The sequence below is a fragment of the Neovison vison genome, chromosome 8, assembly GCF_020171115.1.
Source record: "Neovison vison isolate M4711 chromosome 8, ASM_NN_V1, whole genome shotgun sequence".
Lineage (NCBI taxonomy): Eukaryota > Metazoa > Chordata > Mammalia > Carnivora > Mustelidae > Neogale > Neogale vison.
Window position 1 is genome coordinate 211,869 of NC_058098.1, and position 123,132 is coordinate 335,000.

A 123,132-nucleotide genomic window follows, 5' to 3' on the forward strand; every position below is an offset into this window, starting at 1 on the left:
AGAAAGAATTCTTCAGTGGAAGAAGGTGTGTTTATTAGCGCACAGGGACAAGACCCGTGGGCACAGAGAGCCACACGGGGCTTGTGAGGACAGGCCGATGATACACTTTTAAGTCGGAGGGGTTAGGGACAGCACAAGCCTCTGAGGTGTTTCAGAAGCAAGGTTTCCAGGACACTGAGGGGGGTAGCTACTGTTAGGAAAACAGCATCATTACTGTCTAGTAAACCCTCAGTCATGGGACCTTTCCAGTGTATATTGGTGGGTCACACGCCGCCAGCGTATGACTGCCAACATACCTTTGGGAAGTAGAGATAAAGGAAGTTTCCAAAGGAATTTTTATATGTTTAAGTAGACTCAGGGTGCCTGGGGGGCTCAGTCAGTTAAGCATCTGACTCTCGATTTCCATTCAGGTCGTGATCTCAGGATCCTGAGATCGAGTCCCCTGTAATGCTCTGGGCTGAGTATACAACCTGCTTGGGACCCTCCTCTCCCTCTCTCTCTCTCCCTCTGTCCCTCCCCGCCATCCCCACCCACCCTACTTGCCCACCCCCTTTTTATCTCTCTCTCTCAAGGAAAAAAAGTAGATTCACAGGACCCCAGGATGTTGGTTAAGATCGCCTTTCGCCCTTAGCGAAGTGTCAACATTAGGGCCACTGAGCTCCCAGAGGAAGGTCATGGATTTGTCCATGGGTTTTAAGTAGTAAGTGATGAGGGAGCAGGAGGCTGGCTGAAGACAAAGAAAAAGCTGGCGCCTTGCACCCCCCTCTCCACCCGCTCCCCTCCCCTCCGTAATATGTGTAGCATTCCTCAGGCACCCCTGACTGCCATAGACGATAAACAAATAGTTACCTTGCAGAGATCACAATCCTGCAAGACAGGAATCTCCCTTGCTCTACAGATGTCCTGGAGATCTACAAACAGGGAGGTTACCTTATCAATAGCACAAATTTCCAGAGGCAAATAACTCTCAGTTCCTCAAGCCCTAATGTCTCCCTCCCCACCATAAATGAGACTGGAGGAGGCTGAGGTAGAAGGGAAGGTAAATGATAGCAGGATCATAACACCCCACCAAGAATCTCCCAACTATCTTGATGTTAATGGCTGACCTAAAGATCAAGCCACAAGGGCAAGGCCTCTCCCCCCACCCCAGCACCTTGGAGGCCCTCTTTAGCATATGAAAACTCCGCTGAAAACTCCCTTCCCCTCACCTTCCCCCCAACCACAAGGTACGTAATCTGCCATCCCTCACAACCTGGGGCAGCAGCTCTGCCTGCCCACGGGTCCTGTCCCCGTGCTTTAATAAACCACCATTTTGCACCCAAGATGTCTCAAGAATTCTTTCTGGGTCATCGGCTCCGGACCTCAGCCCACCAAACCTCACCTAGGTTCTAGAACTTCATCAGTAAGGACATTTCATTTTTCTTTGGCCTTTGTTTCCCATATCACAGGGAAGCCAGGGACACCCCTAAGCTCACCTGAATGAGCCCAGAATGCATGTCCACAAACCCTGACTTGAGCTGCCTGGGCTGCACTCGGGAGTCATGGCATTTGTGGCCAGACCTGGGTCCCAGAGAGATTTACACCCTCAAAGTGGGCTTTACTCTTGCCTAGTGAGTCAGGGCAAGGGAGCACCGCCACTCACAGGCAGGCACGCTGTCCCCTCCCCTCTGCCTCAGCTTGCTTCCCCATCCCTGCGCTGTGCTCGGGGGTCCCGGTACAGTCACTGGAAGACACAGAGCAGCCACGCCAGGGCAGGTCAGCCCCAGCCCATCGGTGCTGTTAAAAAGTAAAAGGGCAGGGCGCCCGGATGGCTCAGTGGGTTAAAGCCTCTGCCTTTGGCTGGGGTCATGATCCCAGGGTCTTGGGATCGAGCCCCGGTGCCGGTGGGGAGCCTGCTTCCTCTCCACCCCCGCCTGCCTCTCTGCCTACTTGGGATCTCTGTCTGCCAAATAAATACATAAATAAGTATTGAAAAAAAAAGTAAAAGGGCTTTAACAATTCTGAGTTCCATCATAATAAATTTGTTTGATTTTAGCTTTGCCGTAGTTATATAATTAAGGCAAGAGGAAGATGGAGCTGTGTGTGGATTTTCAATAGAATGCTAAACTCTGTAGTCACTTTATAAAGCTTTGAATTTTATTTTGGCGTTTTACTTGCAGGCTCTGGGCCATCAACACGCCTTTAGCTCTCAGCATCTCCATCAGCCCTTGAAAAACACGGGTGGCACCTCCGCCACCGGCAAGGTGTGGGAAGGAGCTGGCAGAGGCTACTTGCAGGAACGTGAGCCGAGTGGGCACCAAGCCAATGAAGGGGAGGGAGGAGGGGTACCAAAGCTTTTCAACCCTGCAAAAACAGAGGGAAAGTTACAAGTCCCTTCCTGTAGGAAAGCATGCCTCAACTTGCCCTATAAAACCCACCCTACTGCCAGGAGCCAGCAAGCAATTCCCCTTCCATGCGGCCTCCTGGGCCAGACCTGGGAAGCTGAGAGGAGAGGACAGCCCAGACCTCTGTCTCCCAAAACTCACCAGCACGGGAGCCCAGAGTTGAGCCAGAAGCAGCCCCTGCCTGGGCTATATGTCTCCAGGAGGTCTGCCTGGAGGAGGCTGCCAGCTAGGTGAGACTCCCTAAGCCCACATTGCTTCTGGATCCCAGAGACCTTTGTCTTCAACAAGCCCCAGGGCTGGTGCTGAATCCCAAGGCCCAGGCCACACCCCAAAGGCACATCCTGGGCAGGAATGGGCAGCACCTGCGAACAGCTTGTGCCAAGGTTTGGGGGCTGGAAGGGTGGGCATTCATTCTGTGGAGCTCGGGACTGGTGCAGGCTCTGCGATATAGGGGCACAAAGGCCAGAAGCTCCGCTGAGACCCCACCCCCAAAGCCAGGACAGTTCCCCCCTCAGGGGTGGAGGTCCTAAGGCCCCAAAGGCACCATTGCTCTGACAAAGGAGACGTGCCATAGAACGAAGGAGACAGTTATGAGGGTGTCCTGGAGGCCCCCCGTGCACCAACAGATTATGGCGCAACCTGCAGCACAAGCCTAGGCCTTCATGAATTCTAGAACACTGACCAGCGCATGAGTGAGGTACGGAATTAATACCCTGATAAGTGAATTGGTTATAAAACAGTACGGCCTTAACAAATACGCAAACAGACCACAGAAATCTAGGTCCCAGCACCCAGGACCCAGAAATTCTGGGTTCAGCAAAATCTGGCTCTGGGAACTTGCAGGAGCCCTGAGACCCCAAACTTGCCCTGGAAGAGGTGAGGGGTCCTGAGCTCTGCCCCAGTTTCCCTTTCCTCTGAACAATAGCGGCTGTGGGAACCCTTTTGGCTCATGCGTCAGGAAAAACCTATCAGACAGGAAGGTCTCATAAGCTACGCCCTCTGCCCCCAAAACTAGCCCCCCCCAAGACCTCTCCAGCCAGGAAGCTGGCCCCACAGACCCCCGAAGAGTGCGTTTGGGGCTCCCCGGGGCACCAAGAAAGGGCATGGGGCTGGAAAAGCGGTCAGTCACTTCCTCCAGTCAGGAAGGGGCCCGGACAGCTGTAGACATTTTGCCCCTGGAAAGGAGGCACCCTCTGAGAACCTGGACACCCCCCCACCCCCCCACCCCCCCCCCCCCCGCTGGGCTCATGCCCTTCCCTCCCCAGGGACAGCCCGGCTCCCCTCCCCCACCCGGCTCCCCCTCCCCACCAGAGGGCGGAGGGGGTGGGATTGCTGGTTGCCAGGCAACCGTGTCAACAAGCCCCAGGGAGTCAGGACTCAGTTGGAGGCTCAGACCCTAGAAAGTGGAAAGTATGGGGTGTACAGAAGGGGATCGAGGGGTAGCTAAGAATGGGGTGGGGGAGGGAGCTGGCCGCCAGTAGATGCCATGCTGTGGCTCTGCCTCCTGCGCACAGTGGCCAGGATGAAGCCCAGGGACTGGGGCCGGAGGTGCTCTGGGCTGAGAAGGGGCCCTGCAGGACTGAGCCAGGACCCTAGGGGAATTTCCCTCTCCCCACTTGTGGGACCTAACTGGTCTATCACCACCCTGGGCTCTGCTCTCCCTTCCTGCATCCAGACCCAGCAGGGACAGGCCAGGAGGGCGGGGTCCCCCATTATCCCACCCCCACCCCACCTTGGGCAGCAAGCCAGCTGACCATTCCGCTTTCAGCGCCCCTGGAACACATGTAGGACCTTCCACAGACGCACAGATGGACCCATACAAGAACATACAAACACTCGCACACACGTCTCCCCTGCCCACCCCCTCCATCTCCAGCCCCTAGACTAGAGCAGCCCTCGGGTTCCAGGGGTCTGGGGGTCCGCTGACTGGCTACCACAGCCATGGGGGCCTGGGGCACATCAAGGGTTCCAGAATTGTGGGGAAGGGTCCACCAAGCCTCACTCACATCAGTCTAACACTGGCCTCCACTCCTGTGTAGGGCTGGAGGTCAACTCAGGGGTCTCAGCATTTTCTCAGGGGACAGAGAAGCAGCCCGTGGGCAGAAAGGGAATTTTCTGAAGTTAAGTAAATCAGAAATTTCTGGCTGACTGCAAGGATAAATAGGACGTGTGCTAGGCTCACCCAAAGGTGCAGAGTCTGGGGCACCGACTCTTGATTTCTGCTGAGGTCGTGAGCGGATGCGCGTGGGGCTCCCGGCTCAGCGCGGGAATCTGCTTGAGAGTGTCTCTCCCTCTGCCTCTTGCTCCCCTTGCGCGCGCCCGTGCGCTCTCAAATAAATAAATCTTAAAGGAAAAAAAAAAAAAAGGCGCAGAGGCTGGAGGTGCGGAACCTCAAGCCAGCTGCGGGGAATGGAGAGGGGCCAGGCCAGAGGGGCTGGCAGGTGCCCAGTGGGACTCACTCTCCCCCCGCAGGCCCAGGATGCAGGCGCGGAAGGAGGCCGGGCGCAGGGGCCCGCGGGAGCGCGCGGGGAAGGGGTCCCGTGAGGAGCGAGCCAAGGGGCCGCCCGCGGCGGAGCCCCCCAAGCCGGGTTGGGCCGCGTCGCTGGAGGGGCTGGCGGCCATGCGCCCCCCGCAGCGTCGCCGTCACATGCTCTTCGGGGACCTGCGGGAGGACGTGGGCGCGGCCGCCTCCCTCTTCCCCCGCGAGTCAGTGGAGCTGGGGGACCGCATGCCCGACCTGCGCGGCTGGACGCAGTCCCTCGAGCTGCCCGCGGCGCGCCAGGACCTGCTGCTCGGCGTCCTCAAGGCAGCCGAGGCCCGAGGACGGATCCGGGCCCTGCGGCTGCGCTACATCCGCATGCGAGTGAGGCCCGGAGCCCGGAAGCAAGGGGCGCGCGGGCGGGAGGGTTGGGGTGCGGGCGGGGCGGGGAGACCCGGCCTGGTCCGCGGAGGAAAGTTGTTGGCGGGTGGGGGGGGGGGTCAAACGGCGGGAGGGGCCGGGGCGGGCGGAGCAAAGCAGATTGAGGCGTAGACTCGGAAACAGCCCTGACCCCCGGCCCGACCCGCAGGCGGAGGAGATCGCGCTCCTCGTCCTGCAGCAGAAGTCCGCGCGCGCCGCCCTCCGGCTGGAGCTGTTCCTGCCGCCGCGGCTGAGGCCGACGCGGATCCCCGACCCCCTGGACCGGCAAGAGGTACGCTGAGGCCCGGGAAGGGGGGTTCCCCGCGCTCCTCTCCCGCGCACCTGGCCCCAGCCCCTTTCACCCGCAGAGGAGGCGCGTGGAGACCATCCTGGAGGAGCAAGTTGATGGCAGCATCTTCCCACGTTGACTGGGACCCCACAGTGTGCCAACGCGCCCCACCTTCCCACATAAAGTTCTCATTGTCCAAGCATCCCCTGGTCGTTACGCTGCCTCTCTCCAGGCTCCCCGAGAAGGAAAGGGACAGTGTGGATGCAGCCTCCCTGGCATCCGATGTCACAGACATCTGGATACATGGCGCGGATGGGGGAGTGGGGGAGGGGGGTCCAACAAAGTAGAAGGAGGGGCAGGTTCAGATCAACATCGGACGCTGGTAATCCCTCAAATCCCGCGCTGCCCCAATCAGGCAACCTGGTGCCCTGCGGGTCTCGGACAGCCCCTTGTCTGAGGGAACAGGAGTAAGAACGGGGCCAACCACTGTCCCAACCCCAGCAGTGAAGAGCAAGCTCAGGGAGAAAGTGGGGCCCAAGTGGGACCCCACATTTGTAGGTTATTCCTTCAGGGGTCAGAGAGGAGGGTGACATTCTGGGCAGGACGAGGGACTGCACAAGCCTAAGGTGGCATTTGGAGCCAGCTGTGCCCCCGGGGTCCTCCGGGGGACCATGGTGGGGGAGACTGGGGAACGGGAGACCGACTCGGGAAGGCCCCTGCTTCTCCAGACAGAAAATCACCTTTTCATCCTGAACAACCTCCGCAGCTCTGCCCTGTGCCCCTTACACACAGACGCACACACAGGGAAGGAAACCACCCGTGTCCCGTTCTGACCAACCCTCCCGCGGAGGCTCCAAACACTGAACTTGGTAGACAGATTCTCCTGTAGAGAACTTACTGTTCTCGCTGACACACAATTTTTGAGCCTAGAACTTGGCCATGTCTCACCTTTCTTCCCTCCTAGTCCTTAGATGGCCACAGTGGTGGGGGCTGAAAGTTTTGAGACAACCCCCCCCCGGAGGGCCAGGGAAGCCTGCTGAGTGGCCCTCAGGAAGCCCTTCTCCCCCTGTACCTGACCCTTCACCCTTTCTGTGCTGTTGCTGCCCCGGCCTCGGTCCTGTGGAGTCTGCGGCAGGTCTAGGAGGAAGGGGAGAGCTGTGCGGGGCAGTCGGGCAGTCATGAGGGGAGGGGCGTGGTTGAGCAGGGGGTGGGGAGCAGGGGCAGAGGAGGGGGCCTGCGCTGAAAACAAATCACCAGGGAGAGGGAGGCGTTCTCTCTGTCATGAAAAGGATAACGGGCAGCCCTGACTCTCCAGGACCCCAGCACTCTGTCTCCTGGGCATGTACTGACCACCTAGGGCCATTCTGTTTGGTAAACGCAGATCTCATTCCATCACTTCTCTGAGTCTCCATTTCTTTATCTTTAAAATGGAGATCTTGAGGGTCTCACCTGAGCCATGAGTGAGCACAGTGAGGGCTCCACAAGGGTGTGGTCCCCCTGCCTCGAGCGACCACACAGAGCCCCGCGGAGAAGACCAGCCAGAGGGTGGCCGAGGGCAGCTCTGTACCCAGCACTGAGCTGACACACAGCAGGCGGGCCTTTTGAGCCCCACACAGGGAGGGGGAGCCCTAGGTCTGCAGAGGAGGCCAGGGCAGGTGGCTGAGGACATTTCCGTGGGGCCGGAAGAGGCTTCTGCTATGGGAGAGCAAAGCCTGCAGGCCAGAGCCCAGCATCCTGGGTACTGTTCCAGGTTGGCTGGATTCCTGGGCCTGTGATCAGGCTCGTGCTCTGGACAGAGGGTCCCGGTGTTGAATGCCACGGCCACCGCACCTGCCGCACAACCTGCAACAACTCCCTGCCCGGCCCGTCTGGGCTCCCCACCCTGGAAGATGGGTATGCTCTGGGCAGAGACAGTCTCACCAGAGAAGACGCAGGACCACCAGGATAGCTGGGGTGAGGGGAATGGAGGGCAGGCCCGAGTGGCCGGAGGACACGGGTGAGTGGCCACAGAAGGTGCGGCGTATGGAGGGCTGAGAGGGCAGGGCAGTAGGGAGCTGCATGAGCGGGCCTCGGAGTGTGCTGCTGAGCTGGCCCATGGTCAGCTGGCCTCACATTTCTCGGGGGGCGGTGGAGACACCACAGCAGGCTCTGGAAGCATCCTGGCTGTTCGTCGGGGCACAGCTGTGGCCTGGCTGTAGGACCGGTCTCTCGGGATGGTGACCTAGGCTAAACAAGAAGCAGCCGCCCACCGGCTGGACAGACTTCCAGTCTCTGCTCTGGCCTTGCTGTTGGCCCGGCAGCCAGAGAGTCTTGTGGTCATGCTGGCCAAGGCCCCCGGGGCTCACAGCACCAGGAGGCACATCAGCCTGCAGGGCCCCCTCACCTCTCTGACCTTGTCACACACTCTCCTCCAGCTTGGCCTCCCCTCTCCCAAGGCCCCTGCCTGGCCGTTCTCCAACGCTCTCCTTTGCTGAGTGATGCCTCCCTCCTCTGCTCCAAGGTTCTCCTTAGACCTCCTGACCCCTAACCCAGTCTGCCAGCCTGTTTCTTGTCTGCCCCAGGGCGGGTCGGTCTCGCTCGCTGCTGGGGCCCTCAGTCGGGCGCACAGGGAACACCCAGATAATTGCTGAATGAATGAGCACATGTAAAATCACCACTTCCCTGGTCACCTTGAAGAGTTCTGAGAAAAGCATGCATATTGACTTGTGCAACTGGAAGGCATTCTGTGAGCCGGCCTCGGGCATCAGGAGCCCACCGGGCGGAGGGCCTGCAAAGGGACAGGCGATGCTCATGGTGCAAGGCTGGGGGCACAGATCCTCTGCAGATGTTTCCAGGGCTGGGTTGCGGCCACGCTGACACTGGCCCAAAGCATGCTGGGATAAGAAAGCTAACTGACAGCTGTAATGGGTCATAAAGTATCAGGAGGGTCAGCCAGAGAGAAGGGACAGGGCATGGTGGCAAAAAAGGGAGGGTGTGGCTTTAAACTTGAAGACATAGCGGGGCAACTGGAGGCTTCGGAAGAGACTCGGCCTGCCCGGCAGACAGGAACAGTCGGTGACTCCGGACTTAGGAACCCATACCCTCGGCATCGGACCTGGGCATTAGACCCCCTTTCCTGGGGAAGCCCCCTCGAGCACGGAGCCGGCATAGGCTTAACCCCACTTTACAGGCGCAAGTCCACAGTTGTAGAGATGCTTAGGGCTGGGCCTGGAGGGACCCCTGAGGCTTGAGGGCTCTTGGGGTCAGGCACTGGACCAGAGTCTCATGAACACCCACAAGAATGGCAAAGCTGGACTGGCCCCCCTGAACAGAGTGGGGGACACGGCCACACCCCCGTCTATTCCAGTGCCAGCTCAGGCCGTCCTGGGTCCAGAGACCCCGTTATTAGCCCCTCATCTCCACGGGCTACCCTAGGCGATGGTGGGGACCTGGGCGCCCCGCCGGATCTGCCGGGTGCTGGGGAGGGGGCGGGTGGGGATTGAGGCCAGCCGAGCGCGGGGCGGGGCGCGCCTGGCAGGGCGGGCCGGGCGCCTCCCCGCGCGAGGAAGTCCCGTCCCCGCGCTTTGGGGAAGTGCAGCCGAGGCGCCTGCGCACTGCACCCTGCGCCCCCTCCCCGACGATCCAGCCGGACCTCGGGGCGCGCGGGCCAGCGGCGGCGGCGCGAGCGGCTCGGGAGCGCGGTCGGTGAGTGCGCGCGCGCGCGCGCGGCGCCGAGGACGGCGGCCATGCCCCTCCGGGCCCCGGGCCCGGGGGCCGTACGGGGCGGGAGCCGCGGGAGCTGGCGCCGGGATCCGCACCCCAAGGACTCCAGCCGCGGGGTCCACGTGGACCCTGGGCCGTGGCGGGACTGGAGCCAGTCCCCCGCGCGTGGGGGAGGGGGTGCTGCAACCCGGTTCCCCTTTTTCTGCGGCTCAGAGCCTGGGGAAGTGATTGCTCAAAGGGGGGGCCGGAAGAACCCCCGTTTCCGCGTCTCCCGCCCCCCCCCCCAGCCTGGTGGGGAGGGGCCGAGGCGGGACACCCTGTCCGCCCCCACCCCCATCCCCTTGGATCTGGCAGCCACTCACCCTGCAAGGCGCAGGGGAGGCGCTGCGCCCCCGACCCCAGCTGATCGGGGGCTCCCGGCGCCGGCCTCCCTCCAGAACGCCGCAGGAGTACCTCCTGCCGTCCGAGTCGAGTCCCTGCTGCTGCAGTGCACGCCCCTTCGGCAGCCAGGGTGGGGCCCAGAGGGAACCTGGCACATCCCGCCCCCACCTCGCCTTTGGGTCGCTGGTGAGTGGGGCGCCATGGCGAGTTCCTTGAGACAGGGGTGGGGGCGTCAGAGGCTAGAGGAAGGGGCCCCTGAAGAAGGAGACAAGCTCTACCAGGCCAAACCTTGCCAGCAGCAGGAGGAAGAGAGAAATAGGTTGCCCCCACCACTGCAGAAGTGGGGGGCAAGGGTCACCAGGGTTAGAAAGACCTGGCCTGCCTTGGAGGAGTCAGGCTGGGGCTCCCCCCACCAATCAAATGGGGGGCAGCGGACCTCAAGCGTACTGAGTACCATCAGAATCAAAGAAAGGATCCCCTCTGTCAGCCCTCCACCCAAAGGTTATGGCATTTTTTTCTGGGATTGTCACATTTTCTTCTTCTTTTTTTGGACTGGGCGGGCTCAGGGACGTTCTTTTTCCTTCTGCGGAGAGTAGCAGCTGCCCCCAAGGGAACCTCTGTCCCCAGAGGCCAGGCTTGCTGCCTGTCCAGCCTCTCCCATCCCAGACTTGGGGGCCAAAGCCCCCAAGGGGCTGGGAAAGAGGAATGCTTCACCTCCCAAATGCCAGGATGGGGGGCAGAAACCCCAGTTCAGACCCTGTAGCCCCTCAAGAGAGAGTGGGCGGCCAGAGAACCCCAGCCAGCCTGAGGAGGGTGCAGGGAGCTAGTCCAGGCCTGCAAGAGGCGCAGGAGACACGGACCCCAAATGCAGCCTCCAGCCCCAGGGCCCCCCTGGATCTGCACTCCCAGACAGGGCCCCTCCTCTAATTCAGAGCTGAGTCTTGGGGTCCTGGGGGGAGAGGGGACAGGCCCTGCCCCCACTCACAGTGGGTGGGGGGTGCAGAGGAGGAAGAGCAGTTTTCTGCCCAGGTGCCAGACCAGAGGTTGCCACACCCCTTCCTTTCCCTAGAAGCTTGACCCCTGAGGGAAAGGCAAGCTGTCAGCTGCTGCTTCCCCATCTGCTTGCCCAGTGTCTCTGGGACCCAGTTTGAGGGTTCCCTCCCCCAGGATCTCAGGGGAAGTCAGGTAGCTAGCTGGTCAGGGGCCTCAGCCCCAGGGGACCCTACACAGGGCAGGGCCTCTGCGTGCCCAGGCCCTGGAGGCAGGGGCGCTCTGGTGGTCCCGGCGTCCCTGCTGCCCAGAGACCTGAGACCGTCCCAAGACCTGCCCAGCCGTGCCTGTCCTAGAGCTCCTCCTCCCTTCCCTCCTACCCTGGGAGACCCCAAGAAGCCAACATGGCCCAAATGGGTATTGAAAGTCCACAAGCTGAGGGGTGGGGACAGCAGGGAGGATGGTAATGACATGAGAAAATAAAGTGAGCAAGTCGTGAGCCTCCAGGCACCAAGGTGGGGTGAGGGTAGGACCGGGTGGCTCAGGAAGGTCCTTGTCCGCTGTGCAGGGGAGCCCCTGGGCTCTGTGTGTCCTCACTTAGGCCGAGGTGGGCACAGGCAGGGGCCGTGGTGGGAAAGCATTCAAAACTGCCCCCAGGGCACTGATTGACTCCCTGCCCTTGATGGAGACTCAGGGATCTGTGGTTGGCCTCCTGGGGGGACGGAGGAGGGAGGGTCAAGCTCCTCACCCTGTCTTGGGACTCCAGGGCCCAGGGCCCCCTGCATGCCAGCCTGAAACATGGGTACAGGTACTGAAAAGAATGCTGACCCTCACCTCCTCCAGCAACCCCACATCTCTGACTCAGGGAGCAGGACACCCCAACCCCTTGCTACCCCCCACGCCCCTCCACCACTGGCACCCCAGGTCGCATTGGTTTCCACAGCCTGGTGGGGGTGGGGGAAAGGGAGGCTGGGAGCCCCTGGGTGTGGTAAGGAACCAGCTGGGGGTTGAGTCCTGGAAGCAGGGCCCAGGACCTAGGGCCCAGGATCTAGAAGACAGAAGCCATGGGCTCATGGCTAGGGGGTTCATGGCCCTCCTCCCCCACGCCCTACTGCGTTTCCCACACCCTGGGAAAGTCCTGGCCCACTCCTCTCCATGCTGCAGGCCTAGTGACCTGCAGACAGGCACTCCCCGTGGGGAGCAACCCTCCCCCTGCCCCCACCCGCTGCAGAAAACCCAGAATGGAGGGAGCTGGGGAGGGGGTCCAAATGTCCGGCCACCACCCTCACGCATTAACCTGAAAGCCCCAGACCCGTGGGGCCCCCAGTCCCCTTGGGAGGGGCCAGGAGCCGGAAACCAAGAAAGAGGAACCCAGACTTCCGGCTTCCCAGGGACGGAGCAAATGGGGGTGTCCCGGAACCTCCTCTTGTCTGGGGCCCACCCCTCACCAGCCCTGTCCCGGCTCACGGCGCTGGTGTAGGCTGGGGCGGAGGTAGGAGCCTGAACAGAGTGGGGCGCAGGGGAGCAGGCCCCCAGGGGTCTAGGAAGGGGTCTCCAGGACAAGTAGAGGCTACAGTCCCAGGTTCTCAGTGAGAACCTCCACCTCTCTTCTCAGACTCCCAGGCTGTGGTGACGGTCCTGGCGCCAGCACCACGGAGCCCGGGCGACCTCCTCCTCCCACCCATGCCCACCCCACATGAGACTGAGAAGCAGGTGCACCATCTCCACCCCTGCCTCTGCCCCGCTTGTGGGAATGGGGGCGGGGGAGCAAAGAGTTGGGAGGCTGGGAGGCGGGGGTTGCCCACCCAGGGGAGTCGGGGGAAAGGTGTGTGGGCTGCACCTCTGGCCTGGAGCTGAGGAAGTTTCCATGTCACCAGCACGTAGGGCCGCAGGAGGCAGACCAGCCCCCCTCGATGTCCAGTCATGACGCAGCCCCCCCGGCTGCCCCCAGCCGCAACCCCTGCTGCTTGTGCTGGTGCTGCTGTTGTGGCTGTTCCTGGTACGTGGGGTCTGGGGAAGGGGGCGATCCTGGAACATGGGGACTTGGGGGGAGCAGGGCCGGGGGGGGCGAGCTGTGCAGATGTGGGGCTGTAGGGCCTGCCCCCAAACCCTCAGATGGCCTCTGAGGCATCACCTGAAGGCAGGAGGACTGTGCCCCCCACAGCTCTTATCCAAGGGCCCCTGGGCCCTGCTGACCAGAGGCCAGTGCCCAGACCCCTCTGCTTGTGTGGCTTTCAGGCGTAGAGCGCCCGAGGGTATGTCCGTGTGCAGGCACCTGGCCAGCCCACCAGGTGTGCCACATCTGTCCATTTACTCAGCACATGCAGACGCCGCTGGGACACAGCCTCAGCTGGCCCTGGGGTCCCACAGAGGGACGAGACAGAAGCCTGTCCTACACAATGTTAGGTGGAGGGACAGTGAGCAGGAACCTGGCCTGGGGATGATGGGGATGAGCTTCCAGGGCAGCCTGCCAGAGGGCGGGGGTGGGGCCCCCAGGTGGTAAGGGGGTTCTATTGGCCTGCAGAGAAGCTGTTGGGAGTTTTCACTTGACAGAGGCCTAGCCCTATCCAGGCTTTCAGCCCATGGGGGTTGAGTGGACAGTGCTGTGGGGACTTAAAGGGGGATTTTTTTTTTTTTAAGATTTTATTTATTTATTTGAGACAGAGAGAGAGAGCATGGGCACAAGTGGGGGGAGGCAGAGGGAGAAGCAGACCCCCCACTGAGCTGGGAGCCTGCTGTGGGGCTCAGGCCCAGGACCCCGGGATCACGACCCGAGCCGCAGGCAGACACTTCACCGACGGAGCCTCCCAGGTGCCAGGGGTATGGGCTGACCAGTGAGCAACTCACGCGCGAGATGGGAGCGGGGTGGCCACGAAAAATCAGGACGCACTGAGACTTTGCCTGTGGGACCGAGGGAGAGTTTGGGGTCTAGCAGGCAGGGTAAGAGAGGAACGGAGTCTGTCTGGCTGTTTGGGTTTGAGATGTCTGTTAGACATGCGGGGGCCGTGGAGGGAGTTCTGGCTGGAGGCACGGCTGTGCCCTGATGCCAACATACCAAAAACGTGTATCTTAAGAAAGAAAGACGCTGTTACTTTGGGGACCCTTTAAACACGATGTAGTTTGGGGGCGTCTGGGGGGCTCGGTTGGAGAAGCATCTGCCTGAGGCTCAGGGCACGATCCCGGCGGTCCTGGGTTGGTCTTCCTGCTCAGCGGGGAGTCTGCTTCTCCCTCTCCTTGGGCTCCTCCCCGCTGCTTGTGCTCTCTCTCAAATAAATTAATAAAATCTTTTTTCTTAACTAAGTAAATAAATAAACACAATGTAGTTTCAGGGGGTCCCCCTGCTATGTAAATACATGGGTACTACGTACACACACAACCCCGAGTGAAGACGCGGGTGCTTGAAGGCTCAGCCCTTCCCCGGCGGGTGGGATAGGAGCGGACTGCGGAGCGGCCCTCCTGCAGGGGCTTCACGCAGAAGCTGAGCGCCCCCGTGCCGAGTGGGTGCGCTCGTCTGTGCCGTGGGTGCCTGCGTGTGCGTGTCCGTGCCGTGGGTGGGCGCGCGCGCGTGTCTGTGCTGTGTGGGTGCGTGTCCGTGCCGTGGGTGGGTGGGTGCGCGTGTCCGTGCCGTGGGTGGGCGCGCGCGTGTCTGTGCCGTGGGTTTGTGCGTGCGCGCGTGTCCGTGCCGTGGGTGGGTGGGTGCGCGCTTCTGTGCCGTGGGTGCGTGCGCGCGCGCGTCCGTGCCGTGGGTGCGTGCGCGGGCGCGCCTAGCACAGGTGTACCGCGGAGGCCAGAGCCCCCTCTCTCTGCGGGCAGGGCTGAAGAGCGGCGGCGAGCGTGGCGGGTCTCCCGGGAGAACAAGCTGCAGCCTCTCCCCGGCTGCGAGGCATGGTAGGTGTGGCCGGCCGCGTGCGTGCGCGTGTCTGGGGGGCGGGGCGGGGCGGGGGGGGGGTGCAGTCCTGACCTGGCCCGGCGGGGAATGCCCACAGCGCCACGCCGAGCCCCGAGGAGGTGCGGAGCTGGGCGCAGTCGTTCGACAAGCTGATGCACAGCCCGGCGGGGCGCAGCGTGTTCCGTGAGTTTCTGCGCACGGAGTACAGCGAGGAGAACATGCTCTTCTGGCTGGCCTGCGAAGAGCTCAAGGCTGAGGCCAACCAGCACGTGGTGGACGAGAAGGCCAGGCTCATCTATGAGGACTACGTGTCCATTCTGTCCCCCAAAGAGGTGCACCGCCATGGCGACCCAGGGCGGGGCCGGGGGGGCGGGGACACCTCCAGGGCCCCTGACGCCGGCATCCCGTCCCGCAGGTGAGCCTGGACTCGCGCGTGCGGGAAGGCATCAACAAGAAGATGCAGGAGCCGTCGGCGCACACCTTCGATGACGCCCAGCTGCAGATCTACACGCTCATGCACCGGGACTCCTACCCCCGCTTCCTCAGCTCCCCCACCTACCGTGCCCTGCTGCTCCGGGGCAGCTCCCAGTCCTCCAGCGAGGCCTAGGCTGCTCACCCACGCGCGGCGGCACAGACTCGGGACCCAGCCGGCAGGAAAGGACTCGGTTACCTGCACAAACCTGTGCCAGCAGGTGTCCGGCACGGCCACGGGGCCCCAGCAGCCCTGGGGGCAGTCCCAGACTGGAGCGCGCCCTTACCTGCGCAAGGGACATGGTACCCTGAGGTCCTGCTGAGAGGCAGGTGTGAGGGCCTCTGGGACCAAGCAGCCCCTCCCCAACCGGCTCCCTGCTGGGGGAGAGGGACCCTCCCAGGAGTGCTCACGGACCCAGCGACTTCATGGGGGGGCCTCCTCCCCGGCAGCCGGGGACCTTGAAAAATGCCTCTGATGGGAAGCAGAGCCTCTGTGTCGTCTAGTTGTGACACGAGGGGACCCTCGGACTCGAGCTGTCTGCGCCCAGACCAGACCCAGAACCTCAGAACTAGGCTCAAGGCAACAGGAGCCAGTTTCTTTTTTATATTTTCATGAAGTTTAAACCTGGAAACATGTCTTTACTGTATTTTATCAAAAAAAGAAAAAGATGTTTTCATATTTATCTCCATTCTTTCTTCATCCAAAATAGGATCTTATTATTGAAGATATTTTTAAAGCAAACGTTCTCTCCTTTCTTTTCACACTGCGGGAGACTCAAGAACGATGCGTCGTCCCAGACCCAGAGCAGAGTGTAGAGGAGACCTGGCCCCAGGGGCAGCTGCGCTCACCCACGGCCAGTGAGGGGGCCAAGGCGGGGGCGGGGCACTGACAGGGGCAGCCTCCACGAAGCACGCGTGCTTGCCGCCCCATCACCCGAACTTCTGGGAGGCACAGGGACTCAGACCTGCAGCAGGTCCAGGGCCCACCCCATCCATTCCAGACCAGAGGGTCAGGGTGAGGACAAGTCCTTGAGAATGGCTGGGGACCCAGATGCAGCCTCCTGCCCATAAGCCCTGGGCCCAGAGCTGTAGTGCCTGGGGAAGTTTGGGAGGCCCTGGGTCCTCTACCTAAGGCCCCCCCTCCGCCGATCCCGTGTGTGTGCATGCCCACGCTGTGTACCCCCAGCAGCTGCCCCTTCTCCACGGGCACACCCAGGCACAGTCTGCCCCCAGTGTTCTGAGGGCCCGAGGGCTCTTCCCTCCATCTCTGTTCCAGCGGAACCAAACCTGAGTGTCACCTGATCCCAAGGAGAAGAGTTGCCATCCCCCTCCCGTGGGGCGGGGGACAGCCAGACAGTGGGGCCAGAGGACCCAGGTCACAGCCCAAGACTGTGCATGGTCCACCAGAACCAAGGGCCAGAAACATCAGAATGGCAAACAGAAACATTTAATAATTTGGGGGAAAGAGGAAGAAAGGTGTACCGCAGGCAAGGTTGGGGAGCAGGGTGCGCAGCCCTCTGGGGAAGTTCAGGTGGGCACAGGGCGGCTGCCGAGAAGCGGTGACTGTTGACAGAGGACACGGGGAGGCCGCAGCACTGTGCTGGCCGCAGCCTGAGGCTTCACGTACATCTCAAGGCTCAGCAGAACTGCACGGGGTGGATGAGTGCGGTCAGCCCCGCGCAGACCATGACCCCCGCAGGGCGAGCCGCACGCCTGGGGTCTCCACCCACCTCCTCTGAAGCCCCAGGAGGCTGGCGGAGCATGGCTGTCCCCCATCCCCCCGTCACAGGGGTCCCACACCTGGGAGGATGGAGACACCCATCTTCAGAGAAGGCCCGCCCACCTACCTTCCAGCGATTTCCACACTCATTGCAGACAACGAAGGTGGTCATGGGCTCATCAGAGCTGCGCGTCTGCACCTGCCGGGAGGGCTATGGTGAGGGGGGCCACCCCCAACCCCAGGGACTCAAGTCACTTGGAGCAGGAGGCCCCGAGGTACAGGTCTTCCCTTGAGTCCCAGCGCGGGGAGGCAGCCGTACCCTTGAGCAGTGCTGGCATGGGAGACCCTCCGCGCCCCTGGCCGACTGCCGACCTGCCGCAGGGACTCCAACCCTCCTCCCTTAGCAGGGGACCCAGTCGCATCTTGAGGTCCACGTCACTGTCCACCTCCACGGGTCCGAGTGTTGTCCAGGCAGCACAGCATGCTGGCCAGCAACAACATCCCCTGTGCGCCCCCATGCTGGGGGAGGCCACGTCCCCCAGTTTTAGTGCCCAGAGCAAACCACCCCCGAAATGCTGCTTGCGGGGGACCAGGGGTGCCGGGCAGAGGAGGAGGTCCCCAGGGTGACTCTGCAGCCCTGCGCCTTTCACTGTGCATGTGTCCAGGGGTCAGCGGACCTCACCCCCCGCCCCAGGGGCAGGCGCAGGCGCAGGCGCAGGCTGCCGGAGCACGAGGGAGGGGCCGGGCGCACCTGCGTGTAGGTACAGTTCTTCCTCCTGCACTTTCCGCAGGTGAACAGGTCCGTCTGAGTGCCCCCCGTGCGGGCCATCTGGTGCTCCCGGATAGCCTCCTTGGTCATCGCCTTCCGGATCTCCTTCAGCTCATCACTGGCCATCTCCTGGACAAGTCACCACGTACTCACCACAGTGCGTGGGGGGCCCCACACCCCTCCAGCGGGACTCACCTCTGACGTCATGACCGCGATCTGCTGGGGTGTGATGGCGCCACACAGAACGTTCCGCCGCAGGTCAGGGTTCTTAGCGTCCTTGAGGTTGGAGATGCGGCTCCGCACACGGTTTTTGTACTTCATGTCCGTGTTTCCCACGTCCCGGAAGATGCGTGCAGGCGTTTAAGGACCTGTCCAGAGCCTAGTGTGGCTGCCTTCCACCCGCCCATGGGGCCAGCCAAGGGGGGCCAGCGAGGGGAAGGGGGCCCAGCAACACAGTCTGCCCCCCGCGCCTGGCAGCAAGGGGAGAGGCTGCTGAGTGGGGGCCCCCACCGGACCCACCCCTGGCTGAGGCCCAGCCGTAGCTGCAAAGCCCTGGGGGACCCATGCCCCGGTGGACTCAGTCCCTCAGCAGAGCCAGGGAGGACCCTCCCGGTCAACCGACCCACCCCCTGGCACGGCCCCCGGGGAGCGAGTCCGGCTGTCCTCCTGACTCCACCAGAAAGCCCCGGATTCCAAGCCCCCGCGTAAAGGATATATTCCTCAATCTGGGCCGACAGGCCCTCGCAGTCCGCGCCAACACCCATGTGGTCATCTGCGAGAGACAGCCCGGACTAATGGCCCCCCAGCCGCACCCCCTCTGCCAGCCACCCAGCCCCCAAGGCCCAGGACCCAGGTGCTCTGCTGGACCAAAAGGCCCCCACCCCCAGCCCAGGCTCAGCTGCAGTGAGCTAGGGGAGAAGGCTGTCCCCCGGGCAGGCCTCCTCCGGTCTACCGCAGGACCCCGGGCGCGCGCGTCGGAGGCGCTCACGGTCCGTCCGCAGCGCTGTGGCCAGCATCTCCCGGCACTTGTTGCGCACGGCGTCACACGTGACTGGCGCCGGCGGGAACGTGGTGATCCTCGGCGCCGACGGCATCCTGGGTAGCTCTGGCCTCTTGCGGCTGGAGAGAGACAGGCCCCCCCTCGGGCCGTGTGCACCCCGGGGACACACGGGTCCCAGAAAAGCCAACAGGAGAGCCACAATCCCTGTTCCTTCTTACCTTGACAGCAGCCCGTGGTACTGCCCCCCCCCCCCGACTCCAGCCCACCATGCCCCAGGGGTCTGCCCAGCTGGCCAGAGGCAGGAAAGCCCAGCGGGTGGGACTTCCCAGATGGGGAGAGCGGGTCCCTGCCCTCCATGAGGCCAGAACACAGGGCCACACCACTCAAGACCGGGCGCCAATCCAGGGAAAGGCAGATGGTGTCGGGGGTCGCCCAGACCACAGGTGGCCCCATCCAGCAGAGATGCCCCTGGATGGGCTGGGCACTCCCCACAAGCTGCCTGACGACGAAACTGCATCCACCCAGCCCTCCCCCTCACAGTCCTGCATCTCGTGAGCCCCACAAGTCAGGGGGAGCAAGGGCCTCCTGGAGGGAACAGGTGCTGACGGGCAGATAAGCCCACAGCCCTGCACAGCTACTCGGGAGTCTAGAGATCAGCCTTGGCTGGTCTCCTGCCACTTCTGCCCCGTGGGGTCAAAGGCAAAGCAGCCTATGGGCCATAGCCCGTCCGCATGAGGAACCCCGGTCTGCATGACTGCCCTCCCTGGGGCCGCAGCAGTGAGGCCTCAGGGCCCCCAGAATCGCAACCTGCCACAGCCTGGGGCACCCAAGGGGAAAAGGGGTTCAGCAGCAGTGTGACTCCAGCTAAGGGGGCTGCTCAGCCAGAGCTGGCCAGTGAGGAGACCCCAGGAAATGGATGTGGAGCTGGGGGACAGCTGCAGAGGGTGGACACAGCCTGACCCTGCAGATGGTTGGGGCTGGAAAGACACAGGGTCCGGAGGAGCTCTGGAAGAAAAGGGAGCAGCAAGAGGCCCCCCAGGCCAGGCACGCCCCCCCCCCCCAGGGAAAGTTCCCTCCGAGAAGTGTTCATGTCAATGGTCTCAGCAGCCCCAGGGCGCAGGGCAACCTGCCCTTCCATCTGCTGAGCAGGAGGGACAGGGGTGGGGGGCAGGGGCAGGAGGGCAAGCAGCAGTCTTCCAGGTGCGCTACCTGGGATCCTTGGCCTCGGGGGCCTCCTTCGAGGACGATGTGGGGAGAGGTCCGCCCCTGCTCTGCTCCCTGGCTTTGGCATCGGAGGCGTCTGCAAGTGCCAGGAAAGAGGGAGACTGGCTGGGGGGTGCAGAACCCGAGGGCAGGGCCAGGCTAGGGAGGGCAGCAGATCGCCACCACGGCACGGCCCTGGTCAAACCACCGGCTCTAGCACCCCACCCTCAACCCACCTGGGACCCCAGCTGTTGAGACTTCTGCACCTGGGGCCCTCTGTCCTCCCTCCTCAGAAGGTCCCAAGACAGCCCCACACCCCTTTCCTACCCCCTCACACAGCCTGGGAGGCCTCTCGGGGGTCTGCCGTCTCAGCAGACAGCACAGCCATCGGCCCGAAGTGACCCTTGAGTCCAGAGTCCCCTGACTGACAGCCCCCACAGACGGAGTGTTTGAACTTGGAAACAGACCAGGCGTGGTCACTCCCCCACTGGGCCTTGGGGGTCACAGTGCACCGCCGTTCACAAGGCTCCTGAAGCCCGAGCCAATGCTGGGGGACCGTCCCAGAGGACGAGGCACAGCCCCCCCACCAGCAGAATAAACACACTTGCCCGACACGTAGGCCACCGGCCACTCAGGACTAAAGACAGACCCAGACACCAAGCTCTATTTCGCAAGGGGCTGGACCAAGCCCAAGAAAGGCTGGGAAGGGGTGGGGCCCTCAGGGTCCCCAGGTGTGCGTCTAACCACCCCAGCTGTCTCCCCTCCTTCTCTCCCCCACAACTCCTCTGGCCCCTGCCCTCTAGCTGCGCTGACCCCCTCTCTCTGTGTGGCCTCCCCACTCACCCCGGGTCCCTCCAGGGCCCCAAGCCTTCTCGGACCAGTTCCGGAACACCCCACTCCCAGGTGGCCCTGGCTCAGGAACAGCACTGCCCGCACCCTACACAGCGCTGACCAGCAAGGGGCCCCAGCTCCCGGCCCGTGCCGCCTGACCCGCACCCAGGAGCTTCTTCCAGGACTTGATCAGAGACTTGGCCAGCGCGATGACCTCCTCATCAGAGCTCTGCTTCCGCAGGGCGTTGACAGACATGCCAACCCGTGTAGACTGCAAAACAAGCAGCCTGGGCTGGGGGGGGGGCGGCAATCACACCCTCCTCACAGACCCTCCAAGGCTCCCATGGGGCAGGGAACGGGGACCAGCTTGTGCAGTGGATACCCTTTCTGAGGGCTTCTGTCCCATGAGGAGCCCAGGAGCATCAGCGAGAAACACAGTGGGTGCCCCTTTGTCTTCCTGAGCAACAGACAAAGGCACGGACGGTGTCCTCCAGGACAGACGTTTGTACCAACCAAGGCCCCGAGGCAGGGGCCAGCAAGCCCTGCCAGGTACCCAGGAGCTGTCCCAGGCAGGGGGCGCGCCCAGCCCTACCTGCAGCAGGTTCAGCGTGACGGGCATGGCTTTCAGTTCCCGCAGCAGGTCCACGGCTCCCTCCTGGAAGGAGAAGGGGGACCTGCATAAATGACTTCGAGGTTTCTGTGGCCAGTGCCCCTGCCTCCTATAAAAGAAGGCGGGGGGCACAAGGAGCAACAATCTGGAGATCCACCTGGGGTCAGATGCCCAGAGAGGGCCAGAAGGAGACGGAAAGCGGCTTGGCAAACGCAGTCCCAGGACTTTGGGTCACTGACCAAGTGACGGCTGCAGGAAATAGCCCCAAGGACCGCAGCCCCTCCCCAGCAGGAGGGTCACACCCAGGGGAAGGTGTGGCCCCAGGGGTGCTCACTGCCCCATCCAGTGTCCTGTCCCTTGTGGTGGGCTGGGCAGCTTTTCCCTAAAGCAGATCGCCCACCAGCTGAGAGGGGTCAACCCGGCAAGGTCAGTATCCCCTGCAGAGTCCAAGCGCTACTGCCATCACATCCACACCCGGACTCGTGTGCCACGGCCCGACGCTTCATCAATCCCTCCAGGCCCTGCCTTAACCCTCAAGCCAGCCACCTTCCCCTCCTTGCCCCCTCCCACCCCACATCTTTTTCTTCAAAGCCCTCCCCCACACCAAGGCCATGCACAAATGGGCTGCTCTCTCCATTCCAGGCTCAGCTTAAGGTCCCTCAAGTGTGCCAAGCTGCTCACCTCAGGACCTTTGCACCTGCTGCCCCCACTGCCAGAAACACCTCCCAAATATCTACAAATTTGTCCTCCTTCTTTCAAAGTTTATTCAAAGGACACCTTCTTGGCAAAGCCCCTTCTACTTCAAGCGGTGACCACACCCCACGTGACACCTCCAGCCTCCTCCCTTCTTGCCTTCTTCACAGAGGCTTCTCTTCATAACACACGTGTTTTCATAACACACGTCTTTCCCTTGACATGAAGGGGGCAGAAATAACCCGACCCAGCCACCCAAGGTTGTGAGACCCACACATCTTGCAGCCCAGGCCATGGGCAGGGTGGCCTGCCCCATCCCCCAATCGGGGTGATATCTATGCTCTAACCCCGCCCCCCACGTCACCCCCAGCAGGCTCTGCCCCTCAGGCTGCGCAGAGTCCAGCCCTGAAGTGACATCCTCAGAGAAAAAAAGATGGTCATCAGAGCCAAAGACAGGGCTGCTCACTGATCAGTTTTGTGTGGTCTCCTGACTTCCCAGTCATGGGTCCCAGATCCCCAAAGAGCCTCCCAGGCACTGGAGCTTTTGGTAGCTCTCTCTCTGCCCGCACCACAGCACCCTCAAACCCCAGGCGCCTTCTGGGCCCAGAGGGTGCTCAGCTCCCCCTCCTCGTGCTCCTTGCTTCTGCCTGGACACACCCTCCTCCAGCGCCACCTGCCCCCGCCCAGCCCTGCATGGACCCATCTCTGACCCCACCTGGGGGATGTTCTTTGTCTCCTTCAAGAGAAGCAGCAGCTTCTTTCTCTGGTCACCTCTGGAAACGGCTCTAGGTTGCTCCCCCACCCCCGCTCTGTGCTGCCCAGGGCCTCCCAGGGGCATGAACTCAGAGTGTGTGTGTGTGTGTGTGTGTGTGTCTGTAGGGGCTGCCGTTTGCTGAACGAATGAGGGGAGCCAGCCCCCTTTTAGGTCCCAGTGTCAAACCCTGTCCAGAACCTGGTCAACAGGGATCCAGGAAAAGCCTGCTTAACCCAAAAAACCACTCAGAGCCCAGAGCAAGCAGACAGTCCTGGAGGGGCCGCCCAGCATCTCAAGCCCATGACGGAGCCCCTCCACCACCCTAACCAGTTGCCCCCAGTCTTGTGGGGAGAAGGCTGTGTTTACAGAGCCTCTCAGGGAGCCAGCCAGGACCCCTCCCAACATCCTAAAGGCAGGTACCACCCACCAAGGATGCATCCATGGGAGGCCAGGTAGGTTGCCAGAATCTCAAAGCTGAGAAGGGGCTGACGTTGGAACCCCATCTGCCTGGTTCCTCTTAGATACCACAGCACAGCCTCCTCCAAAGACTCACTGGCCAAGGACAACAGATGCCAGGCAGCACAGTGGGCACAGCTGGACAGCGGCTCTCGCCACGGCACTCCCAGGGACCTACCCCAAGGGTCTCTCTACATAACTACCCATTTCCCAGTTGCTGCCGGCTGAGTCCTGGCTAGGAAGGGAAAGAATTTATTAGGGAAACCTGGTTCTTGTAGGGCGGGGACAGATACAGGGTAAAAGGGGGCCGCTCCGCCAAGAAAGGCCCTGGCCTGCTTGTGAAGGGGGACGCTGAGGGCTCCAGCCCCAGGCAGAACGGAGGTAAGGGACGCGCAGCAGCTGGGGTGGGGGGCGGGGAGGGGAGGCGGGCAGGGGCGTCCAGTCTCACACTCCGAACTCCCGCAGGCTAAGAAAGGATGTGGGAGGCCTAGGGCGGGACAGAAGGCTCAGAGTCGGGGTCGGGGCTCCGCGGAGAGTCCTGGGGGCGGGGGTAGGATGAGCTTCGAGGATGCCCAGGCTGAGACGGAAGGAGGCACGGAGGGGGGGGCGGGGCAGCCAGGACGGAAGGTCTGCACGGGCTGGGGCGACGGCAAGGCCTGGAGGGCGGCACCCAAGAAGGCTTCCGCGGGCCGGCTCCGGCAGGGCTGGGGGCGGGGGCAGTCTGGACTTAGGGGGCCCGGAGGGAGACGGATCTCAGGTCTGCGGGCTCTCGGCCTGGTAGCTGGGGTCTGCGTCCAGAGAGCGCGGCTCCCGGGACCGGGTCCAGGCCCGACTGCGGCCTCTGCCGTGGGTGCGGGAGTGAAGGGTAGGGCTGGCCCAGGGCAGGGGTCTCGGCCACCGACGGGGGTCTCCCCACGTCCCGGGAGTCTCTGCGGGGGCGGGGTCTCGTCCTGCCCCTCGGGTGGTCTCCCCGACCCTGAAGGGGGCTCGGCAGGCTCGGCGGGGGTCGGCGGGGCGGGGGTCCCGGGGTCCTGGCGGCCCGCGCCCCTCACCGCACTCTTCTTGGTCACCATCTTGTCCAGCCTCCGGGCGATCCGCGCAATCTCCTCTTCCTTGCCCATCATCGCCTCGGGGGCAGGGCCCCCAGCGCCCGCCGCGCCAGCCTCAGCCTCGGGGCCTGGACCCCTGCCCGGGCCGACGCCGTCGCCCGCACCCGTCGCAGACGACGCAGCCCTACCGCGGTCGGGAGACCCTCCGTTCAAACCCCCGGCCCCCGCGGTCGCCGCGCTGCATCGTGGGACATGGAGTTCCCGCGGCCTCCCGCCTCGCGCGCGCTCGCCCCGCGCTGGACCACAACTCCCAGAAGACACGCGGAGTCGCATGGCTTCCTGGGAAGTGTAGTCCCGCCGCGGGCGGCCGCCGGAGACCGACGGGGCCGCAGGACTCGCAGTCCCACAAGCGCCCGCGCGAGCCCGCGAGCCGGCTGGGGGCGCTGCGGTAGCACCGAGGCCGAAGGAGCGTGCCGGGCGGGCGCGACCCCGGGTTTGTGCGCCCCCGACCCCCGCCTCCCCCGCTCCGACCCCGGAGCGGCCGGCGGTCCGACTGCGTAGGACCCGCAGAGGCGCATTCGGATCCGTCGCCTGCCCCCTCCCGCTTGGCGCCCTCTTCTTCCACCTTCGCTGCCGCGGGACCCTGCGGGAGAGCTCCCGACCCCCACGCCGCGCCCCGAGGCCGCGCAGACCCCCGCGCGCTCTGGCCTAGATGCTGGTCTCCGAGCGCTGGTGCGTGGCGCCCGCAGGTGGGAGGGGGCAGTAGCCGGATGCGGGGTCCGAGGGAGCCGGGGGACTCGGAGAGGCCGTGAGAGCAAGTCCCGGGCCGCCTGCGGCGTCCGCTCCTTCGCGAATCCTGGGCTCCGCGCTTCAGACGGTCCCTTGACCCCTCGGTGCCTCCGTGTCCGCGACCGTGAAATGTCTGCTCACGGCGCTGCTCAGATGCGGTCATTTGATAAACACCACGCGCTGAGAACAGGTCAGGGGACACCGCACGAGCAATCAGTGGTCACCTTTGCTGGGGGCGGTCCCTGGGAATGGCCAGCCTGCACCTAGCCGGAGGGCCGGCCGCTGCAGGTAGAGGCCTGCGGGGCGCAGCAGAAGGGGCAGATCCAGCATCCCCTGCGCATATCTGCCGCGCACTCAGTGATGCCATGCTGGGCGGTTTGCTGGACAGGGCACAGCTCTGGGGGAGGGTACGAGCCAGGGCACTGATGTCTATAGTGCTGTGAGCCCCACAGCCCCAGAAATTCAGGCCAAGTAGCTGTGAGACCGGGTGGTAGATGGGATGACCAGATGGCCTCGGCTGACCAGTCGGCTGACCAGGCCTTGGACTCTCGGTGGTGTTACTTTGATTATGACTGAGCTTTCCAGCAGCCAGAGTGAAAAGGAAAACAGGGTTACTTCTGAGATTCCTTAGTGATCATAAGGGAAAAGCATGGAATTCCTAAGAGGGAGCAAAGGTTTTCCAGGACAGAGGCCCTGTGACGGTGAACACCTCGTTTCCAGACCAACTCTGGTTCTACCCCTCACTGGGCTCTGGTGCCATAGCTCTGACCCTCCCAACCAAGCAAGTCCTTATGGCCAGAATCCCATGGTCTGAACCTGTGTGCAGCCTCTGAGGGTCTGGCCACACCAGGGACACAAGGAAGCTGGAGCGGTACACCCTCCAGCCCTGCTCTGCACAAGCAGTGACTGGTGAGAACCGGGAGCTCGCTGGGCTCCTGCACAACAGACACCAACAAGAACCCCAGAGAATACCACCTCAGAAATTCACCCTGGCCCCCATCGCCCACAGGGACGTGTCCATGGAGGCTCCCCAGCCAGGCCTCTGAGAAGACAGCGGTGAGCTGATTCAGGGGATTTCTTAGAGCAAACCCCCAGTGGTGCTGAAGACCTCCAGCCACCACAACCCAGCACCCTGGGATGCTGAGCTCAGCCATAGCTTCTGACAAAGCCTGGACCACAGGGGAGGGAGGGCCGACAGACCACTCAGCCTCTACGCTCCTGAGCAGGCACGTGTATGTCCAAGAGCACTCAAAACAGCTTAAGGTCCCTCAAACTGGATTCCGAGAGATCAGCACAGGCCTCTCAGAAGCATCACCTGGTTCTCAAGAGGGTTCGTGCCAGACACTGGACCTTGGCCAAGGCATCAGTCGAGGCAGGGTCTGGGCCATCAGCACAGCCCCCTCGGGCAGGTCACTGTCAGGCCCAGCCTCAAGGTCAGTCCCCACCTGATCTCCACTGGACAGATGAGCACCAGGTGCTGGGGAGGAGAGCAGGCAGGTAGACAGCCTGGGAAACCAGTGTGGGACTTCACCCTTGACCCTGCCTGAGAGCACCTGCTGGTGACCTACGGTCCCACTGTCTGTGCAAGGGACTTAGTATAAGGAATGCCTCTCTGTGGGGCTGGTTGAATGGTTTAAGCCACAAAGATGTAACTAAAGCATGACCAAGGGAGCTGGTTAAAAATGAAGACTCTTAAGGGCGCCTGGGCGGCTCAGTCAGTGAAGTGTCTGCCTTCAGCTCAGGTCATGATCCCAGGCTCCTGGGATCAAGTCCCGCATTAGGCTCCCTGCTCGGCAGTAAGCCTGCTTCTCCCTCTGCCTGATTCTCCCCCCGCTTGTGTTCCCTCTCTCCCTGTGTCTCTCTCTGTCAAATAAAGAAGTAAAATATATTTTTTAAAGTGCTCGGGTTTCTATATCACGCTTTTTTGTTGTTTTTCTATATTGAACATTTTAGGAAATATTTAAATATCTGTGTTTCACTGTAACTGGTGTCCCTTGTAACCCTACAAGCTTTACTTCCTGCACTGCCCCATTACATGGCCCCAAAGTGAGGGCTTGGAGGAGAGGGAGGACTAGAGCCCTTCTGCCAGAGTGGAGATCCTGGCCTGGCTGCCTAGGACCCTTTCTCCTCCAGGAGAAACCAGATGGGGTCCACCTCCAGGGCCTCCAGCGACAGACCTCCTACGGAGCCCGGCATGTCCCCTCCGTGGATCTCCACTGAGATTGGAGACGAATGGAGACCGAGACCCTGGGGCCTCGGCAGGGCGATGGCCAGGAGGTGGGGACGCCCTGCAAGAGGCAGGCCCACAGAGGGCTGGGCTGGGGGCTGCTAGGGAGTGTCCCAGGAGCCTGGCCCCAGGCAGGGCAGGTGACGGGAAAGGGAGTCAACGGAACAAATCGGGGGTACGGGGCAGAGGAGGCAGGGTACTTCCAAGCTGGAGAGCTGGGGGCCACAGCTGTTCCCCTGAGACAGGAGCCCTGAAACCTGGCAGGTCAAGCCCTGCATGGAGGGGGTAGGGCCCCAGGCAGCATGAATGGGAAGCCCCCGGTTTGGGTAGGATGACCCAGGGGCATGGCCTGTGTGTCCCATGATGAGCAGTGGCCTCTAGGTGGCGGGCGGGAGCCACAGACCAGCTGGCCAGCCCGGTGTCCACCGCCCTCCCCCTAGGGAGGTGCAGTCCATTCTAGCCACAAGTGTGAAGCGGACCCAGTAGGACAGAGAGGCCCTCGTGGGTGGGGGCTGCGGGGGCTCCCACCCTCACCAGGGCTAAAGCTGGGACAGCACCCACCAACCCCAAAACTCAGTATTCCACCATCAAAGTACTGGTCTGGGGGCCCCCATGAGTCCATGACCCTGGGAACCTTGCTCAGGACTTTCGCAGCCTGCCCCAGACCCCTCATGGACCCTACCTGACCTTGGGAACTTCCTCCTCCAAGAAGCTGCCGGGGCGGGGGGGGGGGGGCCCTGACAAGCCGGTACCCTCTGAAATCTGCTCCCAGAGGGCAGCATCAGAACCATGGGCTTCTCCTCGAGGGGGTTTATGCAAACCCGCTGTACCCCACCTGGGCTCTCCGCAGGGCTCCGGCCTTCCAGACCCTACCCCGACCCCTCTGCCAACGAAGAACGTCATTTCCTTTCTGACCCCCACATGCAACCGCAGTCCCCGGGGAGACAAAGTTGCTCACAGGCACACACAACGGCCGTGCCTGGGGTCCTCACGCTCGGACGCTGAGAACCACCTTGGACTGCCCGCCAGGTGTCTGTCTCCCAAGGACGGCTCTGCTGGGAAAACAAGGCCTCCCATCCACCCCCTGCCACGTTCTCAGCCCGGGACACCTAAGAGCTGCTCAGTAAATATGTGTCTCATGAAGGGAGGAGAAAACAATAGCAGGCGGGGGCGGGCAGGAAGGGACCCACGTTTACCAGCCACCACCCAGCAAGGGAGCCCCAGAGACAGGCCCCACCCCCACGCCCAGGGAGGCCAACTCAGAACTGACCTCCCTGTTGCTCTGGGCTGAAGGCCTGATACCCGGACCCTCCCAGCACCAGATGGGGCCCTCCGCGGAGGACCCGCAGCCTCTCCTGCTGAGACGGGTCAGCGCAGAGGAAGGGGTGGGTGGGGGACAGAGAGCGGAGAGCCAGGTGGCCCTGATGAGGTGATGGGGAGTCAAGGCAGGGCCTTGCCACCAGCTTGGGAGCCTGAGCCCTGAAAATGTAGATGTATGGGCGGAGACCCAGGGGCTCCTGATAAGAGGTCAGAGGTGGAGAGAGGTCGCAAGGAGCAGAGAAGGAGCCCCCGGGGGATGGGAGACCCTCCCCCTGCCTTACTCCAGAGTGCTCTCCTGGACACTCCACAGGCCCACCGCCAGGCGCCTTCCCTCCGTGCCCACGATGGTCCCATGGGGCAGCCCCCAGAGGAGAGAAGTACGCGGACCTGCCCTCAGGAGCGTCCTCTGTGGGAAGCCGGGCCCTGTCCTGGGGCCTCTGAGGGGGAGACATCCTTGACAGCGGCCCGGGAACACCCCAGCGACACCGCCAAGGTCCAGGACCCACAGGCTGGACCACACCTTTGGCCCAGAGGCCTGCCCCTCCCCCACCCTCAGTCCGGAAACATCGGAAGCTCAGGCCATTTATTTTTCTATTTGTGTCCCCCACCCCCTGCCCGCCCCAAGCCGGCCATGACCCAAGCCGGTCGCATCCGTGCTTCCTTTCTGGCTGAGGCAGGGGCCTCGGTGGGAAGGCCCAAGCTGCTGCGCTCACACAGAGCCCCACCTCGCTTCCCGTGGCCCCAGGAGCCCCCACCCACCCGTGCTACCTTGAGGCAGCTCTCCCCCGGGGCCCGGGCACCCAGCTGCTTTTGCTCGCCCCCCAGACCCTCCAGCCCAGCACGGCCACTGCCACAGGGGCTGTGTAGGACTGTGACCCCAGCCAACCCCACCGCAGCTTCCCTCAGATCCTGGCCTCTGAGGTCAGGCAGGGCAGTGACCAGGGACTGAGATCCGGCAGAAGCCCCCCCCACCCCCCGCCCCATCCGCCACTGCCGCAGCCCTTCCTCGGGGCCTCAGTTTCTCAGTCTGCAGAGTGGGAAGAACTGCCCACCCACAGTAGCATCTTCAGGAAAGTCCCCAGGCCGGCCCAGAGCCCTGGCCCAGTCCCAGCTCCCTCCCCCAGAGGCAGTACTTGGGGGAGCCAGGAGGCATCCCCTAGAGGCCGCAGCAGCCCTGGCCGCCTGCTCCAGGCTCGAACAATGTGCTTCCCCCACACAATTCCCAGAAACGCAGCCCTCCCTGCCCTGCCCGCCAGCCTGGCGGCCACTCCACCCTCCCCATCCCCAGGGGCCCAGGGGCAGGGGGTGGGGGGGCGGGAGTGGGGGGGGGTCCAGGGCTACGGGTGAAAGGAGGAGGTCTGACTCCCAGGGCACCAAACCAAGGGATCCCTGAGGTAGCCTCTCCCATGGGTCTGCGCGCACTACCCCCGCTGCCCTCCTGGAAACTCCTCAGGGAGGCAGCTTTCCGCTGGGCAGCCAGGAGCAGACCCCATCCCCTCCTTTCCTGGTGGTGAGTCCATCCTTCCTGAGCTGCCCAGGTCCGTCTCCACACAGCAGCTCCGCTGAGACTGTAGAAAGCTAAGTCACATCACACCCTCCTCTGCTCAAAACCCTCCTAAGTCATCAACTCTCCCTCAGAGAAAAAGACCTAGACCCCCCCAGGCCTCACACAGCTCCTTGTCTCCTCCCTTCTGTACTCCCTGCTCTTCCCCTATATTGGCGCAGCTCTCTGCCCCAGGGCCTTTGCACATGCAGCTCCCACTGTGTACAACACTCTTTTCCAGGTATCCCCTCATCTCTTGTACATGTTCCCTTCTGGGGTTGTCTCAAAAGTTACGTCACAGAGTGACAGGCCATGCGCACCCGTGACACGGCCCCTCCCTCCCCCACAGCCGGCAGCACCACCGTTCCCCAGAGCACACTCCGCAGCCCGGCACCGCATACTTTGCCTTGTTTCTGGATTTATTGACTGTCCCTGTCCAGCAGAACAGGAGCCCCTTCCCCAGGCAAGGACTTGGGTCTGTTTTGCTCACTGTCTCCTAGAACAGAGCTGAGTTCACAGCAGGCACTCAATAATGTACGAATGAACGAGAAGGGGTGGGTGGTCCCCAAGAACACAGACCTGCCCCCCAGCCCGTTTGGCAGTCCCAGCTGGTTGGGCCATCAAAGCCGCTTGTCACAAAGCTAGGGCAGCAGCAGAAAAGAAACACAAGCTGCAGGGCCCACTGGGGGCTCTGCTCCTTCTCTGCACCGTTCCCAGGCAGCTGAGGACTGTCACCAGAGCCTGGCAGGAGAGCGAAAGAGGCCGGGCCAGCCCAGGCAGGGAGGTCAGGGTGGGCACTGCCCGGGACACTCACACAGCCCCACCTCTGCTCCTCCAAAAGCCCCTGAGGAGAGTGGGGCCCAGCTCCTGCAGGACTGGGACACCTGCCCACCCAGACCCCGGGCGCGGTGCCTGGAATAAAGACAGCCATGGTCACAGGGGCCCCGGGCGCAGATCGGGGGGTTTGCAGGGCGGGGGGGGGAGGCAGGGCTTGGGGCAGGGGCTCCGGGCCCGCCGGACGACTGGACAGACAGAGTGTCTGGCGCCTGCTCCGCCAGGCCGCCGGCTCCCTCCTCACAGCTGTGGCCTTCCTTCCTGAGCCGCGTTTCCTGGCCCCGCCCTGCTGTTGCCACGGAAACCTAGAGCCTGGTTCCCATGGAGCCCCTGCTGCGCCCGCGCGGGGCCCACACAGCTTGCCGAAACCCCCAGGACCCACAGGGCCGCCCCACGCCGCCCCGGGGCTCGCCGCGTCCAGCGGCCCCACTCGGCCGGAGCAACAGCCTCCCTCCTCACACCCACATGGCCCTGCGCCCCTTCTCCCGAAGGAGCCCCCACCTGTTCTGTCCCGCTGGCCTCCGTCCCCCCCACACACACCCAAAGGCCCACAGCGACCGCACCATGTCCCCTCTGCTCCAGACCCTCAGCCAGTCTGACACCCCCACGAGACTACTGACACCCTAGTTCCCAAAACACCTAGCTGGGCCCGAGACCCGGGTCCCCGCCGCCACCAAGCCTGACCCTTGTGACAGCTGCTGCCGCTGAGCCCAGCAACCACGCCTGCCCCCTGCCCCCTGCCCCCTTCTCAGGAGCAAGGCCCTCAGCGTTTGGGAGCCCCGCCACACCAGGCCCAGCATCCTGGGGCTGAGAGCCAGAAGGCTCGGGGCGGGGCACGAGTCCCAGAGTCCACCTGGACCGGCCTGTCGCTTGGGGAGGGACATGCGCGCCTATACTTCTAGGCCATTGGGCAGTTCCCTCTGAAGCCCTGACCCCTGGACAGAAGTCAAGGCTGACCCGGCACCTTGCCTTCCCCACCCTCAACCCCAGCCCTTGCAGCAGGGTCTGAAGAAGGAGCACCAGGATGAGGGCCAGGCCCAGAGCCTCCCGGTCTCAAGGACCCCGAGGTGAGATTCGCACCGAGCAGTCCGGCTCCAAGCCAAGGTCTCAGGACACAGGAGACTCCCCTCCACCTGGACCTGTGTCTGACAGGGACCCTACCCCCACCTTCCAACAGAAGGAGGGTCCGGCCCCGAGGGACTCAGTAATTGGTCCCAGACTCCCGCTCCTGCAGCAGCCGGGGCCAGGCGGGTGGGAGCTTGTGAGGTCTGTGCCCCGGGCAGCGCCTGGGAGGTCTGCCACTCCCAGAGCCCAGCCAATCCCCCACCCAGAGCCACTGAGGGGAACTGCCCAGCATCCTTTGCAGGCTTCACCCAGAGCCTGGGGGTCTGGTCCTGGCTCATCGAGGGCGCGGCGGGAGGCCAGGGAGGGCAGCGTCCACTCAGCACTCAGCCCGGCCCCACACTTGCAGAGAAAGCGTGCCCCTCTATTCCACTTTTCTGTCTGGGGCACCGGGGGCTGCACAAAGGGCCCCCATAAGGGTGGGCAGGAGCCAACCTGGGCCAGGCCAGCCCAAGGTGGGCTCTAGACACACAGAAATGGCCCAGACTCACGAATCACCCCCACGTTGGATGGAGCTGTGCTGTTGGGGACCGCCCCCTTGGTGGGTGTTGAGGGTGAGGGTTTCACTGAGCAGGACCCTCATTCTACCCTGTGGGACCCCCTTTTGTGGCAGAGTCCGGCCGCCACTTGGCTCCTAAGGCCGTGGGCAGACTCCAGCGCTAGACGCTCCAGCAGACAGACAGACCTTCCCCGTCGCACAGACACACACAGACCACACACAAGCGCGCAGACACACACATCCGACGCCCCTCCCCCAGGCACCGCTGACCACACCCCCCACCAGCCCTTGCACAGACGGGGGTGGGGGGGTGGGGAGTCCCCCAGCCCAGGGCTCTGGGGGCAGGGCCACCCCGACTGCAGTTCCCACCCCCCACTGTCTTCCCATCTGGACAGTGGGTCAGAGCCACCGTCCTCACCCTGAGCAGGGCAGCACACGCACCCACGGAAAGACAGCCTGACTCCAAAGAGGCAGGGAGCCGCCCCAGGAGGCTCTCCTCTTGCCCTGCCCAGCCTCAGCCCACAGGACAGGACAGCTGGACACCTGAGCAGCACAGCTCTGCCAAGAGGGAGGGTCGCTGGCTGGTGCTGGGCGAGGTGGCTCTCCTGGGGCGGGGGGGTTGGAGGGGGGCTGGAGGGGACCGAGGCTGTGGTGAGGTGATGCCGGATCAGCCTAGATCCATCCTAATGTCAGGGGAGATTGCAGTGGAGGACCCTCAAGGCTCCCTCCCAAGCCTCAGGGACCACCAACCCAGACCAGCTCCTGGCCAGGCTAAGCCAGGCGCCGGTGAGCTCGGAGCGCACCTGGAAGGGTAAAGGCCGTCTCCAGCAGGTGCTGGCTTCTTGGACCGTCTCTTCAGCCCGGAGTCCCGCTCACACATCTCCTCTCGCCCCTGGTGCCCAGTCCACCCACTGACACTGGCCAGGCCGGAGCTGGCCCCGCTGGGAGAGGACTGTGCACCTCCCCACCCCAGGGCCCCCCACCCTCCCTGCCTCCCGGAAAAAGCTGAGCTTTCCCCTAGACCCAGAGAACCCACACCTTGGTGCCTTGACGGCCCCCAGTACATCAGCCCAGTTCTACGTGGTGAATGGGGCTGTGGGGTCACAGGGATCTCGAAGCCAGTCTGGGACACCCAGGGCTTCACTCCTCCAGCGTCAGACGAGGCCTTACATGACAGAACCCCACGCAGAGACAGGATGGACACCCAGCAGCCCTCAGGTTGAGGGACCTCTGTGGGGGCGCTGGTCTTCCCTCGAACCAGGAGGGCTCCTGGGGGCAGCTCAGGAGCTGCCGGCGGGGCGGGGCTGCAGGACCCTCCCCATTCACAGCACTAAAAGGACCAGGGGACTGAGAGCCTCTGGCCACATAAGCCCAGGGTCACCGACACCTGGGCCCTGAAATGTGGAGCTCCCAGCACTTGGGGGGGAGGGGAGCAGGGCCGCACAGATCCTGGGCTGCAAGTGGCTGTCTGGGACGGAAAAGGCCCCCAGAGCCGCTGAGCACACTCATCCCATCCTCAGCAGGGCAACAGTCCTGGAGGAGACCCTTCAGACCCCCCAGTTCCTGTAGCCCAGGTCCCCTCCCAGACTTGGAGGAGGCGGGAAGCTCCTCTGGAAACCCTCCCAGGCCCAGGGGAGGCCCCCCTTGCCGTCCCCTTCCCCCAACCCTGGTTCTGGCCTCACTCTCCTGCTTGGCAGAGGTGGAAGCTCGGCAGGGCAGTGGCCAGGTGCAGCTGGTCCCAGCCCCTCACCCCAGCAGACCGCGGGACGGGGAACAAGGCCTGGGACTTTGCACCTTCGGTGGAGGTCCCCATGCCCTCTGGTTTCCCTTCACTCGGCTGCGGGTCCAGGGTGTCCAGCGCTCAGGTTCTCCCCGTCTGGAGTGGGCTCTGCGAGGGAGGCAGGGAACGCCAATTCTGTCTTCTTGAGCCCCACGGACAAACAGGGGCCTCAGAGCCCCCAGTGGTGAAATTCCACATGTGAGTGTAGGGTTGGGGACGTGATGCGCTGCGGTTACCCAGGACATTCTCCCCCCAGAGACAGGGAACTTTTTCCAGAGTGCCCCCTTCTTCTGAGCTAGACCCCAAGGCTTCTTGGGAAGCCTCCCAAGAACATGGGTTAAAATACGCCCCTCTCCTCCTTCCAGTGTAATTTCATGAGGGGGCGACCGCCCTCCCCCAGAGACGGTCCGGGGGTCTGACTCCGTGGGTGGGGACGGCAGCTCGTCTCTGAGAGCCGGACAGCCCCCATGAGGATGCTCCTTCCCCAGCTCCAGCCCACGGGAGCCGCCCGTTCGCACTCGGGGTGAGGCGGCTGGCGGGGGGGGGGGTCCCTCGCTCAGAGAGGGCGCGGGGGGCCGCTGCGCGGAGGAGGCTGCGGTGGAATCCGCCGGGTCGGAGAAGAAAGGGAGCCCCCGGGGAGGGGGCGGCCCCAGCCCGCCCCGCCCCGCCCGGCCCGCCGCCGATTGGCCCCGCGCCGCTATATCTGGGCGCCCACCCGGCTCGCGGCCACCGCCGTCTCCGCCGCCGCCCGCCGCGCCCTCCGCGCCCGCCCCGCGAGTGCCCGCTGTCCGGCCGCCGCGCTCCCGCGCTCCGTTCCGCCCAGGCCGCGCCCAGCTGGAATGCAGAGATCGCCGCCCGGCTACGGCGCACAGGACGACCCGCCCGCCCGCCGCGACTGTGCATGGGCCCCGGGACCCGGGGCCGCCGCTGAGCCGCGCGGCCTCCCCGCCGCCGCCGCCGCCGCCGCCCTCGCCGCGCCCGCCGCCCCCGCCTCGCCGCCCAGCCCGCCGCGCAGCCCGCCGCGCAGCCCCGAGCCGGGGCGCTATGGCCTCAGCCCGGCCGGCCGCGGGGAGCGCCAGGCGGCCGACGAGTCGCGCATCCGGCGGCCCATGAACGCCTTCATGGTGTGGGCGAAGGACGAGCGCAAGCGGCTGGCGCAGCAGAACCCGGACCTGCACAACGCGGTGCTCAGCAAGATGCTGGGTGAGGGGTTCGGGGGCGGCGGGCGCGGGGCGGGCGCGGGGCGGGGGGCGTGGGGGGACCCGGAGCGGGGCTGGGCCGGGGCGGGCGGGGGAGGGGGCCGCGCCCCACCCTCGCGGTGCGCGCCCGGGGTCCCGCGCCCGCCCGACGGCAGCTGACCCGCGCCCGCCGCCCCGCAGGCAAGGCGTGGAAGGAGCTGAGCGCGGCGGAGAAGCGGCCCTTCGTGGAGGAGGCGGAACGGCTGCGGGTGCAGCACCTGCGGGACCACCCCAACTACAAGTACCGGCCGCGCCGCAAGAAGCAGGCGCGCAAGGCCCGGCGGCTGGAGCCCGGCCTCCTGCTCCCGGGCCTGGCGCCCCCGCCGCCCCCGCCGCCCCCGCCGCCGCCGCCCGAGCCCTTCCCCGCGGCGCCTGGCCCGGCGCGCCCCTTCCGCGAGCTGCCGCCGCTGGGCGCCGAGTTCGACGGCCTGGGGCTGCCCACGCCCGAGCGCTCGCCGCTGGACGGCCTGGAGCCCGGGGAGGCCGCCTTCTTCCCGCCCCCCGCGGCGCCCGAGGACTGCGCGCTGCGAGCCTTCCGCGCGCCCTACGCCCCCTCCGAGTTGTCCCGGGAGCCCGGCGGCTGCTACGGTGCGCCCTTGGCAGAGGCGCTCAGGACCGCGCCCGCGCCCGCTGCGCCGCTCTCCGGCCTCTACTACGGCGCCCTGGGCGCGCCCGCACCGGGCCCGTACCCCGGCCCGCTGTCGCCGCCGCCCGAGGCGCCCCCGCCCGAGGCCGCCGAGACGCTGGGCCCCGCCGCCGACCTGTGGGCCGACGTGGACCTCACCGAGTTCGACCAGTACCTCAACTGCAGCCGGACTCGGCCCGACGCCGCCGGGCTCCCGTACCACGTGGCGCTGGCCAAGCTGGGCCCGCGGGCCATGTCCTGCCCCGAGGAGAGCAGCCTGATCGCCGCGCTGTCCGACGCCAGCAGCGCGGTCTACTACAGCGCCTGCATCTCGGGCTAGGCGGCCGGCGGCTCCGGGCCCGCGCCCCGCTTGCTCCCCGCCGCGGGCGCGACGGTATTGCTGTGCACCCCGCTCTGTCCCTCTCGCAGGCGCAGGGCTCGGCCGCGCCGGGGGCGCCCTGCAAGGGCGGTTCCCGCCTGTCCTGGGGCTCTTCCAGGAAGCCCAGGCCTAGGACCTGTTGGCTGGCCCGGCCAGGGCAGTTCTTGAAGCGTCTCATTCTTTTCTGGCAGTGTATTTTCTAGAACCAGGCTGTATTTTTTACTTCGCCTTTTTTATATACTTAATACAATATATTTAATTTTTAATTAAACTTTTAAACTTTTTCTTCCAAAGGGTTTCAGTGACCAAAAGCACCCATGTAGCGAGGCTTTTTAAATATGAAGAGTACCACTGTTTGTCTGCCTTAAAGCAGGAGCAGGAGCTGGGTCGCCCCTGAGCCAGGTGAGGCCACAATAAAGTGACTGGCTCTCTCCTCTGAACACCTGTGGTCGTTGGGGGAGGGGGGAGCAGGGCACTCAATGATCCTGGCGGTGCCCTTCCCCCACAGAGCCCCCCCAGCTTGGGTCCCAAAGCACCCACTTCTCCAACCTTCCAGGCTAGCCGGCAGATGGAGCTGGCGGGACGCATGAGGTGTGGGCGCTCCCCCACCCTCGGAGACTTGCACTGCCCACCTGTCCCACCCCCCATTTTAACTGAAGCCTAATAGGGGTCAGAAACCCCCGACACCCCACCTGTGTTTCGTCATCCTCATCTCTTTAAAATTTCCTTCTAAATAACTACATACATACATACATACATACATAAAATAAAAATAAATAAATACATAACGAAAACTTTCTTCAAACCCAGGCACTACTGCTCAGGTCTGTCCTCTCCAAGGGTGTTGGCCTGTGACAGCTGTAACAGACATGGCACCCTGGAGCCCCGTCTGTCATTTTTAAACCAGAGTCCCCAGAGGGGGCAGCAGCACTATGGCCATGCTGCTCCCCACAGTGACCTCCCCAGGCTCTACTAGGGACAGAAGGTCAACGACCGAGCAGGGAGGCTCAGGCCTCTCCCATGAGCCCTCCCCCACTTGCAGCAGAACTGGACACCCCTCTCTCCAGATTCCTTGGTCCCCAGTCCCTCACTGGGGAGCTGATCGCGGACACCCTGATGTGGAAAGGTCGCTCACAGCTCAGTGTCCCGTGTGTGTGGGAGTCATGGGGTTCTCCGGACGCTGCCTGTGCTCCAGGACGGCCAGTGAGCCGGCTACCCAGGCATGCGTATGCTGAAGGCTCCCAGCATGGCTGTGACCTTGTGACCATGGGGGCAGCCATGAGGATGACCACGTGACCCTGTGTGTCTGTGTGTGTCTGTCCCGAGTCTGCGGCTGGGTGTGTGTGTGTCCCCACATCTGGTGCTGCTGCCTCAGTGTGTGTGTGTGTGTGTGTGTGTGTGTGTGTGGCGGGGGCGGTGGACAGGCTGTGGGACTGTTTTTACAGGTATCCAGCCTCTCGGGGGCAGTGACGGCACCTCTGCATTGACTGGCCAGAGCCCGGGGACCACTGTACCTGAGCCCCCCAGGCCCACCCCATCAGCAGCTGGTCCAGAAAATCCAAAGACAAAGCCAGAGGATGAAGGAACAGAGCCAGACAAGGCGGGAGATGAACTCATAAGTGCAGAGAGACAGCCAGGGTGGTGGGGGGCAGATACAGTCTACACGACGCCAAGGACACTGCTCCTTCTGACTATGCATAATAAGTATGGTGCCTGGCAGGGACACGGAGGCACAAAGGTTGGGCCGGTCCAGCCACGTCTGTCGTGGGCTTGGAGGGGAAGGCACTGAGGCCGCAGTGCCGAGTCCTCGGCTCGTGCGTGGAGACCAACGTGCAGGGCCCATGAGTGTAGGTCACCAGCTCTTGTGGCCTCCTGCTCTGCTCTGGGTCCGCCCCTTAGTGGTGGGACAGCTGACCCGACCCCTAGCGTCCTGCGTCAGCTGAGCCAAAGCATGCCCCACTGTGGGGACCCAGGAGCCTCTGACCCAGGTGTGGACCTCCCCTCCACATGCTGCACCCACTGGCCAGGGCAGAGAGGAGGCAGCACCAGTCCAGATTGTCCCGTTGTGTGAACAAGCCCCACTGAGGACCTCCGGCCTCGGCTGAACCGCTGTCCACCGCAGAGACACCACCGAGACACCGTAGCTGAGCGGACATGGCCAGCTGTGTCTCCCCTGTTTCCTGGCACAGGCAGGAGTCTGGAGTCTTAGTCTCCCCTCCCCCATTCTGGGCTCCTCAGATCCCCCCACCCAGAGGGTCCCCCCTTCCAGGGCCGGTGGGGTCAGTGGGATGGGGGGGAGCCAAAAGGGTGCCCCCCAGGGGGACAGCAGGAACCATTGCCCCAGTAGGGAGAAGGCAGAGAGCTGGACACCTGGAAGCCCCTCCCCCCGTGGGAGGGCAGTGGGGGGCCCAATTTCGAGCAGGCCCCATGGCCAGGGGCTGGAGGAGTCCAGGAGCAGAATGGGAACAGGAGAGGGCCTCCCACAGAGAGCAGCTGTTTCCAATAGCAGCTCCTCCAGGGTGGTGGGCTGGCACAGGAGGGCGGGGAGGGGTCTCCTCGAAGGACCCCGGCCCGGCACCCTGCCTGGGGCCCTCTCTGAGGGGCCTGCCTTGGCCCCCTCAGGAGGGAGCAGTGCCCCCCCCCCGCCCCTGTGTAGAACACAGCCCCTGGGGCCTTGGGGGCTCCAGCCCTGGGTCCGGTTTCCCACCGCTCACCCTCCTGGCTCCACCCACCTGCCTCCTGGAGGGTCAGAGAAGGGAAGTCCCCACCCCCAGCCCCCGCTGAGTCAGGCTGGCCAGGAACAGACCCTGGCCTAGGGCCTGGCGGGAAGTCCCAGCAGCCCTGGCTGGCACAGGCTACAGCTCCCACGCCCAGGTCCCAGCCGGGCCCAGGTGTCGTGCCCTCCCCAGCAAACAGCCTAGGGGAGGAAGTCAGGGAGGCGGGGGCACGGAACGGGTCAGGGGCACCCTCTCTCCAGGAGACACACCTGGGGACACCACACACACCCCCAGACACGCAGCCTACCAGGAGACACATCAGGGCCCAGGCTGAGCTCGGATGCCCCACCCCAGCATGGGCAAGGACGGACCTACAGCATGCTCCTCTCAGCTGGACACACACCCGGACAGTCAGCCGCTGAGCCACACCCTCCAAGTCCTGCCCGGGACTCGAGTCCGGGCAGCTTCGCTCTGGAATCCGCCCTTGGAGACAGAGCTGTAAGGCCACGTGGCCTCCACGCCTCTCCTCCCGACTTCGCCTCGACAAGAAGCCCTCCGGGGTGAGCGGCCACACTCAGGCCTCCGGGCCCCCCGCCCCCTTCTCTGTGGACCGGCCTGTTCTGCACGTGGCACAGAAACGAAACCAAACGTGCATTAAGAGTGCGACATCTTCAAGGCTCGTCCGTGGTGTCGCGTCTTCCGCTCCGTTGTGAGGCTGAACCGTACCCCTCTGCGTGACCAGATCACGCTGGCCGTCGGGCACAGCGGTTTTGTGTGGACGTGTGTGTTTTCATGAAAGTTGCACACATTTATATGTGTGGGCAGGTGGGCTAAGCACATCAGAGCCCTATGCTACCGCAGCTGCCCCCAGAAGGGGGGGTCCGGAGCAGCTGACCTGCAAACCCGACAGCCCAGCCCAAGCCTCAGTCTGAGTCCTCCCCACATCCTGCCCCACTCCTGCCCCAGGCTGAGGAGGGGCCCCAAGGACCAGGCTCCAGTCCACAGAGGGTCTCGGCCAGGTGTGTGGGAATCCCTGGCCCAGGATTGGCAAGAGCCGTGGGAACGCCAAGGCTCCTCCTCATTGTGTGCACATGCCTCCTGGGCTCCCTCCCCACCTGTAGCCCGCGTGGACACCAGGTGGGGTTCAGCTGGCTCAGCGCGGTGGGAGCTCCCCACCCTCCACATGTCTCCTGGGGTCCCACTCTGTCCCCCAGGACACAGCCCTGTCTCCATGACCCTGCCTCATGCCCCCCACCCCGGCCCCAACCCTCACTACCCAAACCTGTGCCCCAGGACCCTGCCTCGTACTCCACGCTCCTGCCAGCCTACGCACCGAGAAAACAGGAAGGGGTGCGCGGCGGCGGCAATGCAAGGAGGTGCAGGAAGTGGACGCCGGGTGTGGCGCTTATCTTGGGCTCCAGCTGGGGACCCCTGGCCTCACGCCCCGCACAGGCCCGGTGCACGGGAGGACGGGAACTGCGCACCTGGCGAGGAGCCCCAGCCACCTCCCCTCAGGGGACAATGGTCCCAAGTGGGCTCTAGGGGCAGGACCCCACGGAGCCAGGCTGTGCCGCTGCACAGACGTGAGCAGGGGTCCCCTTGAGACACAGCTCGGGGTACCCAGCGGGCTCAGCGGGGAAGAGCCTGCACCTCTCCATCTCGGGGTCATGAGCTCAAGCCCCATATTGGATGGAGCCATTACTATAAAATATGAACTTAAAACAAACCAAAAAATCCCAGCCACAGCCCAGAGGTGACCCAGGGACCAGCGTCCAATCCCAAGCTGGCCCACCTCCCCCACAATACACTCCCCTTCCCAGGTCCTGACCTGCCCATTTCCCCCCAAACAAGGACTCACTTCCCCCAGCAAGCGTTAACCCCTGCTGGTTCTTCAGAAGGAAGGCCGTGGAGGTGGGCTTCACTGGGGTTGGAGGGATAATGGTGGTTGTTTTCGTCTGTGTTTACAAAGCCGGGTCTTTTCCTCGGGAGGGGACAGGATGGGGACTGTCCCTGGGAGCCCCCCAGGGCCCTGCAGGCTGCTGGAGGGGACAATGGGCTCCAGCACCTGGCACCCCCCTCCCCCTGGCCCTGAGCACTGGCTTTGCTTCCTGGAGCCCGGGACGTGTTTGTTCGCGCACCAACTCCAGCTGGCCCAGGCCGCCTCCTTGCACACCTGCAGGCCGGGGGCCCAGCCGCGGTCTCACACGCAGCGGCCCAGTGCTGGTCAGGCCAGTGCACCCTTCAGCTCTGGGCGCAGATGCTTCCTCCGGCCAGAGCGTGAGCCCACGCCCCCTTGGCGCCCAGCGCCAGGTGCAGGGCCCGGCGAGCTCCCATCCTGTCCCGAGGCCGTGGCTCCCAAAGCACGGGAAGTGCATCTGCCCAGGGTCTGGGCGCGGGCGACGCTGGGCTTTCCCACCACCTCCCCTTGCTTCACTGGCCAGGCTGATGGAGGGACCCCTGAGGGAGGGGATGTGGAGGAGGGTGGGGCCCTCTGAAGGGTCGGCCCGAGGGGCTGGATGGACCCCCCATGTGGTCTTTGGCGCCTGCAGAGGCAGAGGTGGGAAAGGGGGTGGGGAGAGAGGAGCGGGTGGTCAGGGTAGGGAACACACAAGTGGCAAAGGCGGGATGAACTTGTTGGTTTTCCAATCCAGGGCCGGGTTTGCCAGTCGCCCGTGTTCCAGATGTTCTTTCAAAAGCTCCCAGTCTGGGGAGGCTGCGGGACACAGGCTCCCCTTCAAAGTCGGCCTGGCCCCCCCCTCCTTCTGGCGCTGCACACGGGGGGTCTGGCTCCCTGGCTTCAGGAAGTTGCACAACCCTGGCCTGTGCCCCGCAGCCCCATCTCCCACCCTGGCACGGCCCCTCCTTCAGGGACCCAGCCCCCACCTCCCTGGAAGCAGCTGAGAAGGCAGTAGACCGGAGGGAATGCCACCGGCTGAAGCCCCCGAGCCGACCACGAGCCTGCCCCAGACGGCGGCAAGGAGGGACGCGCAGCACAGGCCCACAGCTTTGTCCATTTGTGTCCCTCCACCTCTGCTGGCTCCGGTCCGATCCAGCCTGCGGTCCTGTGCTGTGATGGGCCACAAGGAGGGTCTCGGAGCCGAACACACAAGCAAACAGCATGGGGGCTGAGCGAGCAACCCCGGCTGGCCCTCTGCTCTCTGTGTCCTGGCAGGTCACGGTGGCTCTCCTGCCCCCAGGCCTGCTCTGGCTGGGATACCCTCACCCTGGGCCAGAGGACTTTGTCCCAGGAGCCAGAAGCCCAACTTGCTGCCATACTATGGGAGCCACAACATGGCCATGGTGGCATGGTGGCCCCAGGAGAGAGAGGGCCACCTCCCAGCACCCGTGGGTCGGGGCTTATATAGAAAAAAGGCTCTTGGTAGGTGTGTCTCGGGATCTTGAGATCATCCTGGATCACGTAGGTGGCCCGTAGCCTGCAGGCAAAGACCCTCCTAAGAAGGAGGAGGCTGGGAGCCCTGGGGGACTCAGTTGGTGAAGCATCTGCCTTTGGCTCAGGTCATGACCCCGGGGTCCTGGGATCGAGCCCTGCTTGGGGCTCCCTGCTCAGCGGGAACTTCTCCCTCTCCCACTCCCCCTGCCTGTGTTCCGTCTCTCACTGTGTCTCTCTGTCAAATAAATAAATACAATCTTCACACACACACACAAAAACCCAGAAGGAAAAGGCTCCGTGGAGGAGGGAGCCTGCCGTGGCTGTGGGAAGCTGGGCTGGATGTGGCCCAGGAGGGAGCACAGCCCGACGACGGCCTGACTTCCAGCCCCTGACAATGACTTCGGGAAGAAATCTCTACTGTGCTAAGCCACACCACTTGTGACCGTCACAGCAGCCCCAGGACGCTGATACAGATGGTGTGCGATTTGGGGAAAAGGGTCCCGGTCTCCACACCTACGATGCTGGCCTGTTATCAAGCGGTTGGCAAGACGACGTGTGGGTCTCCGCCGGGCATGGAGGCTGCTCACTCGAGCGAAAGGCCAGGAGGACAGGGTCAGGTGGGGATCGGGGCTCACGCTGAGAACACATCAGGAGCGACACTGGGGGTACTGGGTTTGGCCGGCTGAGGCTCCAGGCCTCCAGTCCCTGCCCCAACAAGTTCACCTTGCCAGGGCAGACCAGAGTTAGACTTCAGGAGGGCTGCCTGGAAGAGGGGGCTTTGCCGGGCAGGGGGGCTGGGCCAGGTCCAGGACACATGCACCTGTGTGTCTATCCTCACGGCCAGCCCCTCAGCACACCCATGTGTGCACACTCACACACACACTAACACACACACACAACCACATGGGCTCTGGTAGGAGCCTCCAGGGAGAACAGTAGGGTTTGTGTGCCCATTCACAGGGTCGTGGTCTAGGACTCAGGATTGTGTCCCTGAAACTCTGAGGCCTCTGCTCCCTTTCCTGCCGCCCCCCACCCCAGCTGTTGCTCAGCCTTGGCAGATGGGGGGCTGCCCCCTCGCCACCCATCCCTCCCAGGAACGGCCTGGTTGCTCTCAGTAGTGGGAAGGGGGAACCGTGGGTGGACAGTAGGCCTGACGCCCCAGAGGTTGTGCTCTGATGTCACTTGGAGAGGAATGCTGTCGCCTCAGGCTCTGGGTCTGGGTCTGGGCCGGACGTCGGTGCAGGGAGACTGTTGGCAAACAGGAGCAGGGTGGGGGCCTCCATGGAGAGCCTGTCCCCCTCCTGTTCCTACACCCACACCCTTACACTCTCTTACTGACCTTCCGCCCTCAACTTGGTGGCCCCCTAACTTCTGCTCCAACCACACTGGGACTTTTCCTCCCACCCCGACATGCAGGCAAGGGCAGGAGTCCAGCGACAGGAGCCGCAACACCCACGTCCGCTCCTCCGCTGGGCCTCTCCAAGCCCACACAAGGACACACCCAGGCACTCAGGCCAGGACCCTGGCATTGCCTGGGTCACTCCTCACCCGCCCAGGTCCAAACCACCTCCTTTGGCCCCACCTCCACCACACAGCCCCAACCCCCACACTCCGTGTCCGTGCGAGGCATAGGGATCTTTCATGATCTGGACGCCAGCACCCGCTGTCCGCTTAGGCCTCCAGCCCTGGGCTGCTTTCTCAGCCCGACTGAGCCTCCTCCCGTGGCCTCGAGCTCCAGACCATGGCACACACACAGAGCGCGGGCTGCAGACACCTGAGCCGTGGAATGCTCCACGGGGCACAGGGTACCTGCACTGTAGGTGTCCCCCTCACCGCAACGGGGCCCCCAGGGCAGCTGCACACTGTGGTGGCAGGTGACTGACGGCCCCCTGAGGTCTGGGAAGCTTGGCTCCCCGCCCCGCGCACAGGGTGCACATGGGCCCTAACCGTGCTCCGGGCCTGGGTCTTGCCAGCTCTTAAGGCTTCGGGACAAGGGATGACCTCCCAGGGCCTGGGTCTCATCAGGGACCCTTGTTCCGTCGCACAGACTGAACGTGCTCACACATGTGCGGTGGGGAGCTGGGTCCAGGTCAGCTAGTCCAGCTCTTCACGTTGTGCTAGTGGGGACTGCCCCGCCACCGCGGCCTTCTGGACCCCTGGCCTGTCTCTGCTCTGCCAGGGTACCCCAGAGGCAAGGCCTGGTGCCTGCTGGGTCCGTCCACCTTCCACAGAAGAGTGTGATGGGTGTTGGGTCCACCAGGCGTCCTCCTTGGCCAGGGGCTCTCTCTACCTGACCCTCTCTCCTTCCCCATCGGGTGTGATTGGGGAGGGGGGCCATGCACACCCTGGTCTCTGCGTCTGTGGCTTGGGGAGTCCAGGGTCAGCCCCACACCCTGCCAAGCAAACATAGGGTCCCAGAGCACAAGAGTGGATCCCTGACCAGCCTGTCCGGGTCCAGAGAGGGGGCCGTGGCCGCCCCTCCCGGGGCCGCAGGAAACGGCCTGGCCCCGCTTGCAGCCAGGGCCAGCGACTCTGGCTTCCCTTCAGGCCCGTTTCCTTTATCCGGTTGTTTTGCTCTGAATCCACAAAGCTCGGCCTTCTCTTCCCCTCCGTGTCCGCCCCTTCCCCCACTCCAGAGCGGAGCAGGACGGATACCGGACATTTCAGGGCCCGCTGGAGCCCCCACCCCCACCCCCACCCGCACCCCGCGTCCGCCCGGGCCGACCGCCGGGAAGGGGCGTCCCACGCGGCGTCCCGACCGCCCCCTGCTGCCCAAGGCCGGGAGCGCAGCGCCGCGGTCCTGGCGCAGGTGCGGGGCGCGGGCTGGCTCCGCCGGCGGGTGCCGCGCGGCCGCAGATGCGGGGGAGGTGCGGGGGCGACGGGAAGACGACCGGGTCGCTGCACCAGCAGTTTATTGAGTCCTGGCCTGGCGTCCGGGGCACCATCTCCAGGCCTCGGGCCCTCGGAGGAGCGCGGGCCGCGGCGCGGGAGGGGCCGGAACCCCGCGCGGGGCCCACCGGAGGGAGGGACCGCGCTCGGCCGCAAACGAAGCCCGAGCCCAGGCCCCGCGGCCCCGCCGGCTGCTCCTGGGCCCGCGGAGGACGCGCGCTAGGGACCCCCGGGGGCCGCCGCCCGCAGCGCGAAGAGTTTCTCCCAGCAGGTGGCGACGGCGTCCAGGGCGCGCACGAGGAGCCGCCTCCGGCCGCGGCGACTCCGGGGAGGGCGCGTCTTGGGCCGCCGGCTCCGCTGTCGGGGACGGGACGGTCAGCGAGCGCCCACGGTCCCCGCCGTCCCCGCCCCCACCCCCAGGCTCGCGTCTGGCCCCTGGAGCTCCCAGACGGTGCCCCCGCGGGGCCACGGGAGGCGCGGTGCGGAGGGGGGCGCCCGTGGAAGGGGAGGGACCCGGCTGTGGGCCCGCGCACCTGGCTCAGCGTCCCGCAGTGGCGCCGCATCACCGCCTCGGTGCGCAAGGCGACGGTCCACGCTGCCTTCTCCAGGGCCCCGCGGCGGCCCCGGGCCACCACCCTGCGCAGGGTCCGACCCAGGGACGCGATAGACAGTAGGATACCGCGCTCCTGGGGAAGGGAGGGAGGCAAGTGGGGGCTGGGGAGAGCCCTGTGGGGAGGCCCCCGGAGGGAACCAGAGGACAGGACTGGGCGCGTGGACTCCGTACCTTCTGGGCACTGCAGACAGCTCCCCCCAGCCCCCGCCATCCAGGGCCCGCGGCTCCAGTCAGGTTTTTGTGAATGAAAGGGAGGTGTGGGGAGCCTGGCCCCGGCCACTCTGCCCCTGGCCCAGCCTGCCTCACAGCCGCCTGCAGGTCCTCCAAGATGACGGCGCGGTAGTGGCGGAGCACGTCAGGGACGCTGCAGGTGCGGAGCCCCGACTGGCCTGGCGCCATTCCCAGCAGAGCCAGCAGGATTGCCCAGATCGCAGGCTTGGGAGGCACCTGGAAGGGACTCGGCGTCAGGGTGGGGTGCCCGGGCCTGTGCAGGGGGCCTCCCCTCTGGCCACCCCTTAGGCAATTTGCTTTGGACAGTCCCCCAAGACAACCATCCCCGGGGGTCCCGGAGCTGGTCTACAACGGAGCTGTCACTGTGCCATTCAGGACTAGGCATGGATCTAGCAGGACAGGCAGGCAGTGGGCCTGCACACCAGACAGCTCAGCGCTCATGCAGAGATCTGTGGGGTGGATGATATGGGCACGGGACAGGGGGCTGGGAAGGCAGGCCCACTGAGCCAGGAGGGGGCAGGGGCTCCAGAGGCAGGAGCACAGGGCCAAGAGCCCGGAAGGCTGCGGGACAGGGCTGACCTCGGTCTAGGGACAGCCTCTCCCCGGGCCATGCCTGAACTCCTCCCCGCACTTCCCAACATAACCCCGGCAGAGCCAGGCTCTCCTCCAGATGAACAGCCCCTGCTCCCCAGAGCACGGCTCACTTGGGGGTCCCCAGAGCAGGGGCAGAACTGACCTACTCCCACTGCTCACCAACAGACCCCTCACAACCAGCTCTCACGGCCATGGGAAACCGGGTACCCCTGCACCTGCAGCCCAGCCAGGACAAGGCTGAGGGCTCAGAGCTCAAGGCCACACCCCTTTGGGAGGGGAAGGCTTGGGGAAACCCCCAGAGGCAAGGGAGGAAGGGGCCACATTGTGGCCCCACCACGCTTTCTCCAGGCCTCCCCTCCAGAAGGGCCTGGCTCGGGGAGAAGCCCACCCCCACCCAGAACCCCAAGCACCAAACTCAGGGAGCAGTTAGTTCCCAGACCCGGGACCACACACCCACCCTTAGGCCCCCAGGCAAGAGTCCAACAGCCACTGGGAAATTAATCCTGCGAAGCCAGCGAGACGCAGGACTCGACTCCGCTTCCCGGCCCAGGGGTGAGCCTGACTGAGCAGCAACCCGTTGGCACAGAGCCCCGGGGCGGGGGGCGGCACTGGCAGGAGGAGCAGACTCCATCTGTCGCGGCCCCTCCTCCAGGCTGCCCTCAGGCATGCCCAGCCGGTCAGAGGTCCCAGCCAAAGCCAGAGCTGTGGGTGCTGAAGGGAGAGCCACGGGGGGCGGGCTGGCCATCTCCCAGCCCAGCCAGGAAGGACAAGGCGGCCCTGGCACCAGGAGGCTGACCTGGGGGGCCAGGAGACCCCATCCTTCCCCACGCCCCCCCACCCCCACCGGGAACAACAGGCAAGAGCACCCAGGGCCAGGTCCGGCAGGCCGAGGGGACCGGAACCGAGGGGGATTTCCCAGGAGGGCACAGAGGGTCACAGAGTCTCCCTCAGGCTGCGCTCCGTCCCTAACCCCCCGCAGCGCAGCCGTGGGTGAGCCCCCTCAACTGCCCAGCGCAGCTCACCATGGGCCTCTCGGGGCGAGGCCCGCCCTCACTGCCGGCGGTGGGCCTTCCACATGACCCGGGTCCTCAGGTAGGGAGTGCGGCTGCCGCTCCAGGGCCTCCTGCTCCCAGCCTGGCCAGCAGGGCTTCCCAGGACAGGCTGCGGCAGGGCGGCTGGCGGCAGGCAGACGAGGCTTTTGAAGTTGGCTCCTCAGAGCAAAGGAGGGAGGGAGCGGGAGGGAGGCCCCAGGATCCCAGCCCTACCCCCTCCCTCTCCCCACCTCCTATCCAATTGCTTCTTCAATTAACCTGACCCTGGAGCCCAGCAGCTGCGGGCTCTCTTCCCTCCCAGTGGGTCTCGGACTAAGCCATCAGCCCCAGGAAGATACGCTCAGCTGAGGTAGCGGTGGGGTGTCTGGTGGGCTGAGCAGGGCCCAGCTGTAGGGGGTGGAGGCGGGCGGCCAGAAGAGGCCAAGGGCCTGTGCAGCCCTCCACGGGGGCCTTCCTTGGCGGTCAGTAGGTGCTGCCTCTTCTGGGAACCTGGCAGAAGGAGGGGAGGTGGGCCTAAGCCCCGGGCTCCGTCCCAGACACCGGCCCCCGCAGGTCCCAGGTGTGGGACGTCCCAGGCTCCTCCTGCCGCTCAGCTCTCCTGCGCTGACAGGGTCTACTGCTGGGGGCAGTCGTGGCCACTTGCCAAAAAAGGCTCTCCCGGAGCTGGGCCACCATACCCCTGCGTGGCGGTGCCCAGGTGGTCATCCCTCCAGCCCGCACCGCAGACCAAGGGCAGCCTCCAGAAGCCAATGTGCCCTGAGCTGGAACTGAAGAAGCGTCAGCCACAGAAAACCCAAGGTCTGTTTTTTTCCCGGGGAGGAAAGCGGTCTCAGCACTTCAGAGCAAACGACCCCCGTCCAAAGGAGAAGACAACATCCACACCGGATGGTCCAGACGCAATGGAACTTTCCAAGGGCTCTGCAGAAGGCCTCACCTGACAGCGAGCTCAGAGGGGTGTGGGGGAGAAGCCATGTCCATCTCAAGGCACAGAAGGGTGCCAGCCACCCCCACGACCGTGGCCGAGTCACTGTTTCTGCCAGGGCCTGGGTTTCTATGTCTGTGTAGGAACTGGCCGGTCTTCAAGGTCTCCAAAGCTTCAGGACCCTGTCTTCAGTGTAACGGGCAGGGTCCCCTCGCCTCCTCCAGAGATGGAAGGAGACCCTCAGTCCCTGTGAAGACCCTGTGAGCCTCCCCGCACTGCTTCTCGGGCCTGGCCCTCCTCGGGGTGAGAAGAAGAGGAGGCGTCTCCCTACCCACAGTCTATGAGGGGGACCCAGGCCACACGGGTGGTCTGCTGCCCACTCTGGGCTGGTGGCGTCCTTGGGCTCCCAGCACATCAGCGGTGGACCCAGCAGGGCCTGCGCTCTCCAGGCAAGGGTGCGTGTGCCTCAGGAACAACGTCAAGGCAAGCGCTCCCCAACCCGGGCCACCCGGGGAGGGCTGAGCCATGGGTCGTGACCGAGCCCCACCACGGGCCCCCTCATCCACGTCAGCCAGGGGCCATCTGGTGGGGTGGGCCGCCCGCTACTCTTCCCCACCCTGTACGGAACAACCAGCATCTCCTCTCCCCGGCCCACGGCCTCCCGGCAACCCACAGCCTCTGGCCACATGTCTGCACCCTTCTAAGAGAATCTGCTGGTTTCCAGGTGGACACACACTCAGGGTCCAGAGCCCGAGCAAGGCCTTGGTCCTCACACAGCATTCGCAGTGAGAACACGCTGAGCCCCCCAGATCGCACATCTTTCAACCCAGAGATATGCGCGGTTCTACGCGCTTCAGAGCAAAACTGCTGATTATAAATCAGCAAAAACTCATCCACACGCAAATGTGAGAAAATTGCTTCCTGGTAACCTTTCCCTTCAGCACACACCCGAGGGGCCTCACAGTCACCCCTCAGCAACACACTGTGGACGGCATGTTAGGAAGTGGGGCCTGGTGTCTGCATCGCTGAGGAAAGTTCCCTACCCTGGCGGGCAGACCTGCAGGGTGCCCCCCACCCAAAGGGGACAAATGAGTCCCCAGGAGAGCCTGTCCCAGCCGCTCCCAGAACGTGACCTGCCCAGCCCCTTGCCCCAGGGAGGCACACAGCTTCCTCTGAGGGACAGTCTGCAAGTGGCCCCCGTGAAAACAGGAACCTCAGTGAGCCGACTGGGGTCGCAAACCTGAGTCTGCTCGTGGGGGGAGGCGGCGCAGAGAAAACCTGCAGGGCACCAACCCGGACACGCTACCTGGAAAACGTTTAATTCAAGAGCAGGACAGACAGCTCAGGGCCCCCCCACTCCGCGCTCCGGCACCTGCTGCCCCAAGGGCCGCGGCCACAGGGCCCAGACGGGCCATCAGAAGGTGTTCCTGATGTGGGCCGCCACGAGCAGGAGGATCTCCCCGATCTTCCTCTGCCAGTTGGCGATGTCCTTGGACACAGCGCACCACAGCTCCCCGTGCCGCGGCTCGGCGTTCTCACAGCGCCTCCTCACCTCCTCTCGCTGCTCCTGGGCAGGGACCAGCGGGCATGCGAGTCAGGCAAGCCCCCTGCGCGGCCCACCACGCTCACCCAGCTCCACAGGCCCGGGCCTGGCTGGGGGCAGGGCCATCTTGCCCGTGTGTTCGTCGAGATGGTCCCTCCGCCAGGGGGCAAGCCCCACCACACGGACCCTCCCCAGAGTTGATTTCAGCACACACCGCCCAGCCCACGTCTGTGCCGCGCACGACTGCCCCGGGCCTGCCTTCTCTGCACAAGGCGCTGCCCCGATCCCACGTGGCACAGCTCCCACCTCGTGTGGGGACCCCAGGACAGCCTATCCCCCACCCCCACGAGCACAGCTTTGACAATGTTTAGTGCTGGGGGCGGCGGGGACGAGCGGCTGCTGCCTAGGCTTCCCGGCACGCTGCCCCCGGGCTCATGTGTAGGACAAAACTCGCTGGGGCACGAGGTGAATCTTTAGGGCCTGAACACCACCCCCACTGCTACTGTGAGGCCACACTCCAGTCGCCGGCCACCGTGGGTGGCACCTCACCTCTGTGCCGTGCTGCAGCTCAAACTTGTAGAAGAAGGCCCAAGCGTCCCCCAGGTCCGAGTCGATCTTGACCGTGCGGTGGAACCACTCCCTGGCCTTGGTGATCTTCCGCTCGCTCCAGAACAGCCTGTCCGGAAGCATCGGTGCGGGGATCCGTAAGTGGTGCCGTCTGGGTGCTGTGGCCAGCATAAGCCACAGAGGGCCCGGGCACGGCCCAGCCCTGGCCTCCTCTGGCTGCAGCTCGCCCGTGCGAGAGGCGGACGGCGAGCCCAGGGCCTGCGGTAGCCAGCAGACTCTGCCCCTCTCCCTGGCGAGCCCCCAGGCTCCCAACAGGAGGGCCGAGGAATGGCGCCTGGCTCCCTGGGGGTCGCTCCAGGTCACTAACCTTCAAGCGTCCTTCAAGGGTCTAAACAGCTATTTCTTTAAAAACCCACACACAAGAACTTGGGTTCCTGTAAGTCATTACCTTCCTCTGGATGAAACACTAGAGGATCAACGGAAACCTGACAAAAACCTAAATTAAGACTTTGATCAGAGAAAGTGAAGTTTCAACCTGCTCGTCAATGGACACCTTCGGGGTCATTCTGCCCACGTCTGGCCGCCTCCGGCAGGACCCGGCCCACCTGACGAGACGGGCCTCGGGTCAGCCCCAGGTACCTGAACCCGCAGCAGACGCGGACATCCGAAAACCACGCCCATGCTAGAAGCCACGAGCGAGGAAGTTCGGAAGCCAACGTGGACCCGTGAGCAGCCTCCCAACACGCCAGTGCAGGCAGGAGTGGGGGGCGGCGTGACCCTCTGACTGCCCGGAGCTCCAGGGGGCTGTTCCTCGAGCACCTCTGGCCCCATAGCCACAGGCCCCAGAGCGGCGCCCGCACCGCCGGCCCAGGGGTCAGGCAGCTGCTTGGCCCAGCCTCAGTTACAACACAGAGTGATTCTGTGCCCTGATAGCTTGATTGTTTTTTAAGCCGTGTCGTATTCTTAATTGCTCGCTGTTAGATAAACTATGACTTAAAGAGCACAGACCCTGATAGCAGGTCCGCGGAACAGCAACCTAAGAACAGCAAGGACTGACTTATTGCCTTTGCAAAGCCTTTTACGAGGGTTTATGGCCGCCCTATCAGGGAGTCATACATAACAGTCACTCCCGGAGGCGGAAGCATAGGCAGGAGGGAGGGGTCCGCAGCGGGCTCAGGCTGGGCCTTAGGAGCCGGTGGGTGGGAAGCCTCCACGCGCCGTGCCCTCAGCCTCCAAGCGGCACTCGCAGCGGCTGGCGACATGCCCTGCAGGACCCGAGGGAGTAGGGCCCGCACGTTCCCCTGGGGCAGGCCAGACTCTGGCTCTGGCGACGGCAGCGCGCGGGAGCTCCAGGGCCAGACGTGCTGCCTCCCCGAGGTGAGGCCTGAGCAGCAGTCCTGGGAGCCCAGTCAGGGCTTTTCCTGATGACCGTGCACCTCAAACCAACCGGTCACCTCCCGGCCTCCTCTGAACACACCCAACCCCCACCCGGCTCTCAGGCCCCCCAAGCACCAGCCACACCGTCACGGGATCTTCCCAAGGCCCTGCCCTGCACACCACATGGCTCCCCAGGACGCTCCGGACCCGGCCCTGGACACTCGAGCTCATGGAGTGGGGTCCCTCGGGTCACTCCTCTTGCTCTCAGGCTCAGGCACCTGGAGGAACGATGGTCTCCAGTCCAAGCATCTCTGCGCCCCCAGGCAGACTGACTGGGCCTGACAGACAGACCCTGGACCGTCCTCGAGGTCACCAAGGTGAAGCTCTCTGCTTTCTCCCTCCCACGAGAAAAGCCGCCCGGAGCGCTTGCTCCGCTTGTTCCTTCAATTCTGTGTGGACCAACGTGAGCAGGTTTGTCTCCTACAACTCAGGACGGTGCAGGCGTGAAGCGCCACTCCCACCCGAAGGAGCAGGATGGAAGGAAGGAGGCCGGGCCCAGAGGAAGCTGCCCGTTCGTGGTCAGGGTCGGCCTCGGCCATCGGGTCAGCCCGGGGCTGCACGGCCTCTGCCCACAGACAGGGCTGCTCTGGGTCAAAGCAAAAGTGCTTTATCATGGAGCTCTGGTGGCCAAGGACTCTAAGAGGTTCCATCAGGTCCCAAGGGTCAGCAACCCCACGAGGAACCCCCCACTCACTTGGCCACAGCCAGGAGGACGTGGGGGTCGTGCTCACACTTCTTCAGGGCATCGACGCTCTTGGTCTTCCTCTGGGGCCTTGCCTCAAGAAAGATGGCTTCAGACCACAGGACACCTGCAATTCAGACACAAGGACACCACCACTCGGACCCCGCCTCTGCTGTCAGAAGCGACCTGTCCACGAGCAGGCTACCCCAAGAGGGGCTGGCTAAGACCCTAACCCGGGGTGTCCTCAGACTGCGGCTAGGTCTTCCCCACATGTCTGCCCACGGGGCCTGCCTAGAGAGAGCCACAGAGGCTGCCCTGCCCGCCCGCCGCACAGCAGCCCTGAGGGCACAGGCCGGACAACTCTCCAGCGGTGACTGGGCTGGACGAGCTCCAGAACTGTGAGATTCACTCCCGCCAGCTCTGTAATTCCACATCCGGGGGTTCGCCACGACAAAACAAGCAGAAATGCTAGTAAAGATTCCAACTGACCGACGGGGGAGTGGTATACTTCTGGTATACCCACGTGGGTACATCTTATGAAGCCACTAAAAAATTCACTTTCTTGAAGATTTGGGTGGCTCAGTCAGTTAAGCAGCTGTCTTTAGCTCAGGTCATGATCTCAAGATGCTGGGACTGAGCCCCAACTTCGGGGTCTGCCGCTCCCTCTGCTTCCAGCCCGCCCTCCTGCTTCTGCTCTCTTTGCCTCTCGCTGTCTCAAATCTTAAAACAAATAAAAATTTTTTTTAAAGATTTTATGTATTTATTTGACAGACAGAGATCACAAGTAGGCAGAGAGGCAGAGAGAGAGAGAGGAGGAAGCAGGCTCCCCATGGAGCAGAGAGCCCGATGCGGGGCTCGATCCCAGGACCCTGAGATCATGACCTGAGCCGAAGGCAGAAGCTTTAACCCCCTGAGCTACCCAGGCGCCCCAAAATAAATAAAACCTTAAAACAAAAGAAAACTTTCAGCTTTTATAACAAGGCACAACACTAAACATAAAAGAACTTCCACTGTGTACAGTAACACACACTGTAATAGCACAAATAAGCTAAAAGCAACAATTTCTCAGTAGTGGACTTACAGGGGATTTTTTTTTAATTACTTTTGAGTAATCTCTGTACCCACTGTAGGGCTTGAACTCACAACCCGAGATCAAGAGTCGGATGCTAAACTGACTGAGCCAGGGGCCCCTACAGATGATTTTTAATATCTTTTTTTTTTTAACTCCAAATGTGTTCATGCTACAGGTACATTTAGATGCAGGGTGAGATCATGGAAATTCGGTTTCAGAAGAAAAAGCAATGGGGCGCTTCAGAACGGGAAGTCAAAGTCCCCCTGCCGAGCCCTGGAGGCATGGATCGGGTCCGCAAGAGCACGGAGAGCGGCAACTTCGCCCGACGACACACTTCACCAACACTTCTGAGCCTGAACCCTGCTCCCTCAGGAAATGCCGCCACCGGGCCAGCCCGGGAGCCAGGGGGCCGCTTACCGGAGCTGGGGCACTCCTGCAGCGCCTTGGCCATCAGCGTGTTCGCGATGTTCTTCAGCCCCGCTCGGTACTCCAGCCTGACGGACTCCAGCCTGAGGAACGGGGCCCACAGAGATGGTCCGGCACCCACGCGCGCAGCCCCAGGACAAGCCCAGCTGCAGTCCCGAAGTTCCCGGGACGCCCCGGGGCTGGGGCTCCCAGCCCGGCCAGGGGGAGCTCTCCCGCCAGAGAAGCGAGGCACTGGTGCCCGCCCCCCCCACCATGAGGGCCCTCGGCGGCCACCGCCACAGCCAAGGCCTAGGAGCCCGACATCACGCAGACGCGAGGAAACACGTGCAGGACGAGGGTCCGGCCGGCATGCCGTCGTCGCTGGGATGGGGAACACCACATCAGCGGTGTCCAGGACCTGCCCATCTTTCTGGGGTCTCCTTTGGGAACCACCAGGCCCCAGCCCCGACATTATGAGCCCTACACAAGCCCTCTCCATGAGCACAGCCGAAGGGCATCCTCGCCTGACCTTCTCTTGGCTCCTTAAAGCCTCGTCTACACATCCCCTCTTCTGTGGGGTCTACCTCCCTGGCCTCATCCAGCCGGCTCCCCCATCGTTAGCTCCTGGCTCCCCTGGGCACCTTCTGCCAGAGCACCCAACTCTCCACAGGCCAGTCTGAGTGTCCAGGCCGAGCGCTCCCAAGGCAGGAACTGAGCCTCCTCACGGCCAGCACCTGCCCCCTTCCCCTGGGCCCAAGCCGGAAACGCTGCAGCGCAGGAGCAACTGTGGCCCGATGGCCCATCGGAGGGCGTGGGGCCGCCGGGACGTACCACAGGCCTGGGTTCTTTGGGTTCTTCAGGCGCGACTTCTCCAGGATGGCCCGAGCTCGGGTCAGCTGCCCAACCTTCTCCTCCAGCCGAGAAAGCAGGAGCCACAGAGGGGTGGAGTGCGGACATTTTTTCAACTACAGACAACAAAGACAAGCAGGAGTGGGCTCGGAGGATGTCAGGGAGGGGTTGTGAGAGCTATGGCCAGCCCCTCGGGCTGGGATGGGTGGTGTGTGTGTGTGGGGTGCGCTTACGTCCACAGAGACCTGCCCATTTCATGCCTGGGTGTGGGGCTTTAAGTGCATTGCCGGGGCGTGTGCATGCGTGCATACGGGGAGTGTACATGGCCGCCCTTACGTTAAGTGTGGTGCGACCCACGCTTCCCTGCATGCGGGGCACAAAGTTTCGCAGAAGGAGAAGCACAGGCCTGAGTGAGGGTCCCAGGTCTCACCCTGCGAGCCACTCTCATGGCTGGGGCCCAAGCAAGTCACTGACCCCGGGCCTCCCATTTCCATACCAGGGGAGACGAATGGTACCCTGGAGCCCGGTGTTCTGTCTGCAAGGGCCAGCTCTGAGGGGCAGCCCAAGACCCAGGCTCACCCCCTGGCCGTAGGCCTCCCGAGCCTTCTCCGGCAGCTCTTCCTGCTCCTCGATCTGCCCCTTCATCATCCACAGCTTGGGGAAGTCCTCGTAGTGCTTCAGAGCCTCCTCACACAGCTCCTGGGCCGCCGTGAGGTTCCCCAGCACCCACTCCAGCTTCACGGACTTCATGAACACCTGCGTGGCAGGCCCGCCGTCAGACGGCCCCCGTCCCCGCACCCACCGCGTGTCTGGACGGCACGCTCGCCTCCCACGCAGGGCCCGGCCAGGCCAGGCGCCCCCCGCCGGGATGACCCTGGCTTTACGCCACGGCTCCCCTCAAACGCCATCGGCCCCGCCGTGCCCCACAGACCTTTGTGAGCGGCTCCCCGTGCCCTGCGTCGCATCTCAAAGTCAAGGGTGAACCATCAAGACTACAGCACCATGGCCTCAGCGGGCACCTCACACTTTCCTGAGGCCACAGGTTTCGGGGACCCCGGGGGCCCTGGGCAGCCCGCTCACCCGGGCCGTAGGTGCACTGCTCCGCGCCTTGGCCAGCAGACGCCGGGCTCGCTCATACTCGTTGTTCTCAGACTCCAGCTTCACGGCGGCCAGCCAGATCTCCTCGCTGTTAGGGTTGGCCTGGAGGGAGAGGGCAGCAGCGTCAGGAGGGACCCGAACACAGGAGCAGGGCTAGGTCACACTTGATCAAGAGCAGCCAGCCTGGGCATGGGCTGGGCCTTGCTCTGTTGCGGGACGCTCTGATCCAACTGTCTCCAGGGCTAACAGAAGACAAGTCGGGTCTGGCCCCAAAAGGATGACCTACCTGAATACAAGCCAGCCCACTTTGCAGGCGCCCAGGCAACAACACTGATAGTGGCAGAGCCGTTTTCCCAGGGGCCTCTCGAAACCACCGGTGTGCATGTGCCACGCCTACCCCTCTCCCAAGCCCGGTGACAAGGCACTGGCCATCGCAGTGCGTCCTGGGGAGCAGGAAGGAAGGATGCCCAGGGATCACGGACGGTGTGGATGGCTCCCACGGGCTAGGACTGGGCCACACGCAGAATCCAGCAGACCCAGGAGTGGGGTCCTCACGGCCTCCAGAAAGCACAGCCACCCACCAGCCACACTTGCCCGACTGCATCACAGACCCGGCAGGCAGCCCCAGGGGGACCAGCAAGGAAAGGGGAGCCACCCGGAGGGGGGTGCTGGGGACAAGCAGCAGCGTCCAGGCAGAAGGCAGGAGAAGCTGTGAGCAGCAATCTCAACACGCAGCTGTCCTCCAAAGGACAGCAGAAAGCCAAAGGCCAGACACAGGCCAGGCCCCTCTCTTGGCCTTTACTCAAGGAAGGACAAATATCATTCTCACGCTCATCAGGGTTGCAACAACAAATGGACATTCACGCTGGACTCAGCAGTTTATAAAAACGCAAACTGTAGGGGCGTCTGGGAGGCTCAGGGGGTTGAAGCCTCTGCCTTCAGCTTAGGTCGTGATCCCAGGGTCCTGGGATCGAGCCCCGCATCGGGCTCTCTGCTCTGCGGGGAGCCTGCTTCCTCCTCTCTCTCTCTGCCTGCCTCTCTGCCTACTTGTGATCTCTCTCTGTCAAATAAATAAATAAAATCTTTTAAAAACAAACAAACGCAAGCTGTGAGCACCGAGCGAGCGTGGAATCGCTGTGTCGCACCCTCCTCACACTGCCAGAACACCGAACAGTAACTCTCCTGGAATGAAAACCTCGAGGACTTCAGTGCGTTGCCAACTGCCGACACCAAGCTCATGCCCTTAGCCGCCACGAGCCCGGCCGGGCACAGCTGTCCGGGCGCAGCTCCACCCGCCCGAGGGGCCCGGCTGCACCCAGGGGCCCGTGGGCAGAGTGTAGGGACCAACAATCGCACTTCCACGCAGGAGAGAGGTTATCACTGTGCTCTTCTGTGGGGGAACGGTGGTCTCTGGTGACTGCTCCACTCACTGGGGACTGCCGCCTGTTGGCCCCGTGTTCTACGTGCTGGGACGTGTAGCCTGTGGTTCCAGTGAGCAGCCATGACCGAGAGGCAGGTCCACCAGCTGGCCGTTCTCCCACTCTTGGGAGCCCTGGGACCCCAGCTGCCTGTAGAGCACCCCGAGTTGGGTGCATTCTGACCATACACATCCCCTCTCTTAGGCCAGGTCCCACTAATGAGCAGGGGGAGGGCTTTGGGTCACGTGCTCTCTGGAGCCCTCAGTCCCCGACAGGCCCTGGGTCGGGGTTCAAGTGCACACTCTCCCTGCGGCCCAGCTGGCGCCCCAACCCACCTGGAAGGCCAGAGCCAGGATGCTCCTCGCCGCGGGTACATCCCCCGCCAGCCACTTGGACTTGGCGCCCATAAGCCACAGCACCTCCGCTTTGGGGCAATGGGCCACAGCCCTCTGCAGCAGCGCCTCCAGGGACTCCCTGGAAGACAGGGGGCCACAGTCACCGCCAGGGCACGCGGGGCGCTCACGGCCTCAGCGGGGGTGCTGAGAAGAGAGTTACCGCTCCAAAGTTCGGCGCTGTCAATGATTCACCGGGTTTTACAGCGGGGAGAGTGTGGGGAAATCTTTTCTCTCCATAAAGGCTCTCAAAGTAACTACTGAAGAGGGTGCCACAAAGCAAGGCATTGTTACAGGGCAAAGCCCGATGGAGGGACTTCTCGGGGGCCCTTTTATGGTCGGGTGTCCTGAGGAGAAGGATGACTTCACGGTCCGGGTGACAGGAGACCTCTTTTCATCTGTAACCGCAGATCCGCCGATAAAGATTATGACCCCGAACCCTCCCTTCGGCGTCCAAAGAAACGGTGTGACCGGAAAGCAGTTCCTTCGGTCACTGCCGAGCGAGACGACGCCAGCCCGGCTACCCGGGGCGAAGCCGCCGGCACTGGTGGCCGCTGGGGCCTCGAGGGCAAGATGACGGACTCGCTCTGTGTGGAGTGAAGCCCGCGGAGGACACCGTGCTTCCCAGACAACACCAGAACCAGGCCCACAGACTGGGAGCGCTCCGCTGCCTCGCGCCATTCCGTTCCGGGAGTCCACCGGATGGGAAGGGTGCCGGGGGCGGCGAGGGAAGTGCCCTGAGCCCAGGACCAAGGGGGGCAGTGCGGGGAGGCACACACCCACAGACCACGGGGCCAGGAGAGGCCCTGCTCGGACCTGGCGCGTCCCAGGTCAACTTGCACAGGGTCAGCATCTCATCTCAACGCATCCCCAGACGAGTCAATTCCCAACCACCCAACCAGATGGTGGGAGTGGGGAGGACACAGGCGCCTCAGCGACACCCCAGGGACAGACACCCTGAGCAGACTGAGATTCGGCAACGCCAGGGGAGGAAAGAAGCGGGGCCTCGGTGGCTTCTCCAGCAGAAGCTTGCAGAAATCAGCGAGGCCTGCCCCCCGCGAGGCACCCGAGCTCAGGGAAGAGCTGCAGAGGGCAGAGGGTGCACACAGCCACAGGGGCCTGGTGCCCCAGAGAGGCACCCCTGAACACCAGGAATTGCAACACCTAATTTAATCGGCAGCTACGGCCAATAAGGCGGACCCAAAGCTTTTTTCAATTAAAGAATACAATTAGAGAAAACTGTCAAGGACCTCCTCAGAGCACAAAACAAGCCCAAACCCCCAGTCAGCACAGCTTTAAATGAAAACCATGCCTGCCTGGGCGCAGACGCCATGCCGCCCACACTGCTGGAGCCGGTGCTGGCGCAGACAAGGGGCTTCGGGCCCCTGCCTTGTCCCAGGCACCCCTTGGCCGCCGGGCACCCGCCAGCTCGGCCGCAGGCACGGCCGTGGAGAGATACCCTCGGAGGCTCAGACTCTCAGCTACACAGCAGTGAGGACCCTATCACAGACGGGGCCACCGAAGGGCCTCCAGGGCCGCAGAAGCCTCCGCCCCTCACCGCAGAGAACCAGATCGCAGAGGGAGGCCCTTGTCCGCCCCTGGGGACGTGAGGGTTATGTTCAGCTCGGCCCCCACCGGGGTCAGAAGCTCCGTGGGCGCGCAGGGGTGGAGGGCCCGCCCGCCCCGGGGCCCCACCGCGTACCTGGTGCCGTGGTTCTTCTCGAAGTACGCAGCCCGCAGCCACACGCTCTTCTTGCTGGGGAACACCTGCAGCGCGTAGGCGTAGATGGCTCGGGCGCACTCCAGCGCGCTGTGGGCCACACACTAGGGCGGAGAGACGGGCGTGAGAGCGGCCGGCCCAGCACAGGCGCCCGAGCAGGAGGCCCGGCGGCATCTGCTCGAAGTCCCAGCATGGGAGGGCCAACGAGAAACCCGGTCCGGGAGAAGGACGCCCGGGACAACGGGCACGGGAACACCCAGGGCCACCAGCCGCCAGCGGGGGAGGCCGGCCGTGTGACCACAGACCACACACACGGGCTCCTGCACCCAAACGAGGTGTAGCACAGCGCTCCATGACACAAGATATGCTCCTTAGCAACTTGTAAAACGCGGGCGATCACACAGACGAGAGCAAGCGCCCACGTACAGGAGCGTGAGTGGCCGCGGGTTCCGGCTGCTCGCATAGCCCTCTGGAGCCCCCGAGCCACACACGGCCGGGGGCTGGAAAGGCAACTCTGAGGGGAGGTGTCCTTTTTTTTTTTAAGATTTTGTTTATCTATTTGGGAGACAGAGCAAATGAGTGGGGTGCTGGGACTGAGGGTGTGGGGGAAGCAGGCTCGCCCCTGAGCAGGGAGCCCGATGTAGGACTTGGATCCCAGGACCCTGGGATCAGGACCTGAGCCGAAGGCAGATGTCTGACTGAGCCCCCCAGGCGCCCCAGGACACGTGTATTTTAACACAATAAAAAATGCAGCACAGGGGCGCCTGGGGGGCTCAGTGGGTTAAGCATCTGCCTTCGGCTCGGGTCCTAATCGTGAGCCCCACCTCGGGCTGCCTGGCTCAGTGGGGGCCTGCTTCTCCCTCTCCCACTTCCCCTGCTTGTGTTCCCTGTCTCGCTGTGGCACTGTCAAATAAGTAAACAAAATCTTTAAAAAAAAAAAAAAAAACGCAGCTTAAAAAAGAACGAACCCATGCACTCAAACAGACCTACCATAAACACGTGTCACTCAAGAATGACTTTATTCCCTGGTAAGCATCAAGCAACACACGAACCGGGCGCTATCTGTGGTGATCACGTCTCTAGATGGTCACAACCCAGGGACACCGCTGGGACAGCTGACAGCTGGGGTCGCGGAGCCTCACACAGGAGACAGGCCGGCACGCGGCTCTCCCACGCGGTGCACACGCAGGAAGCACTCTCGTACCGAAAGGGGTTTTGTATCTTGAGGTAAGCGAAAAGCCACTAGGAAGCACGTCAGAAACAGAGTTTTGCAACAGTGATCATCAGCATGGCAGACGGACCCAGACAGGCAGCCCCTGAGGCCGCCACCCAGATGGACAGCCGCGTCCTCGCCGAGAGCCGCAAGCAGGCCTCCTGCTGCTCAAAGACCGCCAGCGTGGAAATGGGTGTGGAGGACTCCAAGAGCAGGGACACAGCTAAGACCTCCTTGTTCAGACCGGGTTGCTCCTTGGCCACATGGCCTCAATCTGACTCAGCCGCCACAGAAACCAGGAAGGGCCCTGTCTCGGGCATTGTCCTGACCAGCAGCGCCTGGAAAAGTGAGGGTTAGACCCCACACAGACCGGTCTATACCCCTCCCTGTGGCTTCTGACCAAGATCCTGAGGGCAGTTAGCCCAGCCGCCAGGATCACGTGACAACCTGCCCAGGGTCTTGGGTGTGGGTGACCTGGGCCAGTCCCCGAGGGGGGGAGTACCAGGAAAACGCTCGGAGCTTCAAACAGAGACTCCACGCTCCCTCCGGAAGCCCGCGGCCCTGTGACAGCTGTGCTCGCTCCGGGACACAAGCAAGAGCCAACAAAGAGAACTCTGCAGCGGCTCGGGGCTTCTGCTCTCACAGTCCGTCACCCGCAGGGCGACGCCCCCCACCCCGGACTCCCCGGGCCTCTGATGCTGTCAAGGACGACACGGAAAATAAAAGGAAGTGGAGCGTTTAACGCCACACGCAGGATAAAGGGGAGCTCAACCACCAGGGACTGGGGCTCTCTTGGGCCATTCAGGGTGTTCCTCCAACGCACAGACTGAACGCGTGTGTTACGGGATTCTTTCTACTTTGCGTCTTGACTGTTCCATCGTGAGAAGCATTTAAAAATCGTCGTTGGCCTGCGTCCTGCACTCCGCTAAAGAACCAAGAGTGTATTCACTGTGCACAAGGCCGTACGTCAGTCATAGGCCCCAGAAAAGGACGTCGCGGCCGGCCCCTGTGCTCGGGGTCAAGGCACGCACAGCCTCCGAGAGGCGGTTAGGTGAGCTCCACACAGGGGAGGCCTGCAGGCGGGGCAAAGCCGCAGAACGGAGCCGGGATCCTTAGTCTCTGCTAACGTAAGGGAGCAAATACCCAGTGAACCAGAACAGAGGAAAGCTCCTCCTGACTGTAGAATTCCAACGGATAAACACTAACGCTACGTGGAAGACACACTCCTTAGAAAAGCACCGCTTGGCAAATACCACAGTAGTAACTAATACAGGACGAAAACCTCATTAACGGACCTACAAACTAGCAGGTCAAAGTTCGACAAGAAACAGGAAGTTCAGTCTCAGAGTGCCTCCCCACAAAGCACCTATTACCAAGACAAGAAGAGCAACCTTCCAGGGCGAAATCGGACAGACGCCGCTGGAGCTGGCTGGCGCTGAAGGGCACCGAACCTTCCAACACGGCCAGGAGGACCCAACGTCCTGCCGAGATGCAAGCCTCAACCCCACAGTGCGGAAACGTCACAGAGACCTGAATCAGGGGCACTCCACGGCGTCACTGGCCTGTCCCGACAATAGCCAGTCTCATGAGAAACAAAGGCAGACCAGAGCCCCCTGCAGGTATCGGGCCCTGGAGTCCTGACGGCGTCTCCCCGGGCAGCTACCATGCCACAGCACAGCGGGGCCTTTCCTTCTGACATTTGGAGAAGGTCTGCAAACTACTTAACTGTACGATACCCACATGATTTCGATTCTGCCGGTTGTGCTGAGACTGTGTGAGAAAACATCCTCTAGCACACACTGAAGGACTGAGAGGAAAGGGGCCACGGCCTCTGCAGCACGCTCTCACATCCTCGGGAGATGTGGGCTGGAGAAGGCAGACACGGCAAAGTGGTCCGATGTGGGGGAGTCTGCGTGAAGGGCACGTAAGAATTCTTTGTACAGTTTCGTGACTTCCCTGTACGTCTAAAATTATTTCAAAGTAACAGGGTAAAAAATAAGGAGGGCCGCAATTAAGGCACGAAGTACCTAAAATGTCTATTGATTTTGACCCCATGCTCTCTTCTCTGGAAGCCTATTCTAAGGAAAGAACCTCAAAGCAGGCAAGAGTTCCACATGCCAACTGTTCTCCGAACCGCAGTCTACAGCAGAAGCCACGGCGCAGGGGACGGGAGACAGCGGTGAGCGCTCTGCGGGCTCCCGCTCCACACCAGCTCTAGGCTCGCGGCACAGCGTCTGCCCGCCCAGACCGCTGCACGTCGGAGGTGTGTGAAGAGCAGCTCGCAGGCAGAGCCGGGTGAAGAGAAAACTCGATTCCTGCAGCCGCAGCTACACTCAAACGTCAGCAGCTCAGAAATACTCTCGGCGGCCCGGCGCCCCGCACGCGGCCCCGGCTGGGAGCCAGACTCACGCTGTCAGCATCTTCCATCCACGTGTGCTTCCGGTCTTCCTCCTCGATCCCGATGCCAATCACGGCGCGCATGACGGCCTGGCAGGTGGCCACACTCCCAGCCTTGTCACACTCCTCGGCATCCTGAAAGAGGGACACAGAGCTGTAGCCCAGAGCCGCAGGTGCCCGACTAGGACTAGGGGGTGTGCTAGTCCTGCGGGCTGAGGACCCAGAGGGCCTCCGCAGTGTGGGCGGGCAGGTGCGCACAAGGCTCCGATGCCTGCCGGACCCTGCCACAGCCCAGCCACGCGGGTCTGCTCGGTCACCGCGTACCCGCCCCCGCCACCCAGCAGATAAGCGCCAGACAAATAGTGAGGACTTGCCAAAGCTCCTCTATCTGCTCAACAAACATTACGTGAGCACCTACTGTGTATGAAGTACCGTAGCGGATGGCTCAGGGGCTGGCAGGTTCTTACAAAGAAAAGAAACTTCCCAAGGAAGAGGAATCAAGACGGGCTTACTAACATTTGTGTCTGCTGGTCTGAACTCAGGATTCAAAAGGGACAAAAGAAAGAAACGGTCTAACCAGAACAGACGGGGGTGTGTGGGGGAGAGCCTGGCACACAGAAGGTAAGAGAGAAACCCAGAGGGACCCACCACGAGGGCATCCCATCAGGCAGGCGGGCGGATGGCCCCAGGACTGGACTTTGGGAAGCAGGTCTCAGGACGTGCAGACAGCACAGCCGTGGGTCTACGGCTGAGACGCAGAAATGTCACTGAAGCCTCTTGTACATCAGCCAGGGAAGGACCAAAATGCAATTGGGCAAAGGACATGAAACACACAGTTCTCCAGAAAACAAAACTATAAGTGACTTTTAAGCATGAGAAAAGAAACTGTTCTTATTTTTCTTTTTTTTTTTAGATTTTATTTATTTATTTGATAGAAATCACAAGAAGGCAGAGAGACAGGCAGAGAGAGAGGGGGAAGCCACCTAGGCACCCCTCTTATTTTTCTTTTTTTAAAAGATTATTTATTTATTTATTTAGTTGACAGAGAGAGATCACAAGTAGGCAGAGGCAGGCCGAGAGAGAGGAGGAAGCAGGCTCCCCGCTGAGCAGAGAGCCCGATGCGGGGCTCCATCCCAGGACCCTGAGATCATGACCTGAGCCGAAGGCAGAGGCTTAACCCACTGAGCCACCCAGGCACCCCTCTCTTATTTTTCTTAAGTACCATTTTATACACATCACATCAGCAACACAAAAACGCATGCCAACACATGTGTATGGCTGAGGTGGGGACACAGACACTCGCACACGGCTGAGGAGTGCACGTGGACAGCCCCCAGAGGGCAATTTCATGTTCGCCATCAAAGTAAGAAGTACGGGGCGCCCAGGCAGCTCAGCGGGTTAAGCCTCTGCCTTCGGCTCAGGTCATGGTCTCAGGGTCCTGGGATTGAGCCCCGCATCGGGCTCTCTGCTCGGCAGGGAGCCTGCTTCCCCCTCTCCCTCTGCCTACTTGTGATCTCTCTCACTCTGTCAAATGAATAAATAAAATCGTCAAAAAAAAAAAAAAAAAACTACATACATTGACCTAGCAATGCCACTTTAAGGAATTCCTCTTAAAAATATGTTTCCATATGAGCAAAACGGCCTCCACAGCGGGACACTTCCATGGCACTCTTTGCAGCAGGAAAGGGTAGAAACCACCTTCTACCTCCTGACAAGAGATTTACGATACATGGTCAGGGACACGGTGCAGGAGACATGCTGGACGCGCTGACCCAGAGGTGACCGTGGTCAGACCTCCATGTGAAAGGGGCCACAGAAACCCCACCTGGAGGTCCCTGGGGCCCTACGGCCTCAAGCAGAGAGCAGAGCCAGCGGCAAAGACCTGAGGAGAAGGCATGGGCAGGCCAGTAGTGAGCAAGACAGCCTCGTGGCACGTTAGTGGGGTGATGGCCCCGAGCCCCGACCCCAGGCCCGCAGGCCACAGCAAGAGCTCTGGGTTCTACTGCAGCGGCAGGAAGGCACCCAGCGACTTTTTAAACTGGGGAATGAGTCACATGATCAATCTTCTTTTAAAAGGACCGCCCCAGGGGCGCCTGGGTGACTCAGCTGGTTGGGGGACTGCCTTCGGCTCGGTCCCGACCCCGAGGTCCTGGGATCGAGTCCGGCCCTGAGCTCCCTGCTCAGCGGGGGCTCTGCCTGCACCCCGGCCCCGCTTCTTGTATGCTGGTGTCCTCTCTCCCTCCCAAACAAATAAGATCTTCGGAGAAAATTAAAAAATGAAAGGACGGCCCTGAATGTGGTGTGCAGCATCAGCAGGGATGGGCCTCGGGAGTCACCGCCACGTCCAGAGGAGGCTGTGCCTGGCCGAGGACGGCCGCAGCAGGTGACAAGCAGCACCCGGGCCAGGGACGGACGGGAAGGCCCACACAAACTGCTCACCACGGTGACCTCGGCCGGGACTGGCAGAGTTTGTGGGCGAAGAAGGTGATGCATCCCAGACACCCCAGGCTGCGGTATCGCCCCATGTTCTGGGGGGACGCAGGGCAGCAGGGGAGTGATCCAGAACACGGGGAGCGCCCAGAGCACAGTCCACATGTGGGGGTTCCTGGCGTGGAAGTCGTGTTCCTGACAATGCGGGAAGATGAGATCACCACAGAAGCAAGCACAGAAAAGTCTCAAAAGGGGGCTGAGGGCCAAACTACCAGGAGATTTAGGTTACGAGAAGAGGAGGAGAAGAGCAGAGGAGGCAGGAGGAGAGGCACCTCTAGACAAAAGGAAGACACACAGACACGGCTCGCGGGCGCAGGCGGGCTGGACCGCACCTGCCGGGAAGGCTCCTGTCCGCAGCAGGGCGCTGGGCCTGGGCTGGGCTCCACACACAACGGGCAACGGACGTACGGAGGCAAGGGGTAATGCATTCAGCAGAGTCCGGCACACCATGGTGCCCGGTCAACGGGGACTCGCTCGGGACCTGAAACACTGGAGAGCCACGTACTCGGCAGGACAGCACGCACTGAAGGAAGTATTGACCTTAAACCGACTGAAGAAAAACCATCCTACGTTCAGACAGACCCTTTTCATCACGTCTCAGTAGAAGCAAGTAGAAGCAAAACATGAAATCTGAAGAAAGTTTAAAAAAATTCCAGCTCATGCTGCTGCTTACTGCACTGGCGGTGTCCTAACAAAGGGTTTGTAGGAGGCTGGTCTGAAAGCCAGCTGGGGGGTGGGGGGGGACACGACACAGCCACGGTCACCTCTTGCAATCGTCCGTCCTGACCACACGGAAACACAGATGGCAGAAGAAATGGACGTGCTGTGGCCAAGCAAACCCACCCCTGAAAGGGGGCTAGGACCGGGACCTGACAGGTGGGCAACTCTGGGAACACAGGACTCTCAGCTCTACCCTGTGCAACACAGTTCCCGGGGCTCAAGGGAGACCGAGAAGGCCTCAGAGAGCTGGAGCGGCACGCCCTGGCAGGGGCACCATCAGCCTCCAAAAGCCCTCCGAGGACCGGAGACTCTGCTGACCCAGCGGGAACTCCCTGCTCCTGAGACAACCACCGCCCCAGACAGGATCATGAAATGGGGGTCGCTGAGACACTGGACGTGGGTAGCAAAGGGGTGTGAGGGCTGAGACCCAGGAACAGACCAGAGGAGCCCTGTTGCTCCAGCACACAGCCCGGAGACCGTCCGGGCCACGGTGCAGGGAGGGGAACCCAGGCAGCGCCGGTGGAGGAGGCAGAGCCCAGCCCCAGAAGCTCAAGGAGCAACCGGTACCCAGGACCAAGCACCAGAGAGGAGAACGCTGGCGCGGGGCTCTGCAGAGGGCCAACCGGGAGTGTTCACGGAGCACCAACACAGCCCGCGTGTTTGCAAAGAACCCCAGAGGGTCAGCGCAACCCTCGGAGATCACACGGAACCAGGAACAGTGCCTGTTTCCACCGGCCAGACCGGAAACCCCCAGGAGGAACAGGTCACTGGGCAGAACGCACAGAGAGTGCACAGACCTCCGACGATCCCTGACTGTCCCCAACCCACTACTGCTGGGGCTCAAACCAGCAGAGCTCCCAAGCAAAAGCCAAAGGGTCAAAGGTGCAGAAACACAGCTGCTCTCCAACAGAGGAGTCTAGGGCATTTACAGGGTGCCAAGATGCCTAGCACCCAACAAGGGAAAATTCACCATGTCTGGCAACAAATCAAAGATCACCAGTCACGCAATGCAACTTGGATGAAAGGAAATGTATCCAACAGAATCAGTCCCAGCCTGACAGAGGCGTCAAGAGTTCAGAGACGAGGGCACTAAAACAGCTGAGATCACTGCATTCCATGTGCTCAAAACATCAAGCAGAAGCAGCAAAAACATCTAACATTTCATGTTAAAAATGAGAAACAGGTTTTTTAAAGGATTTGTTATTTTTAGAAAGAGAGAACATGAGTGAGAGAGCCCAAGTGGGAGGAGGGGCAAAGGGAGCGAGAAAATCAAGCAGACTCCGCGCTGAGCACGGAGCCCGAGGTGGGGCTTGATCCCAGGACCCGGAGATCATAACCTGAGCTGAAACCAAGAGCTGGACACTCAGCTGACTGAGCCACCCAGGCGCCCTGTGAGAGACATTTTTAAAAGACCAAAATTAAATTCCTAAAAATGAAAAAGACAAGATCTGAGGTGGAAACCCCCCTAGACAAGACGAACAGCAGCTCACACTTTGAGAACAAACCCACAGAAGATCCAAAATAAAATGGTGAGGAAAAAGAATTAGTCTTTAAAACATGACCAGAGCATCAATGAGCTACAGAACCAACACGATATTCAACTGGAGAACCTAGATACTTCCTCCTAAGATCAGGAAGGAGACAAAGATGTTGGCTGTCCCCACCTGAGATCAACACTTCACCAGAGGTTCTAACCCAAGACAATTAGACAAGAAAACAAAAAGGCATTCAGAATCGTGGGGGTGGGGGCGGGGGGGTTCGCAGGCAGGAAGAAGTGAGATTATATAGGCAGATGGCATGATCTCGTATATAGAAAATCCTAGAGAATCCACGAAATCTATTATGATTTAAATTTCATCAAGGTTATAGAATATAAGCTCAATATTTAGAAAATGACTGTATTTCCATACACCAACAATGAACTACCTAAAAATGATATTAAAATTCCACTTACAGGGGCGCCTGGGTGGCTTAGTGGGTTAAGCCTCTGCCTTCGGCTCGGGTCGTGATCCCGGGGTCCTGGGATCAAGCCCCGCATGGGCTCTCTGCTCAGCAGGGAGCCTGCTCCCCCCCCCCCTCTGCCTGCCTCTCTGCCTACTTGTGATCTCTCTCTGTCAAATAAATAAATTAAATCTTAACAAAAAAAGATTTTATTTAGGGGCGCCTGGGTGGCTCAGTGGGTCAAGCCTCTGCCTTCGGCTCAGGTTATGATCTCGGGGTCCTGGGATCGAGTCCCGCATCGGGCGCTCTGCTCAGCAGGGAGCCTGCTTCCCTCTCTCTCTCTGCCTGCCTCTCCATCTACTTGTGATTTCTCTCTGTCAAATAAATAAATAAATAAAATCTTTAAAAAAAAAAAAAAAGATTTTATTTATTTATTTGACAAAAAGGAACATAAGCAGGGCGAGCGGCAGGCAGAGGGAGAAGCAGGCTCCCCGCTGAGCAGGGAGCCTGACGCGGCGCTCAATTCCAGGACCCTGAGATCATGACCTGAGCCAAAGGCAGATGCTTCACCGACTGAGCCACCCAGGCGCCCCAAAGATGAGGGAGTTCTTCTGGGAAATAACAGAGAAGAGAAGACAGCAGAGGTGTACCTCTGAAGTACTCCAAAAAAAGGAATGTCAACCTAAATTCTATACCCAGGGAAAATATCTTTCAAAAACAAAGATGACTTCGTAAGAGCTGGAAGAATCTACCATGGGACCTGAAGGGCAAGAAGCACCAGTCTCAGCAGAAGAAAGAAGGCACTGGCTGGACAGGTGGGTCTGCACAAAGGGAGGAGGCATCAAAACCATAACCACGCGTAACCACATGTAACCACGGGTAACCACGTGTAACCACGTGGCTAAAAACACCAAACAAATCAAGGGGCTGAATCTCAATGATTAAATTTTAGAGGAACATGCAAGGCCTTGCATTCAGGATAAAAAAAAAAATTGCCCTAAACACAGAAAGGGGCCAAGTGGCTTAATACCCATGAGAGAAAGAGGAAAGAGTAGGGTCTCTGATCCAAAGGGACCCCAGGAATACAGTAGCACCACTTGAGGCCCTCCTGCCCACAATGGGAACAGTTCGGCTTGGGGGCTGTTCCAAGAATGGTAATCCGATGTGTGGCGGGGGCGCAGGAGGCCTGAGACCATCTTCCCAGGGCCAAGGGGCAGTAGGTGAAGCAAGGAGCCTTGCTCTGTAGGGCCCTTCATGGCGGAAGGGAGCAGATCACTGTGAAGAAAAGCACTTTGCCCTCGGCTGACTATACTTCAGGCAGGGCCCCCCCAGGATATGGGGGGCCCAGGCCCAGAGAGCTCACATGGTGCAAGTGGAAGGTAGGAGAGGTCACCTGTCCTGGAGGCTGGATCAGAAGATCTTCCGACACTGCACTAGCCACCGGCCTATCATTCTCCTGACATTGTATTATTTCTACTTGCAAAGTGGTACTACTCCCCAGTGCCCAAACACAGAAAATTCTTTAGAGCATCCAACCCCAAGATGTAATCAAAGTGCCAACTCTACCAAAACCCAAGTCATGATCACATAAGGAAAAGCCACACATGCCTGCTTCCCCAGCATGCAAATCCTCAGGTACTATCCAGCAGCCCCTCCCCTAGGAGAGACCCCAACGTGCATTTTCAAAGCAGACACCAGGACACCTGCTCGCAGTGGGGACCCCCACCTGCTGACCTCACCTGGATCCACTGCTCACGGTTGATCTCCACGCCGTTGGCCCGCAGAGAGGTGATGGCTCGGTCAATGATCTTCTCTACCATCTGCGTGTTCCCGTTGGCTTCCTCCAGCTTGGCGGCCGTGATCCAGATGTGGCGGTCTGTAGGGATGTTCTCACGGGCCTTATTCAAGACCTTGCGGGCGTTCTCATAGGTCTCTAGCCTTGCCAGAGCGAGCCAGAGCTGTGTGGAGGGAACACCAGCAAATGAGAGGACAGTACTCAGCACAACCGCCAGGTCAAATGGTGAGCCGACCACTGGCCCACAGCACGTCCACAAAATCCTTCCTTCCTTCCCTCTCTTTTAGATCTTACTTACTTGAGAGCAGCAAGAAAGAAAGTGGGGCGGGAGGGGCAGAAGGAGAAGGGAAAAACCTCAAGCAGACTCCACGCCGAGCACAGAGCCCAACGTGGGGCTCGATCTCGTGACCCCGAAATCATGACCTGAGCTGAAACCAAGAGTCGGACGGTTATCCGACTGAACCACCCGGGTGCCCCTTTCTAACAGCTCTCGTGGATCCTTTAAACAGAACCCACAAATGCGTACCACATTTTCACTGCTCTGGTAACTGTTCGTTATGTTTCTGACTTAGTGACTCTGGTGAACACGGGACATTGACAGATTCTCAGTCACACGTTTCAGACACCAGTTGGTTACCCGTACACAGCACGGCAGACCCCCTCCAGGTGCTGGACGGAGCAGAAGCAGGACGCGACTGCTGACTTCACAAAGGACACACGGGTGTTCAGCTTTCTGGGGTTGAACTCCCTAGCTGTTGATTCTGCAACATCTCATCACCAAAAACGTGTATGGGCTCTATTCACTTTTACATAAATAAAGATTAATTTTGCTTGGAGAATTTCACAATACCTCTGAGGATAATTAAGGACATAATGGATATCATAAAACCAACTCTAAAAATCACTGCACAGAATGTCGTGAACCTGAATGTTTGAAACTAAAGAAATCCAACCAGGGGTGCCTTGGTGGCTCAGTGGGTTAAGCCTCTGCCCTCGGCTCAGGTCACTATCTCAGGGTCCTGGGATCGAGCCCCCCATCGGGCTCTCTGCTCGGCGGGGAGCCTGCTCCCTCGCCCCGCCCTCTGTCTGCCTCTCTACCTACTTGTGGTGTCTCTCCCTCTCTCTGTCAAATAAATAAATAAAATCTCTCTCTTTTTTTAAAAAAGATTTTATTTATCTGACAGAGATCACAAGTAGGCAGAGAGGCAGGCAGAGAGAGAGAGGAGGAAGCAGGCTCCCCGCTGAGCAGAGAGCCCGATGCGGGACTCGATCCCAGGACTCTGGGACCATGACCTGAGCCTAAGGCAGAGGCTTTAACCCACTGAGCCACCCAGGAGCCCCAAATAAATAAAATCTTAAAAATAAATAAATAAAATTTAAAAATTAAAAAAAAGAAAAGAAAAGAAAAAAAAGAAAGAAATCCAATCAGCTTTGAGGCAACGAGCCAAGCTCACGCTGGCCTGAGAGAAAGCTCGATCGGGTTTCCTGTTCACCTCCACTGTTCAGGTCCCACTTACAAACTCTGAGCTGATGTGGGACTGGCCCCTGAAAAAGACTGCCCCGCACAGAGAGCTCTGGAGTGGCCCGAGAGAGGCTAAGCTTCCATTCTGCACGTCCACCAGAAGCGCGACGGGCCAAAGCCAGCCGGTCACTGTGCTGGGCGGCTGTGTTTCACGGTGGCCTCCTGGGACTTCCCGCTGCCTCACGGGACCAGAAATCACAGTTCAGTGCTCCGCTGATGCCACTGTGGACGCCGCACTCGGACTCGGGCAGGGCCCGCAGACTCACCTCCACGCTGGTGGGGCAGCACTCCACGGCGCGGCTGAGCATGATTCTAGCATCTTCGGGCTCCTCGAGCTCAACGGCCGCCTTCCACAAGCGGACGGAGTTTGGAACATGTTCAAGGGCTGGGAAAGGTCCGACAAGAAAACAGGTCACAGAAAAGCAGAAGCAGACGCAGGACACTCATGTCCCCGAGGACACTCCGGCCAGCAGGGTCAGAAGACCCCTTCCTTCGCACCGGGCCAGGTTGTCCGCCTGCCCTTCATACGGGTCCCCTCACATGTGAGGCAGACACAACCAAGACCAAGGCGGAACACCCTGAATCGTAACCGAGGCGGAGGCACAGCAGACGACAGGAGGTGACACAGGGGCTGTGCAATGTCTCTGCTCCCACTCAGGCTTGAAACTCAACGTCACAAAACAAAGCCACGCAACCACAAGAAGGCAACCCCCTTCACGTGAAGGGCCAGGCAGGTTGTGTGTGAGTGTGTAGAAATCACAGGAAAAGAAAACAGAAGTGGCCCTGGGATATGCATCTCTGCAGGGTGGCGTGCATCGGAGGGCTGGCTGGGCACCAGCTCCTTCACGGCCCCCGAGGCGCACTGTGGGGTGACATCATGCTGACGGCAGCCAAGCCTCACGGTTTGGCTCTGCGGCAGGTGGACTCCCTTGGTGGCCCAGAGGCACAGAATGTCGTGAACCTGAATGTTTGAAACTAAAGAAATCCAACCAGGGGTGCCTTGGTGGCTCAGTGGGTTAAGACTCTGCCCTCGGCTCAGGTCATCAGGGAAGGGGGACAGACACCCAGAAAAGCTACCACTTTCTGCAGTCCAGAAACTTCCAAACCTTGGTTTAAGCAACAGAGCCCTTTCTTCACACACAATTCACCAAAAAGCCCCGAAAAGGCAGATAAACACAGAGCTCTGCAACGTGAGCATTAGGGGAGAGCGAGGCCAGGCCCCCTAGTGAGCCCCTGGCGGGGGTGGGCGGACAGAGACCAGCACAGCTTGGGTCACCATCAGGAAGCCAGAGCACCTCTAAGGCAGACCCCAAAGGGCTCCTGTTTCTCATCAACGCAAGGGCGAAGCATGTGGAAAACAGACCGAAGATTTAATAACGCAGAGCCTGTAGATCCACAAAGTTTCTCGCATGAAATAAGGGACAGAACAGGGCCTCTGAGGACACCTGATGAAGCCAGGATGTGATACGCCAAGCCTCCCTCTCCGGCCCCAGCAGCTGCCGGGCCTCAGGGCACACGTGCCCCCCCCCCCCCCCGCGCCATGGGGCTGTGCACACGGAGCAGGATCACAAGGGCCACTCAGGGTTCATGGAATCCTCCCAAGGGTGACCCGATGATGCCGCTGAGCTCTCTGCTGGGCCAAGTCCCTGCCCAGAGAATTATTCCCTAGTCAGTCCCCGGACTAGGCTGATATCCCGGACCCATTCCACCTGGAGGGGCAGGGCCCAGCTCTTCCTGGGTTGGCGCCTTCCCTGCCTACAGACCTTAGCCAGCACCACACCCCCATCATGTGTTCAAGAAACTTTCCTCACACAGAAGATGTGCAGCAAAGGGTTCCGGCCATTGGAGGGCCTGGCCTTACACAGCCCCATCATTTGGAGCCAAGGCCTAGCAGAACAGTAGGACAGCACTGAGCAGTCAGAACACCGCGGGGAGAAACACCCTGAAGCAACGGGCCTCGACCTTACAGGACGCCAAAACAAAACCCTACCGTGCTGGCTCACACAGGTCGGGGAAAAAGCAGCGACACCCAAGCGCTCCCCAGGCCACACAGCAGAACCCGGTGGGAGCGCTGGTTCCCGCCTCAACACCTGGGAGCTCTGCTGTCAGGAGGCCTCCTCCCAAGGGAAGATTCGCCCCCACGGCGCAGAGCCCCGGCGGTGCCACACTGAACGCAGAGGCAGGCGCCCACCTCTCCGTCTTCTGACGCCGGTGCACCGGCCCTGGCTGGAGAGCGGGGCCTGGACTCTCTGGACTCTCGGGCCACTCCAGCCCAGAGAGGCCCAAGCACTGGCTCCAGATTCCCACTCCTGAGGGTCAGTTCACACAGTGCAGCAGCCCATGAAAGCAAGAGCACCGAGGACAGAGCCCGTGCAGGAACAACAGTCTGAGCCCCCGGTCCACGGACAGAACCCTGATCAGGTCGGGGCTAGCAGAAGGTGCTAACCGCCGGCCCAGGAACGGCCAGAGAAACGAGGGCTCAGGACTGCCCATGTCCTCTGCTTCTGCAGACGCACGTTCCCGACTCCGCCTCTAGCTTCCTTCTCCCCGAACACGGGGTTATCAATGGAAGTGAACTCCGGAGTTCAGCCTCCAGGGTACAGAACGTGCCCGTGGGACTGAACTCACAGAGTCACTAACTTCACCCGGAGATGGGTATGACACCGAGGAACCTGTGTCTCCACTTTTCCGGAAACCGTGGGAACTCCTGTGCCGGCGACCCATCGGCAATCCCGGCACTGAAGGTACAGCCCGGTGCTGCCGGCAGACCCAGCGCCGACCCAGCTCGTGCCCAGCGCCGACCCAGGGTCTTTCGGGAGGCAGCTACCATGTTGCAAGGCTACCTGGACAGGCTCCACGCACTGGTGCGGAAGGGGCAGCCCAGATGGGAAGGACCAGTCTGAACCAGATCTACCGGCCAGCAGAGGCGGGGCTCAGCCACGACTTCCAGCTCCCCCCGCCCGCCCCGGCAGAGGACACTCAGGTGCTGTGTGCTCACGGTGACCCAACACCGACAGCTGCTGGAGGCTGCTGTGCTTTGCACACCACAATACGGGGTCTGGAGGTAAAATAACCTCCCTTTTAGAGGACTGTATTAATTACAGAGTAACACAGAGCTCCGTGCCTTATTGTGGTGAGGTGAACTGACAGGAAGCAGCCAACGGCCCAGCCACAGGCCCATGTGTGCCATTACAGGTAAGGACACCGCAGCTCAGAGGTCAGGTTCCTGCGAGGTCAGGTTTCCTGCTCAAGGTCACTCGGCCTCTTCAGGTGTCAAACCAGCATCCCAAGCTCACGTTCTCCCAACAAAGGACTAAGATGTCAGCAGCATCCAACTGAGACCTGGAGCTCACATGCCAGCGACTAAGGGCTGGCAGGGCGTCCTAAGTCACTGCTGGAAGTAGCTGTTTTCACCAAGAACTAAGTGAAGCACTAAATGAGGCAGCACCTGGCTTTGCCCCAGGCACCTGAAAAAAGAATGCTGTCTCTGGAAGTACTCTAAGGACAGGGGCAGGGACAGAGGCTGGCTTGGGGACTCAGGGTTCTTTCTACCTCAGCACGGCTCTCTGAAGGAAACAGAGCCAGGACAGCCACTGCCCCAGAGATCTGGGACGTCCTGGAAAAGTCATCACTCAACACTGCCCGCAGCCCCCCTCCGAGCCCACTCCCCCTCCAAATGTGAAGCCAGCTGGAAACGGACCCAGGTAATCTGGTGGTGGAAAAGGCGTGGCCCCAAAGACATTCCGACCCTTCATCATGAGACCGTGGCAGGCGAGGCTCAGGAGAGCTTTCCTAAATAAATAATGCTAATTACCCAGAATTTAATGTGTTTGTCATTAAAGAACTATTTTTCTGACTGAAAAAAGAGAAGTTGACTTCGTTTCTTTTTAAGATTTTATTAATTTATCTACTCGAGAGAGAGAGAAGGAGGGAAGAGAAGAAACAAACAGAGGGGGAAAGAGAGGGAGAACGAATCTGAGGCAGACTCCCCACGCAAGGCAGGGCTGGACCCCACGATCACGAGATCATGACCTGAGTCAAAACCAGAAGTTGGATGCCCAACTGACTGAGCCATCCAGGTGCCCCAATATAAGATGATTTCTATGAACCAAGACAGTGCTAACTTTCTGTTCCTGGCCGCATTTTAAGAGACTGGCTCTGAGTATTTAATGGGTCATAGGGCTGCAATCAGGAAACCAGACCCAGGAGAGAAACACACGCTTGAACGAATGCTCACAAGCACACACGGTCAGGGTCACACGCAAGGGGGACTCCGCCTGGCCTCTGTCCAACAAAGAAACCGCGTGTGATCACACGCGCATGGCCAGATGTCACACCCCTCTAACGTTTTACTCAAACACACAACTTACAAACGAGAGCTGGAACCCTCACTGGAAACTGCCCCCAACCCCACATGATGTACCTGATCTGACCCACACCCCAAGTTCAAGCAGAATACGCCATCTGCACAGGTTTCCTCCTCATCAACCCTCTCCCCATCTGCTCTAGAGCGAACTCGAGAGCACCATCTACTATACAGTCCTGGGGACTACATGTCTGGGGACCATAGCCCCAGAGGCACCTGCTGCTGACGCCATCCCCACGGAGGCTCACCTTTCCGAAGAACCCGCTTCTTGGCACGAATGTCCGTTTCCAGCTCTGCTGCTCTGATGTAGATCCTAACAGACTGTGGGAGGTGACGGACAGCTTGGGCCACCACAGCTTTGGCTGTGTCCCCAGGCTGCAACCTGGCTGCTTCCAGCCAGACATCTTCACTCTGTGGGGCAAAACAACGGAACAGGAAGTGGAGGCGCAGGCTGGAGGCTGAGAGCGAGCCTCAGGGACGGGGCGGGCTCGTCGGACCATGGTTCCAGGGTTACAATCACACCGAAGCCCGCCAGCTTGGCCTCGCGTACACCTGCACCAGAGACCCCGGTAATGTCGCTACCTGGCACGGCGGCTACAGCTCCTCTGTGTCCCCAAGTCGTGGAGACACACAACAGCACCATGGGAGAAGCACACAGACTGTGCTTCAGGGTGACAGGTCAACCAATGACAAAACGGAAACCTATCAGCACACGGCTGTGGGAAGTCCTCACTGAGGACTGGGTGTCCTGGCCTAAGTATTGGGAGAGGGTATCTTCCACTGCCAAGGGCACCCCAGGCTGCACAGCAGAGAGGGGCCTTTAGAGGTTATCAGAGCACTTTTCAAAGCTTGTTTAGTCACTCTACCTCCCAAAAAAGTGCTGGAATAGTCTCCTAAGACTTACATTAATCTTCATGTTTCTTACATTAGGTGGGCCAGAAAAGCTGACCAATTCAGCCTTCTTGTTAAGGTTATCCTGGCATTAAACTCACCGTAGGTGGGCCTTCACTCTAAGTGAAAGTCAGCAGGAAAAGCCTTTCCCCACTTTTCCCCTCTTTCCTCTCGACTGTCTGCAGTTCCAACACCAAAAGGCAGACAGGCGAGTCTACCGTAAGTTCACATCCCACGGGTGTCCCGCCTACTACAGCCACCCAGGGTCCCTCGAGGGGCTGGTACTACGCAGCCTTCCAGGAAAACGCTCTCACTCGGGCCTTACCTTGGGGCACATCTCTGTCCCCTTCATGATGAGGTTTCGCGCGACCTGCAGCTTCCCGGTGACCTCCTCCAGGCGGGCTGATGCAATCCAGGCTGGTGGGTGATGAGGGTTCGTCTCCCGAACAGACTTGAGGAGCAGCCGTGCCTTCTTGATGTCACTGCAAGGGCGAGAAAGCAGACAGGGTCGGCCGCCACGCTGCGGAGGACGCGCCCAGCCCCAGAATGCAGGCACCACCGTAGCAGCTATCAGATCTGATGCTGAAGTGACAGAAGTAACAGCGGAGGACATGGTTAGCTCAGCATGCACATGGACTCGGACCATCATTCACAACACAGTCAGTACCCACAACACACACAGAGATAAGTGCAGGATAAACCCACTTCCCTGTGTATTTCTTAGAATACCCCCATCCCAATTTGCCTGCTTATCTTTCAAATAAAATCCAACATATTCTAGGCAACCCGAGCCCCGCCCAACCCCACCGGTGCCACAGAGCACTCACTTGATGTCCCCTCCATGGGTCGGGATCATGGAGTTCAAGTCCGTCAGGTAGCCTTTGGGGTCGACCACAGTCTGCCCACTCACCGAGTCAGACACCTACAACACAGGCCAAGCCAAGGGCATTGCAGAGAGTCAAAGATGCCCAAAACCAAGTGTCCAGAGGCCCCGGAACCCCGCCCACAATTCTGATCCCCAGTGAACACAGACACTGTAAAAGTAGGAAAACCGGAACTCAGACAACAGTTTGTGATCACAAATTTCATATCTATAAGACAAAGATATATATTTTAAAAAAAGAAATCATAAAGACCCCACAAAAAATACTTAAGATAAGTCTACTTAAAATGAGTGAAACCTAGAAATTATAAAGTAAAAGATTATCAAACAGCAATTCATTATACCATTCCCTCCGGCTGTGAGTCTTAAAATCACCACGATAAAAAACTTCAAAAAGCCCACAAACAGAACATGGGCAGAGAGCGCTAGGGCATACAGCAAGACAAGAAAAGGAGGAGAGTGGCACAGACTGGGATAGAAAAGAGAAAGTTCTGTCTGCAGGTAACTGCTGACGTAGAAAACCCAAAGAATCAACATAAAAACGATTTTAGTAAGGCTACAGAACAGAAGGTTGATATAGAAAAGTCATTTTTTAAAAAGATTTTTATTTATTTATTTGACAGACAGAGATCACAAGTAGGCAGAGAGGCAGGCAGAGAGAGAGGGGGAAGCAGGCTCCCCACTGAGCAGAGAGCCCAATTTGGGGCTCGATCCCAAGACCCTGGGATCATGACCTGAGCCAAAGGCAGAGGCCTAACCCACTGAGCCACCCAAGTGCCCCAAAAGCCATTTTCTTATACACCAACAATGAATAAAATGAACCTGAAATTAAACACAGTTATCATTTACATCAGCACCAAAAACACGAAATGCTTACGTATTAACCTAACAAATATATAGGATCTCCACGAGATCTCCAAAACTCTGATCAAAGAAATCAAAGCACCAGATGAATGAAGAGACGGTCTATGTTCCTGGACAGGAAGACTTCACATCATTAAGATGTCCGTCCTTCCCATGTTCGTCTGCAGAGCCCATGCAATCCCAGTAAGATGCCAGCAAGCCATTCTGCGGATAGCGACAGACCGATTCCCGCGCTTCCGCAGAGAAACCAAGACCCGCCGGAGCTAAGGCGACCCCGGAGCAGGACAAAGCCAGAGGTAAGGCCTACTGCAGAGCCATGGAGACCAAGACAGTGTGCGTGACGCTGAAACCCTAGACAAATACATCAGTGGGAGAGGAGAGAGCAAGGGGCGCCTGGCTGGCTCAGCGGAGGGTGGGAGTCTGCACGGGGCCGTCCAGCACCGCTTGCAGAAGAGGCCGTCCTTGCTCCGTCACGTCGCCTTTGCTCCTCTGTCCAAGATCAGTCAACTGTATTTCTGGGCTCTGTTCCCGCCCATCCCCGCCCCAAGTAAGTTCTGTGCCCAACATGGGGCTTAAACTCAGGACCCTTAGATCAAGAGTCACATGCTCTAGGTACTGAGCAATAGCCCTCTGGCTTCTCCCTCTCCAGCTCCCCCTGCTTGTGCTCCCTACCTCGCCATCTCTGTTATAAACAAACAAAATCTTAAAAGAGGGGCGCGTGGGTGGCTCAGAGGGTTAAAGCCTCTGCCTTCGGCTCGGGTCATGATCCCAGGGTCCTGGGATCGAGCCCCGCGTCAGGCTCTCTGCTCAGCGGGGAGCCTGCTTCCTCCTCTCTCTCTGCCTGTTTCTCTGCCTACTTGTGATCTCTGTCTGTCAAATAAATAAAATCTTTAAAAAAAAAATCTAAAAAGAAATGAAGAAGTTCTTTTTTACATTCCACAAACAAGTCTAGAAGAGTAACAGCTATAAAGACACATGCAAAAGAAATGATAATTTTTATCAAAACAAACTTAGGAGGGAAATGGGCAGAGCAAATGACCAAAAAAAAGCTTCACAGAACTGCCAAAGACTGACTAACATACTAGGAAAGATGCTCGACCTCACCACTAACAAAACCCAAAACTAAACCGAGCTTGCTTGTTAGAGGGGTGGGGACAGGAGTCTGCCCTCAGATCAACGAGGACAAGAGAAGGGATGCCTTCAACTCAGCACGTGCAGACTCTGAAATGCCAAGAGACAATTTAATATTTAAGTGAAAAAAAAAATCCATTAATTCCACTTTAAAGATACCATAACAACGTTTACTTAAATGATAGAATCATGAGAGGTTCACCAAAATACTGTCATAGCAAAAAAAGTAAAAACCCAAAAAGTCTATCGAAGATAAAATCATGATACCCATAAACAGTGAACTACTTTCCAACTGACAAAGCACACAGCCAGGAACATAAAAACATGCAGTTTTTAAATTTACAAGCTACTCGTTTTTATTATAAAATATTTGCTCACCATAAAAAATTCAAGTATAGTAAAAGTTCAATTAAAATGTACAAGTTTCCCACTGCCTCAAACAGTAATGGCTGAATGCTACACTACCTTTCCACGTCCAGGTCAAAGCTTTTCTTAAAATAATTCATCACGAAGCTCCCACTGCACACCCACTTCATGCCCTAGTGGTGTCAGTGAGCAGCCCTGGGAATCCCTGAAGTGTGTGCAAAGGCATCTCGTGTGCACAGCAGAGCCCCACGCACAAGGCCACCACTGGCGGTCCCGCACACGAACACTATTCTTCCCCGTTTGTGTTTCTGACTTCACAGGGCTTTCTACGACACACGAGTTTTTAACTTGTATCCAAAACAAATTTTTTTTTTTAAAGATTTTATTTATTTATTTGACAGACAGAGATCACAAGTAGGCAGAGCAGCAGGCAGACAGAGATCACAAGTAGGCAGAGAGGCAGGCAGAGAGAGAGAGAGAGGGAAGCAGGCTCCCCGCTGAGCAGAGAGCCCGATGCGGGGCTCGATCCCAGGACCCTGGGACCATGACCTGAGCCGAGGTAGAGGCTTTAACCCACTGAGCCACCCAGGTGCCCGCCTAGCTATTTTTAAAAAGAGTTTATTTCTTTATTTGACAGAAAGAGACACAAACAGGGGGAGTGGAAGAGGGAGAAGCAGGCTCCCCGCTGAGCAGAGAGCCCGATGCGGAACTCGATCCCAGGACCCTGAGATCACGACCCGAGCCAAAGGCAGTGGCTTAACCCACTGAGCCACCCAGGCACCCTATCCAAAACAAATTTTAAAGTCTTTTGCTTCATGGCTTCTGGAGTGCATGTCATAATCAGAAAGGGTCTTCTAGAGAACTGAACAATTCATTCAAGTGCAGGCAGAAGTTATGTGCACTTAACGTTTTTTTACTGAAGCATAATTAACATACAATGAACAATGGTTCGACAACATAAACGCAGTCACCATACATTACGTTACTGACCATATTCCCTACACTGCCCTTTTCATCTCCATGACGTGCTTTGTAAGCAGAGGTTAGTACTTCTTAACCCCCTTCCAACCGCCCCCCCTCCACCTGGGCAACCACCAATCTGTTCTCTGTGTTTCAGAGTCTGGTTTTTGGTTGGTGGATTTATTCATAAATCAAGTCATATGGTACTTGTCTTTTTCTGACTATTTCACTCCAACACCTTCTGGGCCCGCCCATACTGCTGTAAACGACAAGATCTCATTCTTTCGTATGGCTGAGTGACAGTCCACAGTGGACGTACACGCGCACTTGATTTCTGCGTCAAGGACGGAAGGACTGAGCTTCAGCAACAGCGGGCCCGCGGCCTGTCCTCAGCGCCTTCACTCAGCCTGCCTGCCAGGCTGCCCTCTGTCAGCGGCAACAGCCCTCAAGCCCCAAGAGGGGGGCGGGAGTGCCACACGGGCCACACCGCCCCCATGCAGGAGCTGGGGGCGGACACACACACCCGTCTGCATGCGGGGTCCTGCCGATCTTTACGATGGGACAAGAAACGACATCATCACAGGTCTGCTATCTTGTGATAAAGGACTTGGAAAGATGGACTTTCCACTGACAGAAGATCAGTTTTACAATCAGAACCTCTGCAGGATGAGGTCACGTGACAGGACCCACCTGGCTCAGCCTCATGTCCATCAGCGTGTTCCGTGCTTGGCCTATCTTCCTCATGTCCAGGTCACCGGTGCCAGGCGTCATCAATCCAGGTGTCATCCCACCGGGGTACGGAGTGTTCAGTCCGCCTGGGTAGGGCGTGTTAAGACCTCCAAATTGCTGGGGGCAGGGGCGGAGGACAGAAAACACTGGGTTGCATCTTCATGCAGAAGAATCCTATCAACTCGGCCATCTTCCCACTGTAGCCTGCCAGGCCTGCGGCCGCACAGTCTCCACACAGCCCAGCTTCTCAACTACAGACACACTCTACCACCCATGGCTCCCACTGCCACCCACCTAACCAAACTAAAGACCTATTCGCCTCCTCTTCTGATGCTCACAGTCTGTCGGGGATCCACTGAAGTATGGTTCTCTCCAGTCTGCAAATGTTTGGCAAAGAAACTGTCGGGAACGGGAGTCAGCTTCTCATAGCGCGGGTTCCGCTGACGCTTGTTTCTAGCATCGCCGACCTCAGGAATGCTCAGCCACTCTTCTTCTGTGACTTCTGCTAACTTCCTCTGGAAACATTTGCCCCCCCCAAAACATTTATTCTCTGGCAAAATTTCATATGCACAAGAAAAACTATGCTCTCCTTGACCCCTAACCTCCAAATTGTCATGGTTTAGAAAGAATTTTGATGCAGAAATGATCTACTTCACTTCGAAATTCAATGGGTTGGATCTGCTCTACTTCATTCAAATGTCAACTGTTCTGTCAAAGCCCAGAAGATACAGTGCGGAAAACTTTATTGTACAGAGTTAAAGTTACTAAGAAAGTAAATTCAAATGTCTCATTTTTTTTCAGTGGAGGGAGAAGGGACATTCTTTGCACACATAACACAAAGTTAAACACACAAAGGCAGGAACCTTTCTCCCCATCTGAATTTAATAAAGAGCAAAAAGCATAGTTAGTAAAGTCTCATCAATTCTACCCAATTCTCTGCTGAGTAGGTTAGGTGCATGCCATCCGTCCACCTACTTTGAGGTCTGAGAACTGCTGTTGGATTTTGGGGCGTTCCATACGGTACTTCTCAATTTCTTCTTTCTCCCTTTGCTCCCTAGGAAGTAAAATGTGTGCATGCGTTAGAGATCCTGGAAATCCATTCTAAGAAAAGGTCATTTCATTACACGTAATTAAATCACCGGAAGCGCAGCCCCGCGCACTCAGCAGCTGTGTCGGAGGCAGTGAGACGCACATCCACAACCACACTTACTCGGTTATCCACCAAATGGAAGGAGGCGGAGACTCACTAAAATAAAAACAAGTTGTCTTACTCTGATACAGACACTTGTATTTGAACATGAGTGTATTTATAGCTTTCAACTTCTACAAAATTCCAAAGGTAGGGCCACCTTATGAAGATTCCGGAAAGCAGACCCTCTGCCCCAGCTGCCCATCTGACTTTCTGCCTGTCACCGCCTCTGCCGCTTCCAAGCAGTCTGTGTGCCTCTGCAGACAGCTCTCTGCCCCTCGCGCCGGAACTAACGGGCTGTCTCATCATCCCCGCAACTGGTCTTCAGGGTGGAGAGCGACCGTGTTCCGGTGATAGAGGACCAGGTTTAGGCACTCACAAGAAATCTGTGGGTTACTGTGACCTATACAGCTAATGGTTCCTAACATGAAGATTTACGTTTTCTCCCATAAGGTAAAAGGTAAATACCTGGAATATGAACGTACTGGGACGAATGATGTGCTTGGAGAAGATAAACACCGCTCTGGGAGCTGAGGTAACAGCAATAAACAAACTTGCTAAACCTCAGGGGCCCCTGGGTGGCTCAATCAGTTAGTTAAATGTCTGCCTTTGGCTCAGGTAACGATCTCAGAGTCCTGGAATCGAGCCTGTGTTGGCCTCCCCGCTTGGCGGGCAGTCCACTTCTCCCTCTCCCTCTGCCCCACCCCTCAACCCCCACTTCTGCACATGCTCTCTTGCTCAAATAAGTAAGTAAATAAAATCTTTTTAAAAAAATGTTGCTGGGGGCGCCTGGGTGGCTCAGTGGGTTAAGCCGCTGCCTTCGGCTCAGGTCATGATCTCAGGGTCCTGGGATCGAGCAGGGAGCCTGCTTCCATCTCTCTTTCTCTCTCTCTGTCTGCCTGCCTCTCCATCTACTTGTGAGCTCTCTCTATCAAATAAATAAATAAAATCTTTAAAAAAAAAAAAATGTTGCTAGGGCGCCTGAGTGCCTCAGTGGGTTAAGCCGCTGCCTTCAGCTCAGGTCATGATCTCAGGGTCCTGGGATCGAGTCCCACATCGGGCTCTTTGCTCAGCAGGGAGCCTGCTTCCCTCTCTCTCTCTGCCTGCCTCTCTGTCTACTTGTGATCTCCCTCTGTCAAATAAATAAATAAATAAATAAAATCTTTAAAAAAAAAAAAATGTTGCTAGACCAAAGTTCAGTGCAAGGCGCCCACCTGAGAGCCCCACAGATAAACATGAACACCTTGAATAGTCTTCTCTTGAGCAGGCCCCCAAGGACAGAGGACGCCTGCCCCCTCCAGCTCACTAGTCTGTTCTCACCAGCCCAGCCTAAATCCGCACAGGTGTGTCCCAACATGGATGTGTTGGGACATTCTCAAGACATGACATTCTCAAGACATAAGCCCTGCCTGCGAGGATTTACATATTCATTTCTCATCTTCACTGAACTTCCTAATTACTTAATACACATTAACCAAGACTACTACACCCACCTCAAATAAGACAGTAATCCTCACTTGTGGTCAGAATAATCCCCCAAATTCCATCCCTTTCTGGAAAGCCACAGAAATCTTAAGCTCTCCACTCTAGTACCTAAGATTACTCTCCAGTAGCCTGGTGTTTCTCCAAGGGTGGCTGCCACAAACCGAGATCCAGGTTGCCTGAGAGCTGAGCAGACACACATACTATGCAACTTTGTCCATGTCTGAAATACACCAAAGCAAGACTATCCTTTAAAGTTGGATAAATATAGGGGTATCCGGCTGGCTCATCAGGAGAACGTGTAACTCTTGATCTCAGGGTTGTGAGTTTGAGCCCCACAGGTGTACAGATTACTTAAAAATAAAATCATTGGGGCGCCTGGGTGGCTCAGTGGGTTAAAGCCTTTGCCTTCGGCTCAGGTCATGTTCTCAGGGTCCTGGGTCTGAGCCCCGCATCGGGCTCTCTGCTCAGCAGGGAGCCTGTTTCCTCCCCACCCCCACCGCCTGCCTCTCTGCTTACTTGTGATCTGTCAAATAAATAAATAAAATCTTTAAAAAAATAAAATAAAATAAAATAAAATCATTATGAGGTGCCTGGGTGGCTCAGTCGTTAAGCATCTGCCTTTGGCTCAGGTCATGATCCCAGGGTCCAGGCATCAAGCCCCACATCAGGCTCCCTGCTCAAGTGGGAAGCCTGCTTCTCCCTCTCCTGCTCCCCTGTTTGTGTTTCCTCTCTCGCTGTCTCTCTCTGTCAAATAAATAAATAAAATATTAAGAATAAAAAAGAATAAAATCTTTACAAATAAATAGACAGGGGCACCTGGGTGGCTCAGTCAGTTAACTGTCTGACTCTTGATTTCAGCTCAGGTCTTGATCTCAGGGGTGTAAGTTTGAGCCCCATACTGGGCTCCATGCTGGGTGTGGAGCCCACTTAAAAAAATAAAATAAGATAAGATAAAATAATGTAGTAAAATAGGGGCACCGGGGTGGCTTAGTCAGTTAAGCATTTGCCTTAGATCTCAGGGTCCTGGGACCAAGCCCCGTGCCGGGTTCCCTGCTCAGCAAGGAGCCTCCCCCTCCCTTTGCCTTACTTGTACTCTCTCATGTTCTCTCTCACTCTCAAAATAAATAAAATCTTCTTTTAAAAAATGTATTTTAAAAATGACAGATAAATGAAGTTGGGTAATCATAGTGTAAAGGGCATTAATTTCTCTTACCTTCTTTCTTTCCTTCTTTCATCCATCCTTTTATCTAGAGCTGCATAAATAGCATCTGCTTCCTCGTCGTCTTTTTCATAGGGCCCACTTGAGAAGAGGCTCCCAGCATAGCCATTAAACTAAGCACAAAACAACACTGAGGGTCAGCTTTTCCTCCAACACAATCCCCTCAATCCCCTCGAGCAGAAACAAAGAACACGTCTCACAAAATGCTTGCTGAGTAATTGTTTCCAATCAGACAACCCCAAATGAGGGAAAGCAAAATGACTCACCAGTGTTCTACAGATGCGCCAGGGGGCCGGGGGATGGGGTTAGGGGCACCTGGGTGGCTCGGCTGGTTGAGCATCTGACTCTTGATTTTGGCTCAGGTCATGCTGTCGGGATCATGAGATGGAGCCCCACATCGGGCTGCGGGATCCGATTAAGGATCTGCTTAAGATTCCCTCTCCCCAAAAAGGGGAGCACTCTCACACTGTCGGAATGCAAGGGGGTGCATCCACTTTGCAAAACAGCGTGGAGGTACCTCAAAACGTTAAAAATACAGCTACCCTACCCTACACTCGCGCTATGGGTATTTACCCCAAAGATACCGACGGAGGGAAAAGGGGCACACGCACGGCAATGCTGGTAGCAGCCGTGTCCGCGAGAGCCAAACTGCGGAAGGGGCCGGGACGCCCTTCAACAGACAGATGGATAAAGCTGTGGTTCATGTATGTGAGGAATATTACTCGGCCATCAGAAAGGATGAACAGCCGCCATCTGCACCAACGCGGATGGGACTAGAGGAGACTGTGCTGAGTGAAATAAGCCAAGCAGGCAAAAACAATCATCATAGGGTTTCGCTTATTTGCATAACGTAAGGAGTAGCAGGAGGACTTAAGAGAAGGAAGGGAAAACTAAAGCTGGGGGGAGGGTCAGAGGGGGAGTGGAACCAGAGGGACTATGGACTCTGGGAATCAAACGGAGGGTGGGGGGGGTGGATGGGTGAGCCTGGTGGCGGGTATTAAGGAGGGCACGGATCGCATGGAGCACTGGGTCCATGGAATATGCAAACAATGAATCAGGGAACATTACGTTAAAAATTAATAATGTACTTTATGGTGACTAATATAACAAAAAATTTTAAAAGATCCTCTCTCCTTCTCCGTCTGCCTCTGCCAACTGTGTGTACGCATGCGCTCTCTTTCTCTAAAAAATAATAAAAATAAACCTTTAAAAAAAAGGTGTCATGGGCATGAAAGATGGAGGGCTACCCAACGGGAAGACACTAAGAGACACCAGTACATGTGATGCAGGGTCCTGGATCAGAAACGGCACCAGCGAAAAACCGGTGGAATTCAGTAAGGCCTACGGAGCAGATGACCTTGCACGTCAGTAACGGTACTGAAGTCACAGAAGACGAGGAGAAGCTTGTGGAGGGTACGCAGGAATTGCCTATGCTATTTTTGCAAGCCCCCTGGAAGTTTTAAATCATTCCCAAATTGAAATTTTAAAAATCTTTATCTCTGAGCAGAACTTCTGTCGGAACACGTCTGAAGGAGACCTCAATGCCCAGACCCCAGTGACGTCAGAGTGCGTCACGTATCGTCACTAACGCCACTCGGAACTGCATCGAGGACCCGCCGAGACAAAACCCGAGGGCCAGAGCATCTCTCCTGAGGAAACAACATGCCCTTTCCTTTCCCTGACTCCCTGCTCCCCTCTCACACTCTGCTGAAGACACCCCGGAGACAGGCTGAAGCCCCAGACGCGTCCGCCTCCCCGAGCACACCGGTTAAGGGGCTGGTCGGCGTCCCGAGGCCTGGCTGGGGCGCACCGCAAGTCACCTCATCATAGTTGGTGTCGTTCAGATCCTCGTCATCGTCGTCGGCAGCCTGGCTTTTCTTCATCTGGTCCCCGACGGTCCTCTTGCCTGGGGGCGCGTGGCGGTCATCCACAGGGTCATTTGCATCGCGGGCGGGCCCAATGTCTGAGCGGGTGGTAAAGCCGGTGGCGCTGCAGGAGACCCCAAGACACCCACTCACCTGGGTGACCTCGTTCCTTTGCTCTCCCTCCACAGTCCTCACTTAACAACACCTCTTTCCCTAACGTCGCTGAGAAACTCCAACATGACCAGCATGTTCTCTTCAGGTGAGAAACCCGTGACCGACCCCGAGGAGCGCACCACCCCACTCCCCTTAACAGATTCACCAGGGCACCCGCCCTCTCTCCTCCCAACGTCCGGTCTCCCACTTCCGACGACCTGCGGGTCATCTCCCCCAGCCGGCCCTCAAACCCAGCCTGGCCCAGTGGGAATTCCTTTCCTGTGTTCATCCTGCAGAGGCCCTGGGTCGTCTCAGCTGACGGCCGCGGGGCCATCCTCAGCTCTGCCTCCCTTGCCCTCCTTCCCCCCGCATCAGTCATCAAGCTCTGCGGAGTCCACCTGGCAAATCCAACCTCCCCAAACCTGGACTCCCCCCACAGCTGGGAACCAAGTAGCCACCCTGCCTCCAGCCTTCCTGGTGCTTCAGCCCAGCTCTGACCAGGGCACTTGGAAGCCTCAGTCTCTCCTACAGCTCGGCCCGTCCGACCCCACTCCCCCAACACTCCAATCATACAAACTCTTTCCAAGTCCCGCCTCTTCCTCCACGCCCGGCCTTGGCTTCCTCAACTACCCAGCGCACAAAACGTCAGCTTCTCCTCTGACCCTAGCTCGCGTCTACATCCCTAAACGCAGCTCTTCTACCAAGCGGGGCTCGGCCGCTGCGGCCCCACAGAGCATCCCCTGATGGCTGCCACTCCCAGACGTGCCACTCTGCTCCTTTCCGTGGACTTGGGAACGCACACCCCGCACATCTCCGAGCAGACTGCAGGCCCTTGGAAGGTGTCCGCAAGTGAGACCGTGTGTCCCCCACAGAGGCTGACACCACACCCCACAAGGAAACCCAGTGCTCGTCCTAAACAAATCAATGACCAGACAGAACGACGGTGGCCGCTCATTTATTCGACGGTTTACGGTAGCCCTGCGCGCGCCCGGCCCCGGAGACCCGGTCCCGGGCCCCGCACACGCCGGCCTGCCGGGGCTGAGCGTTTCTCCGCGCGCTGCGGGACGAGCAGCAGCGCAGGCGGAGCACGGCTCGCGCTTCGGACGACGTGGGCGCCCACGGGGCTCCGCCACAGCTCGAGGAGTCGCCACTCGCGTCTCAGAGGCCGAAGGCGGCTGAAGCCGAGCCTCCTCGGCTCCGAGGCGCAGCCCCAGAGCCGCGCCCGCGCTTCTCCTCCCGGTGGCACCGCGCGGCCTCCCCCCGGACGAGCGCGGGGAGCGAGCCCCGCCCGCCGCCCGCCGCCCGCCGCGCGCCCCCGCCCCCCGAGCGCCGCTCGCCGCAGGCCTCACCCCCGGCCCAGCCCCGGCACGTAGCCGAGCGGCGCGGGCATGCCCAGGAACGGCTTCTTCTTCTTGTTCATGGCGCCGGTGATGACGAGGGGCCGGGAAGGGACCGGAGGAAAGCCGCGGCCGCAGGCTGAAAAGACCACTGACCACCCGGGTTTCTCAGCAGGAAGCGCCGGCGGGACCAGCGTCACCCGCGACCCGGAAGCAGAACTCGGGGTGGGGTGTGGGGGGGGGGAGCGCACGAGGCCCCGCCCACCCTGCCGTCCCCGGGCGGAAGTTCCTGAAGAGCGACTTCCGGCCGCGTCGGCGGCGAGGGGATGTGACAGGCGCATGCGCGGGGCTCCTGCCCGTGGGGAGGTGTGCGGGCGGCCCTGCTGGAGACGGGCGGGAGCTGCAGCCTCGGGGAGAAAGCCTGCGGGGCAAACCCTGCGGGGCCTCAGAGCTGAGCCCCGGGCCGCCGTCCTCCCTGCGCGCCCGTACTGCGTGCACGTACCGCCTTCGAGCGGGACCTGTGCCCCACCCCCGGCACCCCCGCCGCCCAGGACCCCTCGGAATCAGGCCTAGCCGTTCGCCTCCCCTCAGAGTTGTGCTGGCCCCGGGGCTGGCCCTAAGCCGTCCGGGCGGAGCCGCTCCCCTGTACGGCCGTGGACGGCTGCAGCGGGGGTGCGTGTCGTGACTGTGAGCGCACCCGTCTGCGTGTGCCCCGGTGTGCGGGCTCGAGCCCTCGGCGCCCAGATTGCGGAGCCACGGCTCGGGCCCGGGTTCCGGGCCAGCCTCGGCCGCCGCCGCCGCCAGACGCTGAACGTGGCGGGGAGGGCGGAGGTGCAGCCCCTGGGAGGCGAGCTGGCGGGGATAAGTAAATGCGGGCGGCGTGCGGACCCCGGAGCTGGCTCTCGAGCGTGTCGCGGGCTCGGGTGCCGGTCGGACGGGCTGTGCTCCTGCTCCGGTGGACACACGCGTCTCCGTGCACCTCCGCGCCTTCCGCTGCGCGACCGCCCCCGGCCTTCCGAGCCCCTCGCGTGGAGCCCTGGAGCCGACACATCCCTCTGGCCTGCTGCGGTCTCCGTGGGGCTCCTCGCTCCCCCCATTCCCTGCCGAGCGGCTTTCAGGGCCGCCTCCGGTGGCCCCGGGCGGTCAGAGTCCGGGCCACAGCGGGAAGGGGAGACCCTGCCTGGCGGCCTAATCGGAGCTCGGGGGGGGGGGGCCGGTGTTCAGCCGGGGTCTAGGGAAGCAAGCGCGCGTTTGAGGGCGAGAGCTCTGGAGAGCGCGTGGACGGGGAGGGGTGAGTCCGTAGGCTGAGGGAGGAGAATGGAGGGAAATGGTTGAGGGGCCGCTCTGGCCATTGACCCTGGGCCCCGGTGGACAGCCCATCCCAGGAGCAGGCAGGACGCTCTACTCCTGCCTCCTCCCTCCCCGCGGGGAAGATCACTTCCTTATTTCCTTGCCTCGGAGGCTCCTCCAGACGTCTGGACCCCCTAAAGGTGCCCAGAGTCACTTGTCCTTGAAGCCGTGCCCAGGTGTGCGAGGTCGCCCCTTTTCCGGGCAGACACCCTTTGCATACGCAGACCTGCGCGCCGCCGACACACCTCGGAGCTCCCGGAGCGCGCCCGGCTCTCGGGGCTCACAGGCAGGTGCCTCGCCGCGCAGACTCGCCGGGCGCGGGGACCGGCTCAGGCGCGGGGCCGGCTGGGGCGGGGCAGCGGCGCGCGTTCCCCGCCGGCCACACCGGCCGCCTTGCGCCCGGCGAGGGGCGTGTGCTCGGGCCCGGAATCCTTGGGCCCCATGTTCACGGAGCTGAGGACCAAGCTGAGCCCCCCGCGAGGCCGCGCCGGGGCTGTGCGTGCCGGCTTCGGGGAGCGCCGGGATGTGGACGGTGAGCAGGGCTGGACCAGGGCGCGGGAATATCGCGGGTTGGGGCCTCGGGAACCGAGAGGGGCGGGGGCGGGGTCTGGCAGACTCCAAGCTGCGGTTTGGCGTGGAGTGGGGGGCGCGTCCTGGCCGAACGGGGTCCCTGGTGTCTTTGTCTTGAGCTGGGGGGGGGGTGGCCTCAGGCCTTGGGAATCCTTGGCTTGGAGGGTTACCGGCTGGGGCTCCTCTCCTTCAACTGGCACCATCCCGCGGTCTCCTTTTCCTTTGCGTGCCCTTCCCTCCCTAGCTCTTGCAGTGGGGCCGCGAGAGGGTCGAGGCCGCAGCCGGGCTTGGGCGCCCCCGCCCCATTTTATGCTGGAATTCTGACGTTGGGACTAAGAGGGAGGGACGGAAGGACGCGCCGGCAGACGGAAAGAGGGAGATCCTACTCCAAGCACCGGCAGGGAATGGGCGGGGCCCGGCTGGACCCGGACAGGTGAAGCGCGCGCGCGGCGGCGTCCCACTGGTTCGCCCAGAGCTTCATGCTCCTGCCTTGGCCCGGACCCGCTCGGCGAGGCCCTGCGATGTGAGGCCAAGTGGCTCAGAAACCTGTGCCCTGAAAGATGCCAGCTTAGAATAAGTCTTTTCCTACGATTTTAGAAGCCACATCTGGGCAGCGACCACACCAGCCGCACCTACTGTTTGACCCAGGACCTCAAATTTAGAGTCACCCGCGCTCGTTCAATTCCCTGAGGTTGCTAGAAAGAAGAAGGGTGCTAAGTCCAAGAAATCTTAGGGGGTAAGGGGGGGTAATGCGTTTTCCCCATTACTGAGACCTCCTGGGCACATCCCCAAACCCTGCCCTCAATTGGGGGTTTGGGGTGTGTCGGGGGGGGGGGTGTCTCTCATTGTTCCGCTGAGAGCCAGTGAGGCCAGGGCCCTGGCCAGGAACCTGCTTCTGCCTGCTGAGTTGGAACCTAGATACCGTAGAGATGAAGGCAAGCCCGCACTTGTCTTCCACCCTCTGCCAGGCTCTGGTGACTGGTGGACACCACACAGAGCCCTTCTCCAACCACCCGTCCATCCACAATGTTTCTAGACACCTCTGGCCTGCCAAGACTTGTGCAGGGGCTGGGAAGTGACCATTCAGGTGTCTGTCCTCCTGGGACCTGCGTGAGCGCCATGCACAGAAATGATGGGAAAACTGCAACTTGAGGAGTATCATGAAGTGTGTGTGGGAAGAGAGGGCCAAGGTGTCACTGTGGCTCCCCGAGCCTGCGCTTGGGCCCTGCACCCCTGCACAGAGCAGCCCGTGCCCACTGGACACCCACCATGCACAGAAGCCATCCTGGGCCAAGGGCCCTGTGGCCGGTAGAAGAGCAGGAATCTTGGCTGCCGGCTTGCCCAGAGTTCATTCAGGCTTCTCATGGATGGGTTGGCAGATGAGCACAGCAGGGCAGGAGCCGAGCCTCAGACGCCAGGTGTGGCCGCAGAGACTGGTTCCGTGGTGACGGGCAGACGGTCGCCATCATGCAGGAGCTCCCTGGACATAGGAGCCAGCCTGGTCTGGTTCCCTGACCCTGATCTGGTTCAGCCTGTGTCAGCCGAAAGCAAGGGTGACAGGAGGCCTGTCTCAGGATAGCCCCTCACCAGGCCGTGGGTCTTATGCTCCCTGATGGGCACACTGGCTCTCTAATCGAAGCCGAATCCAGCCCACTCCTCAGAATATGGGCGATGCACTCAGACGAGGAAAGAGGCTCCTAGTTTGTCGTGTTCGGACTGCGTGCGGTACTAAAGACAGCTCTTGCACATTTCCTTTCCACCTTTGGGGGCCTGGGACCCTCTAATTGAGAAAGTGGCTCTCCTCTGTTGGAGGGTGTGTTGAGCAGGGAGCTGGTGTGCAGAGAGGTGACCGTCTGGCCCTGCCCCAAGCGCTCTGATCAGCACCCATGCTCTGCAGCCGCTGCCCGTGTGAGCTTCTGCCGAACCCTCCTGGAACACACGGTGTCTGCCGAGAGCATCCCCTGCCACCTGCCTCGGACACCAGGCACCAGCCTCACGTGGCATGATTGCCGCAGCCAGAGGGCCGCCGGTGGCCGGCCAGTCAAGCTCCTGCAGCAGCCGGGCACGGAAGCCCCCCAGGTACCCACCCACCATACCCACCTCGGCCCCTGCCTTTCCCACCCCCTCACCGCAGCTGCTGCCCGTCTCATCCACAGGCCCGGCTGTACTCCGACCACTACGGCCTGTACCACACAAGCCCCTCCCTGGGTGGCCTGACAAGGCCTGTGGTCCTGTGGAGTCAGCAGGACGTGTGCAAGTGGCTCAAGAAGCACTGTCCCCACAACTACCTCGTCTATGTGGAGGCCTTCTCCCAGCATGCCATCACAGGTGCCCTTAAGGGCTGGGAGGGGAGGCAGCCCTTGTTCCCTCTCCCCTCTGTTTCCTGCGGAGCCAACCCCTCCTTCTAGGGCTGTTCCTTCTCCCTGGTGTGTTCCTCTGTTCTCCTAGCTTCCCTCCGCCCTGGCCCCTGCCTGCCTTCCTGGTGCCTCTCCGCCTCCTTCCCTGTCTCTTTCTGTGTCTCTGCCTCTCCTTCTCCGTCCTCGTCCTTGGGTCTGTCTGTGTCCTCCTCCCCTTTCTCTCTCTCTGCCCCCCCGACGCTGACCTTGGCTCGCTCTCAGGCCGGGCGCTGCTGCGGCTGAACGGGGAGAAGCTGCAGCGGATGGGGCTGGCGCAGGAGGCCCAGCGGCAAGAGGTGCTGCAGCAGCTGCTGCGTCTGCAGGTGCGCGAGGAGGGGCGGAGCCTGCAGCTGCTCAGCCAAGGTCAGTGGGGCGGGGGGCAGAGAGACGCGGAGGGGGAGGCCCTCTGTGCGCCAGGTGGGCTGAGCTGGGCAGGGGGGAGCAGCTGTAGGACGCCAGCAAGAGCCGTCCTGTGCCCAGGGCAGAGGGGAGGTGCCAGCGATCTGCACCTCTCCTCACCCCCATCCACCCCATAGCCTCCTTCGGAAACACGTCCTAGCCGCTGCCTGAGGCTCGAACCCCAGACCCCAGCACTGTGACCAGAGCCTGTGGCAAGGGCAATGCAGAGCTGGCCCACAGCCCCTCTCGGACCCCGCCAGAGGCGCCAGGGGCTGAGCCCAGCCCAGTGGACAGGTGGGACCAGGATTGCCATCTCTGGTTGTGCGTTCTGGGCTGTGAGCAGGTGGGGGCTGCTTGGGTGTGGTCCTTCCTCTGGGGACCTGAGCCCAAATCCACCCTTGGTGCTGCTGGCAGCATGCGGGGGAGCTACCTGGAGCCAGAGCAGGGTCTGGTGACCCCCCCAGTCCCCCAGGGAGTCTATTATTTATATTCCCCTAACCCACACCCATGCCTGTGCCCCTTTTGCCTGCTGAGTCACACTTCCTTTGGGCATCCTGCCCCCCCCCCCCCAGGGCGAGAGGTCTGTCTGCTCATTTGTCTAGCTCTACACCCTAACCCAGCACCTAGAGGATTGCCAGCACAAGGGGGATAAACTGTGGAGGCTCCCTCTGGCGCATGCCCCCCCATCCAGATAGCAGCAGCCACTGCTGCCAAGAAGGCCCCCTCGTGATTTCTGAGACCCTCAACACACCCCCGTCCACTCCCAGGAACTGAAGTGAGAGAGGTCTGGGGACTGTTTAGGCGCCCGGGACCTAACTCAGCACCACGAGGGCCCCACAGCCGGGACTGGGCTCAGCTGGGTTGCGGCCTTAGGTTTGGGAACCCGCCTCCCGTTCCTCCCACATTTGGGAGCATGAGGATTCTCACTGCTCCGTTCCCAGGAAAATCCGAATTCACAGAAGAGACAGTCCTGAGGCCTGCATCCCCCACACCCACCCACCAGAGACCCAGCCAGCGCCTGAGCCACTACTCCATGGGCCAGGGGGCCCATGGTTTGGGCCTGGTACCATCCAGAGAGGGACAGGGAGGGTGGTCCTGATGGCTCCCCACCCTCTGGCTCCTTTGCCTTCCCCCTCCCTCAGGAACTCTGAAAATCTCGGGGACACATGAGGCTGAGCCCCCAGCCTCTTCTCTGTGCCCTGAGCTGACCTCCAGGTGGGAGGCTGGTTGGTGCAGGCCCTGAGTGGAATCTGGACGACTGGCCTGGTGCCCTCCATCCTGTAGGCCCATACAGGAAGCCCCCGTGTCCTGTCTGGCCACCCTGACTGTCCCAGCCCACCTGTGCCATCACAACGTTGTGTTTTCCGGAGGGCCTTTCCTGTCACTGCCCGCACCTTCTTCCTCCTTCGTCTTGCCCCCATGCCCCCATGCTCTTGTCTTGTCTTCTTTGTTTTGCGCTTTTTTATATTCTGATAAAAAGACCAGAAATAAACCCGGTTCTCAAGTGCCCCAAGTGTGTGTTCGGCTCCAGCCAACTGGGTGTTTGCGAGTGGGAAGAACCCTGGGAGGGAGCAGGAGGGGCCCTGGTTGGCATGGGGGGGGCAGGAAGTGCCCAGTGCCCAGTTCAGGTCCCTCCGCAGGGCCACTAGGGGGCAGTGGTGTCGCATCTTGACAGGGCACCTGTTGACCTCAGGACCAGGTGGGGAGGAGAGGCAGAGGCTGGAACCCTGGGCTCCACCCTGCGGACTGCACCCAGACGCACGGACACAGGTGCGTCACTTTCCGGGGGCCGCCAGAACAAAGGACCAAAACCTGGAAGTTTCTCACAGCGGAAAAGGATTCTGTTCCGGCCATGCAGGCCACGGGTCTGAAACCCAGCAGGGTCACACCGCCTCCTCACCTCTCCCAGCTTCTGGCGGCTGCCTCAGGGATTCCTGGGCTCTGGCGTGTCACTCCCGCCCAGCCTCTGTGCTCACGTCCCCTTCTGCCTATGTCAAATCTCCCTCCCCTGGGGAAACCTGTCACAGGATTTAAGGCCCACCTGGACAACCCAGGACGGTCTTCTCATCTCAAGACCCTTCCCTTCAGCAGATCTGCAAAGACCTGTTTTTCCAAATAAGGTTGTATTCATGGGTTCCAGGGATGTGACATGGCAACCTTCCAGGGTCCCCATTAAGCGCCCTGCACAGGGTAATGCTCTGACATAAGAAACAGGTCACAACACCCCCGACACAGGTATCCGCACAGCAACCAGACACACGGTAACAGAGAGGCATAAACTGACCCCTGGAGTCTGGACACAGAAACACAGGGACGCCGGTATCCAGAACCACAGGACGCCCTGATGCAGCGACCCCCTAACGTACAAAACACACACGGGGCACAGCACACAGTGCCCTACATCCAGACACGCTGTGGCCTAGACGCCCACCTGCTAAGACACAGGAGTCCCCCCGCCCCCGCACATGTCTTGCATCCGGTCATCCAGATACTAACATACTAACAGGCGTCCTTCTCTCCTAGTGCAGGACACACAGACGTACCCTGACATCAGGTGTCCACACAGGACACAACCCAGCACATGTGGTCACTCAGACACACACCTACTAATGGGCATGGTTACACACGTGGCTGTGCAGACTTACTCGGGGAAAGAGGACAAGAAAGCTGTCTGCATCTCCTCTGCCAACTGACCCCTCCCCAAATCCTGCATGTCCTGCCCCCAGTGTGGGCATGCTCAGTAAGGGAAGGACGGCCCTCCCTCTTCCTCCTGGGGTCACATGGGCCTTTCTCCGGCTCTGATTTTCCAGGAAGGTCCAACCTCCTGAGTCCTCCACAGAGGGCCCCCACCCCTCTCTCCGGGAGCACTTTGTGTGGCCACTAGGGAAGCAATAGTCCTGTGAGGAGAGGCAGAGCCTAATTTGACCTTTTGTGCTCTGCCCCCTAGCAATGCACCCAACCTGTTCCAGGGCAGACGGGTGAAGTGGGGATCGGAAGATGGGGTGGGAGACACTTGGAGGAGGCAGTGCACACTGTAACCATGTCCCACTTAGTACCTCTTCCCCCGCTCCATTTTTTCCCAACTCCTGGTAGGGTTAGGGCCCCATTTCCCCTAGACCTGATACCGGGGTGCCCTCCCAGGCCTGGGTTCTGGGGCCCTGCGGAGCAAAGCGCAACTGATCTAGGCTCACCCCCACCGGAATACACGGAGGCTGCTCCAATGGTCAGTAGCCCCAATAGGGTCCATGGCCTCAAACTGCCTAGCACTGCTAGGAACCGGGCGGTGCCCTGACTGTGGCCACAGACAGAGGTGGTCACGGGGCTCGCTGGAAGACCCCCAGATCCTGCTCTGCAGCCGCAGGGCTCCCAAGGGCCAGGGGTTCGGCTCCCAGAGGACGGTGGTCTCCATGGCTGCAGCTTCCCAGAGCCAGCACCTAGAGGCATCTGCTCGTTTCAGTCCGGGTACGCTGGGCTTTGGGCAGTTCCCAACACCCCTATAGTGCCTCAGTTTACCCCACTGTCTGAAAAACGCCCCCTGCCCTACGGGGCGGCATAACTGGCCACTTCGCACTGGAGCCCCAGCCGACCACGGCCAGCGAGCCGGGGGCCGGGGGCCGGGGGCCGGGGAGGGGTCGGGCCGACCGGCCCCCTCCCTCCCGGCCGTTCCTCCCCGTCGCGGAGCGGCCGCAGGAATACCGCGAGAGTTCGCCCCCTCCCCCCCACAGTAAAACTGTCAAAGGTGGGAGGGGCGGGAGCGCGCATGTGCGCAGCGCGGCGCGCAGCCTGCGCCGCCCGGACCCCGCGCCCCGCGCCCAGCGCCCCGGCCCCGGCCCCCGCCCCGGCCGCCGTCCCGCTGGGCGCCGCAGGTAAGCCCCCGGCCGCGCCCCGGGCCGGACCCCGGGGCAGCCCTCGCTCGGCCGCGTTGCCGACCCTGACCCCGCGCACAGGTCGGGGGGGGGGGGGGTGCCGGGCCCGGAGCCCCCGCCCGCCGCCCACCACCCCCTGCGGCGCCCGGACACCCCCGCCCCACCCCCCCCCACCCCCACGCCCAGCGCCGCGCCCCGCGCCGGCGCCGCGCTCCTGCCTCCTCCTTCTCCAGAAAAAGTCGCCATTTTGGTTCACTGCCTTCGCCCCCCCTCGCCCCCCCCCGGGCCCGCGATCGGGCCCTTTCGGGGCCAGGCCGGAGCCCCGCACCCGGGCCGCAGGTGACAGGTGGGTGGCAGGGCCGGCCTCCAGGTGTGCGTTCCCTGGCCAGCCTCATCCGTGCGCCCAGCCTGGGCCGCGGTCCTGCCGCCGGCGTCGCTTGTGGCGCCCCCTCCCCCTGCGAGGGTCCCACCTCGGCGACCCTGTCCGGCCCGGGGCGGGGTGGAATCCCTTTTCCTCCTGTTGTTCAAGTGACAGGTCTTGGGTAGAAAGAGGGTGTCTGTCTCCTGGGGCAGCCCTGGCCCCAGCCCCCCAACTCTGAATTCTCCCCCCAAGCTGCATACTGGCAAGTGGGTTCTTGGCAGGCGCCCACACCCCAGGCTCCTGGAGTCCTCAGGGGCTGGGGTGATCGGAGGCTGGCAGGTGTCCTTTAGAAGTCTCCGTGTGAGGACTTCAGAGAACTTTGCTTAGGGCCGGGAGACCCGTACCTCCACCCAGGCGTAGGAGGTGGCGGGCAGTGACTGCCCTTACCTTGACCTCAGCCTTTGGATCCCCTCTAGGCCTGGAGTTCTTTCCCATCTTCTCTTTTCTAAGTTATTTGGGAACTGCCAGAGGAGGGACCCCCTGTCCACGCAACTGTCCCCAACCCCCTTCCTGTGGCTTTGGGTGTCCCTGGGGGAGGATCTAGTAGGACCTAAGCTCAGAGTCCCTCCCCCTAGCTCTCAGGGTCTGTGGTCCCCCAGCAAAACAGGCCTATGGAGGCCCAGCCTTGGGCAGTGGGGGGTTCTCTGTGGCCAAAGGTTGGTGGTCTCTGGAGGAGTGGTACTGGTGGGCCTGTAGGTGGGGGCCAGAGAGGCTTTTAAGTGGGGAGGTGGGGAGGAGATCAGCCAGGTAGAGGGTTGGCTGAGGGATTCCTGTTGGAGACAGGGTTGAGAAGAGGGTCAATGGGATGGTTTGGCTGGCATGGGGACCAGACCTGGGTGCTTAAAGGGTGCTTGGTCCTTGATCTGCCCCACACGCCCCTTGGGAAGTCGCTAATTTAGGGAGTAGGCTAGGGGTCCTCAGTGCCCATCTTGGCCATTTTCCATCTGTGTCCTGGAAAGAAGCATCTGGGGGGTGCCCTCCCAGGTGGGGAGGCATTGCCTCTGGTCTGGGTGAGGCTGTGGAGGAAGGTGTCCAGGGTCCTAGACCAGCACAGCATTTGAGCTGGCAGCCGTACTGGAGTCATACTTGGCTCTGGGGAGGGAAGCTCTTCACCTCTTTCCTCCTGAACATTCCACCTCTCTAGGGACCACCCCTCGTCCAGTAGCAGGTGTGATCCTTGGCACTCTCTGGGACTGTGTGTCTGGGGACAAGGGAAGTCTGTGGGAGCTGATGAGGGTCAGGGTTAGATGCTTCCAGGATGATTGTGCCTCCTGCATAATATGGGGGGACCTCATCTGGGCAGCCCCTCCCCTAAACCAGAAGCCTCTGTCATCTACTCTCCCATGTGGCCAAATACACAGGCGGGCAGGCACTGCTCTCCTGAGCCACAGAGGGGCCTGTCTGGGGGCGGGGCTCAGGGCCAGCCCATTTCAAGTCCTGACCCGGGCCTGGTAGGCCTCACAAGTCTGTCCACTTGCTGTGCAGAGATGACTGATCCCTTCTGCGTTGGAGGAGGCCGCCGGCTCCCAGGGTCCACCAGGAGTGGACCTGGGAAGGATGGAGGTCGAAATGAGGTCCGACTTCCTGTGCTCCACGACCCACCAAAGTTGGGTAAGAGGGGTCAGGTCAGGGTCAAGTCCAGGCGATCACAGGCAGCCAGTCCTGGGTGTGGGGTCCCTCACTGGCTCCCAGCTCCCCAGTGGTCCAGCTCCTGGGTACTCAGCTGAGCTGCCTGGGCACCTGAGGGCCTTCCCAGGGTGGGGGTAGCCTGGGCCCCTAAATTCTTGTCCTAGGATGACCACAATCTCCCACTCCCCATGCTTCATGATGGGAGAAGCAGGGCTTACTCCAGGCCTGACCAGCCCCGTGGGTGGCAGGCAAGGCTGTGGGAAGCACAGCTTCCAGATCTTGGCACATAATGTGTTGCAGGGATGCCGGTGGCCCGGGGTGGGCAGACAGTGTCCAGCCAGGCCCCACTGTGCTTTGACCCGGGAAGTCCAACCAGTGACAGGACCGAAGGGAAGAAGAAGGGGCGTCCGAAAGCTGAGAACCAGGCCCTCCGAGACATTCCCGTGAGCTCCCCGAAGGCCGGGTGGGGCTCGTGCTGGGATCCGCCTCGCTCAGCCGTGCGTCCGGCCCCACGCCCTCCCCACCTGCGGCAGAGGGTCGCTCCGTGCCTTAAGGCTTCGTGGTGTGGCCTGGGACCTAGTGGACCACGTCCATGGGGCTTGGAGAGCTGGCCCAGTAAACCGTAGCTGCTCGGAGTGGCCTGAATCTCGCTGCGGTCCTGAGCTGGAGGGGCTCCTGCCGCCTGTCTGCCCTGCAGGCCTGGGGAGGGTGCTGGGTCTGGGGCTTGGGTTGGCAGAGGCCCAGCTGGCTGAAGGGTCAGCAGACTCCGCCTTTTCCGTGCCCAGCTCTCCCTGATGAACCAGTGGAAAGACGAATTCAAGGCACACTCGAGGGTGAAGTGTCCGAACTCCGGCTGCTGGCTGGAATTCCCCAGCATCTACGGGCTCAAGTACCACTACCAGCGGTGCCAAGGGGTAAGGGGCCATGGGGCAGGCAGGAGGAAGAGGCCTGGAACCCGCCCTGCCTGCGTAGGGTGTGTGTGGGCAGTAGCCTCAGGCCGCCCCCCCCCACGCCTGCCCTTTTCCTTCAGGGTGCCATCTCAGAAAGGCTGACCTTTCCCTGCCCCTTCTGTGAGGCCGCCTTCACCTCTAAGACCCAGCTGGAGAAGCACCGCATTTGGAACCACACGGACCGACCCCTGCCTGCGCCCAAGCCTGGGCCAGTGAGCCGGCCAGTCACCATCAGCCGGCCCGTTGGGGTCAGCAAGCCAATTGGAGTGAGCAAACCTGTCACTATTGGCAAACCTGTGGGTGTCAGCAAACCCATCGGCATCAGCAAGCCGGTGACCGTCAGTAGGCCTGTGCCGGTCACCAAGCCGGTGACCGTCAGCAGGCCTGTGCCGGTCACCAAGGCTGTCACGGTCAGCAGGCCTGTGCCGGTCACCAAGGTTGTCACGGTCAGCAGACCTGTGCCGGTCCCCAAGCCAGTGACTCTCAATAAGCCAGTGCCAGTCACCAAATCCGTGCCGGTGACCAAACCGGTGACCATCAACAAACCGGTGCCAATGACAAAGCTTGTGACGGTTACAAAACCTGTGCCAGTCACGAAGCCCGTGACGGTCAGCAGGCCCATTGTGGTCAGTAAGCCAGTGACGGTCAGCCGGCCCATTGCCATCAGCAGACACACACCACCTTGCAAAATGGTGCTGCTCACCAAGTCTGAGAACAGAGCTCGAGGCACCGGGAGGAGCAGTGGTAAGAAAAGGTACGGGCTCTCCTCCTGGGTTGGAGGTGGCACCAGGGCCCAAAGGGGGCCCTCCTGCCCCTCACCAGCCCGCTCCCTGCAGGGCAGCAGACAGCCCGGACGTGTGCCCCATTCTGCCGAAGCAGGCGAGGCCGGAGAACGGGGAGTACGGCCCCTCCACCACGGGCCACAGCTCGGCCTGCCCCCTGAGCACAGACCCCAGCAGCAGCCCCCTCTCTCTGGGCAGCAGGCTCTTGGGGAGCAAGGAAGCCCCGAGGGCCCCGGGCCCCATGTCCCCACCCGAAGAGGGAGCGGAACGCACGAAGCACAGTAAGAGGAGAGCTGGGGGGCAGTGGCTGGGTAGGGCGGCCATCGACTGGCCCAGGCCTCCTGATGGTTATTTGACCAGAACCTTGGCCCCTGTCTTCTCTCCCCCGAGTCAGGAAGGAAACAGAAAACGCCCAAGAAGTTTACGGGGGAGCAGCCATCCATCTCAGGGACCTTCGGACTCAAAGGTAGGGCCATGGCCAGTTGGGCATCTGGGCCTGGACGCACACACAAGTGCGACCGCACCTGCGGCTCACAGCTGCCCTCTCCTGTGTGTGCGCACGCAGGCCTAGCCAAGGCAGAGGACAAATCCCGCATGCACCGTGCCAAGAAGCAGGAGGGGCCGGGCCCCGAGGACGTGCGGAAGAAGGTGCTGGCTCCCGCTAGCACTGTCGGCAAGGACGCGCCGGCCCCCGCGGCCCACGCAGCTCCAGGTGGGGGGGCTGCCGGGAGGCGGGGCCCAGGACAGATCGCGACTCTGGGGCAGATCCTGGACCCCAGGGACTGGGGGCTGAGCGTGGACCGTGGGTCCTGTGCTTGGCATCCAGGGCGTCCGGGAGCCCCCACCAGTCCCTGAGGCCCTGGCCCTGCCCCACAGGTGGCCCTGAGGAGCAGTGGCAGCGGGCCATCCACGAACGGGGGGAGGCCGTCTGCCCCACCTGCAACGTGGTCACCCGAAAGACCCTCGTGGGGCTCAAGAAGCACATGGAAGTGTGTCAGAAGGTAAGGCCACCCCGGGGTCCCGGGCGGGGGCGCTCGGAGGGCGTGGTCGGGGGGGGGGGATTGGAGGGCGTGTCTCATGGCAGGGACGCCTGTGCAGCTGCAGGACGCTCTCAAGTGTCAGCACTGCCGGAAACAGTTCAAGTCGAAGGCCGGCCTCAACTACCACACCATGGCAGAGCACAGCGCCAAGGTACGCCCGGGCCCGCTGATCACCGGCCTCCGCGTCCGTCCCAGCCCACCCCCTGCCCGCGCCCCTGCCTGCTGGCTGCTCATCACCACGGGGCCACAGAGCTCAGTGGTCCCCGTGCCTGACCGTGGGCATCGGTGGCCCTGACCCCTGGGCAGGGACTGGGGCCCCGGGGGGGGGGATATTAAGGCTGGGCCTGCCCCCCAGCCCTCGGACGCCGAGGCCTCGGAGGGGAGCGAGCAGGAGGAGCGGGAGCGGTTACGCAAGGTGCTGAAGCAGATGGGGAGGCTGCGCTGCCCCCAGGAGGTCAGTCGGACAGCGGGGGTGGGGCGCACGCGAGGGACGAGGCCCAGCCTCTCTCCGGCCGCTTACCCTCACCCGACCCCAGGGCTGCGGGGCTGCCTTCTCCAGCCTCATGGGCTACCAGTACCACCAGCGACGCTGCGGGAAGCCGCCCTGTGAGGTGGACAGCCCCTCCTTTCCTTGCACCCACTGCGGAAAGACCTACCGCTCCAAGGCTGGACACGATTACCACATGCGCTCGGAGCACACGGCCCCGGTGAGCAGCCTCCGGTTGACGCCTCCCTTGCGGGGAGGCGGCGTGCATGAGAGCTTTTGAGCCTGGGACCACGGCGCCTCTGTGTTTGCCACGCGTGGCCCACAGGCCCCGTGGCTCACCCCAGCCTCCCTGCGCTACAGCCACCAGAGGAGCCTGAGGACAAGCCGCCTGAGACGGAGGACCTGCTGGGGGTCGAGCGGACCCCCAGCGGCCGCGTCCGCCGCACGTCCGCCCAGGTGGCCGTGTTCCACCTGCAGGAGATCGCGGAGGACGAACTGGCTCGGGACTGGACCAAGCGGCGGGTGAAGGATGATTTGGTACCCGAGACTGCGCGGGTGAGCGGCCGCCAGGCCCCCAACCCCCGTCTCTGAGCAGGACGTGACGGAGCCCCGGGTCCCCTGTGACAGCCCTGCCCGTGATCTGGGGCATTGACCGACTGTCCAGGTTGAAGTCTCCCATTTGTGGAGGGCACAGTTGAGGTCCTCAGAACAGCTTGGGTATCTGGGCCAGCTCTGGGCTGGCACTCGGGAACCCCCGTCCCAGGCGTGCGGGGCTCACCACAGTGCACACCTGTGTTTACAGCTCAACTACACTCGGCCCGGCCTCCCCACGCTCAACCCCCAGCTGCTAGAGGCGTGGAAGAATGAAGTCAAGGAGAAAGGCCATGTGAACTGCCCCAATGATGTGAGTTGGGGCGAGCTGGTGGGGTAGGGACACTGGGATTCAAGGACAGAGAGCCCAAGTGTGGCCCTGGGTAGAGGCCCTCCAAGGTGGTTTTCCTGTGGTCCCTGGGCCCCTGCAGGCTCCTTCGGTGGAGAAGTCCCACCTGCCCATACCCGCAGATTTCTGGGGTCAAGCCCCGTGCTTCCCCAGAGGAGTCCCGTGTCCCCTGGGCAAGGGGTGCATGTGTGCTTGTGTGGGGGCGTCTGCTGGGAGACCCTCTCCCACGGTTGCCTCCTGTCCCCAGTGCTGCGAAGCCATCTACTCCAGTGTGTCCGGACTTAAGGCCCATCTCGCCAGCTGCAGCAAGGTCAGTTTCCAGGCCCTTTCTCAGGGTGATGGGGTGCTCGGCACTCCCAGCCAGCCCCTAGAGGTCCCCCCACCTTGTGAGTGTGGCCCTGCCCCCACGGGGCAGCCGCCGCCTCCTTCGGGAGCCCAGGGACTGGCCAGTGCCTGATGGCCAACCTGGCCCAGGGTTCTCCAGCCCCGGCCGGGAGTCAGTCCACTCCCAGTTGTTCTGTCCACAGGGGCTCCATGTCTGTCGAGGTGTAACGGGCACCTTGACCTGGGCTTGAGGCGAGGGGCCCTCAGGCAAAGGCTGCAGCCCTTCCCTGGGGCACCTGCCTCTTCCCATACTCTCTACATCCCTTCCCTTCCCTTAGAGGGGGCAACTCCAGGGTCCCTGAAGCTCTTTGGAGCTTCTGGTCTTCAGGGGTTGGGGGCGGGGTCCGATCTCTGGGGCCGGCCTGCCCTTGCCTTGCAGGGAGACCACCTTGTGGGGAAGTACCGCTGTCTGCTGTGTCCGAAGGAGTTCAGCTCTGAGAGCGGCGTCAAGTACCACATTCTCAAGACCCACGCGGAGGTGGGATGGCCGAAGCCCTGCTGGGCCTACAGGGCCTGGGCGAGGCTGGGAGGGGGCGGCGGTGGCAGCCCGGGTTGAGAGGGGCTCCCGGCTTCCCTGGAGGAGCAGAGAAGCTTGGGTGCCCCGCCCCTGGCAGCCCGGGCAGGAGGTGCCCCTTTGGGCGGGAGCTGTGCTGCCCAGCCACCCTGGCGCCACGGCCTGCCCTGCCCCAGGGCTCGGCACCTTCCTGTCGCGGGGTCTGCATTCGTGCTGTTTCTCTTTCCAGAACTGGTTTCGGACTTCGGCGGACCCACTTCCCAAACACAGGAGCCAGGACTCCCTGGCGCCCAAGAAGGAGGAGAAGAGGCATCTGGCGGGCGGGAAGAAGCGAGGCCGAAAGCCCAAGGAGCGGACCCCTGAGGAGCCCGCACCCAAGATGCCCCCCCGGCGGGATGACTGGCCCCCAGGAGGCAGAGACAAGGGGGCCCGGGGCTCCACTGGCCGGAAGGTGGGAGCCAGCAAGGCTCCTGAGAAGTGAGCATGGTGGCTGGCCGGCGGGGGGGGCCTGGTCCCCTCACTGGGCGCCAAGTCCACTCTGTTGAGGGTGGGGGTAGCCGGCTCCAGCACCTCCTGTCCTCCTGTTCTCCACCCCCCACCCCTGCCTATTCATCTGTCCGGCGGAGGCAGCCAGTCCCTCTCTCCTTCCTGAAGGTGGCCCTTCCCCTGTGCAGGCTGCGTAGGGCACACGTGGGTGGGGCTCCTCGAGCGATGGCCCGCGGCCGCAGCAGAAGTGCGATAGCGTGGAGGGTGGAGGGGCCCTGGGGGGGCAGGAGGAGGGTCCGCAGCTCAGGCCCCGGGCCACGGGGCAGCGCGGGGCAGGCAGACGGCCTTTACCACGGGAGCTCTGTTCCCATCTGCTTTCTCAGGCCCAGGCCTTGGGGGTCGTCGGAGACCCATGGTTCTGGGCTGATGAGGGCACCTGAGTAGTCTCACCTCTCTACCCGACACTGGACCCCGGGACCCCCAGCTACCTCCCAGGACAGACCCTGAGTCTGACTGCTACCCTGCTGACCTGATGGCTTGCTCCAGGGTGGCCTCCCTTGTCCTTCGGCCTCTGGTCCCTCTGCTTCTGTTCTCTACCTCTCCAGCTCCCCCTTCCCCTGCAACCCTTGGCTGTGCTCAGGCCCCGGTGCTGCTGGCCCCTGTCTGTCTTGGTGGGTGGAGGTGGTCCCCTTAATGGAGGGGACTCTCTGTCATCCCGGCTTCGTGGGTGCTCCCTGCCTGGGGCGAGGGGTTCTGGTCTGACCTGCAGGACTGCATGGGCAGCGGGTGAGGGGGCCACGTGGGGCACAGCTTTGCCTCCACTCTCCAGCTTCGCCAACACCACTGGTCTAGGTTGGGGCAGTCCAGTGGGTTAGGGATGGGCCAGTCTAAGCTCTGAGGTCAATCTGGGGCCCAGGCATGTGGGGTGTGGAAGTGGGGCCATCTTTGAGGATTGATCCCTGCGGGAATCAGCCTTCTGTCTGCTGGTCTGGGTTGGCTTGTGGCTAGGCTCCCGTGGGAGTCCCTTTCCCCATTTTCTACCTGCCCTTTTGTTTCTGGTTGTGTGGTCTTTTGATACGAGAGCTGAAGGCCAGGGAAGGAACTCGGCCAAGGTTGCGTTGTGTTGGGCCCCAGAGGGGATGGCGAGGTCTGCAGGTTGACCGGGGTTCAGGCTGGAGTTCAGGGCACCCAGAGTTGGTGGCCACACTGCCTCTGGTTTCCTCCCTGGGCCCCACCTTCCAGCTTTGGCATCGTGGGCGGAGGCGGGTTCTCAGAGCCACTGGGTTTAGACAAGAAGCTGTTTCCCACTGGGGGGTGGGGGTGGGCTGAGGGCTCGGGCTGGCCGATCCTGGACGATGTGAATTTTGATATTTGCCCGTGTGCGTGTGTCTCCTGGATGTAGTGGATGCCAGTCTTGTTGCTGTGACAAGTAACAACCTTTTTTTTATTCTGTTTTTTATACAAAAACACAACAATCTGACATTTTGGTGCTAAGGGTTTCCTGGTGCCGACGGTAGATCTGGGGGCTAAGGGGGTGTCTCTCCCCTGCTCAGGGAGGCAGTGCTTACTGGGCACCTCTCTGTCCCCCGACCCCCAGCTCCTGTCCTCATCTAGTCCCAGGAGAGGAGGAGCTCCCCGTCGGGCTCAGCTCTCCTAGCTCTGCAGTGGGGAGGCGGGTTCCGGGGGACCTTTGGGGTCCATCGTGCTGCCTGTGTCCAGCTTCTTCCTGCGGCCCAAAGGCTCTGACTTGGGCAGCCCTGGCCTGATGTGCTAGGGAGGTGGTGTACAGACAGAACTAACCCCCTATCACACTCACCTTGATTTGATTAAAGGGCGAGGTCTGGGCTGGCAGGTGTGATCAGTGTCAAAGGTCAGGGGCGGGCAGCTTGGGCAGGGCTTTGAACTGCGTGGGCAGAAGGGTTTTCTTTCCCATGTTCCTGGGTGTTACTATGGCATACAGCTGGTGGGGGCAGAGGTGGGGTCAGGCAGCCACTGCAGGGGCAGCCTGGGGCAGGGAGGGGATGCAGGTGCTGCCAGGAGTCCTAGGTGCATTTTGTCCTTGTCACCAATGGCTGGAGGAGGTTGGACCTCAACATCTATGCTGGGGACAGCCGCCCACCCCAGCCTCTCAGGTACTTGGCCCTTGGGGAGTGGGGGGCTGGTTTTTTGCTAGGGGGTGAGTTTCCAGGTCACCCCCTGGGTCCACAGAGGGGCCCTGGTTTGGGAACCCAGCTGTGACACGTGGGAGGAGGTGGGGTCCTGGGTAACTTGATGTTTAGCACTTTAACCCCCGTTCTTTGTCTTTAAAGTGGGTGTGGGGAGCTGCTGCCAAATGTGGCTGTTGGGTTGGACCCCTGTCCCTTCTTCCTTTCCTGCTTCCTATGCTCTGGTGAGTGGCAGTGGTAAGCTGGTCCACAGAGCCCGCCTCCAAAAGGGGCAGAGCCCTGGGGGTGGGGGGGCTCAGCAGGATTTGCCCATCTCCCACTCTGGTGGGAATTCGGCCAGGTAACCACCTGGCCTTGACTGACACCTTCAGTGAGAGGGACTGGAGTGGCAGCTCCCACCCCCCCCCACCCCCGCGGGCATGATGGGCATGGACCCTGCCCAAAACTGAAGCCCAGGGCACAATGCCAGGTCCCTTTCTGAAGATCTACCTCTGGCCCAGCCCACCCCCTCCCCACCCTGCCCTGAGAACAGGAAGGGGCCTACTCAAGGGGCTGACACTTAACACAGAAGCAGGGTGCACGTTTGTTTGCTTGTGTAAAGGCAGATGAGGGTGTATTCCTGGTGTGACCAGTGGCCCAGCCGTGGCCCCCCTCCTGTCCCTCTGGATCAGAAGGGAGAGAACGGGGGCACCCTGGCCCATGGAGGGCAGGGCTGTCCCCGCGTGTCCAGGTCGGTGGGCCCCAGGTGGCTTGCCCTGGAGGCCTGGGGTTCAGGGGGCCTGGCCAGCGCCTCTGGCCCGACTGCCACACATCCCTGTGTTTTGGGTTTCTTGGTTTGGGTTTTTTAATGCCAGTTCTCCGTACATAAGTGCATTTTGAAAGAGAGGTTCCAGCTATCACTTGTAACCATATATATACATATATATTCTATCTACAAAGTGTTTATTTGCAAGATGTTTTGACGGTGAGCTCGGGCCCTGCCCGCCTTGTGACCATCTTGTCCCCAGTCCTCGTCCCTGCCTCCCCGGCCCCAAGTGGTGCGGGGGTGGGCCACCAACTGTATGTATTAAATATGACTGTATCAAATAAATGTTTATTGATTTTTTTCCAGAGGCTTTGTGCGGCTGAGTTTGTGGTCAGGCTCGGGGTGGGAATCCTTCCCCGCGCTGGACGCCCGCCCGGGGCGCGTGAGGCCGGACTACGAGTCCCGGCATGCACAGCCGTACGGCCTTGTGGGACTTGTAGTTTGCGGGGCGCGCCAGTCAGCGCGTGGTGCAAAGCCCTGAACTACGACTCCCGAAGGCCAGCGCGGCCGGCCCCAGAGCCCCGCCCCGCGGCCGGCAGCCTGCGGCGAGGCCTCCGAGCTCCATGGCGGCGCCCCCGGTCTCTGGCGAGGCGCCCCGCTTGCCTCCGGCGCCCGCTGCGGCCGGAGACGGGCCCGACCGGCCGCCGGAGAGGAGCGAGACCGCGTGCGAGGACCGGTAGGCGCGGCGCGCCGAGCTCGGGCTGGGGGCCGCGCACGCCCCCTCGCGTCCGCCGCGGGGCCGTGGGGCGCTCGCTGGCCGGCGGGGCTCTGGCGCGCGAGGGCGGCGGGCGCCCGCGGTGGGGGGGTCCCGGCCGGGCGGTGACACCGAGCGTGCACCGCCGCGCCCGGGGGGCCCGCGCTCGCGGCCAAGCCTGCGGGTAGAGCGGCTTCTCCGGGGGTGGCCTTCGGTGTCGGTCCCGAGGGGCGGGAGCGTGACCTGGCGCTCCGAGGGGCACAGGCCCTGCCTCCGCTCTGCTCCACGCCAGCGCCCAGGGCTGAATCCGGGGTGCCTTGGTCCTGCCCCCTCCCCCCGGTGGGGCCGCGCCTCGAGCCTCGCTGGAGGCTCTGCACGAGCCTGGAGTGGGAGGGCGGAGCGGGGCCGGAGCCGCCGGTGGCCGCGCCCGTCACCCCGCCCGTGACCCCGCCCGTCACCCCAGCCGGGGAGGTGCAAGGCGCCCGGAGGAAGCGGGCTCCTGCTCCTGGGTGGGAACTGGCCCGGAGGAAGGCTCGCGACAGCCACGGGGTGGGGGCGCTGAGGACCTCTCCGAGGCAGACGTGCTGTGTGCCTGGGCTCCTCCAGGGTGGTCTGGGGGCCTGGCCGCCGCTGTGTGGGCAGGGAGAGGACCCAGGCCAGGGGCCGCCCAGAGGGGGTGCACACCTTCCCCGCCAAGAGCGACTAGATGGTGGCCCGGGGTGGCTGAGTCTCGCAGACCTGAGCGGCTCCACGGGGCTGAGTCAGCCGCCCATCAGAGAGGGCAAGGCCGGAGGCGCCCTGGAGAGAAGCACTCCCTGAAGACATGGGCCGGTGGCCGCCGCCGCGTCGGGTCCCCGCCCCGTGTGCGGAGCCAGGTAGTGGGCACACGTGCCCCTCATGGGACCTGGGGAGCCAGAGGTCGGAGGAAGGGAGCCAGGGCCCGGCAGCGGCACGTGTGGACTCTGGGTGCTTCTCCAGAGGCCCCGAGGGCGTCCGTCCTGGCACTGCCTCTGGGCGTCCCGATTACTCCCCAGTGCTGGTATCCTGAGCGCTGCCCCCAGGCCCCACACGCCCCCCACGGGCCCCAGAGCTGGTCTGGTCGCATCCGGGTGTATGTGCCCGTGCACACGACGGCGGCTGCATCCGTGTGGTCTGTCCGCCTTGCCGTTTGTGTCTTGTCTGTTTGCTCCCCTAGAGGGTCAGGGACCTGGGACACCTTAGCACTGGGCATGCTGGTAGATAAGTAAGCGTTTTGGGGAGGACGGTGAGCCCCTCAGGCAGTCTCCTGGTGCAGTCCAGGTGGAGATGGGTCTGAAGCTGTGGCAGTGGAGGGAGGCCGACCGGACCCGTCCAGAACGCAGGATCAAGCCGTTTCTGCAGGCAGGTCTCCAGGGTGGTGGGGGAGGGGTCACGCAAGTCTCTGGAGCCTGTTTCAGCCCCTGTAGGGCTGTAGCCTCCCGGCCCCCCCAGTTTCTCATCTGTCCTGAGAAAGCCCTGATACGTCTCTGTCCCTGAGCTCGTCTGGGGTTCCTGGGGCCGGGGCCCAGTGGATCAGCACCTCCCTCCTCCCTCTGGCCTCTATTTACTCATCCGGCAAACTTCCCTAAAGCCGGGCAGGGCGTCGGGCACCAGTGGCCAGCTGTGCAGCCCTGCCCGGGACGGCTCCCCGCTCCGAAGTGTGTCCTGTGGGCAAAGCTCTTGTGGGCAAAGATGGAGAGTTCTGTCCTGCTCCAAGTGCCTCTGGACAGGGAGGCAGACTCACCCTTCTTACCTGGGCGGCCGGGCGAGGCTGCTCCTGAGGCAGCTTCCAGGAGTGGCCCCTCTTCGGGTGTGGGAACCCCACATGGAATTTTCTCTTCCCTGAGCCTCCGTGTTGTTGGGAGGAAAGCTGGACAGGAGGCCAGGGACTTAGGGACACACGGCAGTAAACACTCTTTGGCTGAACCCCGCGTCAGCAAGCTGAACCCATGCTACCTCCTGCTGCCAGGCTGGAGACCAGCTGTGTCCCGGGGCTGAACGCTGAGCTCCACGTGGCCTTGGGGACCGGCTGGAGCCTACCCCTGGAGGGAGGGGAGGGGCGGGCTGCTAGAGTTTCAGGTTTGTTTATGCCTCTAGAAGGCACCTTGGGGCCGAGGGTGTGACGTGGGGCTCAGCCTTGACAGTCAGCAAGGCTTGGCTGGGAGAGGGTTTCCCGGTTTTCCTCCTGCTGAGGGTGGTAGGAGGGGGTTGGTTCTACAGTCCCAAGCCGGCCTGGGGTCTGGAGATTCTTGCCCCGGTGTTCTGGGGGAGGTGCACCACGGTCCCCAGCAAGCCTGGGCCAGCAGTATACCCGCAGGCGCACAGGAGGGGCAGTTCACACCCAGGGCTGGCCTGAGCTCGGCCAGGGCCCCACAGCCGTGTTCTTTCCAGCAGGGTCAGTGCTATTAATACGAGGAGAGCTCACAGCCCTCAGCCGGGTGAGCCTCTTAATGCCTGTGGCCTCAGCCTCTGAGGCGGCGGTGGGTCCTTTTCCTTCTGCACGGGGCTCTTGCAGCCCGCACCCTAGCTCCTCATCTGCGGTGCCGCCTGCCCACCCATGGGGGGGCAGTTCAGGTGGCCCCTGAGCTGTCCTGGGGGGCTACTGTGGGCCTGAGGGACACAGTGGAGGTGTTCCTGGGATCACCCTGCTGTCCGCTGTCCTGTGACCCAGACATGAGCAGCCCCCCAGCTTACCCTGGCATCAGGATCTCGGGGTGCTGGGCCCTTGGAGCAGAAGGCAGGTGAGTGGCAGGTGTGTGGTCTCCCGTGGCCGTGGCGAGGCGACTGCCTCTGCTGTGTCTTGGCCGCTCGCAGCCCCGTGCGTCTGTGTCTAATCGACATCAGGAGACCAGCAGGCCAGGTGGGTGCTCTGGACGGCCCAGGCTGGGCTGGCCCCAGGAGGGGCTCGTTTTGCTTGGGGCTGTCTGTTACAGGCGAGTCTCTGTCCGTTGTGGCCCGTAATCCTTCGGTTTGAAGTTACCTTTTGTCACCGTAACCAGACGCACGTCGTCCACCTGGGGATTGGGAAAGGAGATCTTGGGTGCGACATTCCCATTTCCAAGGTCATGTCGCTGAGAAAATGGGGTGAGGCTTGCTCTGAGGTCACAGCGAGGCTTCCTCCCTCGATCCCAGAGGGAGACGGGGCTTTGGAAAAGGCAGTGGAGCTGGGCTTGGCTGCATACCCAGCCTGATACCGTTCAGACCCATCACACGCCCCAGATGGGGCGGGTTTCTGGCAAAGCTCTCTCTGGCCTACTTTCCGCTCTTCCTGGCGCATGGGCACTCTTCCCGGGGACAGTGTCTGCCCCGGGCGGTCGGCAGCAGGAGCCTCAGAAGTCGTCAGTGGTCGTGGCCGTCACTGCCTCAGCAGGACAAGGAACACTCACAAATAAGGATTCAGAGTTTCCCGGTGGAGAGGCCGGGCCACTGCCCTGGGGTGAGAAGCAGGGGATGGGAGCAGGGCCCGTGGCGGACTGCACGGCCGGCCGGCCCGGCTGTGAGGGACGTGTGAGCTGCTGAGCCCTCCTCCTTTGCAAGCCGGGTTTTCCACATCAGAGTTTTCTCCCAGAAGGCACAGGGGAGGGGGGCGGGGGGCTGGACTTCGTTTTCTGCCCCCCCCCCACCTCCAGGGCCACCGTGGAGCCCTCCTGCTGCCGCCGCCGGGAGGACAGTGCCTTGGGGAGCCCCGAGGCCTGCAGGCCCTGTGTCGTCAGAGGAGCGTATTCAGTGCCTGGAGACGCCCCTGCACGTTCCCTCCTGCCCCCACCCCTGCCGTGTTCATCTCCGGCTTAACTGAGCAGGAATGTGGGGGCACCTCCGGGGCAGCTCCATGCTGGGCAGAGTCCCGCCCACACTGCTGGGTGGCAGTGCCTGACTCTGGAGCTGCACAGGTGACCCCGAGCACACAGACTGGCCCGTTACGTCTGTTGCTGTCCTGACAGCACGGAGCCATGACGGCCCTGTGTCGTCTGTCCCCCGGGATGGTGCCGCGTGGCTCTGTCCCGTGACGCCTGGTGTCTCGCTGCTGGGCCTGGCCGCAGTGTCCCCCCGGCCCTCAGTGCTGCTGGTGTGACCTTCTCACCTTCAGCTTTGACGGGAACATCGCGTTCCCGCGGTGGAGATGCCGGGGCCGTTCCAGACGCAGGAAGGCTCCCCCATGGCCCTCGGCGGCTGGCGGCTGGCGGCTGGCGTCGCCCTCGTGGGCGGGATTCCTGGCACCCTGTGGCCTCGCGCTGCTGGTGTCGCAGGCTTGGTCTGTGCTTATGAGACATTCGAGGCAGCAGGATCCCAAATCCTCGTCCCCGGGGCCGTCGTGTTGGTGTCTTGTTCTGGGCGTCCCGTCCTGCTCGCACACTCACACGAAGGTGTGTGCAGGGAGCCCACGGGCTCTGACGCCTGCCGAGCGGGTCCGCGAGGGGACGCTGGGGCCAGCCCAGCCCCTCTTGTGCGGGGGCCGCGAGTGCCTTCTCTCCAGCGTGTTCTGGCCGCGTGCGTCTCCACAGCAGGCTTTCGGGACCAAGCCCGTCCGCTCGGACTGAGACGGGCGTCGCAGATGCTCGCTCCCCACTGGGCTGCTCGGCCAGACTGAGCCTCCCCAGAGCTGTCCCTATTGGGACTGAGGCGTCGGGCCCCGGGACGTCAGCCTGTCACCGGGCGCGAGGGGCACAGCGCAGGCCGGAGCGGGGCTGCCAGTGCCTCCGCCAGGTGCGGTTTTCTGGTCGTGGCTCCTGGGGACTTGTGCCGTCTTGGTCTGCAGTGTGCGGGACAGCAGGAAGCAGGGGCTGCTCTGCGGGTCTCCGAGCCCAGGGTCTCTCTCCTGCGCCCATGGCCTCCACCAGCCCGCTCGGCTTTCCGGTCAGCAGTCTGTCTGTCTGGGAGCCTCTCCCGGCGCGCCCCGCAGGGTGGCAGGGGTTGGGTCTTCCGGAGAGTGTTGTGGGAGGGAACACAGTCCTCGACGGGGTCCTCACTGGCCCTGCTGTGCCTCTCGTCCTCTGAGGGGCCAGGCCCCGGATGGCCCTCATTTCCCCTCCTGCCATTTGCTGTCCCTCTGAACGCATGTGGACAGTGACCAGCCCAGGCCAGGAGTCCCGTGGATGGGCTGCAGGTGGCTTTCCTTCGCACCCCCCCCCCCCAGTGGGGTCCGCCCCGCTCGGCCGGGCCCCGCCAGGCCTGGGTGCCTGCATCAGGGATGGGCCCCAGGGGGATGGCGGCGCGGCTGGCCTGGGGCAGAGGCAGGCGTGTCTTCCCCTCTGCAGCAGTAGCGCGGAGTCCTTGGACAGGCTCCTCCCGGCCGTGGGCGGCAGGCGCTCACCCCGGAAGCGCACCACCAGCCAGTGCAAGTCGGAGCCGCCCCTGCTGCGCACCAGCAAACGCACCATCTACACGGCGGGCCGGCCGCCCTGGTACAACGAGCACGGCACACAGTCCAAGGAGGCCTTCGCCATTGGTGAGCAAGGCGGGGCCTGCACCGCGTGCCCGGGCACGGGGCTGCTGACCTGAGCTGCCGCGGGTCCCCTGGGCGCCGTCGTGGAGCGCGGGGTTGGTGGGGGGTGGGGGGTGGGGGGTGGGGGGTGGGGGTCGCGGCAGGCAGAGTGTCGGCGTGGGGGGGCACCCCTGGAGCCAGGCTGGGGGGCTGGCCCTGCTGCTCAGGGTCGCTGTGCCCCTTTCCGCAGGCCTGGGAGGTGGCAGCGCCTCCGGGAAGACCACTGTGGCCAGGATGATCATCGAGGCCCTAGACGTGCCCTGGGTGGTCTTGCTGTCCATGGACTCCTTCTACAAGGTGAGGAGCTGTGCCTGTGCCTGTGAGTGCAGGCCACGCCCACGGAGGGCCTGGAGGCCCCGCCCTGGTCTCCCGCGTGGTGTGGAGAGGCCCACGGAGCCCCCTGATCCCTCCTGCCGCAGGTGCTGACCACACAGCAGCAGGAACAGGCCGCCCACAACAACTTCAACTTCGACCATCCAGACGCCTTTGACTTTGACCTCATCGTGTCCACCCTCAAGAAGCTGAAACAGGGCAAGAGTGTCAAGGTGCCCGTCTACGACTTCACCACCCACAGCCGGAAGAAGGACTGGGTAGGCCTCACGGGCTGGGGCTGTGCGCGCCCGCCTGGGAGCACGGCAGGCGCCGCGGGCGACCGGCTGCACCATCCCTTTGCAGAAAACACTGTACGGGGCAAACGTGATCATCTTCGAGGGCATCATGGCCTTTGCTGACAAGGCGTTGCTGGAGGTGAGGACGGGGCTCCAGGCTCGTGGTCTTGCTGGGGATGTCCGTCCCTGCTTCTCCGTGGTTCTGACCCTAAGTTTGCCTCCTCCGAGCCGGCCAAGCCGCTCGCTCCGTCCCATCCCGGTGGAGCAGTCTCTGTGTGTTGGGTGGGGAACAGCCGCTCTTTGGAGCGTGGGTCAGTGACATTGGGTGGAGCAGACCCACCGCTCCCACAGACAGAGTGCAATGCCCGGGGGGGAGGGGGGGAGGCTCACTCTCAGCTGGGGGTGCAAAGCCCTGGGCCAGTGCCTCGACCTCTTCTCATGCTTACCCTCTTGTGTGAGGTTCCTCTGCAGCTCTCGGGTCCCTGCAGTTGCTGAGGTCAGAGTGACCTCTCTGAGGTCAGAGTCCACACTGGCGTGCACGTGTAAGCGCTTGCCTGGGATGGAGGCAGCCTCCTGGGTCGGTGCACAGCAGCAGCCTTCCCGCCAGGCCCTGCTGTGGGTGGCTGCCTCTGCCACCCGCCCTGAGAACCAGGAGGGAGGCCTGTGCTTTGGTCCTTGTTCCTTGTCGTTCTGAGGCCAGTACGTTTGGGCTCAGGCTCAGGGAACCTTGTTGACTACCAAGCAACTCTCCCAGCCCAAGCGCTATGGTGGGGGAGGTGGGGAGGGGACAAGTCCCTGTGCCCTGGCACGTGCAAGGGCATGTGGACAGCTGGCACCCCACGGGTATGCCGCCGGCTCCGTCCCGCCTGTGCGGCCAGGGTCCGTCCAGTGCCCTTGACTGAAGCCCGGTGGACAGTGGCCCGCCCCCGCCCAGTTCCCCACGCCTGTGCACACTGCCAGCCAGACCTGCAAGCTGCCCCATGGGCCTGGCTTGGTCCCAGGCTGGTGCCACGCTCTGCTCAGCACCTCGCTGTTCCCGTCCAGCTCCTGGACATGAAGATCTTTGTGGACACAGACTCCGACATCCGTCTGGTGCGGCGGCTGCGCCGGGACATCAGTGAGCGTGGCCGGGACATCGAGGGTGTCATCAAGCAGTACAACAAGTTTGTCAAACCCGCCTTCGACCAGTACATCCAGCCCACGATGCGCGTGGCTGACATCGTGGTGCCCTGGGGTGAGCCTGCACACCTGCCTGCCGTTGGGCGTGTGGGCAGGAGGGGCCTTGGTCCCCTGCGTGACCCTCCTTGCCCACCCCGTCCCAGGGAGCGGGAACACGGTGGCCATCGACTTGATTGTGCAGCACATGCACAGCCAGCTGGAGGAGGTGAGCCAGCGCCCCTGCAGCCCCCCGGCCCCTCTCCCTGCTCCCCGACCCCCCTGCTGCCGTTCTCACCGCCGTCTGCCCTCCCGCCCCGTGTGTCCATTGTCCTCTGCCCTGTTCCGGCGTCCGGTGCCCCAGGCCTGCTAGCTCAGCCCCAGCCCTCTGTGTGGACCAGAGACCGCATGGGGTGCCTTCTGGGCCTCCTGGCCGGAGCTGGGCCTTGAGTGGAAGGGTGCGCTCCTGTCCCTCCCAAAGCTTCAGGGGACTTCGGGGTTTTAGCCTGGAGTTCCACATCCGGGGTGCTCCGGGAGGGTTGCCCCAAGCTGAAGTTACGTGCCCTGGGCTGGCCAAGGGTCCTGCCCCTCTGGGCCGGCTTCATAAGGGGGTGTTGGGGGCCTGAGGAGCGGGGCCCCAGGAGCCCAGGCTCGTCATGCCCCGCCCAGAGGGTGCCCAGGCTACGGGCCGTAGGAACGGGCGCCCTCCGGTGCCGGGCAGCTACCCGGGACTGTCCCTGGGGACGGAGGCAGGGCCTTTCCCGGGCGGGCGGGCCTGGCGGGTTGAGGCGCACAGTGGCAACGGGCTGTGCTGTCCGGCGACGGCGAGGTGAGCCGTGCTGCCGCCACTGATGCGCCGCCCCCGTTCCCTTGTGTCTCCCCGTGTTGCTGCCGCAGCGTGAGCTCAGTGTCAGGTAAGACTTCCCAAACCCGTCTGCATAGCCGGAGGCACTTCCAGCAGACACAGGCAGCTCGGAATTTGGGGTGTCACCTGGGCAGGTGGGAGGGTCCTCTGGTGTCACGCCCATCCCCCCGGGGGTAGCCCCGCCCTGGGCAGAGAAAGGATGGCTTGGTGGCCCCCCACCCTGCTTTTGTCTGTCTTTGCTGGTAGCTGAGGAAACAAAGGCACAGAGAGGTTAAGGCACTTGCCCCGGATCACACAGTGCCCTGACCCTGGTCAGATCTCTCTGGAGGCCTGCCCCCCACATGGGGGGCTGGTTGCATGGGGTCTGCCGCCAGAGGGCACCGCTGCCCCGAGCCAGCACGGCTGGGGCCCCCCACGTTAGTGCTCAGTAGGCATGTCCCTCAGCAGCCAGAGGGTCCTCTGCCGGACCTTAGGCTCCAGCCTGGATGCCCCCAGACGGTGAGGCCGCAGCCCCCGGCCCCCTCATCATGCTGGCCCTGAGAGCCCGAGGGGAGCTCTGGATGCCCCAGGAGAGAGCGGATGGAGCGCCCACCCCACAGAGTGCCCTGCACTAGTGACCTGCCTTTAGCCGGGGCTTTCTGTGGAACCGGGGAGCACCGGGAGAGTCCCGTTCACGCTTGGGAGCCCTGGAGCGGGTGCCCTGGGAACGGCCCCTGCAGCGTGCTGCCCTGCGCGAGTCACTGCTGGGCTTTCATCCAGACTGAGGCACCTGCAGGGCTCGCCCTGCGGGTCCCCTGGGCAGCCCTTGTCTTGAGCATCAAGTTTCCAGGGTGGCCGGCTTGAACGCCTAAGCGCGGCGGGCTCTTCTCCACGGTCCGGCCAGCCCAGGAAGTGGGACTGGTGGGCGGCGGTGGGGCCCGGCAGCGGGGTGCGGGCGAAGCCTCCCGGGTTTCCCTGTCACCTGCCTCTTCTCGCTCTCAGGCCAGCTGGTGGCCCCGGGGACTCGCTCCCTTGCTAAACGGTCTTTTTCTCTTTGTTCTTTTCCTCCTCTTTGTAAACCCTTGGGTTTCCTGCCCTGTTCCCTCCCTGAACACACGCTTCACCTGGCGAGCAGAGGAAGCTGCGCTGGGATATGTGAGGACAGAGTGCGCGCCGGCTGTGCTGCGGTGCTGTGTGCGCTGGGGGGCGGGGGGTGCTGCTCCCGCTCGCCCCGCCCCGCCCCCTCCGCCCCGCCCCCTCCGCCCCGCCCCGCCCCCTCCGCCCCGGGGGGTGCTGCAGCGGGGCTGGCCCCGGAGGGGGCCGGCTCTGCCCGCGTCTCCTGTGAAGGGGCCGTGCACGCCCTGGAGGGGAAGGGTCAGGACGAGGCTTGGCCCCGAAGCTCAGCTGTTCCCGAGAGACCAGTTCTGGGGTTGAGGACCAGCCGCCCATCGTGGGGGGCGGAGGCTCCTTCGCGCTCCCGCTGCCCGGTCCCCTTTGGCTTTCTCCGGGCAAGCGCAGGAGGGGCTCTGGGCTGGGAGGGGAGGCTCGCGGCACAGGCCCTCGCTTTCCCTGATGGTCCGCCGCTCTGCTCAGCCTTCGCCCGGCGCGGGTACTCGGGTTGGGGCCCGCCGTCCAGAGCAGCCACCGGGCGGCGGCGGCCCCCACCTGCACACCTCACTGTCCCCATCACGTGCGCCCCGCCCCCACACACAGTGTCCGGCGTGGGAGGACGGGGCTCCGGGAGGCGACACCCCTTCTTGAGTCCCCAACCACTTTGCGTTCTAGGGCCGCGCTGGCCTCGGCGCACCAGTGCCACCCCCTGCCCCAGACGCTGAGTGTCCTCAAGAGCACGCCGCAGGTGCGGGGCATGCACACCATCATCAGGTGAGGGCCCCGTGCGAGGCGAGGGGGCCCCGTGCGAGGCGAGGGGGCCCCGGCGGCCCCGCTCAGCCCACGCGTTCCGCAGGGACAAGGAGACCAGCCGCGACGAGTTCATCTTCTACTCCAAGCGGCTGATGCGGCTGCTCATTGAGCACGCGCTGTCCTTCCTGCCCTTCCAGGTGCGGGGCGGGCGGTGGGGCGGGGGTCCTGGGCGGGGGGAGGCGGCGGCTCCCCGCGCTCAGCAGCGCCCCCACGCCCTCTGCGCAGGACTGCGTCGTGCAGACCCCGCAGGGGCAGGACTACGCGGGCAAGTGCTACGCGGGGAAGCAGGTACCCGCTGGGGCGCAGCCCAGGGACACGGGGCGTGGGGGTGGGGGGCGGCCGGGGAGGCGGCCGGTCCGGCCGGCTCAGCGCCCCCCACGTGCGGGCCCCCAGATCACCGGCGTGTCCATCCTGCGTGCGGGCGAGACCATGGAGCCGGCGCTGCGGGCCGTGTGCAAAGACGTGCGCATAGGGACCATCCTCATCCAGACCAACCAGCTCACCGGCGAGCCGGAGGTGCGGGGCGGCGCTGCGGGGCCTCGGGGGGCGCGGAAGGGGGCAGCTCCGGGTTTGGACCGGCCCTGACTCGGCGCCCCACAGCTCCACTACCTGCGGCTGCCCAAGGACATCAGCGACGACCACGTGATCCTGACGGACTGCACCGTGTCCACGGGCGCGGCGGCCATGATGGCGGTGCGCGTGCTCCTGGTGAGTGGCCGCGGGGGCCGCGGGGTGGGGGGCAGGCCGGGTCGGCATTGACCGGCCCCTTCGGGCAGGACCATGACGTTCCGGAGGACAAGATCTTCCTGCTGTCGCTGCTCATGGCAGAGATGGGTGTCCACTCGGTGGCCTACGCGTTCCCACGAGTGAGAATCATCACGACGGCGGTGGACAAGCGCGTCAACGACCTTTTCCGCATCATCCCTGGCATCGGTGAGGCTGCCCGGGGCTGAGCAGTGGTGCCCGACGGCCTGCTGGGCCTGAGTCCCCACCACAAGGGCCTCCTCCTTTCCCCAGGTAACTTCGGTGACCGCTACTTTGGGACGGACGCGGCGCCCGATGGCAGTGATGAGGAGGAAGTGGCCTCCGCGAGCTAGCCGCCCGCCTGAGCCTTCCTGCCTTGCCCCCCTCCCCCCGGGCTCTTGTGCCTCAGGGCCCTGCGCGCAGGGATGTCCTAACTTATTTTACTTAAGAAGGATGTTACCGCTGTAACTTACTCTATACATTTTATAAAATAAAGTTTGGGAAAAGGAAGCCGTGCCTGCTCAGCTGGGGGCACTCGGGTGCTGTCCTGCCTGAGACCTGGGCTCGCGGAGTAGCCCCAGGGCCCAGGCTGCAGGGCCACACGGGGAGGGAGGGAGTTGAGGAGCCCGCTCAGAACCTCTCCTTCCCCCGCACAGAGCTTGCGTTCCTGCTCCTGCACTGGGCTTTCCCTACAGTCTGGGCTCAGTGTCAGTATTTGGGGGGTAGAGCTGGGGCCCACAGCTCCTGGTTCTGCTAGATGGGCCCTTGGTGGCCCTCTGGCCTGGACCTAGGGCTCTGGGTCTCAAGAGGCGGCCTCTGCAGCCACCCACCACCCCCGCCCCCACCGCGAGTTTGCACAGTGCGGGAACCAGCGGAAATCCGCGTGTGGGCGGCTGAGGAGGGAGTGGCGGGTTGTCCCTGCTGCCGGCAGGAGCCTCACTTGCCGGGGAGATGGCCACACAGTGTCCGCGGGCCAGCCGGTACCGTTCAGGGCCAGAAACCCACCTCCAGCTCTGCCTTCATGGCTTCTGCAGCTCCCCCCAGACAGCCTGTCTGTGGCAGATCTGCCCCGGGGTGGGGGGTTTGTGCATGGTGCAGAGCTCCGGGCTGCAGGGAGTGGGCAGTCCTGACTCCCTACCCCCCTGTCGACCCGACCTGGGTCTTGCCTCTTTCCCGCCCTTCTGGTCTCCTTGCTTGCCCCACACCCCAACAAAGGCCATGTCATGGAAAAGCTCGTGGGGGCGGGGACAGGAAGTCACCCGGTGGGGGCCAGGCCAAGGGCAGGCAGACATAGGCAGGAGGCTTGTCCAAGGGGTGGCCAGACACCGGGGGCAGAGAATCCACACAGGGCCCAGAGGTCAGCAGGAGGAACTTCTCCTGCCGGAGCTGGTGAGTGGACCCCTCCCCCACGTTCCAGAACCCCTGCTCCCTCTGTCCTGGTGCTGTGTGCTGGGAGCCTGGCCGGAGCGGCTTGGGAGGGGTGCTGGGACCCTGAGGCTGGGAAGATGGCTTCCTGTCAAGCCAGGTCTTCCAAATAAGGAACAGTTACTGAGGAGCGGCGGGGGTGGGGGTGAGGGCATCTGGATCACACTTTGGGGACCTCCCCAGAGTCCAGCCAGGGGCCGACCAGCTCCCTAAGAATAACCCAAACCCACAGATGCACGTGCATGAACAAGCACCAGGCACCGGTCTCACGTGCTGTGGCATAGAGGGCCTCACCCAACTCAGCCACCACCTCTGGGGGAGGACAACACGGGGCGAGGCCCGAATCAGAGGATCTGCCCCCTCAGGCTCTGGGCCGCTCATCTGAGGCAACTGGGGGAGGGTAGGCCACGGACTAGGGGACCTGTTGAGCCCATTTCCTGCTAGGCCGCTGCGGTGGCAGAAGTGGGTCACTCTCCAAACAGCGCTGGGAGAGGGTCTTCCCGATGCCAATGGAAGGAGGGGGCGATTGCTCCGGCCCCTGGGAGCCTCCTTGTCCCAGAGACAGGCCTGGAAGCAAGATCCAAGACTCCCCCAGGGACACAGCTCACTGGACACATCAAGGGACTGCAGCGTGGGGAGAAGGCTTAGGCGTGGCCCTCCAGGGGTGGATGAGCCCATCCCTGGGGAACTCTGGCTACTCCTTGGGGGTTGGGAGAGGGGTGGGGTAGCCACTTGGGGGAGCAGAGAAGACAGAGCTACAACCTGGACATAGCCTCAGAGCCTGGTAGGGGAAGAGGTGGGTGGGGTGCAGACCTGGAGCCCACCCTGGACACTGGTCCAGAAGCTCCCACAACACACCGGCCTGCTGAGGGCTTTGCCTGCCGTCCCTGGGTAGTGCCTCCGGGACCGGCCGGCCTGAGAATGGTGTCTCCAGGGTCAATCTCAGGTTCGTCAGTCCGTGAGGTGCTACCCCTTCCCCTGCAGCGGCCGCCACAAGGCGGAAAGGGAAGCTTGGGGTGCGCCCCTGCCGGGAGATGGAGCCCCAGACCGGGCGCTGGGGACATACGGTTGTCACGCCAAGTGGGGCAGGCCATGCAGGCTGTCCATCGGGGCTGGGGGCTGGCATGGCCAGGGGAAGGACTCCACCCCTCCTGGGGCCTCAGTGGGCCGCCTGGAGTCGGGACACATGCTGGAAGATGCCCGAGTTCCTAGGCCCCAATGCTCCAGCAGGGACCCCGAGCACAGGGCCAGAGGGCGGGAGGCTGGGGACTTCGAGGCTCAGCGCAGAGGGGCTGGAGGTTTGGTCTGAGCAGATTCTGAGGTGCGAAGGGGCAGGGCAGGGGTGAGCGGGTGGACTGGGGCGGGGCTTGGGTTAGAAGAGCAAGAAAGGGGTAATTTGCGCATGGAGGCGCACGGGGACCCACTCTCGGACCGCCACATGCCGGGGCCAGAGGAAGGGCTGGGGGTGAGCTGCACCCACCTCCAGCGACGCATCAGGGGT

General features: G+C 61.9%; 9 protein-coding genes and 1 long non-coding RNA gene across 21 annotated transcripts; 6 read left to right on the forward strand and 4 right to left on the reverse strand.

Annotated features, from left to right (window-relative positions):
- Positions 1-2,277: 2,277 nt before the first annotated feature.
- LOC122915872 lies at positions 2,278-5,197 on the reverse strand. The gene is made up of 3 exons (XR_006386099.1): positions 5,122-5,197; positions 4,567-4,727; positions 2,278-2,343 (listed from the first exon to the last, which is right to left on the reverse strand). It is a non-coding gene; the product is annotated as an uncharacterized LOC122915872 (long non-coding RNA).
- Positions 4,721-5,711, forward strand: LKAAEAR1 (LKAAEAR motif containing 1). The gene is made up of 3 exons (XM_044262609.1): positions 4,721-5,247; positions 5,453-5,575; positions 5,652-5,711. Exons 1-3 carry the CDS (start codon positions 4,864-4,866, stop codon positions 5,709-5,711), a joined length of 567 nt encoding a protein of 188 aa, XP_044118544.1. The 5' UTR covers positions 4,721-4,863.
- A 3,482-nt stretch (positions 5,712-9,193) lies between these two features.
- Positions 9,194-15,688, forward strand: RGS19 (regulator of G protein signaling 19). Of its 4 annotated transcripts, XM_044262607.1 has the most exons (7): positions 9,194-9,256; positions 9,712-9,841; positions 12,261-12,358; positions 12,523-12,644; positions 14,459-14,533; positions 14,632-14,866; positions 14,950-15,688. In XM_044262607.1, exons 3-7 carry the CDS (start codon positions 12,329-12,331, stop codon positions 15,139-15,141), a joined length of 654 nt encoding a protein of 217 aa, XP_044118542.1. In that variant the 5' UTR covers positions 9,194-9,256; positions 9,712-9,841; positions 12,261-12,328; the 3' UTR covers positions 15,142-15,688. The 4 variants fall into 4 exon arrangements, with proteins under 4 accessions (XP_044118542.1, XP_044118543.1, XP_044118541.1 ...); XM_044262608.1 differs by lacking the exon at positions 12,261-12,358 and having other exon boundaries at positions 9,196-9,256; XM_044262605.1 differs by lacking the exons at positions 9,194-9,256; positions 9,712-9,841 and adding an exon at positions 9,876-10,156.
- A 748-nt stretch (positions 15,689-16,436) lies between these two features.
- On the reverse strand, positions 16,437-24,285 carry TCEA2 (transcription elongation factor A2). 3 transcript variants are annotated; one of them, XM_044262611.1, is made up of 10 exons: positions 24,094-24,285; positions 21,121-21,183; positions 20,694-20,799; positions 19,704-19,794; positions 18,483-18,613; positions 18,210-18,266; positions 17,690-17,844; positions 17,477-17,620; positions 16,853-16,924; positions 16,437-16,651 (listed from the first exon to the last, which is right to left on the reverse strand). In XM_044262611.1, exons 1-10 carry the CDS (start codon positions 24,163-24,165, stop codon positions 16,643-16,645), a joined length of 900 nt encoding a protein of 299 aa, XP_044118546.1. In that variant the 5' UTR covers positions 24,166-24,285; the 3' UTR covers positions 16,437-16,642. The 3 variants fall into 3 exon arrangements, with proteins under 3 accessions (XP_044118546.1, XP_044118545.1, XP_044118547.1); XM_044262610.1 differs by having other exon boundaries at positions 17,477-17,623; positions 24,094-24,284; XM_044262612.1 differs by lacking the exon at positions 24,094-24,285 and adding an exon at positions 23,013-24,025 and having other exon boundaries at positions 17,477-17,623.
- Positions 24,286-35,043: 10,758 nt separating this feature from the next.
- On the forward strand, positions 35,044-36,886 carry SOX18 (SRY-box transcription factor 18). The gene is made up of 2 exons (XM_044262262.1): positions 35,044-35,407; positions 35,584-36,886. The coding sequence occupies exons 1-2, from the start codon at positions 35,044-35,046 to the stop codon at positions 36,405-36,407; spliced, it is 1,188 nt and encodes a 395-aa protein (XP_044118197.1). The 3' UTR covers positions 36,408-36,886.
- An 8,776-nt stretch (positions 36,887-45,662) lies between these two features.
- On the reverse strand, positions 45,663-49,543 carry C8H20orf204 (chromosome 8 C20orf204 homolog). Its single transcript, XM_044262568.1, has 4 exons — positions 49,472-49,543; positions 46,228-46,503; positions 45,977-46,129; positions 45,663-45,800 (listed from the first exon to the last, which is right to left on the reverse strand). Exons 1-4 carry the CDS (start codon positions 49,541-49,543, stop codon positions 45,663-45,665), a joined length of 639 nt encoding a protein of 212 aa, XP_044118503.1.
- Positions 49,544-50,151: 608 nt separating this feature from the next.
- PRPF6 (pre-mRNA processing factor 6) lies at positions 50,152-89,741 on the reverse strand. The gene is made up of 21 exons (XM_044262615.1): positions 89,567-89,741; positions 88,020-88,188; positions 86,194-86,312; positions 83,282-83,360; positions 82,645-82,821; positions 82,268-82,423; positions 78,201-78,295; positions 77,699-77,855; positions 76,731-76,893; positions 72,383-72,501; positions 70,539-70,757; positions 63,661-63,783; positions 60,021-60,142; positions 58,262-58,400; positions 56,491-56,610; positions 55,990-56,166; positions 55,393-55,526; positions 54,574-54,665; positions 53,097-53,211; positions 50,948-51,074; positions 50,152-50,422 (listed from the first exon to the last, which is right to left on the reverse strand). The coding sequence occupies exons 1-21, from the start codon at positions 89,635-89,637 to the stop codon at positions 50,270-50,272; spliced, it is 2,826 nt and encodes a 941-aa protein (XP_044118550.1). The 5' UTR covers positions 89,638-89,741; the 3' UTR covers positions 50,152-50,269.
- A 187-nt stretch (positions 89,742-89,928) lies between these two features.
- On the forward strand, positions 89,929-95,778 carry SAMD10 (sterile alpha motif domain containing 10). Of its 4 annotated transcripts, none has more exons than XR_006386100.1 (6): positions 89,929-91,436; positions 93,372-93,553; positions 93,631-93,802; positions 94,093-94,233; positions 94,407-94,563; positions 95,211-95,778. XR_006386100.1 is itself a non-coding variant. In XM_044262616.1 (5 exons), exons 1-5 carry the CDS (start codon positions 91,346-91,348, stop codon positions 94,427-94,429), a joined length of 609 nt encoding a protein of 202 aa, XP_044118551.1. In that variant the 5' UTR covers positions 89,929-91,345; the 3' UTR covers positions 94,430-95,778. The 4 variants fall into 4 exon arrangements, 2 of the variants coding, with proteins under 2 accessions (XP_044118551.1, XP_044118552.1); XR_006386101.1 differs by having other exon boundaries at positions 95,554-95,778; XM_044262616.1 differs by having other exon boundaries at positions 94,407-95,778.
- A 2,321-nt stretch (positions 95,779-98,099) lies between these two features.
- Positions 98,100-109,043, forward strand: ZNF512B (zinc finger protein 512B). Its single transcript, XM_044262613.1, has 17 exons — positions 98,100-98,135; positions 100,042-100,167; positions 100,486-100,628; positions 100,971-101,099; positions 101,216-101,889; positions 101,972-102,198; positions 102,312-102,383; positions 102,483-102,629; positions 102,794-102,918; positions 103,016-103,108; positions 103,313-103,411; positions 103,494-103,664; positions 103,805-103,999; positions 104,247-104,348; positions 104,632-104,694; positions 105,148-105,246; positions 105,512-109,043. The coding sequence occupies exons 2-17, from the start codon at positions 100,044-100,046 to the stop codon at positions 105,761-105,763; spliced, it is 2,715 nt and encodes a 904-aa protein (XP_044118548.1). The 5' UTR covers positions 98,100-98,135; positions 100,042-100,043; the 3' UTR covers positions 105,764-109,043.
- Positions 109,044-109,298: 255 nt separating this feature from the next.
- Positions 109,299-120,716, forward strand: UCKL1 (uridine-cytidine kinase 1 like 1). Of its 4 annotated transcripts, none has more exons than XM_044262621.1 (15): positions 109,299-109,414; positions 114,706-114,896; positions 115,123-115,229; positions 115,352-115,522; positions 115,608-115,679; positions 116,585-116,774; positions 116,863-116,924; positions 117,593-117,609; positions 119,325-119,423; positions 119,506-119,599; positions 119,688-119,750; positions 119,856-119,978; positions 120,063-120,170; positions 120,239-120,395; positions 120,480-120,716. In XM_044262621.1, exons 1-15 carry the CDS (start codon positions 109,302-109,304, stop codon positions 120,557-120,559), a joined length of 1,647 nt encoding a protein of 548 aa, XP_044118556.1. In that variant the 5' UTR covers positions 109,299-109,301; the 3' UTR covers positions 120,560-120,716. The 4 variants fall into 4 exon arrangements, with proteins under 4 accessions (XP_044118556.1, XP_044118555.1, XP_044118553.1 ...); XM_044262620.1 differs by lacking the exon at positions 117,593-117,609 and adding an exon at positions 118,675-118,694; XM_044262618.1 differs by lacking the exons at positions 109,299-109,414; positions 117,593-117,609 and adding an exon at positions 118,675-118,694 and having other exon boundaries at positions 109,607-114,896.
- Positions 120,717-123,132: the final 2,416 nt, after the last annotated feature.

Bases quoted from the DNA above. Each gene is read 5' to 3' on its own strand.
- SOX18 (XM_044262262.1), top strand. From the start codon at position 35,044: ATGCAGAGATCGCCGCCCGGCTACGGCGCACAGGACGACCCGCCCGCC. The intron at 35,408-35,583 runs GTGAGGGGTTCG...GCCGCCCCGCAG, and splicing joins GGTGCTCAGCAAGATGCTGG to GCAAGGCGTGGAAGGAGCTG.
- UCKL1 (XM_044262618.1), top strand. From the start codon at position 114,461: ATGGCCCTCATTTCCCCTCCTGCCATTTGCTGTCCCTCTGAACGCATG. The intron at 115,680-116,584 runs GTGAGGACGGGG...GTTCCCGTCCAG, and splicing joins CTGACAAGGCGTTGCTGGAG to CTCCTGGACATGAAGATCTT. The intron at 119,751-119,855 runs GTACCCGCTGGG...GCGGGCCCCCAG, and splicing joins AGTGCTACGCGGGGAAGCAG to ATCACCGGCGTGTCCATCCT.
- TCEA2 (XM_044262610.1), bottom strand. From the start codon at position 24,165: ATGATGGGCAAGGAAGAGGAGATTGCGCGGATCGCCCGGAGGCTGGAC. The intron at 19,795-20,693 runs GTGCGGGTCAGG...TGGCACTTGCAG, and splicing joins GTCCTGGAAGAAGCTCCTGG to ACGCCTCCGATGCCAAAGCC. The intron at 18,614-19,703 runs GTAGCGCACCTG...GTCTCTCTCCAG, and splicing joins CCCGAGGCCAAGGATCCCAG to CCGCAAGAGGCCAGAGCTAC.
- RGS19 (XM_044262607.1), top strand. From the start codon at position 12,329: ATGCCCACCCCACATGAGACTGAGAAGCAG. The intron at 12,359-12,522 runs GTGCACCATCTC...CCATGTCACCAG, and splicing joins CACATGAGACTGAGAAGCAG to CACGTAGGGCCGCAGGAGGC. The intron at 14,534-14,631 runs GTAGGTGTGGCC...GAATGCCCACAG, and splicing joins CTCCCCGGCTGCGAGGCATG to CGCCACGCCGAGCCCCGAGG.
- ZNF512B (XM_044262613.1), top strand. From the start codon at position 100,044: ATGACTGATCCCTTCTGCGTTGGAGGAGGCCGCCGGCTCCCAGGGTCC. The intron at 102,199-102,311 runs GTAAGAGGAGAG...CCCCCGAGTCAG, and splicing joins AGCGGAACGCACGAAGCACA to GAAGGAAACAGAAAACGCCC. The intron at 103,665-103,804 runs GTGAGCAGCCTC...CCTGCGCTACAG, and splicing joins GCTCGGAGCACACGGCCCCG to CCACCAGAGGAGCCTGAGGA.
- PRPF6 (XM_044262615.1), bottom strand. From the start codon at position 89,637: ATGAACAAGAAGAAGAAGCCGTTCCTGGGCATGCCCGCGCCGCTCGGC. The intron at 70,758-72,382 runs GTGAGTCTGCGG...CCCTCCACACAG, and splicing joins GCTGCCCCACCAGCGTGGAG to CTCTGGCTCGCTCTGGCAAG. The intron at 63,784-70,538 runs GTGAGGTCAGCA...TCCCTCTTTCAG, and splicing joins ACCGTGAGCAGTGGATCCAG to GATGCCGAGGAGTGTGACAA.
- LKAAEAR1 (XM_044262609.1), top strand. From the start codon at position 4,864: ATGCAGGCGCGGAAGGAGGCCGGGCGCAGGGGCCCGCGGGAGCGCGCG. The intron at 5,248-5,452 runs GTGAGGCCCGGA...CCCGACCCGCAG, and splicing joins TGCGCTACATCCGCATGCGA to GCGGAGGAGATCGCGCTCCT. The intron at 5,576-5,651 runs GTACGCTGAGGC...TTTCACCCGCAG, and splicing joins ACCCCCTGGACCGGCAAGAG to AGGAGGCGCGTGGAGACCAT.
- SAMD10 (XM_044262616.1), top strand. From the start codon at position 91,346: ATGTTCACGGAGCTGAGGACCAAGCTGAGCCCCCCGCGAGGCCGCGCC. The intron at 91,437-93,371 runs GTGAGCAGGGCT...CATGCTCTGCAG, and splicing joins GGAGCGCCGGGATGTGGACG to CCGCTGCCCGTGTGAGCTTC. The intron at 94,234-94,406 runs GTCAGTGGGGCG...TCCACCCCATAG, and splicing joins CCTGCAGCTGCTCAGCCAAG to CCTCCTTCGGAAACACGTCC.
- C8H20orf204 (XM_044262568.1), bottom strand. From the start codon at position 49,543: ATGTGGCCAGAGGCTGTGGGTTGCCGGGAGGCCGTGGGCCGGGGAGAG. The intron at 46,504-49,471 runs GTGGGGAAGAGT...AGTCCCTTCCAG, and splicing joins TGCTGGTTGTTCCGTACAGG to GTGCCTCCCAAGCCTGCGAT. The intron at 45,801-45,976 runs GTGCGCGGGCCC...CGTCCCCGACAG, and splicing joins ACTGCGGGACGCTGAGCCAG to CGGAGCCGGCGGCCCAAGAC.